The 144,179-nt window shown below is 40.7% G+C and overlaps 1 protein-coding gene across 1 annotated transcript; it reads left to right on the top strand.

The window, feature by feature from the left end:
- The first annotated feature begins 138,334 nt into the window (after window positions 1-138,334).
- Window positions 138,335-140,625, top strand: LOC121516585 (E3 ubiquitin-protein ligase TRIM21-like). Its single transcript, XM_041797940.1, has 2 exons — window positions 138,335-138,406; window positions 138,505-140,625. Exon 2 carries the CDS (start codon window positions 138,507-138,509, stop codon window positions 140,142-140,144), a length of 1,638 nt encoding a protein of 545 aa, XP_041653874.1. The 5' UTR covers window positions 138,335-138,406; window positions 138,505-138,506; the 3' UTR covers window positions 140,145-140,625.
- Window positions 140,626-144,179: the final 3,554 nt, after the last annotated feature.

Here is a 144,179-nt window from a genome sequence, read left to right as displayed (position 1 = left end):
TCGGAAGCTCGAGTCCCGGTCGGAGCATATCTGGACTTTGGCCTGGTAGCTGGAGAGTTGCCAGGTCACTTTTTGAGCCCTGTTGAAGTGCCCTTGAGCAAGGCACTGAACCCCCAACAGCTCACAGCAGCGCTTCAACTAGAGCAGCAAGGCCATCACTCTGTGTATATGTGTGTAGCATGTAAAACCATAGAGTGTAAACTGTGAATTTCCTTTCAGGGATTAATAAAGTACGACTTTACTTTAGCCATCATCCATGCATTTGTCCACACATCCATCCACCCCTGCATCCATCCTTTTATCCATGCATTCATCCATCCATCCATCCCCTTATCCATCAATCTGTGCATTTGTCCATGCATCCACACCCCTTGCATCCATCCATCCATTCATGCATCTATACATCCTTCTTTCTATCCATCCATGCATCAGATCTTCCATTGTAGCGGCTCTTGTTTGAGCGTCAACAGTGATGATGATACCTGGCAGTGGAAGACCACAGGAGAGGTTCTGCTACAGCCTAAGGATAAGTGTTTTTAGAGCTCTGACAGAGTGACAGGATACAGAGCAAAAAGAATACCCCCATATTTCTACAGTTTCATTGCCTGCAGAGGATGCCCATATTTTGCCAACTGGCACCTCTCACTCTCCTGGGATCACATCACAGACTAACAGCTGCAGTTGTTTACCAGTTCTTACTTCTGGAACACTCTGAGTATCAGTGTCATAATAGCACAATTCATAGTGTACATGACAAGAGGTGACCTTTATACAGCTGTCTCTTGAAGACACACAACCTTAGATAACCTTTCTCTCTTCACCATCCATACATCTATCCATCTTACTTGTCCTGTTTAAGGTCTAAATGGGGTACAAGACAATCCAAGCTGTCTTTGGGTGAGAGGCAGAGTTCAGCCTGGACTTGTCACCAATCACAGTGCTCAAACATAGAGATAAATTACCATGCATGCTCAAACCTAACTAATGATTTAGAGCCATCAGTCAACCTAGTGAGCATGACTTTGGGCTGTGGGAGGAAGCTGGAGTACCCAAAGAAAACCCAGGGAAAACATGCAAGATCTACACAGAGAGGCCAACCAGAAACCTTTTTGCTGAGAGTGACAGCATTTTTTCTTCCTTTTTATCCATCACAAGTTTCTTTTTCTGTGGTTTTCTTTGTTATTCTTTAATATAATAACCTAACTTTTATATTTTTCCTTTTTTAGAAGTAAAAACGGGTGTCAATGCCTTTATCTAATACATCCTTCCTTATTCGACTATGTTCTCTTTTATTCCTTCTTCCCTCTGCCTCCTTGCCGTGTCCCCTGTAACGCCACAGACGCTCTTAGTGAAAGATGAGGCAGATCACAGAGGATTTCTATCAGTGTGACCCCGGCGTGCCCTTCATCTTCCTCTCACAGCTTGATCTTTCACACATAACTGCTTTTATTGTTGTTTGGCAGCCAGCTCTTGGCCCTTGGCTCTACTCGTCCCTCCCAGCCTCTCTCATTATAACAGTGAGACTGCTCTGCTGGGAATAAAACCACATATTTGCATCTCCTCTGTACCATGGTTGCTGTCATTGTGCATAAAGCATCAACAAATGTAGAGCAAATAATCTCATGCTGTCATACAGGAGCCTAATGATGCCATTCATGGATTTCCTCCCTCCTGTTTAAAGCTGCTCTATGATTTTGCATTCCTCTTTAACTCTCCTAATTACTCTAATAATCTGTGGGAAAAAATACCAACATTATCTACCAAATTAGAGCTTCTTAGCTGTGTTGAAAGGCTTTTTTATACTTGTGTTCCCCAAAGCCTTAATGACAAGCTTACTAATTAAGATTGCACCCGTACATGGAGTTCATGTAGAAAGATAATAATCAAACTGTGCGGTCGACTAATCAGTTAATCTCTTGGGCTACTTAGCGTTAGCTACAAGTCTGTCTCTTTGAAGTGTCATTTCATATAAACCCAGAGTGCTGCTGGGTATTGTCATGTCACCATGTTTGCATCAACCCGACAGCCACTTTGTTAAACTCCTTTTAACATTCCCCCACTGCAGTGTGTTTCCTCTGCCCTCAGGTCTTTGGGTAATTATGAGGGTTGTTCATTTACTCTGAACTCGCTAATGCAAATGATTAGATGTTAACTCTAATATGCTGGTGTACGGTGGAGTGTTTACAGGGCTATAAGGCTATTAAAAAATCATAATAATGAGTGAGGTGACATGTTGAGGCACTGGTGACCAAATCCTTGTTATAGAATCATCAGGTGTATTTAATTAATATGCAATAGGAAACTTTAAAGACAAATTTTTTGTCTTAAAACTCTAGAAATGTTGGAATATGGTTGAAAACACTGAGATCTACATGTGACTGAATTCTGGATTAAGACCATTAGAAAGTTTTTCACCTCTTTCCTGGCTGGGTTTAATGTGGGCGGGGCAAATGTGTGGGCTGGTGATGTCATGAGCCCACAGTGTGAATGACCCCGCCCCTCTAACACTCCAATCTAAAATCACAGAGCAGTTCATCTCAGTCCAGTCTGTTGTTAGCTGATGTCACTGCCTTTATTGAAAGTTAACAGTCAGTTAAATGCTGTTTTTCTGTTCATTGTGAGGTAAATTTGCCAAATCCATCAGCCGCAGTGGTCTATGGATCATTTAAAGCATCAGAACAGAGATTTGAGCCTCTTCTTCTAAGGTCAACAAAAGGTCAAGAGGCAGGATGATAGAGATAGAGCTTTCCTCAATTTAGACTGTAGCATTTTTTTTTTTATTTTAGAGGATCGTATTTCTCCTGAGTGGGTGTGGCTTTACGGAACTATTATTGTTGCAAAAGTATTTGAATTTGAATTTACTTATTTGATAGGGACGATGCAGTTCGACATAGTTCCATAACAGATTATGAATCTGATGTGCTGAACGGAGAGTTTATAGCAGTTGCTAGTTTCCAACTCTTGTCCCTGGTTGGGCCTTTGAGTAAACAGTTCATGAAATGGTTCATAAATTATTTGCAAATGCGTACAAAGATCTGCGCACAAATCTGCAAATGTGTATAGGTAGATCTGAAAATGCATACACAAATCCACAAATTTGTGGATTTGTCCATGCATTTGTGGATTGTATGCATTAGTAAATGCTTTCAAGGGATACGGAGTAGAAATGGGACTGACCAGGAGATTTGCCTTCCTTGTCTTCCTCTTTGCAGCTGAGTTGTTGTTGTTGTTCCTAAATGCTTCCACTTTCTAATACCACCTACAGTTGACTGTGGAATTTCCTGAATTCAAAAAAAGACATTTTACTGCATAACAGTCGAGACTTTGGGATTGCATCGACATTCTATGGAGGTGCAATCTTGTTGAAATGTACCGTAGGGAAGTTGTCCTAACCATGGCATATTTAATATCTTAAAATATATGACTTCTTTGCAGCATATTAAGCACTCTAGCAGTGTGAATTTATTGTGGCTGTTTGAAACGTTGCAAATTTATAATTCATATATGTTGGGATTAACATGAATCATTACCACATGACTCCAGTTTGCACAGGGCATGTCCTTCAGACCTTCATTTTACCATGTTCTTGTCTCTAATCTCATCTGATCCCTCCATCATGTCCTCTTCTGTTGTCTCTGCCAGTCAGAGCTCCAACGAACCGTCCCATCACAAGATGAAAGGTCGACCATTAAACCAACAACAGGGACCTTGTTTCTTATGACTTTCATGGATCAAGCAGCCAATGTTAGCTACAGACCTCATGACTCTTACTTACCTAGTAAGGCAGACCATCAGTCTGACTGATGGTGATGGACTACAGAGTCAGATGGATGGGCCTGCTCTCTCTGATAGGACGACTGGAGGTTAGAGCCGTGCTGTTTTCATCTTGTAGGATCATCCGTGTTCAGGTCAGGCTGTCGGGTTCCTCCTTCAGCTTTGACGGAGCGTGACATGCCTGTCTGATGATGAACACTTGTGAGTGAGCGTGTGAGCTGCTGTTGTCCTCAGGGATCATAAAGTGCCTCTCTCTGTGTCTGTCCAGCCTCGGCCTGTCAGTGTAGCTACGGGAGAAATGGACAGCACAGGCAGCTGCTTGACAACTTTTAAAACCCATAAAGTTTTTCGGGTTATAAAGAGAACACTGTCCGTTAGATATCCTCTCCCTGCACAGATAAAAAAAAGAATATATGTTGAAATAGCTCAAGGCTGAGCTGTTGTTGGACTGGATGATTGGATTATTTTTAAGTATCCTGGCATCTTTTCTGCAATTTCATAATATGTGGATCACCTGGGCCAAACAGAGATCCATGCATTTTGGTATAACTTGCATGCTGCCATCAAATCTGTGGATAGTGACAGCTTGGAAGTTATGGGGTAGTTCACCTGGCAGTGTAGCCCTTCAATCTGCAGCCTAGGCTGAGATCAACCGCAGACTTGGCATCACTGACATAGCATTGTGCTAGCTGTTCAAGGTGGTGAGCGCTCAGGGTATCTGTGCATGAGTCTCTCGGTCCTCGGTCCTCCTGGTCTTAATCTCCTTGGATGCTGACTGAAGTCCAGAGGATCTAGGTGGACTCCTTTATAATGACAGACAACAGATGATCCCTGTCAGCAGCTTCAGCTTCCTCAGTCACAACATCCCTCATGAGCTGCTACCAGAAAGATTGTCTCGATGAGGAGGCGTGATAAAGGTCTGCTTGCTCACTTTTGCATCTCTCCGGCCTCTTCTGATTGGTCAGCTTCTGTGCTGTGATTGGTTGGATAATCACAGCTAACCTGGATTGAAATAAAATCCTCTGAATGCTTTAGTTTTCTGAAAGACATTCAGACTCCAGGTTAGGAAAAGGCTAACTGTAACACACCTTTACTTCATCTCTCATGTGTCGGCTTAAATCCTCCGTCTCCATGCCATTGTATTTCGCTATATTGTGGCCCCTCGGGCACTCGGCTTCTTCTCAGACAATCTTTCCTTCACTGTGACCCGTTTTGAATTTCTCAGTCTGGCTGTCTACTGAAACCAGAGGGCTTTTCCCCTTTAAATAGCCCTTCTATTCATCTGGTTTCAATAGTGAGTTTAGATAGATATTTTTACTGACAAAAGCAGATCAAAAGTTCATGACTGTAGACTTTAAATAAGGTGGGTCTTTGCTGGCTTCTCTATAAGGCAGTTTCCATCTGTATTATAGGAATGAATGTGATCTCTTTTGATGCATAAAAAGCATTGCACCAAGACTCAGTTTGCCCAATCTTATTGACCAGATAAAAGAATTAACTGCACGTTTGAAAGACCAATGCCAGCCCCTCTATCAGACTCCAGCGGACTCTTTCAGTGATCTGAAGCACTGTAATTTCTTCATTGCTGCCATGTTTGCTTGTTCAGCTGCACTGTGTAACCAGAGGAAGTTATAGTAACTTTTCACAAGGTCTTTCACACAGTTTCAGCATCACTCTGCATGGTTCCCTTCATGTTTGACAGTGAAAGATGGAGAATACTGCAGCTGATTTCACTCCCTGAGGTGTCACACCTTTATCCACTGATAAAAGAGGATTCATATTACTCTCTCCTTTCATGAAGCAATATCACACCAAACATGACGGCCTTTCGTTCAGGATATTCTGACTTTGACTTTGTGAATTCTAAGACTCTAGTGAGTGACTGACATTTAGCATCACATTTAAAGCTTTGAGAATAAGGGCTAACTAAACTCCTAACTAAAGAAGCTGCAAACATGAGGTTGCTTGTTATAAGAAGAGTTTGGGTGACAATTGCCTAGCTGATGGCTGAGAATAACTGGAATTGATTGCAAGAAAAGTGCTCCAAACATGAATGAGATACAGCAACAGAATAGCAGCTTTCATGCATGCATGTAGCAGTCTAAAAAAATGTAGAATTTATCTGCTTTGTAAACTGATGGAAATATTTGAGGAGATTTTAATTAATGTAGACATTTAAGTGGGAAATTTCAACATATTGTACCATCACAAAGTCAGGCAGGTGTGGGAGCTGGTTCTAAACTTCTAAACACTGTGTCAACCTGCAGGCCAAAACAAGACACTAGAGGAGTTTCTCCTCCCAGCCTGACAATATTAAGAGTCACAGAGGGTCAGTAAATGATTCTCAGTGTTAGATCATGCAGGACATGGGAGATCAGCTGTCAGCTGATCCCAATTATCGCCTCCCAGCTCCCACAGCCAATCACAGCTCTTTTTCTCAACACAGCCATGTATTCAAATATGACATACTTCTCACTAATCCCTGCTCTCATTAATGCTAATGCCCTGTGCTGCTGCTGCTGGCAAAGCTGAACTTCCTCCACCCCAGCCTCCTCCTTTAAAGCATAAAGTTTGTTGCATCCTCATATTGAGATTCATGCTGCTATGCATCAATTGCTTTTTAACTAGCCTAACCCTAACCCTATTACTGTTTTCAGTATGCACTTTCATTAATGCATATGCATATAGGCATTTCTAGCTGTGCACTCCCTGGAAAGTCAAAGCATGCTGCTTGACTAACCCAGGGAGCATCTTTAGAGCTGAGCTTTCTCCACAGAGTAAAACTGTAGATCCATTTTGAAAAAAAAAAAAAAAAAAGAAAAGTTAAATGTATGACGAAAGTGTTACTGACAGAAATAGAACTTCCATTTCACAAGCACCTCAGCCAGTGGTGTAGTGGCGATTTCAGAAGTTGGTATACTCATAATTCATATACTCTTTATTGGTTGTAATCTTTATTTAAAAGTGTGTATACTCCTTGTAGAATAGAAGTTATACCCATGTCTGCTCTGCACTAGACCACTGACCTTAGCTCTGTTTAATGCTAAAATATCCTGCACCTGTCTCTTAACTTTACTGTGAATAAAACACACAGTGTGTTAAATTCCACCACTAGGGGGCTCTAAACCAAAACAACAACAATATGGCGACTACAGACCAGAGGCCTGTATGCCGAAGCTGGATTTTCTCTTATCGAGATAACTTCAGGATTAACCCTGGATATGATCCTCTAGACCTTGGTGCACGGATCGTGAGAAGAGCACTTAGGAGGGAAAGAATATTTAGGGAGATGATAGATAAATTCCATCAATTTCATCCATACAACAGAGACACTGTAGAGAAATAAAGCCTTGTATGTTTTTATACATGATCTTCACTTGTTCCCAAGTCCTTTTTGCTCCACTAGGGTTGCATCTGAAATAATGGGGTTAATAATAATGGTCACACATGGCATGACTGCAGAAACATGGATTAATGGAACGCACAACTACTCATGCCGTCACGGAGAGGAATTAATATTACAACACAGAATTGGCTGAGGAAGCTCTGCCCCGAACATCTGTGCTGTAATAAAGTGAAACTGAGTGATCAGAGTGCTGTCCCTTTATATTGTCTGATGAATTAATATTGTATAATCTGACACATTTACGCATTAACAGAGTCAGCAATCTTCTGCAAGCATTCTTTCCTGGCTTTTGCCAAAAAGACCGCACTGAAACATGAGTGACGTTCACCCTCAGGGACATAAATTTGTGTTGTTGCATCTGTTAGTTAAGATCTAGATGTTGTTTTACATCCCAGCCTTTGACCGCCTGTCTCCGTGCTCTGTTGCCGTGCGTAACCTCAAATCAACAGCTTAGTGCTTCTTTGTTTACCCCTCTGAGGACTCCTTCTGAGTGACGAGATTTTCTCTGTTACTCACTCTGAGGGATTATTGTGACTGACAGCAGACTGTGGCATGTTTTCTGACAGCCGTTATTCTTTTGACTTTATCTGGCTGTTTAAAAGTTTGTTTTTGTCCCTTTCAGGCTTTTTCTCTTTTCTCTCTGCCATCAGGGATTTTCTTTGTTTGCTAGAATCCATTCTGTCTACATGACTGACGGTCTGGTGAGCAGGACGGCTGAATGTCATTGAGCGCACCAAGTCAGAATTAAAAACCAGTCCTGAGTGATTGAAAAAACTGAGTGAAAAGTGACTAAAATTGGTACAAAGCAAAAAGAAAGGGGGGAAAAGAAGTGAAAAGTGACTATATTTGGCAAAAAAAGTAGTAAAAAGGTGAGAGGAAATGAGTGAAAAGTAACTAAAATTAGCAAAAAAAGGCAAAAAGGTGGGGAGAAATGAGTGAAAATAATTAAAATTGCCAAAAAGCTGCAAAAAGGTGGGGGAAAACAAGTGAAAAGTAACTAAAATTGCTAAAAGCTGCAAAAATGTTGGAGAAAATTAGTAAAAACTGACTATATTTGGTAAAAAACAAAAACAAAAAACCAAACAAACAAAACAAAACAAAAAAAAAAACAGCAAAAAGGTGGAGGGAAATGAGTGAAAAGTGACTAAAAATTGCTAAAAGCAGTAAAAAAGTGACCCAGATTTAAAAACCAGTCCTGACCTGAGAACGTCTGAACACGTCACGTGGCACAGATTGACTTGATACATCTCTAGATGAATGCTCAGAGGTTGGATCTCTTCTTTTCCCTTTTCTTTTCCCATGAATCATCAGTGTAAGCCTCACCTCCTGCTGTGGTGACTCTCCTGAATATTTCACCTCTGATTACAGAAACACAACAGGAATTCTTTCCAATCACTTCTTCCAGTGGAGGCCTCTCCAGTCAATGCTGGAGTAATTACCAGTGAGCCCATCATAGTTCATTCAATATCTCCTCACACTGAGCGGTGACATCTTTAATAGCTAAAGTAAAACCCTCTTTTATTGCTCTTCTGCAGGATTTGATTAGTATTTGATGTACCATATGCTTAGTTGGCTCCTGAGAGATGAGCTGAAGGAGTTTTTCATTGGCTGTAAATAAATCATCCTCTCTTGTCCGTCATCTTCATGTGAGGAAAATGAAAAGAAAACAGAAGAGAGAGCCCAGCTGGAGGGATGGAGTCAAGTCAAACAGACTAAAGACATATCTGAGAGTCTGTGCTCGTCTCCTGCATGGGTGCTGATTTGTTGCTTCATTACGTCTTGTAGATGGAAGTTTCCGTCTTTATTATCCAGCGTGTTTCTGTCTGCAGGTCTTCAGACTTCAGAGCTTCTTCCTCTGTCCCCCAGCATTCATGCTCCTGAATCAGCCACTGTGCACACAGAGCTCTGAAAATAAGCATTTACTCAAGGTTTAACTGGTCAGATATTTGAAGTACTAAAATGAAATTATCAGGTTCTGCAGCCTGTTTTTCTTCACCAATGACTTGAGTATAAAAAGACTTAAGGACCAATATTAAACCCTACCCTCTATTTGCCCTTCATGATTGAAACAGACATCATTTATCAAGTAATTTCCCAGCTTTCACCTGCATTTTTTTAATTTAGCTCCTTTAAATAAAAAGAGAGCAGTGCTCAGAGGGCTAAACAAGCTGGCCTGGCCTTCAGAGAGATCTCTATTTGATAGAAGTGAAAGTCAGACTAGCAAAGCAAACAGTTGACTTCATTCAGCTGTGCAATTTAAAGAAGGAAGGAAGTGGCTGCAGGGTAGAACATTTTTATAAGCAAACTCAGCTGATGTGATTTCAACTCTAGTGATGATGACCTGCTGTTTATTGAGGTTAAAAGGGGATATGTTTATGCGCCGATGTACACAGAAGAACAACTTCTGCAGATGGAGACTCAAGCTGCCTAGCCTGAGAAATGTGCAACATCTAAATAGAGCAATACAAAACTGGTAATGGAAACACCTGACTTCACAAATATTGCTAAAAGGTTTTTACGCTCTCATGAGGTTCATGCATTTTGATAAAGTGCAATGGAAACACTTTAAACTTAGTAACACTACACAGGACGTAACGTATCGTGTCACATGACCAGTTCACTCCAAGGCAACATGGCGCTATGTGTTGACAGAAGAGGAGAGTCTGACTTATCATCTTTTGCCTTCATCTTTTGTTAGAGGGACCTGGATGAAGCCGAGGACCTCCACTTCATAATGGGAGTCGGACGAGCGCCGCCTTATGTCGTCTTCTAATACTGGAAGTCACTTGAACTGAACGTCCGTTTTATTCCAAAAACGTGCACAGTCCTTGTCTACTGTATTGAACGACGTAGCGACTTGCCTCTGGCAACATGGCGGCGACATCAGCGTCCAGCTAGCCAGCCAATCTCCTGTCTCATATAATGTCTGTGCAAACTGATATGTGGATTTGGATCATAAATCAATCTATTAGAATTAATGGTATATAATCGCTGTGGTAGTCTGAAAATGTATTTTTGTCTACTTGTACTTTCTGATGTGGCGGACTGGTTTCGGCGCCTTCCACGTCCGTGAGATTGAGTGTGTGTGCTTGGCAGGAGCGTCTGGGGGGATTTACGTTATTTTCTGTTACTTTGGGATACCCCTCTCCCTTCACAGCCCCTTTTCACCTCTGGTAAGCCTCAGTTCTGATTGGCCTCCTCATTCCCTCATCCCCTTTTTAATAGCTTTTAGTTATTCTTATTCATTTGATAATATTTTGTAATAAAGATCAATTTTATTAACTAGAACCATGTCTCTCGCCTGTTCAGTAAACGAACTTGTGTCTTTAAGGTGAGCTGGTTAATTCCTTGGGTGAAATTCCCAAGGGGGCGGCACGGCGGCGCAGGGGTTGGCGCTGCTGTCTCACAGCAAGAAGGTCGCTGGTTTGCTTTCTGGTCAGGGCCAGGGCCTTTCTGTGCGGAGTTTGCATGTTCTCCCCATGCACGAGTGGGTTCTCACCGGGTACTCCAGCTTCCTCCCACCACCAAAAACATGCTCATTAGGTTAATTGGTGACTCTAAATTGCCCATAGGTGTGAATGTGAGCGTGCCTGGTTGTCTGTCTCTATATGTCAGCCCTGCGATTGACTGGTGGCCAGTCCAGGGTGTACCCCGCCTCTCGCCCAATGACAGCTGGGATAGGCTCCAGCCTCCCCGCAACCCGGAACGGAATAAGTGGTATAGAAAATGGATGGATGGATGGAAATTACCAAGGTGGCGTTGTCGGTATTTCACATTCATGGTAAATGTTGTGAATCAATTAAGGTATAAAATCTCACCCCTGAGTTGCCACATGCAGGTGAAGGAAGTTTTGCTCTGAGCAAATCTTCCTTTAAAAGTCCATCACTGTGGTTTTCTGCTGCAACCTTCACACCTTAGCAATCAAACGAAACCCCAGAAGGATCTGATGAAATCCCTTTGTGATGATCCCCCATCCACAATCCTGTTTCACTTAGATAGAAGTCAAACTGCAGAGGTTACAGATGCTGAAATGATAAACAGTATGTGTGCAGAAAAATAAGTCAGCAAACAGCAGAGAATCATAGGGTAGAAGGGAAATGTCTAATTTATTTAAATTTGCATGCCTGAACAAATCCTCGACTTGTTGGCCTTAAGCAGCTCCACTGCAGCAGCAGTGATGAAGTTCTTCATTAAGGTCTAATCGATGATATTTAAGAGAGGTGAGAGTCATCGTTCCCCCACAGCCTGAACTAAAGTTGCATTCATTTCTATGCATTGCATTGCTTGTGTGGACGACTGCATTGATGCAGAGACAGAAAATAATTGAGTTTAGCTTTCTGCATGTAGATTTTTTCAGCTACAGATGTCACCTTACATGCATCACACCCAAATTGAATACCTCTATGTAAAGCACTACTCCCAGCCTGCATTAGTGCAAGCATGCAGATATATTCCCGTGAACACATTTCCATTTAAAAACATGATGAATTATGTGACTGTTCCTGTGCAGAAAGAGTCTGCTGTAATTTAAATTGCCTCTTACCTTTTGATTTTGTTAGGTTTCTTCTTACGTTCTTCTCACATGCTTGATTACCTTCCTCTTTCTCTACTCCAGCCTCCATCTATCTTAACCCCCTCTTTACCTCCAGGCTAGCAGTTAGCTATTGAAGCTCACTCATTGTGAACTAAACTCTCCCATGATTCTCTTTCACCGCCAATACACCTCAAAATGGCTCCATTTCCCATCAGCCCCGTCCCCTTGAGGGAGTGTTTAGTGGAGCTAAAGGCCAATCAGGAGAGTCCAGGAGATCAGTAAAGGCTTAATCAGAAATCAGTCCTCAGAGTTCATGACTGTGGGGCACAGGGGGAATCAGGTTCACATCAACACGTTGGTTCTAACCACAGAGAGTCTGCAGAACGAGTAAAGACTTTCAGGGTCAGTTAGAGAAAAAGAGAACAGGACAAAAGAAGAAATCTAAAGGAGAAAGGACAATCTGTCACAAACTTTCTGACTCATTATCAGCAGATCTAAACTTCACCTTGACCTCGTTTTAAAATCTCCTCCTGAATCTGCAGATTAAAGTCCAACTGTGACTGTTCAGCTTCAGAGAGAAGGTGACTCTCTAAAGAGAGGGTTTTTATTTCTCTGGGTCTGTTTATTGTTTCTGACAGATGATGTGAGCAGGATATAAGCATGATGAAATAAAAAGCAAAAATCTAACACATCAAAAACATCAAATACATTCATATAAATCCTTTTAGAGATAGCTGTGATGCTGGAATATCAGAGTTGTTTGCAGGGTTGTGAAGTTTAGTTTCTGTTTGTCGTCTCCACTTTTATTGAACTGTCCATGCTTTGGATGTTATTTCACCTGCTTTGTTCTATTGACACAAAAGATCAATGAATAATTGATCAATCAGCAATAACCTTTGATAAAAGTGCTTTAATTCTGAGTTATGTATGAAAACAGTTCTCTGACCTGGGCTGGAAACTGTGTTTTGGTTGTTCTGGGCAGAGAAATGATTAATTCAACATTTGTTTCAAATGAGTGCTTCAATTATGAAGGCCAAGTTTTTCATGCAAATTTGTGCTTAAAACATCTGTGAAAAACTTTTTTGGTTGAATTTCAAAATATTTTTTGTCTCTTTTCACCATATTCAGTCCATGTTTTCATCAGCATTTCATTAAAGAGCCTGTAAAGTGAAAATAAATCTGTACTTAGGTTTGTTGTATGACAGGTCACTGTGTTATGAACCCCCAGGTCAAATTTCAGTCAAATAAATCTCTAAGGTTATGAAATTAAGCTTCAAAATCACGAAAACTGATGCAGTAAAATATTATTTAGTATTTACAAATACATGCAAAGATCTGTGCACAAATCTGCAAATGTGTGTTCAGATCCACACAAATATTTTCTCACATTTGCAGATATGAACACATATCTGTGGATTTGTGCATGCATTTTCAAATCTACCCACGCATTTGCAGATACTTTTGCAACAATAATTGCTTCATAAAGCCACGCCCACTCAGGACAAAAACAATCCTCTCAAATAAAAAAATGGTACAATCTGACTTAAGGAAAGCACTTGTGCTATCAGCCCCCCTCTTGACCTTTTGTTGAACCTTAGAAGAAGAAAAAGGCAGTAAAATCTGCTCCAGGATGGTGTGGGTATGTCTCTTCAATCAGCTGAAGCCCCGCCCACTCAGGAGAAATGCAATCCTCTTAGATTTAAAACAAAATGCTACAATTTGAATGTTGACCTTATGAACTGCTCTGTGATTTTAGATTGTAGTGTTAGAGGGGCGGGGTCATTCCCCACTGTGGGCTTGTGACATTATGAGCCCACATATTGGCCCCGCCCACATGAAACCCAGCCAGGAAAGAGGTGAAAAACTTTCCACTGGTCTAAATCTAGAATTCTGTCACATGTAGATCTCAGAGTTTTCACATGTTTTGTAGCAACCATATTCCAACATTTCTAGAGTGTTAAGACAAAAATTTTGGGTTTGACTTTACATGGTCTTTAATGTCGGCAGATGTCACACAACACCTGAGTTAACTCTGAAAAATAGAACATTTTGTCCCAGTCAGTTTGGATTAAAATTCACTCTTCTTGCAAAGTAATATTTTCAGAGTTGTTTTTACTCTAAAAAGTGTTTTTATTTCACTCTAAATGATGAGTATGTACTCCATGATGAACAAAATAAAAACAACTTTACAGCATTTTATTGAATCCAGAGTAATACAGAGCAGAGTTTACCTTTTAGTGTTGATTTAAAGTTTTCAGAGCTGTTTTTCACTCTTTATAGAACCATTTCTAATCCAAATAGAAATGGGTGGCTCAGCTGTGTCTTACTCTAAATAGATAATCCTGCTGCCTTTCCACCTGTAAATGGAGGAACATAAACATTTTTGCCTTTAAGTATTAGACCTAATCTAATATTAAAGAAACAGTTGTGATGAACGTATGTGAAGGACCCAGGAGCAGAGCATGAGACGAGGTAGTGAGTTTAAAGGGGTTTATTTCACAACAACAGTACTGCAAACTTTGAGTTTACTGGCTGGTGGTTTGCAGAAGCACCTGCAGAGAGATGGAGACACTCCAAAACAAGAGGACAAAGTAAAGTTAGACATGGGAAAAACTCGCTGAAAAATTACTGCAATGAAGTGTTGATGAGGAGCCGAGTTACCTGACTAGAGGCTGTAAAACACAGGTGTCTGAGAGTTCATCACCAGGTGAGGAGATGTTGATTACCAAGGATTATCTACAGCTGGGGCAGCTAACGAGCTGCAGCAGGATTACCCATGAGCGATGGCAGCTGAATGAAAACTTAAAGTGACGTGGTTAAAAACCCTGTAAAGTCAAATCCAAAATTTTTGTCTTAACACTCTAGAAATGTTGGAATATGGTTGCTGTAAACATGTGAAAACTCTGAGATCTACATGTGACTGAATTCTAGATTTAGACCATTAGAAAGTTTTTCACCTCTTTCCTGGATCGGTTTCATGTGGGCGGGGCAAATATGTGGGTTCATGATGTCATGAGCTTACAGTGGGGAATGACCCCGCCCCTCTAACACTCCAATCTAAAACCACAGAGCAGTTCATCTCAGTACAGATCTGCAAATGTGTGCAAATATTTGTGTGGATCGTTGCACACATTTGCAGATCTGAACACACATTTGTGGATTTGTGCATGCATTTTCAAATCTGCCTATGCATTTGTAGATTTGTGCAAAGATCTTTGTACGCATTTGTAAATACTTTTGCAACAATAATACCTCTATATGGCTTCAGCTCATTCAGCAGACACGCCCACACCCTCCTGGAGCAGATTTTACTGCCTCATTTTTCATGATTTTGAAGCTCAATTTGATAAACTTAGAGATACTTTATTTGACTGAAATTTGACCTGGGGGTTCATAACACAGTGGCCTGTCATACAGGAAATCCTAAATAGAGATTTATTGTCACTTTACAGGGTCTTTAAGAATTTGTGAGAATAAAGGGTTCCACATTCTGTAACTGCACCTGTAAGAGCACCTGAGCTGTTCAGGCTTCGGTGCTTTATTTCAGGTCCTCTTAGTGCTGAGGAAGTGAACTGGCACTTTCTCGGCTATCAGACCTATCTTTAGACTTCAGATGACTAGGATTTGAACCCTCCACTTTCCAATCCAGGCCCTACAGACTGAGCTACTGTCACCCTCTGTCTTCATTGTGCAGTTTGAGGTTTAATGTGGGATAACAGAGCTGAGATCACCGTTGATCATTTAGTGGCATTTATTTGAAGTTATGAGTGTACATGTGGTAGATATTAACGTCATATCTGCACACGTCATTACTGACAAATCTGTAAAATCTGAATAATAATTCCATCTTATTTAACTCAGAGTAGCTCCTCTCTCACAAACACACTCACTACTACATTGTGAGTAGCTCTGAGCTGGCATCAGATTTGTTAAAAGAAGAAAAGAACGTGAAGAGTGGGCCGATCACAGGAACAATAACGGCACCAGTGGGTGAGAAATAGTAGTCAGAGTTTTATATCTAGACTCATTCCAAACTAGGCCAGTTTGTGACCTGTTTTCTGGTCCAATTCAGGATCTTTCTGCCAGCAGCTCAGGAGGCAGGCTGTTGATAAATGTGTGAGAGTCGTCACACTGACTGTAGTGTAGTAAAGCAGTGTTAAAATAATCACGGCTGTGTTTTAATCCTTTGTTCTGCATCATCTCTCCTCTGTGCCACACTCAGCAGGATGTGAAGCAGTTAGCAGGTCTGTGCCGCTTTCCTCAGGAGCATTAGCACAACCGTGACAATTAGTGTGTTAGCATGCATCGCCTTTACAGAGCGGGTCTGAGCAGAGGCTGTGCAGGGATGGACAGAGGATTTTAGAGGGCAGGGGCTGAAATTCATGAAAGGACTTTTTTACAAAATGGTCAGTATGAACTTTCATCCAAATGGGGAGGGCCAACCAAGCCTGGGGGCGGGCTAACTCTCAACATGGCATCATACGGGGAAAATGAGAACAGCTTGTTTCAGCACACATTTTCTGTAAGGGGGGGGGGGGGTCGTGGAAAGGCCAGGGGTATAAATTTTTGTCAGAAAACCTGAAAAGTGGATTCTGGCATAATAGTGGTGAAAAAGGGTAAGAGAGGTGCAAAAATTGGTGATAATTGTTCAAATGGGTTGAGGAGCGGCACAAAGGGACAAAAATTGGCAGGAAAAGTGGTGAAAAGAGGTGAAAACGTGGGAAAAAAAATGGTCCAAGAGGAAAATGGGGTGAAACGGTTTGGAAATCAGTTAAATGTGGCAAAAATAAGTGCAAAAAAGAATGAGAAGGAGTTAAAGAGAGGCAGAAATAGTTGATAAGTGGCAAATATGGGTAAAAGAAAGACACAAAGGGGAGGAAACATGAAGGAAAAGTGGTTTAAATGGATTAAAGAGGCAAAAAGGGGCAAAAAGTATCAGAAATGAGTTAAAGGTGGCAAAAAATATTGCAAAAATAACCTGACAAAGCAGTGAAAAGGGGTTAAAGTGTGGCAAAGTTAGTGAAAAGTGGCAAAAATTGGTTTAAAAGTGGCAAAAAGAAAAAAAAATGGTTTAAGAGTGGCAAAATGTTGCAGAAATGGCCGAATGAAGTAGTGGAAATGGATTAGCAGGCCCGTCTCTGTGTGGCCTGCTGCATTTTAGATAAAATAGGGTGGATCTCACTGGTAAAGCATAAAAACCTTCTGTGATTTGAAAGAAAATACAAATACTAATACAAACATTTGTTAATCTGACCAAAATATTTATTCAACTTTTGTTTATTTGAAAGTCTGGCCCCCAGAGTCTCTGTGAAGACTAAACCTGGCCCTTGTGCAAAGGCACTTGATGACCCCTGCCATACTGCCCCTCGTTGCTGATTGGTCCAGTCACTTTCTAACAGGGCCCAAACAGTTCAGATGGGAGCTTTGCAAGATGGATTTGTCGGTGAAAAACAAGGAAACAGGCGATTCTGTCTGCTTTGCAAGGTTACTAGATATCCTGAAGAACTGCAAAGTCTGACTCATCCTACTCTACCCTGGCTTACCTTAACATTCCCATCAACGATAGAGGCAATAAAACATGCAGAAAACTAATGAAGGATGTGCATTAGAGAGGAGGCTTTCCTCCTCTGTTTGCCTCTGGCACATTAAGAGTGCATGTAAACCAGACCTCATAAAGTGAGTCTCTGTCTGATTGGCTTGTGGTGATTTCCAGGTCTGCCAGTGTGAGCTCATACAGTCAGTGATGTTAAAACACTTAAAGCTGTGAAATGAACTCAGATGAGCAGAATGAGTCTCTGGTGGATGCACGATGCTTTCCTGTTGACTTTACTGCAGGCTTTTTATCTGTGGGGATCTGAATGTGTTTGCTAAGACTTTGGACTTGGCAGAGAACCACAAGCCTGAGGTTTGTGTGTCAGCTGATGTGTGTGTTTGTGGGTCTGTGGGTCTGTGTGTCTTCAGTGTTTCCATGTCTTAATGTGTTCTTTGCTCTGAGGTCATGATTTAGGTTTAATGTTTTGTATCTTTGTGTTTTCAACTTAACTTTCAGGTGAGGGATCGATTCATCAAAGTTTTGAGTGCATTGCAGAAACTAAAAGCTCGATCATGAAAAAAGTTTCAGTCAAGCTGAGAATGCTTTGTAGATTTTTCAGAGGATTTATGCTCACCTTTTTCTCTGCAGCTTCAATGATCTAATCCAGTGATACTCAACCTGTGGCTCTTGAGGAAAGTTTTCTTTTTTGTAATGATATGTGGCTCTTTTCTGATTTAGTTTGAAATATTCCCCTAAAAAACAGTAAAAAAGAGAAACTTAGACCCCTGAAATTAGAATTTAATCAGTTTGTTTCCCACACTGTTACAGTAGGCTTTAGTTGTCAAACTTTATTTTTTGACTGTATATTTCCATTGACTTTATTTGCAACTTTTGCCACTTTCATTCCATTTTTACTGTGACGTCCATTTTTCTACCTCTTTTGCCATTTTTACAGAGTTTTTACAATTTTTTGCCACTTTTTGCAGATTTAGGCTGCCTTTTGAAATTAAATGCCACTTTTTTTCCCATTGCAGCACTCTTAGCTGCTTTTTGCCCATTTCCCTTTTTGCTGATTTATGGCCATTTTAGTCACTTTCACTCATTTTTTGCCTGATTTTTGCTGCTTTTGACAATTTTTGCCACCTGTGTCTCATTTTTTTTATCACTTCTTACCAGTTTTTGCAACTTTCTGCCCTTTCCTGCAACTTTTTCTCCCCATTTTTGCTGCTTTTTTTTCCCAGATTTTGCATTTTTCCTGCCTATTTTGCCGCTTAGATTGTGACTCTTCTATTTTTCAACAGATTGACTCTTTGTCTGAGCAGGGTTGAGTAACACTGATCTAATATTTTGCAACTTTTAAAGGGTAAACAAAAGACAAACTGCTTTTTTTCTTTCATTTTTGAGGAAACAGAGATGTTTAACTTTCACAATGTCCAGATTTAGGATTGCAAGCCTCAGTTTGGGGGCAGAGCTTCTGTCTTTCTTCTGCACATGTGAGGCTCTTTCAGAAGTAGGAGCAGCCACATTGTTAAGCTCTGTCCTGAAAGTGTAGGCTCGAGCTGGGCTCTCACTCAATCTTTGGCATCTTTCTTTGAGATTCGTGGCTAGAATAGTTTTGATGCCAAGAAAGTAAATCAAGAAGTGTGGCTCATTTAATTTCACAGTGAGGCTATGGTTGCTTGCAGTCTATGCTGACCCCAAGGCGTTCGACTCGGCAAAGGATTCTGGAGCTCCACGGGATCCCACACGCATCCATCCAGCTGATGTCTGCCATATCGTTAGCCTCATAGCATATTTTCCAATGAATCAGCAGCTAGGCAGATATCCCAGTTTGGCTAAAACATGACTGTCAGTTATGCTGAGTCTAACAATATATTCTGGTCCAGAGAGTGCTGTGAAGTGTGATGGCTCCACCTCTGACTTCTTCCAAAGTTGATTCTGGGGCGAGGCAGGGGTGCATCTTAGCCCCTACACTCTTCCGTATGGACTGGATAATGGGGCGGGTAACAGGGCTAGCGAGCTGTGGACTATAATTTGGTCCTTTGCCGATGATGCGGCGATCCTTGAGGAGAGCGTAGATGTCCTTGTGGGAGCTCTTAACTTGCTCAGTGAGGAAGCTGAAGTGTTGGGGATGCACGTCTCCTGAGCCAAAACAAAGATCCAGGTATCTGAGAACACCTTGGATACTGTTACTGAAACTGTGAATGGTGAGAGTGTGGAAGTTGTAGAGCAGTTCTCCTACCTTGGCAGCATAATCCATCGATCTGCTGACTTCAGGGTTGAGATCAACCGAACTTCGATTTGTAAACAGGGCAATGGGTTCCCTTTGGCACTCCTGACATACACTATATTGCCAAAAGTATTCGCTCACTTGCCTTGACAGGCAAGGGAATTTAACATCCCATTCTTAATCCACAGGTTTTAATATGATGTTGGTCCACCCTTTGCAGCTATAACAGCTTCAGCTCAACTCTTCTGGGAAGGCTTTCCACAAGGTTTAGGAGTGTGTTTATGGGAATCTTTGACCATTCTTACAGAAGTGCATTTGTGAGGTCACACACTGATGTTGGATGAGAAGGCCTGGCTCTCAGTCTCCACTCTAATTCTTCCCAAAGGTGTTCTATCGGGCTGAGGTCAGGACTCAGTGCAGGCCAGTCAAGTTGATCCACATCAAACTCTCTCATCCATGTCTTTATGGACCTCATGTTGGAACAGGAAGGGGCCATCCCCAAACTGTTCCCACAAAGTTGGGAGCATGGAATTGTCCAAAATTTCTTGGTATGCTGAAGCATTCAGAGTTCCTTTCACTGGAACTAAGGGGCCAAGCCCAGCTCCTGAAAAACAAGCCCACACCATAATCCCCCCTCCACCAAACTTTACACTTGGCACAATGCAGTCAGACAAGTATCGCTCTCCTGGCAACCGCCAAACCCAGACTCGCCCATCAGATTGCTAGATGGAGAAACGCGATTCGTCACTCCAGAGAACGTGTCTCCACTGCTCTAGAGTCCAGTGGTGGCGTGCTTTACACCACTTCATCCGATGCTTTGCATTACACTTGGTGATGTATGGCTTGGATGCAGCTGCTCGGCCATGGAAACCCATTCCATGAAGCTCTCTACCACTGTTCTTGAGCTCATCTGAAGGCCACATGAAGTTTGGAGGTCTGTAGCCATTGACTCTGCAGAAAGTTGGCAACCTCTGCGCACTATGCGGCTCAGCATCCACTGACCCCGCTCCGTCATTTTACGTGGCCTACCTCTTCATGGCTGAGTTGTTGTCATTCTCAATCGCTTCCACTTTGTTATAATACTACTGACAGTTGACTGTGGAATATTTAGGCGCCAGGAAATTTCATGACTGGACTTGTTGCACAGGTGGCATCCTATCACAGTACCACGCTGGAATTCACTGAGCTCCTGAGAGCGACCCATTCTTTCTCTGCATGCCTAGGTGCTTGATTTTACACACCTGTGGCCATGGAAGTGATTGGAACACCTGATTTCAATTATTTGGATGGGTGAGTGAATACTTTGGGCAATGTAGTTTAAGTCAAAGTCTTTCAGTCCTTAATTCTTCGCGTCGTGCTCTTGTTAGGCCTGGATGCTGACTGATGGCCGGAGGCGCCAGCTGAATTTTTGTGACTCCTGCTCTTTGGTACATCTTTGGGTATCCTTGGTAAGATCATGTGTCTGATGCTGACATTCTTAGAAGAGCAGTAATGGGAAGGGTCAACTGCCTTATACAGGAATAGCAGCAGCCCACTGGGTGCCCAAAGCCCAGTGGGATGATCCAGACCTGGGGATGACCTGAGGTTCCTGGAGAGATCGGACAGGAGGCCAGAGCAGTACTAGACCAAGGTTGACGCAGCAAAGTGGAGAACCAGGTTATGCTCCCATACCTGACCTGATGAGTCTGTGATTCTGTCTTTTGTCAGTTTATGACTCCTGAAAAGAAGAAGTCCTTGGCCAGGCTGCATATGTAGATTCATGTGAAGAATTTTTTTTTAACGTAAGGTAAGGATAAGGAAATATTGTTACTCTTTTGCTTGTAAAAATCAGAGTAGAAGGTCTGAATGCAGGGTCAAAGTGTCCTCTCCTCTCTGCCGTGACAGGGCACAGAATTTAAATAAGGGTTGAGATCACAAAGCACTCAAGTAAATAAAGGACAGAGGTTTTGTCAGAACAAGAAGCCAAAAAATCTGACAAGCGTAAAATGTAATTCTGGTTCTGACCTTCAACTCTCCTTTAACCCATCCAAATAAATCTTCTTGTAGCTCCTGAATAATGAGGAGAATTTAAATCTCCCTACAGACCTGATCTGGTTCATGACAGTAGTTTCTAACTCCGTGACGATGTCAGACTTCAACGCCTCAACAGCTGCCATGAGTGACCTGGAGGAGAAACGATGAGCGTGACCAGAGAGACGCCAGAAAACATGCTGCCACGCGGATCGCACTGTGTCACATTAACATGCATTGTGCTGTATTGAATATACTGATGTGGGACTTTCTACCCCACTGCTAATAAAAACCTTCCTGTTATTTATAAATGACTGGTTTCCAGTGAAGGTAAAGCTGCCTACATGTTCAGAGGTGAAGAAACAGCTGCTCTCCAGTGGTTGGCTTGAATTCATAGACTGACTGTGTAGGAGGAAAGATGAGTAACAGTGATTCCTCCCCCTCTCATGCCCTCAGAGTGCCCTTGAGCAAGGCGGGGAGCGATGAGCTTCAGTTGTATCATGTTAGCGGGCAGCTACTGATGTGTCAGTGTTTGTGGATCCTCCACTCCTCTGCATCCACTCCTCCAGGCTCTTATATTGAAGGAAATGCTCTTAGCTCATTTTACTGCTTTAGTTCGTGTTTAAGAATGACTAAAGTGTCCACAGGAAGATGACTGTTGTTGTTTTTGTCCCTTTGAGACTGCTGTGGAGGCGGTTAGACATCATTGTCCTTGAACTAAGTCGAGAGCTCCGGGTGTTTACAGAGTATGGCTGACTGTAAGACATATAAACAGTTAGAATATCAAATGTTCCAGGTTTTTCTTTCAGTTAAAGCTAGCATGCTTTAAGCCGAGCTTTGTCATCATCCCTGTAAGGTCTGCTATTTAGAGTTTGCCTCATAACTGAGCTGAACAGACTTCTGCTAGTGAAGAGAGTGACTCAGAGGAGACTGATTTACCTGGAAACACAAATAAAAGAATAGAAACACAGTAGTGAGGTTATTTGAACAAAAACATAAACCTGGTGGTGTTTCTTTCCTCTCCATGATGCATAAACCGCTCTAACTATAACCAAAAACTCAGTTCTCATGTTTATTAATGGACTGAAATGTGTCTGCTGTTAAAATGTGTTTTATTGTAGTTAATTATTTGGAAATGTTTTGATTTACTTTGTGGTTTATTTTTACAATTTCAGACTAAAAGTGCAGTGAATGCATCACAGCTGAGCTGGCTGTTGATTCAAACTGACAAAGTGTTGAATTACTGCTAATGAGGGCTTTCTGCAGCTTTTCATTAAGCAGGTTTTGTTTGACAGTTTTAATATTGGTTCCCTGGAGAAAATAAACAGCAATCTGAGAGAAAAGTCTCTTGATTTTATGATTTAAATGTCCCTTTTACTAGTTTTAAGTAGAGATGGACCAATTGTATAGATTGGTATCTGGCACTGGCACGTACCTGAAGCTCCACTGTTCTCCATTTCGTCTGGGATTTGCTGCAGGTCTATTTTCAGAGATGGCTGCTGTCAAACTGTTAAATAATGTTCTTTTGTTGGAAGCTCTGAGGAAATACAAGAGAGGGATTGGTCTCAAGTCAACAGCATTTATTGTGGTCACAGGTAAACCATGTGCTCAGCGCTGAGGTCTCAGAAAAGTGAGCCCTGATACACAAAAAAGATGAACACTTATCTTATTGGGCCGCGCCCCGTACAATGGGTTGGTCTTCTAGCAGTCCAGTTCATACTGGTCTAGGGCCCTCTTCTATCATGGGCTGTGCCAACCTTGTCAGCCCACGTATATGCACTCCTTTATGTTTCAAAGTAGTGTGTGTGTGTTGGTTTCAAGACGTGTAGCTAACAAGCCGTGGAGGAGGCACTGACAACTTTCACCAGACGGTACGTGCTAAGCCAAAACGGAACCTATGTAACCTTGCAAAGCTGATGGATACACCTGATGGATACGTGTTTCTCACTGGCCAATCCATCTTGCAAAGATCCCATCTGAACCATTTGGGCCCCGGTTAGAAAGTGACAGGACCAATCAGCGACAAGGGGCAGGACTTTCAGGCACGGCGGAGTAGTGACGCAAGCAAGCAGCGGAACAACAGGCCGGTGCAATTATGGCGGAGAGATTAACATGGATGCTGCTTGAGCGCCAGTTTTATCAGAACTTGACGACATTTCTACGTTTAAAGAAGAACAAAGAACAGCAGTGAGTCGTTTTCAAAATCACAAAAGTCATGTACTGACATGCCTGTAGTCGCCATGGTTCGTGTTATGCAGTTTTCTATGGAGTTTACTCCTCTGTAGCGGCTACGTCACGTGTTTTGTTGCTACCCGTAAAGATGTGACAGACAGAACGTTCATCCAATCACACTCAGTTTTTTCCAAATGCACTACCCTTTTCAAATCGCTTTGAGTGGCGCGCAAGGTTAGAACCTACCGTCATTGCTCTCTAAACTGCCCTATACGGCATTTATTTGTCAGTTTTGTTGTTCTGTTATTTTTGATTGTCGTTTGTGTTTACTCTTTATCATAATGGCATCCAAACATGCAAAAATTATGATTCAGAGACGGGTTAATAGCACCTCTGGACATCATTGCTGTGTGCTGCAATGAACATCTTCATCTAAATTTAACTCCTGCAGAAAGCAGGTCAACCACAACGAATCTGCCGTCATACACCGTTTTCTTCTGCGTTCAATCTCCCGACTGGAAGTTTGGGAGCGGCCTATTGACGAATGCACAACAATAGAGCGTGGAGCAGATTAATCCAAACAGCCGGAAAACTAAAACGCATCAGTCAAATTTAAAATACAAGACAATTCACAGACTCCTGATTGTAAATCATCTCCTTATATCTGCACTACATTTCATCCTGTGGCACAAGAGGGTTACAGAGCTGCAGCAGCACCATTAATGAGGAAACAGTTAACTTTTGAGGTAAAAAGCTGCAGAATTTCACATGACACTGCTCATCCTTTTAGGAAAATCATTAACCTTTTAACTTCCTAATGTCCTCACCCATAGAAGCGAAAAAAATAATGGAATCATGTCAGAATGAATGACAAATGAACCCCAAAAAATGCAAATAACCCACTACTGACGTACTATGTCAATGGCTCCGCAGCGCCATGGTTTGACCCGACCTAAGGCGACCTTTCACACTGGAAGCACACCTGTAGTGCTGCACAACAAAGCACAGCTCTGATCAGCTGGAGACAAGAGGTCTCAGAGTTCTCGCAGGAATAGAGATTCTTGAATCTTGAAGAAGAGGAGATAAATTATTTGAAGGAGGATTAAACATTTAAATGTATACTTATATATACTATATACTTTAATAAAAGGTATCGATGCATGCCCAAAGACGACTTCGGGACTGTTGTCAGCATTTTTTTTCAGACACCCACTGAAAACTGCTCCCCGACCCACTGTTGGGTCCCCATCCACCAGTTGACAACCACTGCTATAAAAGCACCAACACAAACTTAACAATCAATAAAAAATCCTTACAGATCCGTAAATAAATAAACAAGAGCGTTAACACTGAAACATGGGCTTGTTTTCTGTTTCGTCATTATTTGTCAGTGTCATTAAACCTCAGAGAGAGTTGATGTTTAATCTCCTGTATTAAGGGTTTTATATTCAGTCTAATAACATACGGATAGTCTCCACTGTTTAATTCTCCTTTAGGGATTAGTCTCTCTTTCTCCTGGTTGATTTTATTTCCCTTATTTATGGAACTCAGCACATTTTCCATCTGAGTCTGCAGATCCATGCGTGTAATTATCCGAGTCCATAGATGCATGTTGATGATGCTGCCTTCATTAACATGGCTCTCCCGCTCTTATTTACTGCTGTGCCTCTTTTAAAAGTCTCATAAACATCGCTGACAGTGTGAAGACGTGTGGGTTTCTTTGTGGAGCACAATGGATGGAGTCATACATCCTAAATGAAGAGGTTAGTTTGTGAATGATGGCATCGAGAGGAAGGAGAGGAGACGATATGGAGAGGGAGGGGAGTCGCAGAGGACAGCTGTGTCTCCCCACATGGATCATCTGTAAAATCAGCTGCTCCTTCCTCACCTCTACCTCCTCCCTCCTTCCTGATCCTCCCTCCCTTCCTCTCTGTCTCCTCCTCATCACCTAAATGAGCTGGCGTCTTCATTAATGCCTCATTACAGCTGAGTCAGACACTAACGCAGCCACATTACACACTCACTGATCAGCTGAATGTTTTCACAGCTCTGCACAGTCACACTGTAAACCTGATAATCTGTTGAACTACAATGTTGGTACTGTGGATTAACTATGATATAAACATGTTATTTAATGGGCTTGAAAAGACTGCATAACTGAGTAGTTTACATCACTGCCTTTGCAGCAGGACATCGAACGTTTGGAGTCCCAGTCTGGGCACAATCAGTAGCCAGTGTGGACCCTTGGTCATGGCCTTTAATGCCATGAAACACCAGTCTACCACTCAGACCTAAGTCACTTTGGATAAAATCACATGTAAAATCAGTGGTACTCAATGTGTGGCTCTTTTATGTCTTAATCTTAAATATTCTTGATGGCTTCAACAATTAATCTTAAATAATATTCCCCTAGAAAACCTAAAAAAAAGGAAAACTTTTTGCTCTTTTTCAACATTTTTTGCCACTTTTCATCCATTTAGGCTACCTTTTGCCATTAAATACCACTTTTACCTACTTTTTTGCCCCTTTCTTTGCAACTTTTTACTGATTTTTTTGCCACTTTATCCCATTTTTGCCCGTTTTAAACATTTATCTCCTAATTTTCACCAATTTAATCTACCTTTTGACACTATATACCATTGTTTTCCTATTTTTGTACCCATTTTTGTCATTTTTTTTAGCAACATTTAACCCATTTTTTTGCTTCTTTTATATCATATTTGCCCCTTTAAGCTACCTTTTGCCATTAAAGACCACTTTTTCCTCTACTTTTTTGCCCATTTTTGACACTCTTTCAACTTTTTACCCAATTTGTTTTGCCACTTTTGTCCCATTTTTGCCATTTTCACCTATTTAAGCCATATTTTGTCATTAAATCCCACTTTTTTCATAGTTTTTGCACATTTTAGTCAATTCTTTTGCACATTTTATCCCATTTTTTTGCCTATTTTTCACCCATTTAAGCTACCTTTTGTCATTGAACATCACTCGTTTTTTTATCTGTTTTTGCCCATTTTTGCTACTTTTCACCCATTTAAGCATTCTTTTGCCACTAAATACCACTCGTTTCCTATTTTTTGCCCCTTTTTGACACCTTTTTTGGAACTTTTTACCAATTTTTTGCCCCTTTCCCCATTTTTTTAAATGCTTTTTGACCATTTTTGCCATGTTTAACTTATTTTTATTGCTACTTCAAGCTATTTTCGCCCCTTTTCACCATTTAGATTGTGGCTCTTGCAAAGGTATTTTTCAATCATTTTGCTGTCTTAGTAGGGTTGAGTAACACTGTGTTAAATGATCATCATTGTAATGAAGATCTTTTAATGAGACTTTTTTAAATTCACATCATTCAAAAAAGTAGTTCCACCAGTCATTTTTACCATGATACTTAGATGTTTGAAAACAAACCTGAAATAGAGCTGCAACACTGATAAAACTGTGTAGTTACACGTTAATAAGGAGATAAAAATAGATGCTTAACATACAGCCCATCTGTTGTTATTCCAGTATTTTTTTTAACCTCAAAACTGAACTTTTTCCATCTGTTGCATTGTGTCACTTTAGTGACCCTCTTACTGACTGATGACTTCTTGCTCGTGCCACAGGATTGGATGTAATGCTGATATAGTGATGGGATTTACAGGCCATGCATTATTGAACTTTAAAACTGACCAATGCTTGTCTTGTTCTGCCTCCTGTTTAGTTTGATCTGCTCTGTGTGGATTTATGCGTTTTGGTGGCTACTGATACTAAAAGTAATTCTGGTGTGTAACTCAAGCATGCATCAGAGATGAACTGCAGTGTGTGTAGTGGAAATGAAATGATAGACTAGACAAAGAGCTCCAAATCTTACTTTGCATGTGGATTTCTGCACAGAGTATGTGGAAAACAGGGGTAAGAAAAATTATGACCTAAATAAAACCACACATATGACGAAAAGAGGAAACAAAAGGGGCTTTAAAAGCAACTCTGACTAGTTTATTATAACACCAGACCCCCTAAATAGTGCCATGCAATTACAGGGTACAGAGTGGAGAAAGGATGATTGCCTAAAACATGATATCCACACAGGCACACAGGCTGTTATAACAGAGTTACATCCAGGATAAGAGGACATTAAGGACTTTATAATACAGCCCACGCCTCTACTATCCCTCTCTAATCTACCTTCAGAACAGATCTGTTAGATAATCTCATCATAAAACAGTGAGGTACTTCTGTCTGTGCAGATCTCAGTATTCTCCACCTTCATGAACAGAGACACTTTGTCAGACAGACTGAAGTCATTCAGTCTGAAGTACTCCTACATGTTCATTTTCTCCGACTCCTCTCCATCCATCACGGTCTGGGTTTCCCCTGGACCCTGTAAGCAGAGGAGATGTGAGGTCAGTCTGAGCTGACTGCTGAGTGCTCTCTGAGTTATGACTGTGTGTCCACGCTCTCTGTTCTGCTGCACTTAAACAGGAGCTGAAAGGAGGCGTGCTGCGGTAAAGCTGACCTTTACTGAACTCCATCCATAATCCATAGATCCAGTCCACTCTGAGAGACTGAAGCTCATTTTACAGTCTGTTAGCTCTGGACCTCCTCAACCTCCGAGACAGTCTGGACACAACACTCATACATGAGATATGTGAATGAGTTATAAGCTGTTTTTAAATGAAAACATCTGGGGAAATTATGTTTTATTTAGCTGATGATGAGAAGTTTAACATCAGTCTCCAGATGGCCATTGTCCAGGCCTGTGCCCCAGCTCTCCAGGTATCCTCCTAGAGGACCCCTCCACAATGCAAAAAGACAGCAAAACCTAAAAATCGAATGATAAAAGTGACCATTATTAGCACAGGTTTGGATCCTGAATTCAGCAAAACTCATCCCAACTTGAAGTTTTCTGACCATAAAGATGGAAACTCTCATAAATTGATGTATGATGGAAATCTCCAGGGTCAGGATCAGTGAATAAATTGTTTTGTGTTGTTGTTGAGAAAATCAAATGGATGTTTTATAACACCGAGTCACACCCACGTGATGACAGCAGGATACCGAGAAATAGAAAAATATCTTTCCTCCATCTCTCCCATTTCTGTCAGATATGATTACATCCGTCTCTCTCTGTCTCTCTGTGTGACCTTACAGCCCCACCAGCAATAAACACAGACTCTTATTTCTGAGTGTGGAAGGATTTATTCACTCAGACACCTTTGTCTGAGACAGTGGTTCTTGTATCATCACCAATTAAACGACTAACAGCAACCCAAACTTCCATTTTTCAATCATTGTGAATTTCTATAATCAGAATTAAGTCAGTTTAGACTTGAGATGGAAACATATCCTTTAGAATAAAAGCCATCATAGACTTTTTGCAACCAGTGTTTTTCCAGGCACATATCCATGACCCTTTAAAAATGACTTTGCAAACCAGTTTTTGTCATGATCCAGGTTTTGAATTATTATGTTACTGAGTTTTCCTATGGTTATCCTTTGTGCATTCTGTGATTTCTAGTTTGATCTTGTATTAGGTTTGGAGTTTATTAGGAGTTTTCTTTAGCCCTCGTGATTCTTGTGTAGTATTTTCCTGTTTCTAGTATTTAGTTACTACTTGTGTTTTATGTTTTATCTCTCCTTGTATTTCATGTCTAGTTATTCTCTGTGCTTCATGTTTAGGTTTCCCTGTGTTTTATGTTTAGTTACTCCTTGTATTTTATGTCTAGTTATTCCTTGTTTCATGTCTAGTTTTACTCCTCGTGTTTCATGTTTAGTAATTCCCTGTTTCATGTTAGTTTTACATTCCCTGTGTTTCATGTTTGGTTAATTCCTGTGTCTCATGTTTTAGTTTTACTCCCTGTGTTTGAGTTTCACTCCTTGGTTCTTTGTATCCTCCTGTGTTTTCAGTGTTTCTGTAGTTTTGCTTCTTGTGTTCAGTTTTCAGTCCTTGTGTGCTTCTTGTGTTAGGTTCCATGTTTCCTGTTTTATCTTGTAGTTGCCTTCCCTTGTGTGTGATTCCAGTTTTGCTTCCTGCCTGAGTTTCCCTCCACTTTGATTATCCTTCACCAGTTTCACCTGTGTCTGATTGTCCACACCTGTCTGCCATTGTTAATCACTCCCTGTGTATATAAGCTCTGTGTCTCCCTGTGTCTGTGTTGGTTTATTGCAAATGTCTTCCCCGTGCTTGTTACTCCTCGTGCTTCCTCGTGTCAGCTCCTCGTGCTCCTTTGGATTTTGTTTTGTTTCTTTGATTTTGATTCCAGTGTTTTTGTTCAAGTAAGTTCTTTTGTTTGTTTATTAAATCAGTTTTGTACCATCTGCATTTGGGTCCTCCCTTTTGAGTTTTTCCTGAAACCCCGTGACAGAATAAACCAACACAGACACAGGGAGACACAGAGCTTATATACACAGGGAGTGATTAACAATGGCAGACAGGTGTGGACAATCAGACACAGGTGAAACTGGTGAAGGATAATCAAAGTGGAGGGAAACTCAGGCAGGAAGCAAAACTGGAATCACACACAAGGGAAGGCAACTACAAAATAAAACAGGAAACATGGAACCTAACACAAGAAGCACACAAGAAGCAAAACTACAGAAACACTGAAAACACAGGAGGATACAAAGAACCAAGGAGTGAAACTCAAACACAGGGAGTAAAACTAAAACATGAGACACAGGAATTAACCAAACATGAAACACAGGGAATGTAAAACTAACATGAAACAGGGAATTACTAAACATGAAACACGAGGAGTAAAACTAGACATGAAACAAGGAATAACTAGACATAAAATACAAGGAGTAACTAAACATAAAACACAGGGAAACCTAAACATGAAGCACAGAGAATAACTAGACATGAAATACAAGGAGAGATAAAACATAAAACACAAGTAGTAACTAAATACTAGAAACAGGAAAATACTACACAAGAATCACGAGGGCTAAAGAAAACTCCTAATAAACTCCAAACCTAATACAAGATCAAACTAGAAATCACAGAATGCACAAAGGATAACCATAGGAAAACTCAGAAACATAATAATTCAAAACCTGGATCATGACAGTTTTGGGTCCTGACTCACCAGTTGAGAACCAAGGGTCTGAAACACTTGGTGTAAACTTCTATGGACTCTTTTTGCCTGTGCTGCCTCTATCTTGCTCTGTGAGGAGCTTTGAGCTGGATCTTGTGTCATAACTGTTAATTAGATTAATCAAGTGGAGTTTTGGAGGAACGAGACAGAGAATCTCTGCAGAAATCTCTGAGCAAGGGACAAGGTTGAAGGTTAGTATTGGATGCTGGTGATCTCGGGGCCCTAAGAGGCCACTGAATTAAAAAACAGGCATGATTCTGTACCAGAAATCACTGCAAGGGCTCAGGAGCACTTCCAGAAATCACTGTCAGTCAACACAGTTAGCTGTGCCATCCACAAATGCAAGTTTAAGCTAAATCATGTAAAGAAGAAGCCATATGTGAACAGGATCCAGAAACACTGCTGTCTTGTCTGGCTGAAAGCTCATTAAAGAAGCAAAATAGAAAACTGTTCTGTGGTCACATGGAAATTAAATTCTTTGTGGAAACTATTGATGCAGTGTCTTGCAGACCAAAGAGGAGCGGGAACATCCAGCTTGTTCTCCTGGCTCAGATCTAAAGCCTGCATCTCTGATGGTATGGGGTTGCATTAGTGCCTATGGTGTGGGCAGCTCTAACATCTGGAAAGGAACTATCAATGCTGCAAGGTAGAGAGAGGTTTCAGAGCAACATATGCTCCCATCCAGACAACGTCTCTGTCAGGGAAGGCCTTGAATATTTCAGCAAGACGATGCTAAACCACAGACCACATCCATGACAACATCATGGCTTCACAGGAGAAGAGTCCAGGTCCTGAAATGGTCCACCTTGAGTCCAGACCTTTCACCAATAGAAGACCCAGAGCTGTTGAGCAGCTTGAACCCTACATGAGACAAGTATGGCAGGGGTTCTTAACCTTTTTGACCTCGGGGCCCGGGGCCCATTCAAATTTTATCACTGAATTGGAAATCATACTCTTGATGTGAATTGTATTCAGTAACTATATCTAATGTACCTACAGGTGATCGGACGGAGGAGGAAGAGAGACATGAGCGCTGCTATGCTCCTGTAATGTATGAGTATTTAAGACAATAACAGAGAACCGTGTCTGTCTCTACAGCCTTATGCCTCATATCAGTGAATATGTGAATTTATACCTCATTATTGGATTTAACAACAGAGAGATTCTTCTTTGCCACATAAACACACAGTGTCCATGATCCGCTTTTAATAATAACAAGTTTCCACTTTTTTCTCGTCATTTCAACTTTAATCTCAAATTTGTGTTTCAACTTTATTCTTGAAATTTCAACTCTATTCTTGTCATTTTGATTTTAATCTCGACTTGCCCAAAATTATTTTAGCCATCAAAAATGGCCCTAATCCTCTTCCATACTTTCATCATCATTTTTTTCGCAAACTTATTCATGACTTCTGCTCCAGACTTGTGGCTGTCTTCTTCTGGTTATTTGAGCTTGTTAGTCAACTGACTGACGCATTACTGCCAGCAAGTGGCGGGGAGGTGTATTACAGCTGAGTGTCTCAATACTTACTCCTCGCGGCCCTCACGGCCCACAGGTGAGAAAAAAGATTTTTTTTTTTTTTTGGCGGCCCACATGAGATGTGTTGCAGCCATTAAAATTTAAATTAGATGAAATAGTAAATTCTCTCAGTTTCAACATCTGATATGTTGTTTATGTTCTATTGTGAAATATTGGTTCATAAGGTTTGACAGTCTTTGCATTCTTTTTATTTACATTTCCCACAGTGACCCAACTTTTTTGAAAATGGGGTTGTAAGCATGTGTTTAAACAAGGTTAATATGGCTTTCTAAATATCATCTTCCTGTCCATTTTGGCCCTGCTCTTCATTCTGAAGAATGCCAGTCACAGACCTCACCTCCTAATCTAAACTGAGAGAACTGTCGGATTAAATCTGAACCAGTTAGTCCAGTGATTCCCAAACTGGGGTACTCCTACCCCCAGGGGTACACAAAGTGACGTAGGAGGTACTTGAAAAATAAAAATAAAAACGTGATTTAAAAACTTGATTACATTTTGAAACTGGTGTATAAATAGACATAGGCCTACAGTCTGAGGTGCCTGCTCACATTGCCATAAAATCACATATGTAGGCTACCTTCTTGTGTAAGCGAATTGCACTGTCAAAATAAATACTCGTGCTAGACTCTCGCTGATTGATTGACACATGTGGGTGTGTCTGTTTAGAGTTGCTGTCACTCATGCCGGTGGCCCGGCTAACCGCAGAAAATGGATATGTTCTAGAAAAGTAATTTTTTTTTTCAAAAGTGAACTGGTGTTGCTCACTGAAAATGATAAATGAATATATTTTGTGAGAAATAATTCACTTTAAGAGATTTTATGTGTATATTATACATTTGTATATTATGCATGCTAAATGTGGGAGGTGGGGGTGGCGGCAGGCTTACAGACACATTTCTTTTTCTAGCTGGTATAAGTGTGTAAGAGTAGGGGGTACATGGCTGGAGGTCAAATGTCTGAAGGGGTACGGGCTGTGAAAAGTTTAGGAACCACTGAGTTAGTCTAATTATAGAACAGCACAGGGAATATATAATTCCTTTACACTTGTAATGTTTAGATTAAGTAAGCGTCATTGAATGACCATTTCCTGAACTGTAACATCACCGGCAGGCGTTGCTAATAGCAACGTAATATTCAGACTCAGTGCAGACATTTGAACAAGGCTCTTCAAAGCCGGCTAATTAGCCATTATTCACCCTGGATATTCATTCTGATACAGACAAAAAGGGTTGGTTTGACTGTGTAACAATGCTTTCAGCTTCAAACCAAACCACGGTCTGATTTCATGCATCAGAACACCTGTTTTCTTTGTGTCTTTGTTTTCCAGTGCAGCTCATTTATAGACATAAAGTGATTTTCATGATCATATCAGTCAAAGAGCGGGTTTTCCAGCCTTGTTTATATGACTTTCAGTTTTTTGTTTAAAGGCTTCAGAATAAAATGAACATTTAATCTCAATAACCTCAACGTTGAGGTAAAATCAGCTGGAGGGGATTCATTATTAATTATGTTTAAACTCTCACTGGTCACTTTATCAGGTATACCTGTTCAGATAGAAATATCTAACCAGCCAGTGTAATGGCTTGCTGTGGTTGTTGGTCTGTCAGACTTTCTGACCATTTGCATGCTGCAGGGGAAATAGAGACCAGGCTATAGGAGCCGATTCTGTAGGTCCTTTGGGGCCCGAGCACCCAGGGGGAATGCCAAGCACCAATGTGTGCCAATCATGCCAATGTAGGCCTACAAAACCCAACATTTCCATGGATTTTATAGTATGCAGCTAAAACTAGGTATTTTGTACTAACTTTCAGCACCACGGACAGCTCCATTCTTGATGGCTGATTTGTTATAGGCCTATACTGTATTCCTTTTGTCCACCAGGGGGTGTTGCATTGTTGAAACAGCATTGACTAAAAAGTTGTTGGTGTCATGTGTACATGCTGTTTGCTGCTGTAGTGTCTGTGTGCATGTCTGGATGTGCATGTGTACATTTATGCCAGTTGCAGCCCCAGTGACGTGCGTGTCTGTCTGTGTGCTTGCACTGCTAAAGTGCTGAAACACCAATTTTTGCTGCTTTATAAAAGTAGCAGTCATGCAAGTTTTGAGCTCCCACCAACATAAACATAAATCTGTGCCTATGGACCAGGCAAAGTTTCTCCAATCTTCTGTTGTCCAGTTTTTATTAGGGTGCAAGCTGAACCCTCAGTTTCCTGTTTGGAGCTGACAGTAGTGGCACGCACTCCTCCGTAGCCCGTCTGCTTCAAGGTTAGACGTGTTGTGCATACAGAGATGCCCTTCTGCATTCATTGGCTGAAAGCTTATTTGAGTTATTGCTGCCTTTCCATCAGCTCCAGAACCAGTGTGGTCAATCTTGTCTGACCTCTTCCATCAATCAGTCATTTTCAGCCCTGCAGCTCTTTCTGGAATACTTAGACCATCCAGTCTGGCTCCAGTAACCATGACATGTTCAAAGTCACTTAAATCACCTTTCTTTCCCATTCTGATGCTTGGTTTAAACTTCAGCAGATTATCTCGACTATGTCTGCATGCCTATATGCATTAATTGTTGTCATGTGATTGGCTGATTGAAGATTTACCTGAATGAGCAGTTGTACAGGTATACCTAATGAACTGCTACCTAATAACTAAAGTGGAAATAAATCTGTATTTAGGTCAGTAAATTTCAGTCTAATAAGACATCTCCAAGTTTATAAAATTAAGCTTCTAAATCATGAAAAATGAGGCAGTAAAATCTGCTCCAGGATAGTGTGGGCATGTCTGTTGAATGAGCTGAAGCCACGCCCACTCAGGAGAAATACCATCCTCTCAAATAAAAAAAATGTAGTAGCGTCACGTGAGACGGCTTAACTCGCATGCAATTGGTCTGTGCATTTCCTGATCAGCAAAACCAGTACCGTAAATCCTAGAATAGCTGTGCCAGTTAAAATAGAAGCGCCCTCTCTCAGAGTTTTCACATGTTTACACCATGTTTACACCACGCTATGAAATAATCATGGAACATTATGAGACAGAGATGTTTTAAAGGTAAATGCAAAGTTGGAACTACACTCCAGACATGGCTCCTGCACTGTGTCACTCCGCCCAGTAGTTTACTCAAGAAATAGTATTTACTTCATGTGTCGTAATGTTACATAATTATACGTTATTATTTCATAGTGTGGTGAATGTGCAGGTCACAACTTGTTCACAAGTGCATTTTAGAGTTGTTGGATTGTGTATTTGATGAGTTTGATGAGGGAAAGCCGGGATACCATAAGACTCCATGGCGTTGGCAGAGCAGCTCCTAACTCAGCAGCGCCGATCTAAAAATAGCTTGCACTGACAACTAAAGGTAACGAACCCATAGGTAAGACTAAAGGGATTATGGCAATGGGTGAATTTGCCAAAATGTTGAAGTATCCCTTTAAGGCTTTACAGGGTCTTTAAAGAAGAGCCGGGTTACCTGATTAGAAGCTGCGGTGTCTGAAGGTGAAATGTTGATTGCTTAAGATGATCTATTAACAAGCTGCAGCCATGTCTGTCTGTAAGTGATGGCAGCCGAGTTAAAACAGTTCTGGCAGTGGCTGGTGATAAGTACATTCAAAAATTGTCATTTTTACAGTTTTTACGTGAAATATTTCAAACTCTGGCAAAATGACTCCCCAGATTTTCCTGTGTGATAACTATTTAACGTGTCTTTTCATCTGTTTTATGACAAAGTGCGAGAGTCTGTTTACTCACAGCCCTGCAGGACAGCAAGGGCATTTTAGAAATAGACGTTTCCATTTGAAGCAATAAGAGCATAGATTGGCTGGTTTGGCCTCTGATTAGAAGGTGATTGGATAGAGGCCACAAAGCAGCTGCTGATGAGACTAAGGGAGATATATGAGGGAAGTAACTTTTATTCTTTCATACACTCATTTTTCAGAAAAAATTCTTAACCCAGGACACACAACCCACTGAGGTTAAAATCTTATAAGACAGGCAGTTCACTGTTTAGAAATTAAGTGTTGAAACCATGTTTTGTAAGAGTTGGACAGGTGAAATCGATGCAGGATAAATGTGTCTTGCAGAAACCCAAATGGAGAATTCCCCATTGTCAATAGAAATCAGTGGGTTTATACTGATGTAGATTAGGAGGGATGTAGACATGCTGATGTCGAGGGTTTGTCCATGGAGACTTGAGCCTCTCTGCTCATTAGAAAATATTCTCCATATTACCCAGCATGCCTCACAGTGGCAGTCTCTGCCCCCCCGACTTCCACCCATGGCTGACTCTTCTGAGAGGGAACATTTAGTGTGGAAATCAGTTTGAGGATGAAGAAAGGAGAGGAGAGGTGACAAGGCAGAGAGCTGGGAGCTTTTTGTACTTAAATCTATATTTTTAAATTTTATTTCATGTCTCTGATTTCCACACACTGGTCACATTCACCAAGCCCACAGGAAGAATTTTATAGTAAGAATAGAGCAGAGAGAGGATATAGTGTACATTTCAGAGCAGTGGCATGTAAACACACAGAGGACGATGTGGATAAGTTCATGTTTTCACAGTGAGAGAGATCAGAGATAAACATAGAGAGACTGGTGGGTGTGTGGGCGGTCAGAGAACCTGAAGGTGTCTCTGATGTTTCTGTTTCAGGGCACTTTTCATGATCTCTGGGTCTCAGAGGAGTTCCTTCTTTATTTTACACTGAAACCACTCAAACTGTGGGCCATCACACCGTCAGAGATGAAACAGAAAATCATTGCTCTCACACTGAAGCACCATTTTTGTCTAGAGCTGAAAAAGCTGGAGCAGAGAGACGGTGAATAATAACATCACATATCATGTCTATGTGGCTGCTCTCTGCACATGCTCAGGCTCTTATTGGACATAAAGGAACACACTGTAAAACACAGGAGGGCATTTAAAGCTCCATGTAGTAAAGTGGGTTGATTTTTCAGGACATTTATAGCAAACGTTGTAAACATCCTCCGGTAAATGTTAGAAAATATTTGTTATACTGTAAAATTCTCACTTTGACTCACTGAACTATTCTTTTATGAACATGGTGTCTAATACTGTCAGAAATCTGATGCAGCTCGTAGTTACTCACCAATGACCTGAATGCGTCCTTAGTGGATTTGTCTTAGGTAGACCTCTTTCAATGGAAAGTCTGAGTTTCTTCCACGATTTTCAATCTTTGCCTTAGAAGCTAAAAATCTCAAATAAAGTTTGCTTTCAAGAAGAGCATTCAAACCTTGAACAAGATTGAACCAAGACTAGAAAGTCTAGAGAGGCTAGACAAGACCAAAAGTTTGAGGAATTGAAGTGAGTCAGCGCCAATTTTAGGGAAGAGAGGTGGAGTTAAGATAAGAAGCATTCAAAAAAGCTTTGAATGAGACAAAAAGGAGTAATAAAATGCATCCATGTCCCATAATGCATCCATCCATCCATGCATCCATGTATCCATCCATGCATGGATCCAACAATCCAGCCCATACATCCATCCATCAGTCCATCCATGCATCTATCTATCCATGCATCCAAAAATCCATCCATGCGTCTGTCCATGCATCCAACAATCCATCCATCTATGCATCCAACAATCCATCCATCTATGCATCCATGTATCCATCCATGCATGCATCCAACAATCCAGCCCATACATCCATCCATCCATCCATCAGTCCATCCATGCATCTATCTATCCATGCATCCAAAAATCCATCCATGCGTCTGTCCATGCATCCAACAATCCATCCATCTATGCATCCAACAATCCATCCATCCATGCATCCAACAATCCATCCATCTATGCATCCAACAATCCATCCATCCATGAATCCATGCATCCATCCATCCAACAATCCATCCATCTTTTTGTTTTTCTGACCCTATATCGTACTTGAAACTAACTGAAACATTAAGACATCTATCTACCATTAAATTTAAGCACCTTTTCAGGAATCCTGCAGTTTTCCCAGCCCTGTTGAGATATTTAACCTCTCAGGGAGGTCTGGTTCTGCAATGCTGTCTCCTCCAGGTCCTAAGGAAGCATCCTGATTAAATTTAGGGCCACTCAACTGCTGCCATTAAATGCAGCTTCAATCCCTCTCTGAATTAAGCTTATTTTTGTGTCTTGATCTGTGATCTTATCTTTCCATCACAACCCAGAAAAATCCAAATTCATGTTTAAACATCAACAGGATGCAATAAAACTTATAAATATGAGTGATATATTTCCCATGTGGTCTCTGTCTGAGACCGGGACAAGACTGGGTAAAATATTAAGAGAGGCCAAGGCCTTATGAAATGTTTGTGAGAACTGTCTGAAAAACAAAACTCATCTTAAGCTGTAATGCTTTTCTACTAAAATATCAAGATATCTGTCTGTGTATTTTTGCTTTTACTTCTTTTGAAGGTTTTGACTGTCTGACAGTTTGATTGCTGAGCCGGTCCCAAAGACATAAACCCTCAGTCTTTGATTGGATGATGGACTTTGACCAAAACATGGCATTTAGTTTGATATTTATCTTTTTGCGTGCTGAATCTTCTGTCTTTGTTTTAGGCTGAACATCTGCTCAGCTGGAGACAAATCACACAAAAACACTGTTTTGATTTTATCTGAATGAACAAGAAAAACATCAAAACATTGAATCTTCTCCTCCCTGCACATTTGGAGACATTTTTATTTCTGCACTTTAACAGAGAGTTTGTGCTTTGTCTTGTTTTAAATTATCATGTTGGCACATCAGTGAACTTTAATCTTTGAAACTGGATTAAGAAAAACAGTGATAATCTTTATAAAACTAACACTGAACACAAACCCACAGGGTCTACATTTAAGAGAGTCTGCCATGCTCCTAATCAGATTATCTCTGACTCTGAATATAAACTTCATTCACCTAAAATCAACATTTGAACTGTAAACACAGCAGAGCACATAGATTTAACTTCTCTCTGCTTGTTTACACATGTAGATGAATGTTTGCTGGCTGTCTGTTTATCTGTTGGTCTTCATTTTCTCTGCTACAATAATCCTGTCAGAGTAGCGACACAGACGTGTGCAGATGTAGAGGAAACATGGAGGAACTGAGCCCTGAGCAGTCAGAGCATGTCTGTCCAAGGATTCACTGCTGACCTGAGACCAGACAGCTGGAGGCAGCTGAAGCTGGGACGTTACCATGGAGACCGCTTCCATCTGATGTGATGTTTTCCTGGCTATGATGGAGCCGGGTCTAAAGACCAAAATGTAAGAGAGAACAGGACACACTGTCACAAACAGAATACAACTGATTATCAATAATTTCCTCCTGTTGTCAAATGCTGCTCCTAATACAGCAGGTTGTCAGTTTAATAATGAAGATAGAATTTAAAATGTTCTGATAACTGTTCATCCATCCAGGATATCTGCACAGTTCTGCCTACAGTAACTGTCAGTGAAGTGGAAAGGTCATCCCTGCACAGACTAAGGTGTTCCTCCTTTGTATTTGTCCACCACTTAGATGCAGCACAGTCCCAGGGATGAAGTGTCCTTATAGGGGTCTACTGTAATTGCACTGTACTGTCATCATTATTCATGATTTAATCAGGATTTTTAAATCTTGTATGTTTCTCCTGGTTGGACTTTTATCATTGCAATCTACATGGATTTGTAGTGTCTTCCTCTGTGGACCCAGGAAGAGTGGTCACTTCTTAGATAGTAGCTGAAAGGGATCCAAATGAACATAATTTAGCCTGGTATTCAATGCGGTGGTGCTTGGTGACCCAAAACTACCTGTGTTTCATGGATTTTCTAAAGTCACATGTGAATGTGTCATTTATGACATACAGTATCATCACTACCTAACACACGGGTGTAAAACCAGCTCCCAGGTCTGCAGATTTCCTCCAGTATAAAATTATAAAAGCAACCCTGATGACTCAAAATATCCTTGTTAATTCATAAAAGTTTTAAAACAGGGGTGTCAAACTCAATCACAGGAGGGGCCAGATTCTGAATAAAGGTCTGACCTGAAGGAATAACAGGGTCCAAATTTAACTGTCAACCTATATTTTTGCCAGTAATAAATTATGGGGAAAAAGTAAGCAATGATGATAAATGATTTTGAGATTTAAAAAGTCAAAATGACAAGTTAAAAGGCTCAAAATCTGCAGTAAAAGTAAAACTTATTTGTTCAAAAGGTCAAAACACGAAATTAGATGTTAAAATAAAGCTTTTAAAAGGAAAATATGTAAAAAAGAAAGTCACAGTCATGTTTTTAAGGCAAACATATGGCTTAAAATTAAAATTGGTGTGCCTAAAAGGTCAAAATATGATATCAAGGTTGAAATAAAAAATTGAAAAGGTCAAAATAGAAAAAAAGCAAACATAATAAATTGACAGTTTAAATATGATATCAAAAGTCAAAATCATATATTGAAAAGGTCAAAATATGAGAAAAAGTGAATTTAAAAAAATGAAAATGGTCAAAATATGAAATAAAAGTCCAAATAATAGATTGAAGTCAAAATTGTGCAATGAAAAATTGAAAATATAAAATGAAATCACAAATAAATTTATTTTCTTACATTTCTTTTCATCTAGTTATTTTAACTCTTAATTTTTTTCACATTTTTATGACTTCAGGATTTTTGATATCATCAAGGTTAAGTAAACATTTTTATGCTGCAGACCTCATATATTAGGGCCAGTTATAATAAGATCATGAAATGACCTTGTGGGCCGATTGTTGCTGTACCACAGGCCGGATTTGGCCCCCGGGCCTTGAGTTTGACACCCCTGTTTAAAAGTGTGAAGAATAAAAATGATTAGAAAAAGTCAGAAATGTGGCAAATAAAATCTATTTGTGTTTTCATGTCATATTTTCAATTTTGCATCTCAGAATTATGATTTATGCTTACGATTGTGACTTTTAGTTAAATATTTTGACCTTTAAGATTCACAATTTTAAAATGTAGGTCATATTTTGACCTTTTTAAACATATTATTTCAAATTTGATGTCATATTTTGACCTTTTTAAACATATTATTTCAAATTTGATGTCATATTTTGACCTTTTAGACTCATGATGTTGACTAGGATCTCCTTTTTTTAACCTCTAAAACTCATGATTTCAACTTTCTCTCTCATACAGTTGCCTTTTAAAACAGTTTGACTTTTAATTTTGTATTCTGACCTTCTGAACAAATAAGTTTGACGTTTTATCTCAGATTTTGAGCCTTTAAACTTGCCATTTTGACTTCATCTTTTATCTCAAAATCATTTATCATCAGAGTTTTTTCTCCCTCTAATTTATTGCTGGTGAAAATCAGGATGACAGTTTATGGTTAAATGTTGACCTTGTTAGGATCTCAGGTTTGACCTCAATTCAGAATTCAGTCCCTGCTGTGATTGAGTTTGACACCCCTGACCTAACAGAAGTCTGTGGGAAAAGTCTTAAAAGGTTGCAAATGTAAATGAAGTGTTTAGTATATAAGCATTAGCTTTATTGCATATATAATATTTCTAGCATATTAGCATTATTGAAGGCTGCTCTTAGACCAGACACATCCCCTTCAGGGTCCTGTTTTTGCACAAAAAGATGTGTAATCCTTTAATCTGGAGTGTTAAATTAACCAAATCAAACTGAGCTCACATCAGAAGAGGAATTAAAGCCGGTATTAATACTGAACAATGCTGAGGAGATTTTTTTTATGTTGTCAGCTCTGATGAATATTCCCAGTTTCTCTGTTGTTGTCCAGCAGCCGACCAGAGGAGCGTGAAACTCTCACGCTGCTCGTCTCTCTGTGATCAAACCTCAGTCCTGATGTGTGAGACGGTAGAGGAGCTCAAGGTGGGCTGTTTGTTTTTCAGACACAGGACATGAATAATAAAGATGTTTACTAAATTCTTCATAAACCTCAGCTAACCTCATCATTCTTTTCCCAACTTTTTCTTGCTGAAAAACTTTCTACAGTAAGACTCAGTAAATATATCCTGTTATCCTTTGTGAAAGAGTGAACAAACAATAAATTAGTTACTGTAAAGTCATGTTTTTGTTCGCTGCTGCTGCTCCTTCTCTCTCTCTTTCTACCTTGCTTCGTCCAGCTTCCTCACCTTGTTGTTTTAAAGCTGATCCTCACTGAGGAAACCAAGCTGTGTTTCCATCATCACCTGCCTCCTCTCTCTCTGTCACCTGGTTAAAGACACACATCAGGGTCATCAGCAGGAGACAACGAGAGGGACAGATCGACCACAGCAGCTGGTGTGCAACATTGCAATGTCAGACACAGCCAAAGTTGTGCTAAACGGACTTTCTGTATAACTTTCAACATGCTTACACAAATATACATGGTTATTCTTCCACTCTGTTAGCCGGGGGGCACACAGGAAGTACAGGAAGTAAAATGAAACATAAAGGAGAGATCATGCTCAAACGTACCCACAGTCAAAGGTCAGATGTGTTATTTGTCGTGTATTCTCTCAGTATTTCTCTCCTGACTCTTCATTTTGACCCCAGTCTCAGGATGATGACTGACACTGCCCCATAAATCCCATGATGCCTGGCCTGGGACTGCTGGTTGTCATGAGATCATCCACTGCAAATCCACCACACTGTCTCCTCCAAACCTCAGTCAGTTTTAAAGTAGCTAGCTCAGTTTTCAGCCCCCTTTCTCCAGCCTGGAACATGTTTTATTAATCGATGATAGCGTTCATCGTCTGTGACTTATCGCAGACATTTTTCTGCAGATCTCATGTGACATCAAAGAAGAAGGTGTGAGTGTTTTTACCTTAATGTCACCTTTAATAGCTCTGAGTGTCTCTGCCCAGGAGAGCCCAGCTGATCTGCATTCAGGAGAGAAAGAAGCAGAGAGGGGAGGGGGGATTTAAAGAGACTGGTGTGTGTGAGTGCATGCATACATCTGTGATTGTATAATATCCTCTGTGAACACTTAACACAGAGCTGCTGTCTTCAATATGTGGGTCAGTGAGGTGATGGACTCTGTCCTCCTCTCAGCTCCACGATCACTGAATCTTCTTTAACGTGTCTCACCTGATCGCTCCACTTCTCTACATTTATCTCTCGCTCTCTTTTCCTCTGTCGTTTTCTGCATCTCCTCCCACCTCCTGTTTAAGAGGTCAGTTCCTCTTCATGTCCCGATCACCTCTGAGGCTCCCACCTACAAGCTCCAGTCAGAAGGTCTCAGTCAGACTCTCACTGTTACACATGTTCATCCACAGACCCTCACTCATCTGCATACATGCACAGCTGCAAGAAGAGGAGGAGTTTTCCATCAGGATGTCACTTTAAAACCCAGGTTTTGACTGAACTTCCTGACATCTTTGACTAAATAGAATTATCTGAAGATTCATCATTATTTATGATTATCAGTTTAAGCAGAATTAGCAGCAAAGGTTTCACATCTAGTTTAAGAGAACTGGGTAGAGGACTGGAATAAGGACTGAACCCTTTCCTACTCTCTGCTGGCTGTCTGATGTCTCCCAAAGGTGCCATCACCTCTATGACAACATCCAGTCTCTTATAGCCTCCATAAAATGACCCAGCAATTTAAAGCACCATGCAGCACAAATGTATGGTTTCATATTTCCATGCATTCGTCCCTGTAGAGTTCCTGAGCAGGAAAATGTGATATTACAGTCTCTAGTGAGGAGATTTCTCTATAGTGTTAAAACTGAGCTCTGCCTTTAATGCCACTGTTTGTATGGGGCCATAGGGGGTAATAGAACAGACATTATCAGGACTGTAGGAGGACAATATGGCTCTACACTCATTCTGCATTATTGTTTTATCATCATTTATTATCTACATAGAAATTTAACTCCTGGCAATCTTTGTCAGTGCTCCTCCAGAAGTCTTAAAGTGTACAATATAATCCAAAGAAGGCTGTATTTCATAACTTCAGCTCATGTATGAGAAGCGGACCAAACAGCTTAAACCTTAAAGAGAATCCTGTCCACAGTCCAGAATCACTCTCAGGATTACTGAATAGCATCTAAGGAGTGTACAACAAGCATGGCACTGGTGCAAAAACTGAACTACTTTCTTCTTTTAAAGATGTTTTTTGGTGCTTTTCATGCTTTTATTTATGGAGGAGGACCGTGGATAGTCAGAAACAAAGGGCCGCCTGCATACATCCCAGAAAAGGGGATCGAACCTTTGGGGTTGTGGCCCCGACTCTTTGGGTCTCTCTCCCTTTTAGCTTACGCTCTGCTGCTTCAGCTGAGGTTTTTAAAAAGCAGCTGAAAACGCATCGCTTTCAACTGGCTTTTGATTTGTTGTAATTTTGTATACTTGCACTAATGTTGTCTTCTATTCTCGCTCTTAAAATGAATTTTTGCTGTTTTATCATTTTGTTTTGTAAAGCACTGTGTGGCTTGTTCTGTGAAAGGTGCTATATCAAATAAATTTTACTTACTTACTCAGGGTCTGACCGAACCACCAGGCCGTTTGTGTGCCCTGAAACTGGACTATATTCAGTCTTATTAAACAGGTTTTTCTGTCCAAACATGTGTTTATAGCCTTAAGGACCTTGCCCACACTGTATACGCCTTGTGCCCTGACTGGGATTTGAACCCCAAATCTGCTGTGACAAAGTCTGCAACGAAAACTGCTGAGCTATCCAGCCGCACTTCAACTGAGTGTGGCGGCGCTACACATCTGACACCAAGTGTGTTTTTGCACCCAGAGCCCTGAAAACTTTGTTGGTTGTGTTGAAAATGACCGCTACCGGCAACAAAAAGGGGCAGCTTTGGACACAGGCTCTTATGGAGTCAAAGGTCACATTTTAAGCAAAATACACTTTTTCAGGCTTTTCTAACAAAAATATGTGCCCCTGACCTGTCCACAATCCCCCTAAGAATCAGAACCCCCCCCCCACCTTTCTCCACCTTTCAGAAAATGTGCGCTGGAACAAGTCGTTGTCAGATTTCCCCCTCATGATGTCATATGGGGAGTTGGCCCCACCCCCAGGTTTGATTGGCCCTCCCTGCTTGGAAGAAAGTTCCGCCCTCCCCTACTGATCCTCCTCTGGGCTGCCAGTTGAAAGGAGGATCAGGAGAGCCACATCCATTTCCTGAAAAGGGCGGAGTCAAACAGCTCAGTAGGATTTAAAGCCACAGACACAGAAACAGCTCGTTCTGAGCAGGGCTGAAACAGAGGGGTTTTTAGACGTACAAAAAAACAATACTGGAGGGTTTTTTCAGCAACAAACTTCACAGGCATGTTTTGGGGACCTCTGAGATTAATATAAACTTGTCTTAAAGGGGTAAAATATGTCCCCTTTATCATTCTGAAAGCATAACATATTGACTTTATTCAAACTTTTCCTCCAAACCTGCCTTTGTACTCAGAACAGAGCAGAAGTTACCGAGGGAGAGGAGAATGGTTAGAGCGTGGGCAGAAGAAGTCTGAGCATCGACTAAAGATTTAAGAGCAGAGAAAATCTAAGAACAAGGAGGAAGGTCAGAGCACAAAGGGGAAGTTTGGAGCGAAATCTGAGCACAAAATCCACAAGTCAGGCTCTTAGAACGATTAAATGAGCTTTTGAGTTTTGCAACAATAAAGACTCATAGAACCATGTTTAATATGCTCTGATAGGATGTTGAGAAAATAGATAAAACGGTGAAGAAAAATACAGGCACCATGGAATAACACTCCAGCGCAGCACTCAATAGTGGAGCTTTTTCATCTGGATAATCATTATTCTGTTCTTTCTAACACATTTAAAAAAAATAATCAGAGACATCGGGGAAGTTTAGAGGATTTTAAAAACCTGCTGGAAGTTTGAATGCAGGGCTCTCATTAAACTGCACCTTCCTCACCATCATCTGATTTCATCTTTCCATATTTCCTGCCACAGTTCCATCCTTGTTTATCTCATTTTCTTCCCTTTGTGTCTCCGAAGATCTCAGAAGGAGCCAATTTACTCCAGACCTGAAAGAAGATCACTCTTCTGTCTTAGAAAGGAGCTGCTGGTGTTTTCAACAACAGACCAAGAGGAAGTCAGAGCGTCCTTTCAAACGCAGAAGAAGACACTCCTCAGAAACAGTCGTCTTTTAAAGAGAAAAAGGGGGAAAAACAGCTGATTAAGAGCATTTCAGGGCTGGAATCTAACAAAGAGGTTTATTTGAAGAGATGGGAACACTTCTAGAGCTGTCACTGATGTTTTTGACTCTCTGGTGGAGTTTGAGCTGTAATTGAAGCTTTTTTCTGAGGGGTTACAGCAGGATAAAGCTCCACCACAGGGGATAAAACAGGGCGACAGTACCACCTGACACGTGTCTTCTAAGGTGTTATACAGGAGGTGTTTTTGGGGGGGAAACTGAAGAATGAAGTAAATGTGCACAGAAAAGCAAGGCTGAGTGCTGTGAGGGTGAGGAAGATGACGGGAGTCAGAGGTTTAGAAACTTGATTCTGACTCTGTCGGTGTAATATGTTGGACAGTGAACTTATTGGCCTCATTTATGGCAAGGGAGAACAGCTGCTCTTTGGATTCAAACCAATCAAATCACAGGATCATATCAGTACGACTAATGTAGAATAACAGGAGAAATCCCTCAGATCACTGATAACATCATCAGGTTTAGTTGGAGGCTGGAGAGTCTAAATATTTACACTAAACTATCACTGGAGCGGGCACGTGTGACATGTGACGATGCACACTCTCCTGCAATTTCCACATAGGAAGACTGCGCCGTGCACCGAAGCGCCGTGTGTTTGCTCTGACCTAAGGCGAGCAACCTCACCCAATGGAAGCGTGTCTGGATCGCTGCACCACGGCGCACACCTGATCAGAGGGCAGAGATCAGGAGTTTACACAGGAATAGTATGTCAACAGAGGACTATTTAACCTTTTTATCATACAATCCTGCACGAGTCCATATATCATTGCTTCTGTCATTAGGTTAATGTTTGCTTTGTTATGCAAAATTCTTTGGCTAAATCTAATGGTATCGGAGCGGTAAAAACAGCTCTGACTGACCCAGTTTGTCTACAGCAGGGGTGTCAAACTCAATCACAGCAGGGGCTGAAATCTGAATTTAGGTCTAACCTGAGGGAATAACAGGGTCAAGATTTAACTGAAAACTGTCAGCCGTGTTTTCACAGGTAATGAATTATAGGGGAAATTAAACAGTGATGATAAATGATTTTAAGATTTCTAAAAAAAAAAAAGTCAAAATGATTAAATATCACAGCATCAGTGTTACTGTGTCCATGTCAAATAAATGCTTAATAAATAAACAAATGAGTTAAAGGCTCAAATTCTCAGAAAAAAGTCCACTTTATAAGTCCTAAGGGTCAAAATAAAAAATAAAGTTTTAAAAGGCAAATATATGAGATAGAAACGTAAAATCAATCAAGTTCAAAGGTCAAGATATGATATAAAATACAAAATTAAGAGTTTAAAAGGTCAAAATAGAAGAAAAAAATCAAAGTTGTGACTCTTAAGGTTCAAAATATGACATAAAATTCTAGACCAGGAGTTCAAAAAGTGAAAATATTGGATTAAAAGTCAAAGTTCGGAGTTTAACCCTTTACCTACTGAGCTGGTGCCGGCGCTGTGTTTTATATGTCCAGAGTATTATTACCGTAACTCTGTCAAAGTTTGTCCGATTAGAAAAATTCCAGTGGTGTTGGAAAGGTGAGAATTGTGGGCATGCGAACATACATGTTTCATCACAGTACTCACAACCATATGATGTGGGCATTCATGGCAAAACACCAGAAGTATTGTGAGACCGCTACACAGATTCTCAACACTGTAACTCCTCGAAAGTTTGCTCAATCTAAGAAATTCTAACGCTGACAGAGAGCTGAGAATCTGTGCTTTCTGGCCATACATGATGTGTGGTATATATATTACGGTAATGTCGAACAGCACCGCGAAAATGGCAGCTTTGGCAGAAGACGAGTGAGAAAGGAGAGTGAAGGAAGAGAGTAAAAGGAGAGCGAGCGAGAGTGGTGTTTTGTTTTCAAAAAAAAGCGTTAGATAGTGGCATTTGTGCGTGTCTGTCATGTGCAATAAAAATAAGTTATTTCAGAATGTTGAGAATGAATTTTTCCACCTTCATTTGCACTAATTGTCACCTGTGTATATAGTTATCTTTTGCACTGTGTTTTGCACACCCAGAGTCCTAGACTCAAAAAATGACTGGTGATTGTTCTAAACATGTATAGGTTCACATTTCAAATGTCAAATCAAAACTTTATGAGCAATAACAAAATTTCTTCTCATAAAAGCCATGAAAAACAAGTCTTTTTTTGTATTTTTGTTCTTTTAAGTTGCTGACAATTCCATATAATATGCGATAATCATTAACCAGATGTTGAAAAGTCAAGTTCAAGCACTCCTGGGAAAAGGAACTAAAGCTCTCAGACTCAGGGCATTTCCTGACTATTTTACAGCCATAATAACAAAATATGTCCAAATCACCATTTTAGACTCAGTAGATAAAGGGTTAAAAGTCAAAATATGATTTAAAATGAAAAACTGTGAATCTAAAAGGTCATAATATGAGAGAAAAGGTCAACATTATGAATTTATAAGGTCAAATTATGAAATAAAAAGTCAAAATCCTAAGTTTAGGTCATGATCTTGGGATGCAAAATGAAAATATGAAATGAAAACACAAATTAGATACATATCTGATCTTTTGGAAGTTGACTGCAGAGTGGACAGGCAAACAAAAATCAGATCTGAGAAAAGATCAGAATTGAGCGTTAAGGCCTGCAGTGTGAACGTAGCCTTGGACCGTCCTCTTTAGTCGCCTCCTCGTATTTTCTAACACACCTGCAGATACAAACCCATTTCTGTCTGAGCTCCTTTTATTACAGAAGTCCTACATCTGATTCGCTGCTTCAGGGAGAGCCTCTGTGAGTGTCTTTAATGGTCATCACTTCCTCCAGCTCTTCTTTTTTTCAAACTCTTTCTCATCACATCAGACCGTCTGTCTGTAATTACCCTCAAGTCAAAGACCAAAGCCGCCCTTCAGATCCTCCTCTCTACGTGCTCACATTTCTAAAACGTCTCCTGTATGGATTTCATCCTCCTCAAAGACAAACCTTTAGTAACACGCTCACATCTCCAGGATGTCTGAAAATGATTTTAAAGGGAGACGTTTATGAAGCAACCATGTCAGACTGTTACCTCGTTGTTCTTGTATTTTCTCATGTAAAGCTGAATGCTTTAAAGAGCTGCAGCTGACTGCAAAGGGAAGCTCTCACCTTCCTGCTCTCCTTCAGCTGCTGAGTTTGTGAGTTTAATGGTCTGAGTATCTGAGTTGGACATCAGCCATGAGTATGTATACACTCCAGTTTTAATGCCCTCGTGATAGCCAAGGTCAGGGTAGGAAGGCGTTCAGGCCGTGGGCCAGAGCGAGCTGTGACATGAGGAGGACGAAGCCATAAAGCAGCTGTGATGTGTTTTATCATAACTCTGCTCCAGGCTCTCAGCACTAAAGCTGCAACACTGATAAAAAGCTCCTCCAGGACCCATCATTTCACTTTTCATGTCCAACCTTTGAGAACTGAACAAAAAGGGCTTTGTTTTATTTGAGGAGATGATTGATGGAGAGTTATATGATGGAGGCTGCAGATACAGCCATGAGAAAGGGAACTCAGCTGCTCACAGTGAAGGAGTCAGACTTTTCTGATAACTCAGCAAAGCAGCGAAGCAGCAAAAAAACCAGAGCAGAGCAGGCATCAGTGACGTCTGAATGACAATGATTAAGCCAGATGTAGCTGGGGTGGAGGAGGGTTGCAAGAGCAGCTTGCAGAGAGAGCAGCAAACCATAGCCAGGTAAGAGCAGTGTTGCCAACTTAGCGACTTTGTTGCTATATTTAACGATTTTTCAGACCCCTCTAACGACTTTTTTTCAAAAAAAGCGACTAGTGACAAACCTAATGACTTTTTCTGGCGTTACTGGAGACTTTTGGAGACTCTGACATGAAAGCATGTATCGTTGTAGCAGTGAGCAGCGGGTGCTGCCGTGGGCCCCTCCCCATCCCGAAGCACTGACAGGCAGCCCCTCTCAGCTGCGGTCAGAGCAGGAGATGCTCACGCCTCCATGTCCAGACTACAGATTAACCACGCTGTGAGGGCGCCTTGACAGTTTCTTCTATTGTCTCTTTTTAGTCCATTTAGATTGTTAATGAAAACTGTATTCAAAAGAAATAAACTGATTTGTTGTAGGCTCTTAAGTGGACCATAAGGTTTAGAACTAAACCAAATGTAAGAAAACTAAACTTCAAAGAAAAATAGATAAATAAATAAATGGTTAAACAGAAATAAATTTAAAGTTACTCTGCCAGAGTATCTCTGGAGTCATTTTGCCGAGCCCAGATAAAGGAGGGTTGGAATTATGACGTTATGAAAACAAGAATTGACAGAAGCAAGTTCATTTGTAGTTCTACACATAATAAGGGTCTTTTTACTCACTTTTTGTCTCTCTCATGATGTTTTTCATCTCTCCTACAGCATCCTTTACAATTAAATCCATACAGACAATTATGCAAATTAAGTGATGATGTCATTTAGCAACTTGTGCCAACTTTTAGCACAGCTAATAGCTACTTTCCTGACTGAGGAGTTGGCAACACTGGGTAAGAACAGATTAAATAAGGCGGCATGAGAGCGATTAGCCAATAGCATGCTTAGAGCAAATCTGCTGGCCACCAGCCGATCAGGACTTGTGTGAAATCAGCTGATCTCAATTATGGCAGAGCCTGACTCCGCGGCCATCTGTACTAACACTGTAAGCTAGGTTTCTGATTCTGTTCTGTGTGTCATTTATCAGACATCACTTTGCTTTAAATGCAGCTGTAGAAAAGAAAATTATCTCTTCCTCTAAATTTAGCCCACCAACAGACTTTTCTACCCTCTGCTATTAAATATTTATAGAGATTCATTTTATTTTTCACTTTTTCAAAGAAAAATAAGTTTACTTTATGCTCACATTAAATCCACAGTGTCAATCTTTTCATGTATAAAACTCTTGACTAACCTTCAAATTGCACATACTCCACCTGCACAGCAAGTGCACTTACGATTGAATTGTTCCCCTTCTAGAAAATCTTTGCAGTTTCACTGCATGTAATCTGGTCCATCTCCTGCATGAGCCAGAAGCACGACATCGTGCTGCTCCACTGGAGATGTTTATTTTCATCTGAGACCGCTGCTGAAAGGTGTCAATCCTCACGGAGCAGATCAACCCAAAACAGGAAGGAGAACATACAAAGCAACAGGTCAGTTTCAGAATAAACACAATACAAACCGCTGCGCTGTGAAAAGAAGTTTAGTGTTTTAACGATTACACAATAAAGCTGATATATCGCTCTGTCCCGTATCCGAGTGCGGTTCCATTCACATCTCATCCGAACCGTGCCAGAGTCCACTTGAATTGCGCCTGAGACCACCTCCCCAAGCGGGCCCGGGCCTGGTGCCTGGGCGTGGTTTGTTTGCATTCACACTAACCAAAGCGAACTGGACTTTGGGCTCAAGTGTGGGTATGGGGGGGTATGGAAAGAAAAAAAAATCATGTTTTCTACAAAGGATGTGTGGTGAAATGTAAAATTATTTGGTTTTCCACCTCAAATGTTAACTTTCCCCTCCATTCTTCCCTCACTCGTGAACAAGACCCCGAGATACTTGAACTCCTCCATTTGGGGCAGGGTCTCATTCCCAACCTGGAGAGGGCATTCCACCCTCTTGGACTGAGGACCATGGCCTCAGATTTGGAGGTACTGATTCTCATCCTAGCTGCTTCACACTCAAGTTGCAAACCGTTCCAGTGAGAGCTGAAGGCCTGATGAAGCCAACAGAACCACATCATCTGCAAAAAGCAAGGACCCAATCCTGAGACCACCAAACTGGACCCCCTCAACACCTTGGCTACGTCTAGAAATTCTGTCCATAAAAGTTATGAACAGAACCGGTAATAAAGGGCAGCCCTGGCGGAGTCCAACCCTCAGAGGAAATGACTCCGACTGACTTCCGGCAATGCAGACCAAGCTCTGCCACCGGTCATACAGGGACCAAACAGCCCTTATCAGGGGTCCGGTGCCCTGCACAGCACCCTACACAGGATTCCCTGAGGGACACAGTCGAATACCTTGTCAAGGTCCAGGTGGCACAGGCAGGATGTGGATATTGGAGGTAAAGGGGTTTCTGCACAATAACTTTTACCTCTGACCTCCAAAATCTCATCATTTCAACCTTGAAGTACACTTTTTGAGCTTCACTTTGATGATAGTATTTTTTTTCAAGCACGGTGACAGATCTGACGCCACCAAAGTCTGTAAAAGTTAATCTTAATATTTAAAAGCTCACCTGAACCCTTCCTCTCACAGGGCATACATGCATTAAGCTCTTTGCTGCTCCAAACTTCAGTTCAAATGTTTTCTGCTGATTTTGTGGGCTTTAACAGAAGTGAAAGCTAAAGCCCTGATGGTTTCCTGGGTGCAGACTGAATCAGTCACTCATGGTGTCCATGGAGAGTCGGATGTTTGTGAGATGAAATCAGCCAACATTTGTCTTTGTTCAGTCAGTGACGTCCTTCATGCTTCAAACCTTCCAAACAAAACATCACACTCTCTCTGCCCTGAAGGATTTGATGCAAGCAGATTGTTCCATGTCACTTGTTGTCATGAATTTCCCGATGGCATGCTCAAATAAAATCCTTCCTTTACTGTAAGCTTTCATAGAAAAGAATCTTGAAATATTCTAACGCACCCAAATGAACAGTCTTTAAAAATGTAACCAATCTGTGATTTATGTTTTTATCCCAAATCGCCACTGCTGTGTGATCAGACCCTCAGCTTTGTTTCTAGCTGTGTTGGTTTACTTTGGGCTTAAAGGTCAGAGGATAACAGCTTTCTGAACCATCTTGAATCTGTAGAGATTTCTTTTATTGTCAGCCTGCTGCTATCAGAGCAGCCATTCCTCTCCCAGCGCCTCGACAGTCCTCCAGCTCAGGAGGAGGAAGAATGATGAGCTGTTGACCTTTAATCTGGTGGAGCTGACATCCATCATTCAGAACCACGACTCTCCAGCCTCACACGTTCACTCAGGACCGTCTGACAGATGGGTGAAAAGATGGAGGGAGATGCTGCACTGTTTGGATGAGAGCTACATGGGATTTAATTACAGGAGCAAGAGAGTCATGTGTGTATGGGAGCCAGAGTAGGACAAAATAAATTGCTGTATATACATAAGTTTGCATTTTCTACATCAGTTTAGAGCTGCATCAGCCAGAACACACCGCTAACACTGGGAAGGTCAGCACTGATGACCAACACAGACACTGTTAGCCGTATTCTTGTCTTCTTGCCTCTGTGATTATATTCACTTAATGCAGTGATACTCAACCTGTGGCTCTGGAGCCACCCGTGGCTCTTTTATGTCTTAATTTGAAATATTATTCCCCCAAAAAAACCTTAGAAAAGGGAAAACCTTTTGTTGCCCTATCTCACCATTTCTGCCACTTTTCACCCGTTTAAACTACCTTTTGCATTAACTACCTCTTTTTTCCTTTTGCTGCCCATTTTTGCCACTTATTTTTGCTGCTTTTTTCCAATTTTGCCACATTAATCCCATTTTTGCACTTTCTCACCATTTTTTGCCACTTTTCAGCCATTTAAGCTACCTTCTGCCATTAAATACAACTTGTTTCCTATTTTTTTGCATATTTTTGTCACTTTTCACACGTCTTTGCTCATTTTTGCCATTTTTTAACCATTTTTGCCCTTTTCACCACTTTTTGGTAATTTAAGCTACCTTGTGCCATTAAATACCACTTTTCCTATTATTTATTTATTTATTTGCACATTTTTGCATCTTCTTTTTGCCACTTTTTCACCATTTTTTTTTTTTTTGCTTATTTCAGCTACCTTTCCCTTTAAATACCACTTGTTTCCCTTTTTTGCCCTATTTCTGCTGTTTGCAGGACCCCTTCAAGTTTATGAAATCATCACAGTGCAGTCTAATTTCCAAAGAATTTGCACATTCCTCTTTGATTTAAATGTGTTTAATAAGTTGTTTAATTGGTGTTAAGTCTCTCCTGACTGAAATAGTTGTGAGGAAGACTCTGAGTGTCAAGGCATGTCATCTTTTTACCTAATTTCATCTAGCACCTTCTTGCAGTGATTTTAAACCTCCCTGTGTCGATTTCTGATCATCTATTCCTTCCTCAGAAAACCACCAGCCTCTGCAATAATGGCCTCTGCATTATTTAGTATGTTTAGATACGTAGGAGGGAATACATCTACCCCTCTCCAACAGAAATACTGGAGCTGTCAGTCCATTTATTAGCCAGATGACAGACCTGCAAACCTCTGCTGGCAGCCTGTGCACGCTGAGATCTCCCTTTATGAAACACTGAAGCAAAGCAAGAGCAGAACAGACTCAGTAATCAGCCTGAAACTCTGACCTGTGACCCTCTTCTCCTCTGATGAAAGCTTGCAGTCGTTTGTGTTTGGTTAAAGCAGTGCTACCCAGCCCTGCTCAACCAAAGAGACAAACTGTTAAAAAATATCTTTGCAAGAGCCACAGTCTAAGTGGTGGAAAGTGGTGAAAATGGGTTAAAGTGGCAATAAGGTTAGATAAAGTGGTGAAATGGTGAAAAAGCAGCAATGAGTTGGAAAAACCAGGAGAAAAATTGGCAAAGATTGATAAAAATGAGTTACAGGTGGCAAAATGGATGAATTTTAGCTATTGTACTAATTCTGGCATATTGATGTGTGTGGCGAAAATGTTGATTTATGTGTACTGTTCTAATCAAATGAATAAATAAATACATAAATAAAAATATAAAATGGTCAAAACCATTAAAATGTGGCAAAACATGAGTAACTGAAATGGGCAAAAATGGGAAAAAGTGGCATTCAATGGCAAAAGGCAGCTTTAATGTGCAAGAAGGTGCAAAAATTGCAATAAAGGGGGAAAATAGCAAAAAGCAAGATGACAAAAAAAGATAAAAATAAGTTGGCAAAATATCTAAAAATGTGGCAAAAAATGAGTGAAAAGACACTAAAATAGGCAAAAGTGGTACAATGGGCAGAAAGTGGGAAAAAATGGTAAAATGGGTGAAAATTGTCAAAAAATAGGGAGGAAAAGTGGCAAAAAAGATTAAAAATTACCCACCCACTTCTTAAATGGTCAGAAAACTGTAAAAATGTGGCAAAAACTGTGTGAAAGGAGACTGAAATGGACAAAATTGGAGAAATTGTGAAATAGTGGCATTCAATGGCAAAAGGCAGCTTAACTGGGTGAGAAGCAGCAAAACATGGCAAAAAAATGGAAAAGATTGCAAATAGAAAAAGCTGAACAAAAAAGGAAACTGGTGAAAAGGGGCAAAAGAAGTGGCAAACTTGGACTTCAAAAGCTGTAACAATAGATTAAAAGTGGCAAAAAGGGCGGAAAACTGCGAATCAAGGCAATGGAAATATACAAACAAAAAAATAAATGTTCACAATTAAAGCCAACTGTACAAGAGTGGGAAAAAAACTGATAATGGATACTACTGAGATTTAAAATGACCTTTTTAAGGTTTTCTGAGGAAAATATATTTCAAATGAAGACATAAAAGATCCACAAATCATCACAAAAGAGCCAGGTGTTGAGTATCACTGGGTTAAAGAGTGGTCTTTGTTTTTCTGAGCTTGTTTCCAGGTCGTGTTGACTGTAAACACGCCGCCGCCGGTCATTCAAACCAATCAATTAACCAAATGAGTCTAATTGCTCCTCAAGCCTTCAGACAGGAGGAGTAATGAGCTCTGAGTGTCAGACTGAGGATCCAGAGTGATCACTGTAATTAGCGTCTCTCTCCTGGAGTTAGTTCAGAATAAAACCCTCCAGTGACAGGCTCCGCTTCAATACTCACAATACTCACAGGAAGAACTAAAAAGATGGTGAATGTGATGGATATAGGGCAGAGAGTATGGAAGTCTCTTACCTTTCTATCTGTGTACATCATCTTATCTGTGCTTGTTCTCCTGCTAATCTCTGATTATCTGCTCTTTGTCTGAATCTGAGAAGCTGTTGATAGAAATTGGTATTTCACACTTATTAAACGCCGGCTTATTTCAGCTTCCTGCTTTTCTCCTCACATGAATCTTCCTTCTTCAGGAGCAGGCTAAGCAAATCATCTCACATATCCCTCTCCACTGACATTTTCCAGCTACTCCTAGGGGATCCCCAGGTGTTCCCAGACCAGACTGTTGGTACTAGTCTAATCCTGGCTGCCATTGTCACTTGGGGTCAAATCTCTCTGCCCTAATGCTGACGATGACCTGCAGACTCCAGACCCTCATGTCTGCAGAATTGCAAGTCCAACGTGAGAGTAGAATGTTAACTAGGTTACTTTGACTGCTGTTTATTTTTACATCATTCTGTGTTTTTTTTTTTTTTGCTTCTGCCATGGGTGAGTACATCAGGACATCAAAAGGTTTATGTTTTCTTGAAAGAATTTGTGCTGTCATAAAAAAATACTATGGTTTTCTGCCTCCACAGGTAACTTTTCTTTGTCCTTCACAGGAATAGGGGAGTCATTTTTCCTGAGTTATGAAAGATTTTACTCAAAATAGTCAAATCTACTCTTTTGTAAGTGTATTTATAACCACGTACCATCAGAGTTGGAGTAAAAACACAGATGAAATTCTGCTGGAGAAAAACTTTAGCCATTCCCACTTCTTAAGTTTCCTGTCCACATGAAGGTGGGTATTTTCCAGTTTTTAGACCTTCCATGCACACAGAAACTGCGTTTTAGCTGGAATTTTGAAAACTCCTTCCAGGGTGAAGATGTTTTTACTTTTGTTTCCATAGCAACAGTGGATGCAGCCAAAGTTGTGCTAAAAGGACTTACTTCAGAACCTTAGATATGCTTACACAAGCACCTGAATGGACTATAGAGCTCGCTGCTGTTTTATAACCCCCCGCCAATCTCCATATGGATCAGACTCGGTTCAGGCTGATGGGACAACGTGGATGTAGATGTTCCTAAAATGCTGCATGTGCATGGGATTAGTTTTGAATACAGAAGAGGGGAAAATATCCGCCTATGCGTGGGCAAGGCATGGATTCAGCTGCCATCGCTCATGGGTAATCACGGCTGCAGCTCGTTAGCTGTCCCAGCTGCAGATCATCCTTGGCAATCAAGATCTCCTCACCTGGTGATGAACGCTCAGACACCTGTAGACTCCAGCTTCTAGTCAGGTTACCTGGCTCCCCTTCAACCTTTGAATCTAGAGATTTTTCAGTGAGTTTTTGGCCTTGTCTGACTGTTCCTCACTCTGCCAGGACTTCTCCCAACCACCATCGTTTGCACCATTGCTCTTTTGAAATGAACCCCTTTAACCTTATTTCCTCATTTAATGCTCTGCTCCTGGGTCTTTGTCATATGTTCATCACAAGTGTTTCTTTAATTTTGTAACATTAAGTCTAGAAGAAGAATTATCGACTTAGGATAAAATATAGCTCCATATAAAGGGTAACATTACTCTATTTACAGCAAGATGCAGCTCTACATAAAGCGTTACCCATTCCCATATGCAGAAGAAATTGTTCTAAGTAGGAAACATGTCTATGTAAAAACAGTTCTATATGGTATAGAAACAGCCCTAGGAGTAAATCCACACTGTGTTAAAGACCCTGTAAAGTGAAATCCATTACCAGCATTAAGTTCCATCACCTGAACACCAGACCAAGTAATTAATAAAGTCAAGAAACTGAAGGAGCACTGGGACAGTAGGAAGACTCGGGCAAAAATGGAGCTGGATGTTATGATACATGTCGATCATGTCCAGAGCCAGAACCAGAACCAGAACCAGAACCATGTCTGTCTGAAAACAACCTGAGACTGCAAGAGATTGTAATAAAGAGAATAAGTGCATTTCACATAACTCTATGCAGACAGAGTATGTGGGCTTTGAGGGTGAAGATGCTCATTGTCTGGATCCTCTTGTCCACATCGGTCTTGGCTGTAGCATCCAGAGCTACAGTTACATCAGACTGTGCTCAGATGGTCTACCTTGGCTTGGTGCTTTAGTTGCTGTGGAGAGACTCCAGGCCTGGCTTCTCCTCCATCTCACCAGCTGCTGCATCAGAGACTGATGCAGTGTATTCTCCCTCCTCAGACAGCCCATCTCATTCTAGTCATTCTAAAAAAAACAACCCTACAGACTCCAAGACTGAGTTTGTCATTGCATTCACTGCTTGAGTCACAGCCAGTAGACCTGTCCTTTTGGAGTGCAAACGAATGCATGGATTTAAATGTGTTAAAGTTGACTCTAAATGCACATAGATCCAGCTCTTACAGCCGCTTAAACGCTGGACATTTCACTAACAGTCCCTCAGAGCCTGCAGACTTCTTCTCCCCTCACTGTCTTGTTCTTCTGCTTCCTCCTGAGAGTTTAACCCCACTTTAAACTTGTTAATCATTTCTCCTCACTGTCAGGAGCTGAAATATTCAAAAGCTCCGTGAGGCTGAGTGTAAATCGATCAGTGTTCATAGAAGCAGAGGACGGGCTGCAGGGGCCTCTGGGACGTGAAAATATCATTTTGAGCTGTGTGGATTTTAATGCAATCATTGCATCTGCAGCAGGAGATTCATGCTGATCCCTCCTGTCTTCACCCTTCACTCTTTAAGCTGCAGGTACAGCTGACCTGAAATTACCTTGGAGATCTTCTACAGTCAGGACATTGGTATTTTTTTTTACCAGATTGACGCCTTTTATTCAAAACTGTGTTTTTTTTCTGCAAACTGGCCACGTCACAGCCACCAATCTGGTCTTTTTTCAGAACAAAAGCTCACATTTTCTTGCTCTTTGCCTGTCTTCTGGTGATTAGACCAGCTTTGAATGACACATAAAAGCACAAATAAACAGAATTAATTGCGCTGTAATTGCAGAAAAAAGAAATGGAGGACTGAAAAGAGGAGCAGCATTTTAAAAAATATGCTGCATAATTATACAGCAGTGGCAATATTTATCAGACTGAAAGCTTTTTCTCCTGCAGCTGTTCAAAGAGATTCTTGGAGGAGACTTTGTTTATGAAATGACATTAAAAAAAGCATTTTTGTTTGGTGAAATTGCTTTTTCTGGATCATTTTCTTCAAGTTTATATTGACTGTCCCATCTGTTCTCATCACAAAAGCTTAGACTCGTGATTTTACAGAATATGCAGATTAAACTGGAGATAAAGTGTGCTAACGCAGGTGTTAAATAAAAATACTCTGACCATCTTACAGTTGCATTTATGTATTTATACTCAGCTAATGCTTGTGCTGCAGAGCCGTTAGATAACAGCCCCAGTCTTTCTGTCTTCTGGCCATCATCAGTGATCGAACACGGCTGATATTCCTCCAGATCGTCTGTTAATAACGCCGCTGCAGGGCGCCATGTTTGATGAGACCTGAGTCTGCCTCCAAACAAACAGAAGAGCTCAGGGATTGATGAGATAACACCTTGATTCAATATCTGACAGAGTGATAGATCATCATTCATGCAGGCTGGCTGATGGACCCCTCCGTCTGTGTGTGTGTTTATGTGTGGCGATGTTGTGAAGTGTGTTTATTCTCTCCTCCAGCTCAGAATAACAACAGTAGAAATCAATAAATCCTCCTGACATCATCTGATTATTCAGAGGACAAAGACGAGCTTTGATAACAGCAGCTACTCACCATCATCACCTTTATCTGCACGCATGAACACGGCTGTTTACTAAAGATGTTTATAGGAGATCGAAGCTGATTTTCCATGAACTCTTCTTCTTATTTAACCTCGTGCTCTTTAACATTTATACCTCAAATATGATCATTTTCTATCATCATTTTTAATCTGCTCTCCTCTCCCTCCAAGATGATCATCCTGGAGTCATTCCAGCATCAAACTCAGATAGAAGCAGCAGTGACAGCGACACCAACATAAAGATGACAAACTAAAACCAGAGGTCAGACTAGAGCTGAACGTTGAGATGATCTTTACCTTCTTTGTGAAACTTTGCCAGTAAAATGTGTTCATCATCTGTTGAACTTGATGCTTTCAGATTAGATTTAAAGACACAGCGATCCTGCTTCTTTTTGCCCTGAATTGTTCTGTTAGTTCTGCAAGATGGCATCCATCAACCCTCCCTTTTCACTCTCTATTCATCTCCAGCATTGAAGTTCAACCCTCCTACAGGACGCATTTACAGCGCGGACAAGGCCGCTCATAGCGGGGAAAAAGAGGAGAGCTTTCTGGGATCTAGACAAACTTGGGGTCCATGGAGGTTAGAAAAGCATCGGCTCATTGTAAAGTTGAGCTGTGGTAATTGTATTTTATTTTGTTTTTTGTTTTACCTGAATAATTACCAGTCTTAGCAAAGCGTCATTATTTATGCTAAAAAAAACCTTCTGAAATGTTACCCCTTTGCTTAAAACCGAATAAAAACGGGTTAACAAAAGCAAGAGGTGACGAAATAGGATTTTAATAGTGGCAGATATGGGTTCAAAGTGACAAAATTGGTTGAAGAGTGGCAAAAGCTGTCAGAAGAAATGTGAAAGAGGGGTTTTAAGTGGCAACATTGGGTTTAACAAACTATACAGCGTTGTCAGCTTTGAAAAAACATGTACTTACGTGATGAAAAGGGGCTAATCAAGTCAAAAATGAGTCAAGAGAGGCAACAAAGAGTGGAAAGTGGTAAAATAGGTCATAAGGGGCAGAAAATGTGGTGAAATGGGATTTAAAGAAGAGGCTTAAAGTTGGTAAAAATATGTTTAAAGATTATAAATTACATGGCCAAATGTAATTTAAATTAATGAAAAGGGCAGAAAAGAGGGCGAAATGGGAATGTTATAGTAGCAGATATGGGCTAAATTTGACAAAATTGTGTTAAACATGACAAAACATGTTGGAACAAATGGTGAAAAAGGTTTTCAAGTGGTTAAAATGGTCATAAAAACAGTTAAATGCAATTAAAATCAGTAAAAATGTCTTTGTAAATGGTATAACGAGGACATCAGCGGCAAAAATGTGTGAAGAGAGGCAACGATAAATAGAATGTGGAAAACTGGATGAAAGGTGGAAGAAATGGGCTAAGTGGGCTAAAAACAGAAAATGTAAAATTGGAATTTAGACATGATAAGGATGGGTCAAAATTGGCAAAAATATGTTTAAAGTTGCAAAAATGGTTGGCAACGATGATAAACAGTAATACAAATTGGCTAAAAGTTACAAAAATGGGTTAAAAGTGACAAAAATGGGCAGAAAAGGTGGTAAAATGGAAACGAAATAGTATCTGATGTGAGTTAAATGTGTCAAAACAGTCAGAGAAAATGGTGAAAAGGGGTTTTGAGTGGCTAAAATTGGCCGAACAGACAGTGAAATGTGTCAAAATGAGCAAAAATGTGATTCAATAGTAATGAAAAGGGGTAATTGTGGCAAAAATCAGTCGAGGCAACAAGAGGCAGAAATAGGCAAATGGTTCAAAAGTGGCAAATGTGATGAAATGGGATTTAAAAATGAGCAAAAATGGCAGCCAAAAGCAATGAAAAGAGATTTAAATGTTATGGTGGTGTGGTGGACCCAGAGGGCAGACCAGAGTTAGCAAAGGTTTAACAGATTTATTGGTTATGTGCAGTTTAGGAGGGGGGCATGCACAGGTCCTAGGGGGGTCAGGAGATCCACAGGAGGAGTGAGGGTGAGGGTGAGGCTTCTTGTGGCGTGAGGCGAGGAAGGAGGCACTGGAAAAAAGGAAAAACAAGAAATGGTCAAAAATGAGTTCACAAGCACAAGAGAATCTGCAGATAATGCAAAGTGTATCACTGGTAGTAGCAGGTGAGCCGTTGTACCACTGTGCGTGACGAACAATACACTGGCGCTGAGGCATCAGTCTGCTGCAGTGAAGTAGTGAGCTTGATTGTAGATCAGCAGCAGGTGTGGTCACTCAGCCTCAGCGCCAAATGGGAAGGAGAAACCTCAGGAGAAAGCAAAGTTAGCACCAAGCCGCCAACACAGGAAACCAGTCTTCAAAATAAAATAAGTAAAAAGCAAAGTCACCACATTAAATGTGGTAAAAATATTATCTTAAAGTACAAAAACGGGTATGAACAAGGGAAAATATTTTAAAAATTGCAAAAATGGGTGGCAAAAGTGATGAAATGGGAATATATTGGTGGGAGATATGGGTTTAAAGTGACAAAATTGTGTGAAGAGTGGCAAAAATGGATTTAAAGTAGCAAAAACATTGTTAAAGTTGCAAGAATGGGTGGCAAAATGTGGTGAAAAGAGGTTTGATTGAGGCAAAATTGGTTTAAAGTTGCAAAAATAATGAGTAGAACAAGACAAAGGGGCAGATATTGTACAAAACTGACGAAAAGTGGGAGATAGCAGTGGCAAAAAAATGGGCAGAAAAAGGTTAAAAGTGGCATGAATAAATAATTCAGATCCCAGTAATAGTTTTACACTTTTCAGCTCTAAAAGGAGGAAACCGTTATCCAGTATGCTACCAATGCTCTATCACACACATTATTACTGTCATCACTGCTGGGAGGGGGCATTCTCTGGGTTTATTTAGGGGCTCAGACAGATCTGTGGGTGGGCCGGAGATTTTATTCTAACTTTCTCTCACCGGTGCAGACTCTAGCTAACCTGACATACCCAGCATTAAACTCACACAAAACAAAAACGCTCTTATTAACATTTTATAAGTATACCAACTCAAACACGTCCTTACCCAGACATCCTCTTCTGCCATAAACACACACACACATACACACACAGACAGGAAACAGGAAAACAGTCAGTGACAGTGAGTCACAAACAGGTGCTGAACCTGTGAGAAGAGTCTAACTTTTCTTCTCTGCTGCTCTCTTTATCCTGAATAAACAGAAGGCCAGGAGAAACACAAGTTAATTATCTTCCCTGATAGCTGTGACTTCCTCCCACATCTTCGACTCCTTCAGCGGATCATTTAGGTCCCGTTGCCCTCTGACAGCTGTTTCCCCTTCATTATGGAGGCGTCGTCTTCCTCCAGAACTCAGTACTTCTTAACGACAAACCAAATTCATTAAAACTTATATTTTATTCACAATAGAGCAAGAAAACACATCAGAGACAGTTTGAGACAGAACATACATCTTTGAAAGTAAAATGTCCACTGTTTCCCCTCCCTTTTCTTCAGGTCGTTCTTCTTTATGTTTGCTTCTCTATTTACTGTGCTCTCCCTTTTCATATTTTATCTGACATTTTAAAATGTTTTTAACATGCAGGACAGAAAAAGAACCTCTGCATGATTGTCTGAATGGCAGAAAAACGGCAGCAGAGAGGATCCCTCATCTCAGATGAGTCTGCCATTGTGCCTCTTTGTGTGGTGCATTTTTATAACTTGTTTGCATTGATGCAGAAAATCGTTGTGTTGCTTTCAGCAAAGAGGACTGAAGGAGACTGAGGATGTTTTCTCTCTTTCTCCTCTGACTGAATGTCTATTTGTCCACGCCGTTCCCCTCTCACTCTGTTTGTCTCTCATTAAAGGCCGTCCACATCGATGCAACAATCCATACAATCACGTATTTCTATTCATGAGTTTGTCTTTGGATTGCTGTAGTTCTGCACCAACAAATGTCAACACTGAGGCTGTTTCTCATGAGGCCTGAATAAAAGACACGCCCGTATTTATCTGAGCTCCACGCCGCCATCAGACCACACATTTTTACAGCACTCACACTTCTGTCACCTTCAGCTCATTCACCTCTGATGGAAAGCTGCTCATAGTTTCCAGGTTTTTAAATTCAGTTTATTAAGAGGCATATTAACACTCCTTACAGAGAATGCCAGCACAGAGGCTTATGGGAAACTGTGAGTAAATCCTCTTCCTAATGACAGGAACTTATGTTGGATTTAAGAAAGAAAAGACAAAACAAGAGCAAAGCTACCAAGCTTTTCATGAGTGATAAATGATTGGAGTGATGTGCTTTTAAAGGGGACATATTGTGCAGAAAACACTTTATCAGGCTTTTCTAACATTAATATGTGCCCCTAGCCTGTCTACATTCCCCTCAAGTACCAGAAGAAACAGCTTGAACTAGCAATAAAAATAGGTTAAAGGTGGCAAAAATAGTCAAAAAGCAGCAAAAAAAGGGGTGAAAATGTGGAGAAAAGTGGAAAAATGGTAAGAAAGTAGCAAAAATTTGTGAGAAGTGACAAAGACTAAGTGGAAAGTGACTTAAATTTGACAAAAAAGCAGTCAAGAGTGGCAAAAATGGGCAAAAAAAGAGGACACAAGTGGTATGTAATGGCAAAGGGCAGTTTGAATGGGCAAAAAGTGGCAAAAAATTGTGAAAAAAGGGCAAAAAATGGCAAAAAGAAGAGTCAAAAATTTGGAAAAAGGGAAACAAGTGGTATTTAATGCCAAAAAGGTCACTTAAATGGACAAAAAGTGGCAAAAATGAGATAAAAATGGCAAAACTTGGGAAAAATGGCGAAAAGACGTTGCAAAAAAATTGGAATAAAAGGGATATTTAATGGTAAAAGGTGGCTTAAATGGGCAACAACGTTAAAAAGGACAAAAATGGGATAAAAGTGGCAAAAATGGGGGAAAAGAAGCAAAAAGAAGTCGTAAAATGGCCCAAAAAATGTGAAAAGGGGTATTTTGTAATTGCATTATAAATGAATGCAAACTAAAATATCCAAAATATATTAATGTTAAAAATGTTTAAAGATCAGACATAAATGTTTGAAATGTTGTTGTTTTATTTAAAAAAAAAATTGAATCCTTTTTGTGGGTGGAGGTCCACTGAATGGATCAGTTCTTCTTAGGGGAGGCTAACTCTCACACACTTTGAAAACCCCTGCTCTAACGGATTACTTTGTAATGTGTTACCCCCAACACCGGCTCTGAGCCAATCAAAAAAGGAGCTAGGTTCACATTAGGCCACCAGGACCATAGTTTAGACACCTCTGTTCTTCCTGACCGTCTGTTTAGCTCATGGAGGTCCTGTAGAAGCTTCAGGATTTAAAATTCCTCACAGTAGGTTTAAATTCCATCTTCAGTGATGTATTTTTATTTCAGTCTTTGTCTCTGAGGCGAGCTCTTCATGTTTGCATCATTTCACATTGAAAGTCAAAGCAGGCGACTGTCCTCCCTCTAAAAATGGAAAGACAATAAAGACGATGGCAAACTGTGCAGAGTGAGCTCTGTAAATACTGACATGAATGCACAAAGAATTCAACACGCCCTTTGTGTTGCTTCTGTTAGAGTTTGGGGATCTGTAACAAACAGTTTTGTAAATTTTCCATGTAAACAGAGTGTTTGCTCCTGTAAATGGCTCCCACTAGAGTTTGATATGTGACAGGAGCTTATGTATTGGTGCATCTTTGCCCTGTCTCTAACAAAAATGAGTTGCAACAAACAAACCTGTTCTGTGTTGAGCTTTAACACCTTTTGATGAATAAACTCAGCTCTAGTGCTGCACATAAACCTCTGAATGAAACTGAAAACTGAGCATCTGTCACATAATCCAGGGATTATAAAAGTGAAGCCTTGAACCGTGACAGCAAAGCTAGATACGATGCATGCTATTTCTCACTGCTGGAAAAGCATGGTGAATGTTGGGAGAGGACGTCCAGGTGAATATGGAGCTACCCATGAATCTGCAGCAAACATCACAACTACTAAAACAAAGACAAGAAATTAGAGTCATGTTTGGCTTTACTTGTAAAACAGTGGGTGATGAAGAGAAGTAGGAATTTGGTGGGAGCTTCAAAATGTTTGTCACCTGTCAAAGAGAGGGCTGCAGAAAACGTGACAGAGACAATCCTGGCCAATATAAAATGTTTGTTAGGCTCTTTGCCGTTGCTTGATTAGAGAGAGAGAGGAAGTATGAGGAGAAAGAGAGTGGGGGAAGACATGCACCAAACAGCACCAGGATTTGGATTCTAACTTGCAACCAGAGCAGGACTGTAGCCTCTGTGATCCACCAGCTCCCTCCATCAAGCTCTGAAAGCCTCCAGAAGAGCTGCATGTACCGACTCCTCTCTGCAGACCTGCTCCTCCTTCTAAAGCCTTCCTCCATGTACCAAAGTGCTGACTGACTGTTCTGTGACTCTGTCTGTTAACTGATCAGGGAGTTAGAGCTCTCCTGTCTCTGTCTCTGTTAGCAGCAGAAATAAAAAGCCTGACTTGTACCTGGGCTCTGTTGTGTTTCTAACCACAGCTAGTTTCTGACATGTGTGGTTCAGCCTGACTGCCCTCCATCAGAAACACAGGAGAGATCAGCTGTGAGCTTCACTCTCACCAGAGGAAATGTTCCAGCACTCAGAGCTTCCAGAGGGAACGGGAAGAATGAGACAGAGCGGCCTCTTTTTCTGTTGCTCTGTCCCGACTTTCAGCCAGAGAAAGGAATGATCAGCTGCTGTGACCTCTACTTACTTTTCTCCTGTAGGTTTATGTTTAGGTCAAACCTGCAGTTTCTTCCACATGTGTCAGGTTTCGCTGATCATATTGACAGCTGACAGTGCTTTAAAGTGTTTTAGTGTTTTAAATACGGAAAAACACAAAATATGCATTAGAGCTGATGGTGGAGGAAAACTTAGCAATCATAAAATGAATCAGGATTAATTCTCCAGGCAGCAAACAGAATTTATCCTAGAGGAGAGATTTCAATTCAGGCCCTTGAAGTGGATCAGCTGACTGTTAAAGCTTCACTTCAGTTCTGATAAAACTGCTGACAGCACTCTGAATGAATCAAATCTGAAAGAATATTGATTTGTAATGGCTCTGTGCAGCAGCTCAGTTCCTCAAACGGAGGGAATAAAGGTAAAAATCATCTGTCAGGATGTTTATAGTGCAGCTTTATTCTGAGTCCTGATTGTACTGTAATCTGCGAAACCTTCCTGCAGCCTCAGCAACGATATTCAATCCCCATCAACACAGATATTTAACTTCTATGGCTTAGATAGACCAGCTTATTCTGAACATTTTGTGCAGGTGCATCAGCGTAGAGCTTGGGGATGCATGCGTCTGCATGCAGCTTTAATGTTTGGACTGTATGATGTCCTGTAGATGCAGTGATTCCACAGAGGTGCATTAAGACAGCATATAGAAGAGACTTAAATCCTCCCAAACTGGACAGTACTAATGCAATTTTTCTCCAGGTCCATGTCCTCTCATGTTCTGCTTCTTATTTTCTGAGAAAATAAAAACATAAAAATAAGATTCTAGGAGATTGGAACACGTGCTGGAGCCTCAGTATAAGTACATATTTAAAGCCTAATGCACATCTCCTGCACTTTTTACCATACTGTAATACTTGAAGTGCAATTGTTGATGCTAACATTCCTGCAAGCCTTCATTTGTTATGTTTTTTTTTTTAAATATGGTAATAAATACTGTACAGGGTAAATCTAAATTCCTCTGAAATGTCAGTCTGAGCATGTATCTGAGCGTGCACATGTACAGTTTGTGCTTTCATGGAGCAGCGGAGAGCCGTCATATTCTAACCCAGTTGTGTCAGGCTGATTTTGGTGACAGTCCCTGTGAAGATCGGCCCTTTAATGATGTCAGGAGTTCTGAGAGAAGAGGGAAAAAGAAATGTGAGAAGACAAACATTTATGGAGGAGCAGTGAGTGATGTGATTTTAAAAACCTTTTCTTTTACTTTATGATCACCTCCATCTGTCTTTGTATCCTAACGTCTCCGGCTCGAGTCAATTAGAGAAATGAGAGGAAAAGTGAGTGAGGGAAAAGTCGGCCACTAACGTGATCAGACACTGAAACTCTCTCCATCACCCTTTGACTCTCACTCACAACGACAGACTTTGACACAAGCGCATGAAAAAGCTCCGACTTTGAAGACAAAAGCAAAAAAGTCAAATATTTCTTTTTAAACTTCACAGAATAGAACCAAAATAATCCCATACCCCCCAGATTAGAATAAAAGTCTTTGGTTTGTTTAATCTGAACTGCCTCCTCAGATCTCAGGCACTCAAAGATCAGCCTCTAAAAGGTTTGAGTAGAAAATGTTCAGGATGACAGCGACACGTGGTGTAGATGATAACAGAGCAGGGTTGTGATGAAAGAGACATCTATGGAGAGGATTTAGGAGCCTGTAGGACCGATACCATCACTGCTTTATTCAACACAGACAGAGTGGGAGTAATAATGCAGCACTGACCTGCATTATTACTCTCAACACATCCATGGTTGCTTTGTTTTATGAGTAACAGACCACCCAATAAGTGAAAGACCACCCCTAAGTGAAAGGAACTGTTGAAGGGAACTTTAAGGGAAAATAATTAAATAATTGCAGGATCAATCGGAAAAATGAAAAAAAAAAAGGGTTAAAAGTGGCAAAAAATGGCCAGAAGTGGGAAGAGGTGGTTCAAAATGGCAAAATTGGTTGGAAGTGGCAGAAAAAGGGTTACATTAGCAAATCTGGGTTAAGAAAGGAAAAACATGGCAAACTGAGCAGTAAAAATGGTGTTAAAAAGGCAAAAATTGGGTGAAATAGGCATACATGGGTCATAAGTTGCAACAACTTGGAGAAATAAGTGGTGAAAAGTGGTTCAAAAGTGTTAAAATTGGTTAAAAGTGGCATAAAGGGACAAAGCAGCAAACCTGGGTTAAAAAGGGGGAAAAAGTAGCAAATATGGGGTAAAATAGGCCAAAGTTGGTTATAAAAGATAAAAACAGGCCAAATTAAATGTTGAAAAGTGGTTCAGAATTGACAAGAATTTGTTAAAAGAGGCAACCCTGGTTTAAGAAAGGAAAAAAAGTGGCAAAAATGGGTCAAAAAAGTGTGACAAAAGTGGTGAAGGACTTGTAAAAGTTGCAACAATGGCTAGAAGTGGAGAAAGTAGGAGATAAAAAACTGGTGAAAGAGGTCAAAACAAAGCAAATACTGTATAACTTAGAAGTGGCAGAAATTAGTGGAGAAAACTGGTTCAAAAGTGGTAAAATTGGTCAAAAGTGGCAAAAAGGGTAAAAACACCAAACCTGGGTTAAGAAAGGGAAAACTGTGGCAAACATTGGGTTAAAAATGGTGGAAAGCAGCAAAAAAGGGACAACATGGGTTGACAGTGGCTAATGGTGGATATGAGTGATAAAAATGGTGAAAAGTGATTAAAAAAAAGTGGCAAATGTGTTTAAATTGTGAAAAAAATAGGTTTAAAGAAACAGAAAAGTATAAGGCAGCAAATCTGGGTTAAGAAAGGAGAGAAAGTGAGAGGGACCAGGATGCAGCTGAGGACCTCCACTTCATACCGAAGATCGGACGAGTGCCGCCATATCTCATCTTCTAATACCAGAAGTCACTTGAGCTGGCCGTCTTCTTTGTTGTTTTCTTCGTGCATCGCCGCCATATTAATAGAGGCAAGTTTGTTACATAAGAAAATACAAAAGACTTTTCAGACTAACAAGCACAGCGATTCCATGACGTTAATTTTAATAAATTTATGATTTATGAACCAAAATCAAGTATTGCTTTGCAGAGACATAACATTCGACAGGATATTGGCTGGCCGGACGCTAATGGTTTTATTTTAAATCATGGAGTACATCTTTTCATTTAACTGAGAAAATACAAGAAAGCGGATTCTGTTTTCTTGTTTCATTGTCAGTTATTATTTTAAGATGGATCATTTATCTTAAATGATTCATTAAAATCCATGTAATCTCACCGTTTGAGTTTTTTATCCAAAAACGTGCACAATCCTTGTCTACTGTACCCAACGACGTAGCGACTTGCCTCTGGCAACATGGCAGCAATGCCGACGTCTGGCCAGCCAGCCAATCTCCCGTCCTGTATTATGTCTGTGCTCAGTGATACGTGAATTTGGATCATAAATCAATTCATTAAAATTAATGTAACATTATCCCGTACTTACCCAGAAACTCACATATTTTTCGTCTACTTGTATTTCTTTACGTTGTGGACTTGCCTCTGTTAACACTGCAGCGGCACACGGACAAAACAATGAAGACGACGTTCAGTTCAAGTTACTTCCAGTATTAGAAGAGGCGAAATGGCGGCAATTTTCCGGGTGAGAAGTTTCTTTCTTTTCTAAACTTCTGGCGAGAAGTGGAGGTCCTTACTCTTTGGAAAAAGTGATAAAATGCGTGTTAAAAATGCTGAAAGCAGAAAGAAAGTGGTAACACTGGGTTTGATGTGGAAATAAATCTTACAAAAAGTTTGGAACAGTGATGAAAAGAGATTACAAAGTGGCACAAATAAATAATTTGAGCATCAGAACACAATAATAGCTTGACTATTTCCTCTCCACCATTGGCACCAATGCTACGATCCAACACACACTGATATGAATAAATCAGAACAAGGAGGGCCCATTCTCTGGGTTTCAGGGGCCTGGGTACATCTAAGGAGATGACATCCTTAATCCCTCAAGAATCAGTATGCATATTTTTTTTTGTTATTGCATCCTTTGTTGTTTTTACCTCCCTCTCTGTGTTCAACATGAAACATGGTGAATCTTTAATCTTCAGCAGGTTTTTATGAAACACAGAATCATCTCCATGGAAGCTGAGCTGCTGGAGGAACATGCTGTCCTCCTGTTGGTTCTTTTTCTGTTTGAGCCGCTTTAATATTTGCTGCAGACATCCCACAGATTCACGACTGCATGTGGAAAACTTTAATATAACAAACTTTACTAAATGAGTCATCACTTCCATGAACATTTACTCCAAGTTACACAATCATATTCCTATTCTCTTTCCCAGTATTGGAACTTTAAAGTACCATGAAATATTCAGAGTGATCATGTGAAATTAAATCTGAGTAACGGTGGTGCAGAGTACTGAGAAACCCCCCAGAGGCTTCTAGACAAAGATTCATTTCCTTTCCTTTTCTATTTCTGCTGTGAACTCAGTCGGAGAGTCTTTCTGAAATAATGTTCCCATGCAGACAATGAAATACAATCCCTCTGAAAAATGGAGAACGTGTCTTTTATCTCTAAATGAGCTTTTGACTTCAAGAGGACTCTTCTTATCCTTTATTCTTCAATTCAATTCAGACTGACCTCGGTGACGCAGGAAGCAGAACAAAGCAGATTAATTGATTTTTATGTGAAATCTGCTGGTAATTGGTTAAAAACACTTTTTTTTGTACACATCAAGAGGCTTCATCCTACAAGGCTCAGGAATAATACCCAAAGAGGCGAGTGAACAGTTCTACGGCTAAGATGATGTTTGCTGAAGGAATTTAACCAGATCATTTCAAAGCTTATTATGATCCTCGGCTGTACAGTATGTGCTTCTCGCCCAAACGCCTACAGTGGCCTCATCTTCAACCCTTTATCTTCATTTTTCAATGAGGACACAAAAAAGAGTGGGTGGAACCAGCTTCCAACCATTTCTTAAGCAGACTAAAGCTGAATTATTCCAAAGAACTAAGGCTGGAATAAAGAGAACAGGATCATCGTTCATCCAGAAGCACTGGTATGATGAAGCTGTGGATGTGTTCTAAGGGTCACACAGAAAACTCCCCCAGAATTGTTGTCGAGAGACCACCCAAGCTTGGGAACGTGTTTGTATGTGCTGATGGACAACCATGTCCAAGCATCTACTCATGCATCATAACAGATTTTAGTATTAGGGGCGGTCTGTGGCTGAGTGTGAAGCGCTCGGGATGAGGGTCAGGACCTTCAAGTTCGAGGCCATGGTTCTCTACCAGAAAACAGTGAGTTGCTCCTTCCAGGTGGGGAGAGTGTCATTGCCCAAAGTGAAGGAGTTCAAGTACTAAGGGGTCTTTTTCACAAGTGAGGGTAGAAGGGGCCGCAAGATGGACAGGTGGATTGGTTCGGCATCTGCGGTATTGACGTTGTACCACAGCAACATGAAGATGGAGCCGGAAGGCAAAACTCTCAATTTACCGGTCGATCTTCGTCTCGGGCTGCACGGCGGCACAGGGGTTAGCGCTGTTGCCTCACAGCAAGAAGGTCCCTGGTTCACTTGGAAGGAGACCCCAGGATAGACTCAGAACACTCTGGTGGGAATATATATCTCATCTGGCCTCGGAACGCCTCGGAATCCCCCAAGAGGAGCTGGAAAATGTTACAAGGGAAAGAGATGTCTGGGTTGACCTGCTTAGCCTGCTGCCTCTGGTTGCACTTGGTGGCAACTGTGTCTTTCACATCATTGTGGAGGAATTTTGCCCCACCCGTCTTTGCAGAATTGTTTCATTTCAGGCACGTTGTGGGTTTTTCCAGCATGGATGGCTGGTTTAAGGTCACACCACAGCATCTGTAGGGTTCCATGTGTCCCCATGGAGCCAGTTGCCTGGTCTGTTCTGGCGTATTTGCATGTTTTGCCACAGGGTTGCCCCAGGTTTGTGCGAGTTTGCCCTAACCTTTATTCGGAGAGGCAGGAAGCAGCTGAGGACAGTATTGATTAATGTATTAAGTCTTATTTTTCCTTTTTCTAAAGGAGAACCAACAGCTCTGTCCATCTCCCCTCGTATTCCCCCAGGCTGAATTTAACAAGCTTTTACGCACTTGCCTCATACATGCACACACGGATGCCAGCAGAATAAATGCTTCCTCTTGTGCTGGGACTGATAAACCTGCAGACATCATTTAAGATCTGAGATTTCCTTTAAAAGTTGGTTGTTTGTGTGTCTTTGTGCACACTGCAGTCTAAACAGCTACATCATTCATCAAATCCACAGGGTGTGCGCCTAATGTGACATGTTTTTTATAAGAACAAGCTTACGCCTTGCCTCTGTTTAATTTGACAATTTTCTCAGCTGCATATCTGATTCATCAGTGCAGAGGTTCACCGTAGTATTCATAACAGCAAAACATCCTCAACACAAAACCTGAGGGGCCTTTTTCTGTCATAAATGAGATTTCTAAAGATTAGCTCCATTTCCTTTTCTCCTCAGCGGATTCATCTCTCTTTGTGCTGCGAGCTTTTAATATCAGATTACAGGATCTCCTCAAAGGTAATGCTGGCCCTCTACTCTCCCTCTGTGTATCAGGATTCAGTGCCTCTGTTTTCCAGGGGCTCCTTTGTCATAAACAGTTGTGATGCACTTTTTGTCATATAGCTTTGATGGAGCAGATTTAATCTTCAAGTACCACACTGAGTGATTTTACACAATTGAGTTTTTGAGCGCACTTAAAAATGAAACCAGAACTGTACTACAGAGAGGGGCGCAGACTCCAGAACTGTGAGGACAGTATGCTCAGGTTCACAATAAAACAATGGAACTGGACTTTGGGCTCAAGCATACTGGATCCAGGTCCAGCTTCTTCAAAAGTACCCTAAAAACTGTAGACCATCAGACAAAGCATTGGAGAAAGTCATACTCGTAATTTCCCCAACCCTCAAAATGCAGCGGTTTTGCTCCAACCAAAGGCAGATGACCTCGCACACTGGAAAAGTGTGTCAACAGTGAGTTTTTTGGCCTTTTTGGGATTGCTTTGCCATTCATTTTGACATGATTCCATGATTTTATTGTTTGCGGCACAGGTGAGTACACAGACAAAATTATTGGTACCCTTCTAATGAAAAAAGAAAACCCACAATGGTCACTGAAATAACTTGAAACTGCTGAAAGTTATAATAAATACAGATTAACTAAAAAATAACTAATAAAAATCGAACATTACCTTTGACTTTTGATTCAAAAGAACCATTTAGAAAAACAAACGAATGAAACTGGCCTGGACTAAAACGATGGTGCCCCTTAGAAAGTGGAAAATAATGTGACCATAGGGACATGTTAAACTCTGGCGTGTCCTGTAATCAGAATCACAGGTGTCTTTAAACCTGTAGTCAGTCAGTCTGCCTATTTAAAGGGTGAAAAGTCATCGCTGTGCTGTTTGGCATCACGGTAACCTGACACGTCAGCTGGATTTGTTTCACACATCCGTCTGGAAAACCTTCGATACACAGTGTGTGGGAAAGGACAGAGCCTTTGAAAAAAACTCGGAGGGTGATTGGATAAACGTTCTGTCTGTCACATCTTTATGGGCCAATCAGAGCAACAAAACACGTGACATCGTCACCGCTACCGAGGAGTAAACGCCATATAGAACTGCATATCAAAACCATGGCAGCTGAAGACATGTCAATACACGACTTCTGTTGTTTTTGAAAAGAAAACAACTCACTGCTGTTCTTTGTTCTTCTTTTAACCAAGAAATGTCGTCAAGTTCTGATAAAACTGGTGCTTTAGCAGCACCCACGCTAATGTCTTCCACCTTAGCGGCACCGGCCTCTTCTCGCTGCTTGCTTATGTCACGACTCCACCGTGCCAAAAAGTCCTGCCCCTCGTCACTGATTGGTCCTGTCACTTTTCTAACCAAACAGTTCAGATGGGAACTTTGTAAAATGGATTCACCAGTGAGAAACAGAGAAATGGACGTATCCATCTGGTTTGCAAGGTTAGCATCATGGTGTGTACCAAACTGAACATGGAGCTCAGAAAGCTAAGGAGACAGTCGTCCAGGAGATTAGAAAGACAAATAAAGACAAGCATGTTGGAGGTAAAGGCTAAGACCATCTCCAAGCAGCCTGATGTTCCTGTGAGCAAAGTTGCACGTATTATTAAGAAGTTTAAGGTCCAAGGGACTGTAGCCACCCTCTCTGGACAAAGACACGGATAATACAAATGGTAACCAAAGAGCCCAGAGCAACTTCAGAAGAGATTAGAGGTGAACTCCAAGGTCAAGGTACATCAATGTCAGAAGGTACCATCCATTTCTGTTTGAGCCAAAGTGGATATAATGGAAGATAACCAAGGAAGACTCCACTGTTGAAAGCAAACCATAAAAAAGCCAGACTGGAATATGCAAAAATGTATACTGACAAGCACTAAGCTTCAGAGGGAATGTCCTTTGGACCGATGAGACAAAAGTCTCACTTTATGGAGAGTCACATCAGCTCTGTGTTCTCAGATGCTAAAATGAAGCATACAAAGAAAAGAAGGCTGTAGCTACTGTGAAACATGGAGGAGGTTTTCCAGCTCAAGAGAAGGACCTTTCCTCATCAGCGATGCCTTTATAGCTCAGTGACCCACTGACCTTCTGATGACCTTTTGCTTGTGCTGAAGGATAGGAGCGAATGGTATTATGTGATGGTTCTGGATCTGTTTGGATAGATCTGCTGTATGTGGAGTGACCTGGTTTAGCAGCGGTCAGTGCTGTAAATAGACCTGCAGCGTATTTCTGACCAATCAGAGTGGAGTTGCACTTCTGCTACGCGCCAGAGCTGGTGCCCGATACATAGTGGTGCAGCAGTAGTATGTGGAAATTCGAGGTTACAAATGCACACACAACTGAAATTCTCTAAATACAAAAACATCTCAGATTGGAGGCTTGATTGACGCCATGCTATGTGCATACATGTCTGTTCTGCATCGTTTAAGGAAAGGGTGTGGTATGAGGGTCATACATCAACACGTTCTTCCATTATAGCTTGAATGTGGTGACTAATGCAGAGGTCAGACTACATATTATAGTCCCAAACACAAACCCATACAGTAGTGATGGGGTTTTTTTTTTTGGACCTGTCAGCAAACAGATCCTTTTTTTCCACATCTGGGATGCCGTATGACCACCCATTAGAGAGCAGAGTTTCTTGACCCTGCAGCACTTACTGCCTAATAAGTACAGACACTTAAAAAGAGCCTTTATCTGCTCTAATATTGTGGAGCTGACAGCCATCCTGGTTAAATGAGTGTGAGATTAGATCAAATAAAAGAAGGGGGGATAAAAAGAGACTTATGAGCATGTTTAAGAGCTGATGATCAGAGAAGACTAATCCTTCCTGAATCTAACGTCTTGACTTTCACAATAAGAGCCTCCTAAAAAGACAAAGTTTCAAGGTACTCATTAATAAAGCACTAAAAATAGCACTTCCTGTTCATAATAAAGGAAGTTAAAGTATTTTCTAATGAGGTTCAACAAAAACAAAATAATCAGTGTGCAATAACTGTAAAGGTGGTTGCAATATTTCCTAAACCATCTACTCTTCATTCATGATTCTTCATAGCAATGTTCCTTAATGTCTGTGTAAGAGCATGAGTACACCTGTGCTAGTTTAACAAGCCTGGGGGGAGTAAAATGGCCTCATATGGGTAGGACTTCACACATGATAGCTGCATAAATATAAAGATCTGAAGGTCTCCCACCCATGACACCGTGTCTGTTAGGTATTTATCTAGGGAGTTTTGAAGCTGAATCAAAAAAAGCATGCCTACATGATAGAAATCTTTTTGTTTCCTTTACAGAGAAAAGAAAATTGAGAGAATAAGAAAACAGTGATTTGCAGGGTAGTCATACCACAGCAGCTCATTGAGCACAAACTGAGACCATCACATTTAAACCCTGACAGCCGTGATGGATCCAGAGTGAAGTTGATTTTCCTGTCTGCAGCACAGATGGTGCAGCAGTTAGTCTTACTGCAGAAACAGTGATGGGAACAGTCTGAGGCTCACAGAATGATTTGGGAGCTGCTTTCAACAACAGTTTAACACAAGAGTCTTTAAACAGGAGTGATCAGGATGTAAACTAGTGATACTCAGCGTGTGGCTCTTTTATGTCTTAATTTGAAATATTATTCCCCCTGAAAACCTTAAAAAAGGGAAACTTTGACCTCAGAAATTAATCACATTGATCGGTTGTTTCCCAGACTAATATAGAAGGCTTTCGTTGTAAAACTTAATTGTCCCATTTATCCCATTTTACAAACATTAAGTCCATTTTTGCCCATTTTTGCCACTATTGACAGCATTTTAGCCATTTAAGCTACCTTTTACCATTAAATACCACTTATTTCCATTTTTCTGGGCAATTTTTGCAACTTCATTTTGCCACTTTTGTCCAATTTTTGCCCTTTTTACAAGTTTTTGCCTATTTAAGTGACTTTTTGCCATTAAATACCACTTATTTCCAGTTTTTTTTGGTCCATTTTTGCAACTTCTTTTTGCCAGCTTATCCAATTTTTGCCGTTGTTCACTATTTTTGGCCACTTTTGGCCCATTTAAGCTACCTTTTGCCATTAAATGCCACTTGTTTCCTCTTTTTTTGCCCAATTTTGTAATTTCTGTTTGCTTCTTTTTCAACCCTTTTTTCCCATTTAGACTACCTTTTGCCATTAAATACAACTTGTTTGCTATATTCCCATTTTTGCAACTTCTTTTTGCCACCTTATCCCATTTTTGCCCTTTTTGACATTTTTTTTTGCCACTTTTCACCCATTTAAGCTACCTTTTACCGATAAATACCACTTGTTTTCTCTTTTTTTGCCCATTGTTGCTACTTTTGACTACTTTTTGCCCATTTTTTGCCATTCTATCCAATTTTAAGCCATTTAAGCTACTTTAAGCAGTTAAATACCACTTATTTCTAATTTTGTTGCCCATGCTTTGCAACTTATTTTTGTCACTTCCCTTTTTCACAATTTTCTGCCTATTTAAGCTACCCTTTGCTAATAAATACCACGTGTTTCCTTTTTTTTGCCCATTTTTGGCACTCTTTTGGACCATTTTGGTCACTTTTCTCTAATTTTTTTCCATGTTTTTGCCACCTATAACTTTTTCTATTTCTACTTCAAGCTGTTTTTGCATTTTAAAACACTAGATTGTGGCTCTTGCAAAGGTGTATTTCAACAATTTGTGTCTTTGGTTGAGCAGGGTTGAGTAGCACTGATCTAAACAGTCACGCTGTGATCTTCGACCTCTGATACACCATTGACATGGGGAGGTGCTCCTCCTAACGGCAGATCAATGCTCCGGGGTTAAAGTGTGATGAATGTATTGACAGTTTAAAGGGGACAGACCGCAGCAGCTGTTCTGAATGCTGGTTAATGTCATTGATCTTTTTCATAGTTCTGCAGGGATGAACACAACTCTCTTTGATGCTGAGCATGAATATTCATAAAGAATAACGTCTCACTGACAGTCAGCAGAGGAAATGATTCATCCAAGGCTGAGACAACGTTTTACTAGCAATAACGTGGAATATTATACACAGTGCAGGAAAATTATGCATGCTTCTTTAGGTTTGATGGGTGACATCCTGACTCAGATGTTTCTACACATGAAATATAAAAGCCTTTAGCAGATCACAATGTCACTCATCAGATGCACGCTCTCTGTAGAACACAGCAAAGACTTTTAATCTCATGCTTTTCACTAATTAATGAGTTATGAACTGACAGCTTAGAACAATGACAGAAGAAAGATCTGTCATTTTCTGGAAAACATGAAGCAATAGATCGCCATGATTTCCTGCATAATCAAAACTCCTCATAAGTTGCATGTTCCTGATTTGAATGGGGGGTCCACCTCTGGAAATTTTTTAACAGAACAGGTGTTTTTTTTCCCTGCATTTTGATCAGATTTTTGCACACTTTGATCATTTAGATGGCTATAGAATGAGTCATTTGTGTAAATGCTTATTAAGGTTATATACTGAGAGCGTTGCACAGTGTGAAATAATCCCACCTAAACACCTTACTATCTTCTTTACACAGTTAAGAGCTGCTTTGTTGTATTCCAGTCAGGCTTTTGACCACACCACAGCACTGAGACCGCTCTGATCAGAGTTTTTAATGACATCCACTTAAACACAGATGATGGCAGAGCTTCAGTTTTAGTGCTACTGGGCCTCAGTGCTGAAAACAACACAGTCGACCACGATATGTAATATTTGACCAATTTCCATCTGTAGTCCCCAGCAGGTTGATGGTATATACAACAAAGAGTACATTAAAAATCTGCATAAAAATCACACAACACCAAGAGACCAGACAACATACACAGTACAATAAAACACAAAAACCAAAATATAACAATACAGTAGGATGCTGCATGACCTCTGCATAAGACAGACCAGGAATAAAGCGGCCATTGCAGTTAAAGTGCATAAGGCAGATGTTAAAGTGCTGTAGTGCTGAAGTGCAAGTGTGCTGATATATTGCACATGATCATTAGTGTGCTTAAAGAAGAGATTGCACATTGCCGTTGGCCTGGTTACTTAAAGTGCTAATATTATTACACATAGTCTTATTGCACATATGCATTAACAGAAGTGTTTATGCATGTATTATTGCACCGGAAAAGCATTCATAAAAGTATCTATGTATGTCATATTGCACAATCAGACAGGTACTGCTGCAGCCTGGAGACCTCTTGTGTCATACCTTCTACTTTGTTACCCTTTGATGCATTGCATTAACCCTAGCCTAACCCTAACCTACCCTAACAGAGTATTTTTTTTTATCAAAACTAAATGTAATTAGGAAAACAACAAAGTTTCAGCCCATTACTGCCACCAACTGTTGTGTGAAGGTGCATGTTTCCTGAGGGCCCTGCCAATGGAGGTCTGCAGCTAGTAATACACCCTACTTGAGGCCTTATTGCTTAATTTTGCAGTTTTCAAGCATGCAGAGAGGCAGCTTTTTTTTGCATAAGCTGTGATTCTTCCCTTCTAAACTACTGTGAGGGTTTTTGGTACTTTTGCAGAGAGTAGATTGCCTTCATGTTTGCAGCTGTCCCTGAGGCAAAGAAGAAAACTTCTCACCAGAGAAGCAACACCCTCCATGGAACATAACGGATTAGAAATCTGAGTGGCATGTGAGATAAAGAACATAATGTTTGAAATGTTTCCCCAGCACCAGTTGAATTACAGAACAGCTGCATGCAGAGCTCAGCTTTACATCTTTAGTGTGTGGGGTTGCTATTATTTGCTTTAAAACAATGAGGATGCAAATAATCCATAAGAATAGTTATCTATACAACTGCAAATCTGCCAGATCTGTTTCATGGTAATATTAACAGTGGGGCATAGAGACATACAGACGAATGGCATTAAAAGTTATGAGTTTGTTTGTTCTGGGTTTGAGGATGCTTTAACAGTAGAGAATTTTGTACTTATACCAACTTTATACTGCAGATTTCCAGGTTGACCTATACACAGCTCTATAGGAGGAAAAACATCTTTGATGGACAGAAAGCTCTGACAACAGAAAAAGAGGCCGCTCTGTCTTGTTCTTCCCGTTCCCTCTGGAAGCTCTGAATGCTGGAACATTTCCTCTGGTGAGAGTGAAGCTCACAGCTGATCTCTCCTGTGTTTCTGATGGAGGGCAGTCAGGCTGAACCACACATGTCAGAAACTAGCTGTGGTTAGAAACACAACAGAGCCCAGGTACAAGTCAGGCTTTTTATTTCTGCTGCTAACAGAGACAGAGACAGGAGAGCTCCAACTCCCTGATCAGTTAACAGACAGAGTCACAGAACAGTCAGTCAGCACTTTGGTACATGGAGGAAGGCTTTAGAAGGAGGAGCAGGTCTGCAGAGAGGAGTCAGTACATGCAGCTCCTCTGGAGGCTTTCAGAGCTTGATGGAGGGAGCTGGTGGATCACAGAGGCTACAGTCCCGCACTGGTTGCAGGTTAGAATCCCAATCCTGGTGCTGTTTGGTGCATGTCTTCCCCCACTCTCTCTCTCCACATATTTCCTGTTCTGCAGCCCCCGCTTTGGCAGACATCAGCATAAAGAATTTGAGATAAACCTGATTCTCTTTGTAAAGAAGACTTTCACAGCTGAAGCCAAATATAACTCTTATTGCCTTTTCTTTGTTTTAGTAGTTTTGCATGCATCGTATCTAGCTTTGCTGTCACAGTCCAGGGCTTAACTTTTATAATCCCTGGATTATGTGATGTAGATGCACAGTTTTCAGTTTCATTCAGAGGTTTATGTGCAGCACGTCTGCTGAGTTTATGCATCATAAGGAGCAAACCAGTGGTAAAATTTGCAGACTGTTTGTTATAGATCCTCAAACTGTAACGGTAGCTACACAAAGGGCATGTTGAATTCTTTGTGCATTCATGTCAGTATTTACAGAGCTCACTCTGCAGAGTTTGCCATCATCTTTATTGTCTTTCCATTTCTAGAGGGAGGACAGTCGCCTGCTTTGAGACTTCCACTGTGAAATGATGCAAACATGAAGAGCTCGCCTCAAAGACAGTGAAATAAAAATTCATCACTGAAGATGAAATTTAAACATGTTTGTAATCCTGAAGCTTCTACAGGACCTCCATGAGCTAAAGAGACCGTCTGCAAGAACAGAGGTGTCCAAACTATGGTCCAGGTAGCCTAATGTGAACCTAGCTCCTTTTTTGATTGGCTCAGAGAATATTCTAAAAGTAAAATAAAACACCGGTCTCAAAGTTTGTGTTTGACTGTACGTCTTAGTTTCAGCACTAGGAGGGGCTATAGTGATAATTCTGTAAACAAACATTTTGACAACACTGTAAATGTAAACATGCTGGCAACAAACATAATAAAAGTTTCAAGATTTATTTCCTCTGATGGATTAAGCCTGCAAAGCAGTACTAGTGGCATCCCTTTGCTCCATCTGCTCCGCCCCGAGGTCTGATTTATAAACTAATTCTCACTAATCATCTTTCAGAACCAACACTTCTACAAAGTTGGTCAGTTTCATCCTGATCAGGGTTGGAGCCGGAGGTAGCTGGGGCCAACCAGGACCCCCTGAAGTCAGATTTTCATCCAACCATGTAAGCCATTAAGTAGCTACTTCAGCATACCTTATCACTAATCATATCCTGACTTTAATACCATCAAGCAGAGGTACATGAAAGTTGCCCAACTGTCCTTATCTATTCCTGTCTGTGGCCACAAAGTGAATTCCTGCCATTTGGATGAAGATTTTGCCCATTTTCTCACAGTCTCCTATAGTCATCTGTGCTGTCATTTGTCTGTAATGAGTACTGGCATGCCTTTTGATAAACTGTAGTTAAAAAAACATGGAAAATATGAGCAGCTTTATATCAAAGTGAATGAGCTAAAGGTGACAGAAGTGTGACTGCCATAAAAATGTGTGGTCTGATGGCGGCGTGGAGCTCAGATAAAGCAGAGTCTGGTAAATATGGACGTGTCTTTTATTCAGGCCTCATGAGAAACGGCCTCAGTGTTGACATTTGTTGGTGCAGAACTACAGCAATCCAAAGACAAACTCATGAATAGAAATACGTGTTTGTATGGATTGTTGCATCGATGTGGACGGCCTTTAATGAGAGACAAACAGAGTGAGAGGGGAGCGGTGTGGACAAATAGACATTCAGTCAGAGGAGAAAAAGAGAAAACATCCTCAGTCTCCTTCAGTCCTCTTTGTTGAAAGCAACACAACAATTTTCTGCATCAATGCAAACAAGTTTATAAAAATGCACCACACAAAGAGGCACAATGGCAGACTCATCTGAGATGAGGGATCCTCTCTGCTGCTGTTTTTCTGCCATTCAGACAATCATGCAGAGGTTCTTTTTCTGTCCTGCATGTTAAAGACATTTTAAAATGTCAGATACAATAGGAGATGGAGCACACAGTGTATAGAGGAGCAGAATAAAATGTCTGTAGAGTCTTTAGACAGGGCTGGGAACCACTCAAGGTAGACTCACCATGAGCATCTGAAGTATAATGATGACAGCGTAATCCGTTGATCCACTGAGATCAGTCACAGACTTGGCCTCCTGCATGGGTGCAGGGCAAGAAGCTCACAGTACCTCAGTCCTCCTGGTCTTACTATACTCATGTGAGGCCTGGATGTTGACTGATGGCTGGAGTTGCAGACTTTAGTCCTTTGTGACGACTTCTCTTCAGCGTATTTTGAGTATCATCTGCAAGACCGTGTGTCTAATTCTGACATGCTTAGGAGAGCTGGGACAGGTCAGCTGCTGGATATGCGCACCTGGTGTGCTTCCCCAGTCTGATTCAACTTACTGCATACCAGGTGTCCAGGACCTGGTGTCCAGGACCAGGTCTTGGGGGTGGCTGTGTGCGTTGATGACAGGTCAGCTGTGATGATACCTGGAGAGATGAGGCGTGGGCCTGAGGCAGGCCTGGAGGATGGCCATCAGGAGGCCGGAGCAGTGCAGGACCAAGGTGGGGTGCTGAACCGGCACATGCTCCCGTACCTGACTTATTGACCTGGTTTAAGAAAAGCAGGGCTTATTCAGTCAACAGCATTACATTACCTACAATGCAAGATTCATAGCAGCATATCTAATTGGTGGACCTGCAAATTTTGTCTCTCAGCTGCTATGAATGGCTTTAACAGTTGGGGAAAGTGGACAGTAAATGTTGAGCTCTGTGGCTCAGGTGGCGCCAGATCAGCTTGTGGAAAATATGTCAGTTTGGCACTTTGTTGCGTCAGCCTTGGTCCTGTCCTGCTCTGGCTTCCTGACGGCAATCCTCCAGGCCTGCATGAGACCCATGCCCCGTCTCTCCCAATATGCTCCCAGCTGCCCCCCAGCATCTTGACCAGCCCACTAGATCAGACCCATGGGAGCACGCTAGGCCTGTAAAAGTGCAGCTTCTGCTCCCCTATCAGACAACCGACCTTTCACATCCTTGCTCTCCTGAGCACATCTGCATTTATGTTTGTGTTTGTGTGCAGGTGTGTGGGTTAGAGCATCTTTATGTTTTTGCATTTCTCTGTGGGTATTTGAGCTTTTAAGGTGTTGTGTATAGAGCACTGACCTGTGATGAAACTGCAGCCTGCAGAGCATCATGGGAATCACTGTGGCGTGGCGGGGTCGATTGCTTTAACTGTAAGCTAAATCCTGAAGGAAGGAGCTCTACTCTCTGGAGGTATGGCATGCTATAAATTATTAACTGAGTGCATGCTTGTGTTGTCAAGATAGAGGCCTGAACCTGCAGAGCCTCAGGTGATGTCCTGTTTTTCTGCTGCTGTTTTAGTGCCACAGTCTTTTTCACATTTGGACAAATATATAAATGAAGGCTGTGGAGGATTTTGAGCAGAGCAAATATATGAAATATAGATGAAAAAAGTTTGTTATGATATAATAATGCCCATTTGAAATAAACTGGTCTGGCTTTCATGTGGTAAACTTGATCGATGGAGCAAAGATCAACATGTGAATGAGAGAAATCAAAGATCTTTTATTCTCTCTCACTCAGTCTGCTAACATCAGAAACTAAAGCTTTTTGTTTCATTCATGTCATATCACCTCTAACTTCAGTGGGTTCTTTTGTTAACATGGTTTTTAATGGTGTAGCAAAACAGTTGTTCATCACTGTTATCCCCCACTGAGGGAAATTATCATGATTAGACCCTTTTTTGTTTTACACCACTGAAATAAAACTGTTTCTTTTGTCAGCTTCTGTGTTTTGACTCATCTGCAGACAGCCAGTTGCTGTGAAAAAAGCTGTGAAGCTGCTAACAATATTATTATTATGTTTTCATTCTAACTCTGTGAAAAGGTGAATTTAAAATGATGTGATAGAGCAGCTGAAATACTGTTAAATAAAAGTGCAACCCCTGGCTTAAAGGTACAGTCAGACTTTTTACAGACTTTTTGTCTGCATAAAAAATGTCTTCTTCAATGTTTTAGGTAGTAAATATGTATTCAGTTCAGTATGAACAGTAGTCATTGGTGCCCCCCTAACTCATATTTAACCTCCTGAGACCTGAGGTGTTTTTGGAATACTTACTACAGTTTCTCCAACTGTTTGGAACTAGTAGGACCTGGTAAGTTTAAAAGCCAAACCTTGTCCTCGAACAGGAATAATTTTGATCAAATATGAAGTCTAACATCAACACAAATTCCCTAAGATTTCATAGAAACTACCTAAAATTTATCTGAAAAATTCTTAAACACTTTATTCAAGTTTCCCACAAAAAGTAACCCAGACTGCCTTTGAAATTTTCAATGAAACTTTATCAACTTTACCTTGAATTTCAAATTTTTTTTCTTTTTTTTTTTTTTTGAGAAACCCCCTAAAATCCTATTTTAATTCCTGGAAATTTTTAAAGACAAAAATGACTTAAAATACAAAAAAAAAAAAAAAAAAAAGGTTTGTTTGTTTCTGAAAAAAAAAAAACACTCCAGTATTAGATTTATGCATGTCTAAAAATCTCTTCTGTTTCAGCCCTGCTCAGAACGAGACGTTTCTGTGTCTGTGGCTTTAAATCTTTCAGAGCTGTTTGACTCCGCCCCTCACAGGAAACGGGTGTGGCTCTACTGATCCTCCTCTCAGCTGTCAGCTGAGAATAGGATCAGGAGAGGAAGGAAGAACTTTCTTGCAAGAGGGGAGGGCCAACCAAACCTGGGGGCGGGGCTGACTCCCCATTTGACATCATGAGGGAAAAGTTTGAGAACAGCTTGTTTCAGCACACATTTTCTGAAAGGTGGAGAAAGGGGGGGGGGGGGGTTCTCTGGTACTTGAGGGGATTGTGGACAGACCAGGGGCACATATTTTTGATAGAAAAGCCTGAAAAAGTGATTTTTGCATAATATGACCCCTTTAAATGTCAGAATTCAAGACTTTTTAAACTTGTTTTTAAAATGTTGACTTTTCCAAAAAAAAAAAAAAAAAACTGGTCCTCTTTATTTTTATTTTCTAAGAGCCCTTCAACTTCATCATATGTTATGTTTTTATATCATGATTAACAAAAAAGATAACAAAAGATAGATATAATAAATATGCAGTAAGGCATTAAATGGGGAGTACACCTGCCTGAGGTTACCACGGAGATGGAAGGATTGACACGACCCAGGTTATGCTCTGGATGTCCTGTATGTGGCCTGCGGGGTGGATGTGATGAGCAAGCATGGCCTTGGGCAGGGCTTCCCATACGTTTCAACCCATGACCCTCAGAATAAAGGTGCTAGAGACCAAGGACCCCCTCTGTACCTGAATAAGTTAAAAAAAAAAAAAAAAAACACTTCAACCACGCTCTTGTTTGATCTGTTATTAGAGGAAAGCGCCAGGTTTGATGCTGTTTTAATGTTTGTGCAGCTTTCTTTAGAGCTCCTTTCTAACTTTTATGTTGGGTTGACTCCAGATCACATCCTGGAGCATCCGGGGAGAAAGATGATGAGATGAAAATACTTCAAATGAAAAAAATGATCATATTTAAGGAATAAGTGTTAAAGAGCAGGAGGTTAAATAAGAATAAATCAATGAGCTTCAATCTCCTATAAATATCTTTAGTAAACAGCCGTCTTCATGCGTGCAGATAAAGGTGATGATGGTGAGTAGCTGCTGTTATCAAAGCTCATCTTTGTCCTCTGAATAATCAGATGATGTCAGGAGGATTTATTGATTTCTACTGTTGTTATTCTGAGCTGGAGGAGAGAATAAACACACTACACAACATCGCCACACATAAACACACATAAACACACACAGATGGAGGGGTCCATCAGCCAGCCTGCATGAATGATGATCTATCACTCTGTCAGATATTGAATCAAGGTGTTATCTCATCAATCCCTGAGCTCTTCTGTTTGTTTGGAGGCAGACTCAGGTCTCATCAAACATGGCGCCCTGCAGCGGCGTTATTAACAGACGATCTGGAGGAATATCAGCCCGGGTTCAATCACTGATGATGGCCAGAAGACAGAAAGACTGGGGCTGTCATCTAACGGCTGCTCAGCTAATGCAGCTCAGAAATACATGAATTTAACTCTTAGAATGTGTTCACCAAAAAACTTTATCTCCTTTCTCTCTGCATCTTTAAAATCATAAGTTTGAGTTTCTAGGACAAAGAACAGATGGGGCAGTCAATATAAATGAAGAAAATGATCCAGAAAAAGCAATTTCACCAAACAAAACTTTTCCATTTCACATTATTTCATAAACAAAATCTCCTCCAAGAATCTCTCTGAACAGCTGCAGGAGAAAAAGCTTTCAATCTGAGAAATCTCTCAGCTAATAGTGCTGCACTTTTGCAAAACTAAAACCCTGCTCTTTCAGTCCTCTGCTACTTTTTCTCAATTAATTTTGTGCATTCATGCTTTTATTTGTTATTCAAACATTCTCTGAAATATGTGTGAATTGGACTATCAAATTAAAGTTTGTCCAGTCACTAGAAAACAGGCAAAGAGCAGGAAAAAGTGTTTTTTGGTTGCAAATTTGACAAAAAATGAGTGCAGAAGTTTTAACATAGATGATTTGCAAAAATCAGTGATTTGAATAAAAAGTTCAGCTCCAGCTCTGCAGGTCGAGTGCAATTTTTTCTAATAAAGTGTACCTGCAGCTTAAAGAGTGAAGGGTGAGGACAGGAGGGATCAGCATGAATCTCCTGCTGCAGATGCAATGATTGCATTAAAATCCACACAGCTCAGGAAGATATGTTCACGTCCCAGAAGCCCCTGCAGCCTGTCCTCAGCTTCTATGAACACTGATTGATTTACACTCTGCCTCACAGAGCTTATAAATATTTCAGATTAAAGTACAACATCAGACAGTGAAGAGTAATGATTAACAAGTTTAAAGTGGGGTTGAACGCTGAGGAGGGAGCAGAAGAACAGGGGAGAAGTCTGCAGGCTCTGAGGGACTGTCAGTGAAAAGTCAAATCTGGATTTACAAACACTTAGAATCAACTTTAACACATTTATAAGTAACTTTAAACATTTTAAAATCTATCCTAGTCCTTCCTCATGTTTATGGTCTTGTGTTTCCTGTTTGAGTCTATGTTCTTACCTTGTCTCTCTTGTCTCTTCTCCTTCCTTTCCATCCCTGCCTGCTCACCTGTGATTACCTCGTGTGTTTCACTTGTGTCTCATCTTCCCCTGAGTGTTTAGTCTCCCGTTCTTTTCCTCCTCTGCAACTCTGTCTTGTCCTTTGCGTCAGCATCATAATAATCCCCTTTGTGTTTCCAGGTAAACCGGGTCTACACACAGCAATTTCCAGCAGATTCAGACACAAATTTTCCCAGGACTCACCTGGAAGTCAGCTTTCAGTGTGATCGTGCATCATTTGTCGTACAGTGTTCAGAGAGATATCTGGGTTTAAGATCTTGGTCTTTAAAGGAACCCTGCATGATCAGACAAGTTCATCTTGTTGGATAGACATTTGCATCTGTCATATACATATTGAACTAAATAACTCACTAGATATCCGCATTTTGAGTCATTTGAGTTTATAAATTCACTAGGAGACCGCCATGTTTTGGTCCGCGCTGGCGCCGTGACGTCACAGCTCCGCGGTGATCCTCACCGTTTCTATGCAGTGACCTTTTTCAGACTGGCAGCCAGGGTTAGGGCTGATCTTAGAAACACAGCAAGTCTCACCACGGAGGATTCTAAAATTTGAGGTCTCTTCTATTTTATATTTGCACCATGAGCAGTTATCTGTCCATCTAGACAAGAAAATGATGAATACAGAGCCATATTTACCTTGTTGTAGCAAATATGTACGTCCACATGGGTAGAAAATGTTTGAAATCAGTTTCTGTATGAACCAGATGAAGGCCACGAGCTAAAATGCGTGTGTTTAATAAAGTTGTTTCCCAAACTTCTCTTCTTTATGAGGCTTTCTGTTTCCACACGGTTCAGAAAAAGATAAACACAGAACGAAAGGACTTCCGGTTGGCGCCTTTCAAAGTAAAAACCCACTGTAACATTTCTTTGGAGGAACTCTGTTCGTATGTACATAATACTTTTATTTTGAAAAGCTCCAAGCACACTTCCACTATACACTGAATCCAGTCACTTGAAGGAGGTTTACTGAGGTAAAATGTAGGAGGAATGACAGAGCTTTGACAGCAGGGAGACAAAACCAACACGCAGCAAACTCATGTCAGCAACAGCTGCAGGCAAAAATACGTCTGAAGAACTGGTTACTGCTTAGCAACAGAACCGTGACGTCATACTATCAGTGCGGATCAAAACATGGCGGTCTCCTGCTGAGTTTATGAGCTGAAATGTACTCAAAATGATGATATGTTGGATATTTTGTGAGTTTATTAGCTTAATATACATTTGAGACATACAAATATCTATCCAACAACATGAAATTGTCTGATCATGCAGGGTTCCTTTTAAGACGGCAACCATGTGCAATTGAGAGCAGAACCACGAGAGGAATCTCAACTTGGGGGCATTTTTTATTTGTAAACTGTGGGATGTCACCTTAAAGCAACACGAAAAAGCAGGATTATGTTTTCTTCTTCATGATGAGGGAATAAACAAACAGGAAATAGGTTTACCTGGAGCTCTTGGATGGTTTTGTTTCTGTTTGTAGACAACATATCTGACTTCAACTTCCAGGTAAGAGGTAAGTCCTCTGACATTTGTAGGGCTGTCCCAGCTTCACCAGTATAGTTTGAGGTACTCAGGTCCTGCACAACTGTCAAATTGTACCGTGTGAGCACATAAATTGTGCACTGTGGTTGTGTGTTGCTCCCCCATCTCCCATCCCAGTTTTTTTGGAAATCTGACTTCAATGTCACAATCCACACCCAAGCCTGATCACTGCCAGACCTGCTGAATTCAGAATTCCTTAACTAGAACCTGTCAGCCAAAGTGAAGTAGGCTACAACATCTCAGCACATCATGGAGCCATCTAAAGAAATTCAAGAACAGAGGTCAGTGACATCTATCTGGAAAGGGTTACAAAGACATTTCTAAGGCTGGTTGACTCCAGCCAACCACACTGAGAGCCATTATCCACAAATGGAGAAACCTTGGAAAAGTGGTGAACCTTCCCAGGAGTGCATGGACGACTCATCCAGGAGGTCCCAAAAGAACCCAGAACATCTAAAGACCTGCAGGCCTCACTGACCCAGTTAAGGTCAGAGTTCATGACTCAAGAAGAGACTGGGCAAAATGGCATCATGGGAGAGTTCTAAGGCCCAGTCACTGCTGACCAAAAAGAACACAAAGGCTCATCTCACATTTAACTAAAAACATCCTGACGATCCTCAAGGCTTCTGGAGAAATATTTTGTGACCTGACCAGACAGAAGTTCTGGGAGGTGTGCGTCCCTTTCCATCTGGAGTAAAACTAACACAGCATTTCATCACAAGAACTTCATGCCAACAGTCAAACATGGTGGTGGTAGTGTGATGATGCTTCAGGACCTGGACCACTTGCTGTAACTGATGGAACCATGAATTCTGCTCTCTAGCAGGACATCCTGAAGGAGGATGTCAGGCCATCAGTTCATGACCTGGAGCTCAAGCGCTCTTGGGTTATTGAGCAGGACAGTGATCCCAAACACACCAGCAAGTTCACCTCTGAAGGGGTGAAAACATGTTAACAGTTAATTCTGTGATTGAAAATCAGATTTGATTTTGTAAAGAGGACAGGGATGATAGCTGAGATGTTTCATCGACTGAATGAGAATCAGGACAGGTGAAATATCTGCCTCCATCCACGTCTGTATCGTCCCAGTATCCTCCAGGTAGAATTCATTTTCTTCTCTCTGCGTGCTCTGGTGAATACACTGATGTACACTAAATTAAGCCTGTCAGCTGAGGTTTTTACTCCAGGAGAGAGACACTAATTACAGCGATCGCTCTGGATCCTCAGCCTGACACTCAAAGCTCATTACTCCTCCTGTTTGAAGGCTTCAAGAGCAATCAGACCTGTCTGGTTGACTGAGCAGTGGCTGGCTGTTTACAGTCAAACACACCCTGGGAACAAGCTCAGAGAAAAGTTGGCCAGATTTCACCAAAACAGAAAAGTGCAAGCTCTCATCACAGAAACTGGACTGCAGAGAACAGAAACAGATCAGAGTTTTAGCTTGATTTTTGAGTCTGTTTTTCCTGATAAAGGCTCTCACTATGGTTCAATATTTCAGAGAGATCTCGATGTGCAGAGGCTGCTAGCAGAGGCCACATTCTACAGTCTTTCTGTAGGGAGGAGGTAGATGAATGCACACCTATATACACATACTAAATAATGCACAGGCTGCTGTTTCAGTGAAGAGGGACTAAATGACTGAATGAGGTTTAAAGCAGCGCTGCAGGAGAAGCTGCTGGAAGGACTTAAAATAAGAAAGAAGACAGTGTCCTGTGATGTGAGCCCTCCTTGCATTTTCCTCAAGGCTGAAGGATTTTAAATGTTAGAAAATGTATTTATGAGACTCTGCAGAAGTGACTAAATAAACTAGGGGATATACTGTAGATGTCTATTTTTGTCTGTACATTTCCATTGCCCTTATTTGAAAATTTTCCCTACTTTTATTCCATTTTTACTGCTTTAAGCCCATTCTACCCACTTGTTTTGGCCACTTTTTCCCCCTATTGACGCTGTTATCCTGCTTTTTGCAATTAGACACCATGTTTTGCCCATTTTTCCCACCCTTTTGCTGATTTTTGCCCATTTTAGTCACTTTTCACTGTTTTTTGCCATGCTTTTGCCACTTTTGGACCATTTTTGTCACCTTTAATTCATGTTTTGGTCACCAATTTTTGCCACTTTTAGCCCTTCTGTGCCACCTTTTCTCCCCATTTTTGCTACTTTGTCCAAGTGTTTGCTGCTTTTTGACCATTTTTGCCACTTCATTTTGTCACTTTCACCAATTTTTGACACTTTAATCCTGTTTTTTGAAATTCTTGCCTCTTTTTTGTCTATTTTTGCCCAATCTCTCCCATTTAAGCTGCCTTTTGCAATTTAATGCCACTTTTTGCCCATTTTTTTCCTACCTCTTTGCTGGTTTTTGCCCATTTTAGTCACTATTCTCTCATTTATTGCCACTTTCTGCCCTTTTGTGTCACTTTTTCTTCCCAATTTTGCGACTTTTCTCCCAGTTTTAGCCACTTTAAGCCCATTTTTGCCACTTTTCACTCATTTTTGACACTTTTATCCTGCTTTTTGCTATTTTTTTTACTCTTTTTGCCATTTTTGCCCATTTAAGCAGCCCTTTTGCCCATTTTAATCACGTTTCACTCATTTTAGCCACATTTTTGCCACTTTTTGACCATTTTGCCATTTTAACTCCTGTTTTTGTCACTTTCCACCCATTTTTGCAATTTTCTGCCCTTTAAAACATCCTTTCTTACCCATTTTAGTCACTTGTCACTCATTGCTGCCATGATTTTGTCACTTTTGGACCATTTTTGCCACCTTTAACTCCTGCTTTGGTCACTTCTCATCTATTTTTGCTCTTTTCTCCCCATTTTTGCCACTTTTTCTCCCCATTTTTTGACCATTTTCTTCCAGTGTTTGCCACTTTTTGACCATTTTTGCCACCGTTAATTGATTTTAATTGACACTTTTTACCACTTACATTTTGGCTCTTTTAAATGTATTTTTCAACTATTTGGCTCTTTGGTTGAGTGGGGGTGAGTATCACTGCTGTAGATAATACTATGTTTCTACTACAGGCATCCAAAATGGAAACATGTTCAGAGTGGCAGAGTTTGGTTGAAGTTAAAATCAGCAGAAAGATCTGACCTCATGTTCACTCTGAGCTGCTGAAATCTGCAGATCTGTGATCTAAATCACACGACTTCCCATCATTTATCCCCTAAATCATGAAATAGATTTCAGTGTATTTTTCAGCCAGTCAAGGTTGGACATGAAAAGTGAAATGATGGGTCCTGGAGGAGCTTTCTATCAGTGTTGCAGAGCCTGGAGCAGAGTTATGATAAAACACATCAGAGCTGCTTTATGGCTTCGTCCTCCTCATGTCACAGCTCGCTCTGGCACACGGCCTGATCGCCTTCCTACCCTGACCTTGGCTATCATGAAGGCATTAAAACTGGAGTGTATACATACTCATGGCTGCTGTCCAACTCAGATACTCAGACCATTAAACTCACAAACTCAGCAGCTGAAGGAGAGCAGGAAGGTGAGAGCTTCCCTTTGCAGTCAGCTGCAGCTCTTTAAAGCATTCAGCTTTACATGAGAAAATACAAGAACAACGAGGTAACAGTCTGACATGGTTGCTTCATAAAAGTCTCCCTTTAAAATCATTTTCAGACATCCTGGAGATGTGAGCGTGTTACTAAAGGTTTGTCTTTGAAAGGAGGATGAAATCCATACAGGAGACGTTTTAGAAGTGTGAGCACGTAGAGAGGAGGATCTGAAGGGCGGCTTTGGTCTTTGACTTGAGGGTAATTACAGACAGACGGTCTGATGTGATGAGAAAGAGTTTGAAAAAAAGAAGAGCCGAAGGAAGTGATGACCATTAAAGACACTCACAGAGGCTCTCCCTGAAGCAGCGAATCAGATGTAGGACTGTAATAAAAGGAGCTCAGACAGAAATGGGTTTGTATCTGCAGGTGTGCTGAGAGCTGCTTCACCCTAACAATGACCGAGACTACTGTTGGTATGCTGGACCAGGCCTGAGTGTGGACCCGTCAGTTCCTTTCCAGGTGTGTGTGGCTGATTGGCTCTGATTGATACCAGGTGTGGTAAACGTTTATCTGCTCTGCTTGTCTGCTCAAGCCTAAGTTTTTCTGTAATCCACAGATTTTCTATTTGCTCGTAGGTGGACGTTTGTTGGTGCTGATTCTGTCTCCTTTGTTTGTCCTTCCCATCATTCTGGTGGCCTTCGTGTTCAGTACTCTCTGACCTCGCAGACATTTGTTTCACCATCACGTCTCGTCTGGACTTTTGTTTTAAAGAGTTTATCAAACATCAACCCTGTGGCGCACAGTCAAGCTCTAAACATCCTTTTCTTCAGGACAACCTGGGCTTTAAGAATTTGTTTACTGCAGTAATGTAACTGGAATATAAGACAAAAGAAAAAACTAAACATGAATGACTAAGTTTTTTTGTTGCACAAACTTGTTCTCCCATGTCTTTGGGCTTAAAGCACTAAAAAAAGAATAATTCTGTAACAAGAAATCTTCAACACATTGACATTTTTTACTACAACAGGTCTTGCACTTTTGTGAATCTGAGTCATTATTTAAGGTGCAGTGACTCTGAGGGACACGTCACAGCCTCTCTGTGTCTTCTTCTCTCCATTATGAGTCATTCAGGTCAAGGTTGTTATAGTAACATTAACTAAACAACTAAAACTAAAATTCTAAAATCAATTTAATCAACTGAAGCTAAATAAAAACTAAACTTTACCAAAAAAATGAAAACTTTATTTTTTATTTTATTTAACCTTTATTTAACCAGGAGAACAAAACTCATTGAGATTAAAAATCTCTTTTTCAAGAGTGTCCTGGCCAAGATAGCAGCAGAACACAAAAACTAACTAAAACTTTATAGTGCATTTATGAAACTAAAGTAAAATAAAAATGGAGACCAAATATCCGTAGTTTTAGTCTTTGACACAACCATACTGACTGGCACCGACACCCAAGTCTGGGAGTGTAGAATTGCCTGATCTGATTGGTTAAGACTTCACACAGTAGTAGTTTTATGTCTGGAGTTGTATTCAAACATCATCATTAAGTAAATAAAAGGATAAGTGAAGAGTGGCTTCTTTTAGTATGTTTTTAAAAATGTATGATGTTCACTCAACCCTGGCCTGTAGCCAAAAATGACTAAAACTAATAAAAACTAAACTAAAACGAAGCATTTTTGCAAAATAAAAACTAAAGTAACAACCCAGCAGTCACTAATAAAAACTAAACTAAAACGAAGCATTTTTGCAAAATAAAAACTAAAGTAACAACCCAGCAGTCACTAATAAAAACTAAACTAAAACGAAGCATTTTTGCAAAATAAAAACTAAAGTAACAACCCAGCAGTCACTAATAAAAACTAAACTGAAGTCGAACACAGAAAGTAAAAACGAAATGAAAATAAAAACTAATGAAAAGTCCAAAACTATTATAACCTTTATTCAGGCTTTCTTCTGCAGTTTCTAAGTCTGTGCACATGCACTTTTCAGCAAAGCATGACGTGGTGATGGAACAGCCTCCCACTGGGTGTCACAGCCCGGTTGCATTCTGGGATACAAACAGAAAATATGGCAGAAGGCTAAGCCTGCTAGCTGCAGGAGTAATCGAAAAATGGATTATAAATGGACATAAAAAAAAAGTTCAATATTGGAGTCACTGGTGTGGATTTAACCTTTAAAGAACGTGGAAAGTCAGCCAGGTTGCAGACTTGTTAGAAAACGTTCTGGAAAAGTTATTTAACTTAGAATAACACGTGTCTCTTCCTATCGTATACACCAACACCGGTCTCAGAATTAAACTAGAAAAGCACTCGGAGAGCGCAGACCTCCGCCATTAGCCCTATCTGCCAATAGTAAAGAATCCTTCAACAAATTCCTGGATCCGTCCCCATGTGCCCCCCACCATGGCGGGGGGGGTGGGGTGGAAACATGATGAAATGAAACCTTACTTTGACTCAACAACAAAAAAGAAGACAAAAAATGTATTTTGTAAAGCCTGAAGATGTGACCTATAAACACACACACACAGACAGGATGTCCATATAAGGACTTGTGCTTTTAAATTCCCTTGGCAAATTCCAAATGTTGTCCCTGCAGGTTAACGGAGTGACATCTCTGTCTCCACTTAGCAAAGTGGTTCATTCAAATGTCGTCATCAGTCTGAACGAACTGGGAAAGTCTGTTTTCCCCTGGTGTCTGGTAAAAAAAAAAAAAAAAAAAAAAAAACACTATTGGTACTTCAGAACATCAGGGAACAGGGGATCGCTCCCTCCTGTAAGGAGTGAGTCTATGCCCCAAGTGAAGGACTTCAAGTATCTTGGAGTCTTCTTCACGGAGACTGGTGCAGATTGGTGCAGCATCAGCAGCTTTGCAGACGCTGTACTGGACTGTTGTGGTGAAGAGAAGACTGATCTTCGTTCCAACCCTCACCTATGGTCATGAGCTTTGGGTAATGACTGAAAGAATGAGATCACAGGTTGAATCAGATTTCTCTGGAAGGTCCGGGCTCATCCTTAGAGGCAGGGTGAGGAGTTCAGACTTTCAGGAAGATCTCGAAGTCTGCATTAAAAGAAGCCAGTTGAGGTGGTTCGGGCATCTGATCATGTCTCCTGAGGTCTTCCGGGCATGTCCAGCTGGGTGGAGACCCTCTCTGGAGGGATTGTATCTCTTATCTGGCCTGGGAACGCCTGGAATCCCTCCCTGGAGGAAGTGGAAAATGTCACAAGGTAGAGGGACATCTGGGCTGACTTCCTGCGCCTGCTGCCACTCGACCTGAATAAGCAGAAGATGGATGGAGGACACAAAACTCCCATCGTCTTTCTCACTCTCTAACAGCACACTCAGTGGAAATAAAGACTGTTACTGCAGCTTTTCTGAGCACATTTACTCCATTTTCCAGTTTCTCTCTTTGAAAGCACACATTACAAACAACAGCTAAAAAGACATGCCAGGTTATATTGTGGCCTCTGTTATGTCCCCCTGTGGTGGAGCTTTATCCTGCTGTGACCCCTCAGAAAAACCTTCAATTACTCCACCAGAGAGCCAAAAACATCAGTGACAGCTCTGAGAGTGTTCCCTTCTCTTCAAATAAACCTCTTTGTTAAATTCCAGCCCTGAAATGCTCTTATTCAGACGCCGTTTCCCCTTTTCTCTTTGAGAGACGACTGCTGCTAAGGAATGTCTTCTATGGGTTTGAAAGGACAGTCTGACATCCTCTTGGTCTGTTGTTGAAAACACTAGCAGCTCCTTTCAAAGAGAGAGAGAAAGTGATTTTCTTTCATTTCTGGAGTAAATTGGCTTCTTCTGAGATCTAACTTTTCAGCCCACTCTTGTCTGTGGGTCTTCTTACCTTAGAGGAGACACAAAGGAAAGGGAACGAGCAGCAGGAGACAAACAAGGATGAAACAGAGGCAGAAAAACACTGAGATGCATTTAGATCAGTGTTGCTCAATAAAAGAGCCAAACTGCTGTGAAATACATTTAGAAGAGCCACAATCTAAGTGGTGAAAAGTGGCAAACATGGGTAGAAGTAGCAAAAAAATAAATAAATAAATAAATAAATAAAAGTTTAAGGTGGCAAAATTGGGTGAAAATGGGATAAATGGGGATTAAAAAGGTGGAAAAGGGTCAGAAAGTAGCAAAAATAGGTGAGAGGTGAAAAAAAATGAGTTGCAGGTGGCAACAAATTGTCAAAGTGGCAAAACTGGGCAAAAAAAATATGAAACAAGTGGTAATTAATGGTTAAAGGTTGCTTAAATGGGTGAAAAGTGACAAAGAATATTGGAAAAGGGCAAAAGAGGGATCAAAGTGGCAGAAATGGAGGAAAAATGGAGGAAAAGTGTTTTAAAAAAGTGGCAAAAATGAGCAAAGATTTTAGAAAACTAGTGGTATTTAATGTTAGAAGGTAGCTTAAATGGTCCAAAAATGGGCAAAAAAAAAGTTAAAGTGACTAAAAAGGGCAAAAAGCAGTCAAGAGTGGCAAAATAGGGCAAAAGAATATGAAATAAGTGGTTTTAGATGGCAAATGGTAGCTAAAATGGGTGAAAATGGCAAAAAATATGAAAATGGGTTTAAAAAAACTGGATAAAGTAGCAAAAAAAGGGCAAAAAAAATTAAAAAGTGGTATTTAATGGTACAAGGTGGCTTAAATGGAAAGCAATTGTGAGAAAAGGGGAAAAAATGGAAAAGAAATGGAGGGAAAAGTGGAAAAAATGGGCAAAAAGATCAGAAAACTAGTGGTATTTAATGGTTAAATTTTGCTTACATGGGCAAAAAGTGGCCAAAAAAAAAGTGAAAAAGGGCAAAAATGAGATAAAAGTGGCAAAAATTGATTCAAAGTGGCAAAAGAAAAAAGAAAAAAAAAAACAGCAAAAATTGCAAATAAGTGCAATGGAAATATACAGACAACAAATAAGGGCTGACAGTGAAAGCCTTCTGTGGGAAACCAAACTGATTATTGTTACTTGCAATGGATCATTTCTGAGGTCAAATTTTCCTTTTAAAGGTTTTCTGGGGGGGAAAAAAATTCAAATTAAGACACAAAAGAGCCACAAATCATCATAAAAGAGCCACACTGCTTCAGATGGTGAGAAAGGTTTGAAGAGGCAGTCTAATGTGAGCCCTTCATTTTATCTAACTGCACGTTTGGATGGATGATTTTATCTTAAAGCTTTTTAAAGATGCATGAGTGCCTAAAGCTTGTGCTGCAGTAGAACAAGTCCTGACCTTAGCCATGCATGTTTCCATTAAATCCTCATATTTTACTTTTTGGACTTCTCTGCAGCTTTTCTTGCATCTTTTATCAAACATCATAAAGGTCAAAGTGAAGACTTAGGATCAGGTTAAGCACAGAGAACCCTCTTGTCTGTAATTTGCTCTCTGAAGGAAAAAAAAAACTAAAAATACGAGAACCCCTTGCTGGGACGGGCCCTAACCATGAGTGGTACATTGAGAGTTCCTGACAGCTCCCTGTGCTGTAACACTGAGCTGATAACAGTCTGACTCCTCATACAGCCTCAGGATCAGAATGAACTCTGCATGAGCTGCTCTGATTCTCCTCCACGTGTGCTCACAGCACCAGCAGCTCGTGTTTAGGTCTCAAGGTGCAGAGGGAAGTGTGTTTTCATTAATTCATAAAATGTGAAACAGTTTTCTGTGTATTAAATCTCTGCAGAGACGCCTTACACTGAAGTCAAACTGACTTGGTATCAAAGACAGGCTGTAGGGAGGAGATCTCTGAGAATCTGACGCCTTCTCTGTCAGAGGACGGGAAACCAGAAGAGGGAAGGTTTCTCCCAGAAGATGTGAACACCAGGATCATTTTTAACTATTTATAAAGAGGCAGAAGAGAGAGAAGGTAGACCATGCTCTCTAAGAAATGTCTTTTTTTAAGGTTAATTTATATCCGTGGTTCTCAACTGGTCAGGCATCGTGACCCATCACCTCCTCCTTAAGAGAAATCACGACCCAAATTTAAAAAAAAAAACAAAAAACAACTCATTCTGTGTCCCATTATCAACTTTGTCCCTGAGCTAGATGAGGCTTTGTGGTTTGGTCCAGATGAGTTTTAGCCAACATGTCTCAGCTGCAGCCATTTAGAGACCTCTATTTCACAATGACAAACAATTCAGACTGGTATTATGTACTCTAGTCCACCAAAGACTTCGATTCAGGTTCTCATACATGAGCTGAAGTTATGAAATACAGCCTTCTTTGGATTATATTGTACACTTTAAGACTTCTGGAGGAGCACTGACAGAGATTGTCAGGAGTTAAATTTCTATGTAGATAATAAATGATGATAAAACAATAATGCAGAATGAGTGTAGAGCCATATTGTCCTCCTACAGTCCTGATAATGTCTGTTCTATTACCCCCTATGGCCCCATACAAACAGTGGCATTAAAGGCAGAGCTCAGTTTTAACACTATAGAGAAATCTCCTCACTAGAGACTGTAATATCACATTTTCCTGCTCAGGAACTCTACAGGGACGAATGCATGGAAATATGAAACCATACATTTGTGCTGCATGGTGCTTTAAATTGCTGAGTCATTTTATGGAGGCTATAAGAGACTGGATGTTGTCATAGAGGTGATGGCACCTTTGGGAGACATCAGACAGCCAGCAGAGAGTAGGAAAGGGTTCAGTCCTTATTCCAGTCCTCTACCCAGTTCTCTCAAACTAGATGTGAAACCTTTGCTGCTAATTCTGCTTAAACTGATAATTATAAATAATGATGAATCTTCAGATAATTCTATTTAGTCAAAGATGTCAGGAAGTTCAGTCAAAACCTGAGATTTAATCTGAGGGTCTGTGGATGAACATGTGTAACAGTGAGAGTCTGACTGAGACCTTCTGACTGGAGCTTGTAGGTGGGAGCCTCAGAGGTGATCGGGACATGAAGAGGAACTGACCTCTTAAACAGGAGGTGGGAGGAGATGCAGAAAACGACAGAGGTAAAGAGAGCGAGAGATAAATGTAGAGAAGTGGAGCGATCAGGTGAGACATGTTAAAGAAGATTCAGTGATCGTGGAGCTGAGAGGAGGACAGAGTCCATCACCTCACTGACCCACATATTGAAGACAGCAGCTCTGTGTTAAGTGTTCACAGAGGATATTATACAATCACAGATGAATGCATGCACTCACACACACCAGTCTCTTTAAATCCCCCCTCCCCTCTCTGCTTCTTTCTCTCCTGAATGCAGATCAGCTGGGCTCTCCTGGGCAGAGACACTCAGAGCTATTAAAGGTGACATTAAGGTAAAAACACTCACACTTTCTTCTTTGATGTCACATGAGATCTGCAGAAAAACGTCTGCGATAAGTCACAGACGATGAACGCTACTGCATCGATTAATAAAACATGCTCCAGGCTGCATTAAAGGGATACTGCAGTATTTTTGAAGTTGGGCCATATGAGGTACCTAGCAGTAGTGGTAGCATTAGCCTCGAGTGATTTTAGTGTGCATTGCTCCTTTAAGAAAGACTCACTGGTTGTACCAGCCGGAAGCTATACAGTGTAACCGATGGGTACAGGTTCTAAGGTAACAAAAAACAATGTTGGCTCAAACGTACGCACTGTTGAAAACTTTTGAAGCATCTACTTCAAAAGTTTTCTCTGTGTTTCACAGCAATGCATACCTTGGTTACCGGTTACGTGCTCTTACATCTTTTACCTACTTTAGGAGCCTTTTGTCATTTTTTCCCCATCTTGCATCATGTTTTGGAACTTTTTCCAGTTTCATCCAATTTTTTTACCCATTTTTTATTTTTTTAACAACTATTTTAAAGTTTTTGCCCAGATTTGCAATTTTGTGGCCTTTTTTGCGATTTTCTTTCATTTTCTTCCATTTATTGACCATGTTGCCACTTCTCTTTGCAGCCGTACCACATTTTTACCACTTTACCACTCCTTGGCCATTTCTGCAATTTCTTTTAAAACTTTTGCCCATATTTTCAACTTTTTGTAGATTAATGCCACTATTTGCAGCTTTTTAACTAATTTTGCCCATTTTGCACCATGTTTTTTGAAACTTTGTTGCCATTTTATCCCATTTGTGCCCCTTTTTTACTCATTTATTCCACTTCTGTTTTTTTTAACTGCCTTGTACCTAAATATGTTTTTGTTTTTTCTACCCGTTTTTGTTTTTGTTTTTTTTGGCCATTTTCTTTCACGTTTTGCTAATTTCAGCAACATTTTTACATCTTTTGCCAGCATAAGCTGTCTTTTTGCTCAGTTTTGTGCCGCTTGCACTCACCCATTCTTGCACTTTTTTAAATTTATTGACCATTTTGCCACTTCTCTTTGCATCCTTATCACATTTTTGCCACTTTGTTGCCCTTTCTTGCCCATTTCTGCAACTGCTCTTCAAAAACTTTTTTGCCCATTTTTGCCACTTTAAACCCATTTATGACATTTTTTTCTATCTTAATCCATTCTCACTTTTCATTCATTTTTTTCTCTTTTCACAATTATTCTATTCCTTTCAAAAAAAAAAAAAGGCGGTGTTAGTTTCTTCTACTTTAATTTCTGGCATCCTGACATCTGTGCACATTACTGCCTCATTATGAAGTCTAAACTAAATGAAGAAAGTAAAGTCAGTGTGCCCATCCACATTGTTAACATCATGATAAAAACATGATGAGTTTCATCAAACTGCTCCATACAAAATCAACCAGGCTAAATACAACGCGGCCTCCTAATCAGTAGGTCTACAAAGAATGTGACAAAACTGAGCACAGAGTAATTTGAGCACAGAAAGTTTAGAAAATCATTGAGTTTAAGTTATAAGTTATAGTTTTTCTACTTTAAAACTGACTTTGAACCTTAAGAAAACAGAATCTCTCTCAGGAGTAGTTTTTTCACTTCAATCACCTGATTTTTCGCGAGGTTGGCTGAGGTTCTTCAAGAATTTAGTAAACATCTTTATTATTCATGTCCTGTGTCGAACCACCACAGTCCACAGCAGTTGAAACACAAACAGCCCACCTTAAGCTCCTCTAACGTCTCACACATCAGGGCTGAGGTTTGATCACAGAGAGGCAAACAGCCTGAAAGTTTTATGCTCCTCTGGTCAGAGGAGAAGAACAGAGAACAGAGAAAGTGAAAGTTTTTATCAGATAGAGCTGACAAGAGGTGGAGTAAGGTCATTTATTCAAGGATTCTACCTTCAGCGATGCTCTGTGTTATAAAACCTTCAATTTCTCCTCAGCAAAATGAAATGTGGTCATCATAAAACCACGTTTAAGCATGCATAGTCTCTGCAGCCCTACATGGGAACAGCTGCATAATGGAATTTAGCAAGTTTGGGGTCAAAAATGGGCACAAAAACAATGTTGACTCAGTTGTACACTAAATATCAAAAATAAGTATTTTGTTTTTCATGCAAAAAGCCTCTGTGTTTGGAATTATTTTGCAAGGCAATCTTCAGCTACGTGCTCCTCTGCCTTAGCGTTGTCCTCTCCTCATCAGCTGTTTGAGGGTGTGTTCACACCAGAGCTGTTTGGTCCGCTTTAACTGAACTCTGGTCTGTTTTCCCGGATGGTCCGGTTCGTTTCGAGTGGTGTGAACGCTCACACGAACTGAACTTGCGGACCAAACAAGCGGACTCTGGACCGCTTGAAACAGGGGTCTCGGTCCACTCCCTAACGAACCCTGGTGCGGTTCGTCGGAGGTTTGAACGCAAAGCAGACCAACTTGTGAACCAAAGGCAGGATGAGGCATAAACCGTAATGATATACGGATTTGTATGTGATTTAATACGCTCAAATACATGTCGGTACCTCCCTTGGTGTCTAGGTATCCATGGCAATGCGTTGTAGTCCATGCTGATTTATTCGTCTCGTGTAAAGGACGACATGCTGGACAGCTCACCACCTTGCCGGCTGCTCATAATGCCGAAATGCAAGAGCAGAAACCACAAAAAAGCGTAAATTCTGTGTTTTTCATTGTTTATGTGGAATAAAAGACCAGCGGAAGGAGTTTCATCTTCTTCTATGCCTTCTTTTCTTCTTTGTCGCCGTTTGTTTGTGGCGACAGCGCCCCTAGCGGGCAGAGGTTGTTGGTGTTCAGACGGTTTGGTCCGCTTGACCAAAAAGAGCAGTGTGAATGCAAACCAAACCAAAGGAAAGTACAACAATGTTGCCATTTCTGTTCCAAAACGGGCCGAGTCCCCGGACTATCAGGTGTGAACACGACCTAAGTCTGTGGGCTTTTCGGGTGACTGTAAACGATACTTTTTGTAAAAGGGTCCCAGCGTGCATGAATCTGTAAACGACTACTGTTTCGTCTTTGTGTGGATGGCTATCTGCATCATTCTTGAAACGATTACATCACACATAGCATATCTCCCTTAAGGCGCCTGCGTGCATCCGACCAAAACATAAATGGCGGACTACGGGGTTGTGTTCGTGCTGCAGAAGCTACTGAGCTTGTTATGGCTTTTACAGCTAAATCTGATGCTCCTTTACCACCACTGCAAAACGCATACACCATATGTTCTTAAATCCAATGCGGAGAACAAACTGAAGGACAACTAGAAGAAAGTTTGTGTCAGTTTTCTGTGATCTTCTTCTTCTTCTCCTTTGGTACATTTCTGTGGCATCGTTACAGCGCCACGTACAGGCGTGGCATATGCACCACAGCGTTTTCAGTCGTTTAAGTGGTTCCTAAAATGACTATGTCTTTATGGAAAACTTTTTCAAAACAAAACGGCAATATATCATTTTAGTCTCCGTGTGGACGGAGCCTTAGACTAGAGTGGCCCTTTACTGTGGAAACAAAGGGATACTAGAAAGGATCACCTTCTACAGATGGAGATTCAGCACGGCAAAAGAGAGAGAGAAAGTTTAATGGAGACCTGGTGGGATCCCAGATAACATGATGGTTCAGTTTGGAAACTGTGAGCCCAGAAACATGGAGAGCGTGGAACTTCATAGTGCTTCGTCAGGACATTTTTAATCCAGGATAGCAGCTCACAGGTGCTGCAGCCTGCATCACACCCCATCCGGAGTTCCCATGTTTTACTGATCTGCTTCAACTTCCTGAAGATGAATGGAAATTTAACATCTTCTGATGGCTGATAATCAGAAAAGCTAGAGTTGATATGATATGTTTACTTTATAAAAACAACATGTCAGCTGTCGAAGAGGACGACTGAGGAGAAATAACTAGATTTTGTTTGTTGACGTTCCTCCAAACACAGAGGCTTCCTATCTGAAAAATGAAACACAGTTGAGCCAGCATAGATTTTTGGCCTTCACTGACAGTCAAAACTATGGGGATTGTGCTGATATTCTGAATGGAGGAACAGTTATCAGAACATTTTAAATTCTATCTTTATTATCAAACTGACAACCTGCTATGTTAGAACACAACTGACCATCAGTAATTCCCCCCGTTGTCAAATGCTGCTCCTGTTTGTGTCAGTGTGTCCTGTTCTCTCTTACTTTTGGTCTTTAAACCCGGCTCCATCAGAGCCAGCAAAACATCACATCAGATGGAAGCGGTCTCCATGGTAACGTCCCAGCTTCAGCTGCCTCCAGCTGCCTGATCTCAGGTCAGCAGTGAATCCTTGGACAGACATGCTCTGACTGCTCAGGGCTCAGTTCCTCCATGTTTCCTCTACATCTGCACACGTCTGTGTCGCTACTCTGACAGGATTATTGTAGCAGAGAAAATGAAGACCAACAGATAAACAGACAGCCAGCAAACATTCATCTACATGTGTAAACAAGCAGAGAGAAGTTAAATCTATGTGCTCTGCTGTGTTTACAGTTCAAATGTTGATTTTAGGTGAGTGGAGTTTATATTCAGAGTCAGAGATAATCTGATTAGGAGCATGGCAGACTCTCTTAAATGAAGACCCTGTGGGTTTGTGTAAAGATTATCTCTGTTTTTCTTAATCCAGTTTCAAAGATTAAAGTTCACTGATGTGCCAACATGATAATTTAAAACAAGACAAAGCACAAACTCTCTGTTAAAGTGCAGAAATAAAAATGTCTCTAAATGTGCAGGGAGGAGCAGATTCAGTGTTTTGATGTTTTTCTTGTTGATTCAGATAAAATCAAAACAGTGTTTTGTGATTTGTCTCTAGTTGAGCAGATATTCAGCCTAAAACAAAGACAGAAGATTTAGCAAGTAAATGAAATTAAAATGTCAACCTAAATGTCGTGTTTTGGTCAAAGTCCATCATCAAATCAAAGACTGAGGGTTTTGGGACTGACTCAGCAATCAAACAGCCTGACAATCAAACAGAGAGAGCCAGATCTCTGGAGGATATTTTTACTGCAACAGTGTTAAAGCTTCAGATGAGTCAGACAATTCTCACAAACATTTCATAAGGTCTTAGACTTGTCCCGGTCTCAGACAGAGAGGACTGTATTAGAACAACAGCCAAGACCACATGGGAAATATATCACTTACTATTTATGAGGAGCAGGTTTAGATGTTTTTATTAGAATTTAGTGATGCTTGGGCTTGGATTAGAGGGGGAATGCAGTACCACAGTTGGTCCTTTCAATTTAAAGGAGGAAGCAGAGGTGGTCTATGAGTCTAATCAGGATGCCTCATCCTTAGGACCTGGAGGAGACAGCACTGTGGACCCGGAGATCACTGTTGAGGTTTGATATCTCATAAAGGCTGGGAAAATCTCAGGAATCCACCTGGAGGAGCTGAGAATGTAGACCCAGACGTATGTTGTGACTTAATGGTTTAGTTTGCTACAAATGCAACCTGAACTCAAGCTGAGCCATGTATGTATATATGAATGTTCGGATGGATGAATGAATGGATGAATGGATGGACGATTGGTTGGTAACATGGATGGATGGATGGATGGATGGATGGATGGATGGACAAATGGTTGGTAACACGGATGGATGAATGGATGGATGGACAGATGGATGAATGGATGAGTGGTTGGTAACATGGATGGATGGATGGATGGATGGATGATGGATGGATGGATGATGGATGAACGATTGGTTGGTAACATGGATGGATGGATGGATAGCTGCTAGATTGGTTGGCTACATGGCTGGATGGATGCTTGATTCGTTAGTTACATAGATTTATGGATGATTGGATGGAAGGTTGCTAGGATCGATGGATGGTTACATGGATAGATGGATGGATGGATGGATAGATGGATGGACGATTGGTTGGTAACATGGATGGATGGATGGGTGGATGGATGGTTACATGGATAGATGGGTGGTTACATGGATGGATGGATACTTGGTTGGTTGGTTGAATGGATGGATTGATAACTGATTGCTATAAATGTCCAGAAAAATCAAACTATTTTACTACATGGAGCTTTAAATGCCCTCCTGTGTTTTACAGTGTGTTCTTTTATGTCCAATAAGAGCCTGAGCATGTGCAGAGAGCAGCCACATAGACATGATATGTGATGTTATTATTCCCCGTCTCTCTGCTCCAGCTTTTTCAGCTCTAGACAACAATGGTGCTTCAGTGTGAGAGCCATGTTTTTCTGTTTCAACTCTAACGGTGTGATGGCCCACAGTTTGAGTGGTTTCAGTGTAAAATAAAGAAGGAACTCCTCTGAGACCCAGAGATCATGAAAAGTGCCCTGAAACAGAAACATCAGAGACACCTTCAGGTTCTCTGACCGCCCACACACCGACCAGTCTCTCTGTGTTTATCTCTGATCTCTCTCACTGTGAAAACATGAACTTATACATGTCGTCCTCTGCGAGTTTACATGCCACTGCTCTGAAATGTACACTATATCCTCTCTCTGCTCTATTCTGACTATTAAATCCTTCCTGTAGGTCAGTGGAACAGAGACTGCCACTGTGAGGCATGCTGGGTAATATGGAGAATATTTTCTGATGAGCAAAAACCTCCACATCTGCATGTTTACATCCCTCCTAATCTCCAGCAGATATCAGTATGAAACCTAAGTGTATGAAAGAGGAAAAGTTACTTCCTGATATATCTCCCTTAGTCGCATCAGCAGCTGCGCTATCCCTCTATCCAATCACCTTTCTAATCAGAGTCCAAGCCAGCCTATCAGTGCTCTTATTGCTTCAAATGGAAACGTCTATTTCTAAGATGCCCCTGCTGTGCTGCATTGCTGCGAGTTAACAGAATCTCTTTTTGTACCATAAATATAGATTAAAAGTCATTAATTAGATATACTACTTGGTACTCCTTGGTCCTGAATGGTTTACTGTTCTTGGTTTGAAATCTGGTGATAACCATATCAAGAAGGATGGAGCTGAAAAATTTAAACAGCTTTTATTAGGCTACTCCTTCTAGGAAATCATCCACATGCCTTGAGGCGTAACAAAAGCACCCAGTACTTTTCAAGGATTGAAGGGAAAATACGTGGGCGATATGAAGAAGTTCTTGTCTTTATCAACTATTTATCAAGGCAGCAAACCATGGAAGATCGCTAGAATGAGGTACAGGAGAAGCAGAACAACTGGCAACATAAGTCAGTGGGGTTAACTACACAGACAGTCAGGGCCCAATGAGACACAGGTGTGGATAATCAGGGGGGGAATGAGGAGCAGGACCTGCAAGACAGAAGCTGCAGCCAAATTCTCTTAAGTTGCATTCATTCCTCTCTCGCTTCAGTCTTGAGTCCCAAAGATAAGAACCTGTTTATTTATTTCCATCTTTGTGTCTAAGGAGCTTTTGTTGTGATTCAGTGTACTGCCAAAGTGATCGATCATTTGCATCAATTAGTCCGAACATGTGACAGGCCTGAGCCTAAAACAGAAATTATTAACCTTTGGATCCTACTATGCCAATATTGAGTACATTCATAATTTTTATCATCATTATTTTGAGTTGATAGTCACATTTTTATAGATTGAGGCATCATATTTGTCCAAAATTATTATTTTTCTTCCATTAAAAAAAAAAAAAGTGCTGCCCATAGAACTCTATTGATGCCAAATAGCTCCATACATCCTTGTTCATCCAAATCTGGACAATAGACTTCCATTAAAAACACATTTTTTGACTGTGTGTCTATGGCACCAAAACAACATACAGCAACCTTTTCTATGCAGTCACTCGATCACCAGGGCTCTAAATTTCACCATTCCACAGTGATCCAGCAGACAGTGCCAGCGCACCATTTTAACCCCTTCAGCAATGTGCATGCAGGACTCCTTCCATGGACTCAGAGTGATTGAAGAGCTATTTCATCCTCTAAACATCATCAGAATTAAATGAAATGATTCGTGCCACTAGATATGGATGTTTGAGAGTAGGCTACATGTGTAAGGAAAAGTTTGTGTGCTCGGGTGCGAATCTGCGCCTATGTTTACAACCGGACATGCCGTAAGTGGAGTGTTTACAGTCGAAAATGCTACTTTCGGGTTCTGCAGTCTGGGACTAAGAAAGGGGGACATTTGGACAGTTTCAACTTTGCCCTCATTTCATAGCAAGTGGATGGACATGCATGAGGATGCACAGGTCCTGTCAACCAATAGGTAAGAATATATGATATCTCTAATATGCAGTAAGTTTATATATGCGCGTAATGAGCGTAATCATGGTCACATTTTGGTTAGAGCTGGAAATGCGTTCGTGATTCATATCCTACATATTTCCTCTGATTTTTTTATGCCTGTACATAAAATAAACCTAACATGAACAAATGCATTCACTCGCATATGATTTGGTAGAGGAGGAGGCTCGAGAAAAGGATGGTAAAACTGGCGTGTTTTACGCACTGATAGACTCATCTGTTTATCATGGACGCTATCTCACTGAATCCATGTCATAGGCATAGTGTACAATAACTGGCATAGAAAGGGTGTAACATTGATTTTCTTTTTTTTTTTTTTAGTGGTCAGGGTTGAAGTTGTTGAAAAGATTTGAGTGAGTGAAAGTTTAAAAAAAATGAAAAAAGAGTGTTTTATTATAAGTTTTCTGTGTGTCAAGAATATGGACAAACAAGGACAGATGGAGCTAAAATATGGCATTTGGCACTACAAAAAAAATTCAATGCATCATAATAAATTTTACTACTCATCATTGACATGGCCCAGACTGTATTTATTTTTAAAAAGTTTTTTTATCTAGATCATTTTGTAAGGGAAATATGGTGTTTTTGTGTTTTTTACCATAAAAATTTACAGTGACATGGTGTACAATAACTGGCATAAAAAGGGTGTAACATTTTTTTTTCTTCTAGTGGTCAGGGTTGAAGTTGTTGAAGAGATATGAAGCAGTGAAGTGAAAAAAAAAAAGTTGAAAAATGATTATTTCATTAACACTTATCTGCATGTCTGATTTCTGGACATACTGGCCTCAACCAAGCTTAAAATTACAAGGAAGCGAGGGTTAAACCAGTCCTTTCTTCACCAATAAGCCATGGATATTCTTTAACTTTTCTTTGTCATTCTCCTCTCACATTAATAAGGAAATCTGCTGTTCTCTTATTCTGATGACTGATGTGATTGGCAGAATATCACAAAAATACTGCTACAGTCTGTCCCATGTCTCTCTGCCTCCTGCAGGTGCATTAAAAATAAAAAACACCCTAGAAATAAGAAAACTCTCTTACAGAATGACTAATGACTTGTCAGAAATATGGAAATAAATCAAATTAAGGAATTATTCTTGCTCTGATAATGAAATGATTTTCCTGCTGAAGGAGCTCTTAATCAGCGTGCCTCATATTATTTCTGCTATATCAGTAGACACCAGTAATGTTTATTATTGAAAAATCTGTATTTATGCAGCACTTATCATCCAAAAGCAGAACTGACAAAGTGCTTTACCATCTGTTGGTGCTGCTGCATTAACTGACAGTTAGAGGGAAGTGTGAGATGTCAGGAACAACTTGTTTTTCTAACAGCAGTTATGCAGAAAATCAATATGAATTTGTCTTTTTTTTGTTGAAAGGCCTGCCAGACATTTTGCTTGTCAGAAAACTAATGCCTGTAACGGTTCAAACTTGTATTATAGCAGCAGAAAATACTGTAGTTTGTGGCTGGCATCCAGCTCTGCTTCCCTGAAGATTGACCTCCCTGACACCCAAAAGTGACCAGCCTTATCATTATAGCAAAGAAATGCCCATGAATGAGACTGATATTAAACTTCTCATCATCATCTAAAGAAAACATCATTTTTCCAACAGTTTTCATTCAAACACAGCGTATAACTTATTCACACATCTCAGATATGTGTCCAGACTGTCTCAGAGGTTGAGGAGGTCCAGAGCTAACAGACAGTAAAAATGAGCTTCAGTCTCTCAGAGTGGACTGGATCTTTGGATTATGGATGGAGTTCAGTAAAGGTCAGCTTTACCGCAGCACGCCTCCTTTCAGCTCCTGTTTAAGTGCAGCAGAACAGAGAGCGTGGACACACAGTCATAACTCAGAGAGCACTCAGCAGTCAGCTCAGACTGACCTCACATCTCCTCTGCTTACAGGGTCCAGGGGAAACCCAGACCGTGATGGATGGAGAGGAGTCGGAGAAAATGAACATGTAGGAGTACTTCAGACTGAATGACTTCAGTCTGTCTGACAAAGTGTCTCTGTTCATGAAGGTGGAGAATACTGAGATCTGCACAGACAGAAGTACCTCACTGTTTTATGATGAGATTATCTAACAGATCTGTTCTGAAGGTAGATTAGAGAGGGATAGTAGAGGTGTGGGTTGTATTATAAAGTTCTCACTGTCCTCTTATTGTTGATGTAACTGTTATAACAGCTGATAGTGGTGTGGATGTTTTCCTGTAGGTTCTCAGTGGTGTTTGTTATCAGGGCTTCAGCTGGGATTTTTACTAATGGTGCATCTCTAATAACAAGACTAGGTAAAAACCTAGTATATGGCTGACTGCAACTATCTGGGATGCCTGTGGAAACGCCTGACTGAAATGTGTGTTCTGGCAGAGTGATGCTGTCATGATTGTTAGTAGTTTATTATTTTTGTAACATGTAACTTGGCCTGTTGAGATGTTTTTGATTGAAATAGCTTTTGATTTCAGTAGATTTGACCTCCTAATGCTGCAAATTCAACAAATAACCATTTTCAGTTTTTTACAACCTATAAAATCTTTTAAAACTATGTTTTGCGTAATTATGTGGAACAGCGAATTTTGAGGTTTTTATTTTTAAGAAAATAACGGTTTTCATTATGAAGTTTGTTTAAAAAAAACGTGAATTATGCTCTAATGGCTGATGACTTGAAAAATATTCTGACTTTCATCTGGATTTATATTTAGGAACATAAGAGAAAAATGTCATTTGCTTAATAATGTGGAAAGCGGTGTATGTATGAGCCACACATACATGATGTTATGATGATGATGATCCTAGTTAACACAGTGGAGGCAGCCATTAGTGGCAGCATTCAGTCCAAGCAAACGCGACTCTGTATTACGAACAGACATACTCAGGCACAGACATTGCCATGTGTAGGGCTGACCAGAAACCCCTCATTAGCAGTAATTCAACACTTTGTTAGAGTGCATCAACAGCCAGCTCAGCTGTGATGCATTCACTGCACTTTTAAGTCTGAAACTGTAAAATAAACCACAAAGTAAATCAAAACATTTCCAATTCATTAACTACAATAAAACACATTTTAACAGCAGACACATTTCAGTCCATTAATAAACATGAGAACCTTGCTTTTGGTTAGAATTAGAGCTGTTTATGCGTCATGGAGAGGAGAGAAACACCACCAGGTTTATGTTTTTGTTCAAATAACTCATCCATTGTGTTTCTATTCTTTTATTTGAGTTTCCAGGGTAAATTAGCCTCCTCTGAGTCACTCTGTTCAGCAGCAGAAGTCTGTTCAGCTCAGTTATGAGGCAAACTCTAAAATAGTAGACCTTACAGGGATGAGGACAAAGCTTGACTTAAAGCATGCTTATATACGTGTACATATGTCTTACAGTCAGCCATACTCTGTAAACACCCTGAGCTCTAGACTTAGTTCAAGGACAATGATGTCTAACCACCTCTACAGGAGTCCCAAAGGGACAAAAACAACCACAGTCATCATCCTGTGGACACTTTAGTCATTCTTAAACATGAACTAGAGCAGTAAAATGATCTAAGAGTAATTTCTTCATGATAAGAGCCTGGAGGAGTGGATGCAGAGGAGTGGAGGATCCACAAACACTGACACATCAGGAGCTGCCTGCTAACATGATACAACTGACGCTCATCGCTCCCCGCCTTGCTCAAGGGCACTCTGAGGGCATGAGAGGAGGAGGAATCATTGTTACTCATCTTTCCTCCTACACAGTCTATGAATTCAAGCCAACCACTGGAGAGCAGCTGTTTCTTCACCTCTGAACATGTAGGCAGCTTTACCTCTACTGGAATCATGTCAGCTATTATTAACAGAGGAAGGATTTCATGAGCAGTGGGGTAGAAAGTCCCCCATCAGAATATTTACTACAGCACAAGAAACGTTAAATTGACAGTGTGATCTGTGTGGCAGCATGTTTTTTGGCGTCTCTCTACGTCAAGCTTATCGTCTGTCCTCTTGCTGATAAACCCAGAGAATGGACCCTGACAAACCCAGAGAATGGACCCTGATAAACCAGAAAATGGACCCCAATAAACCAGAGAAAAGGCCCCTGATAAACCCAGAGAATGGACTCTGATAAACCCAGAGAATGGACCCTGATGAACCAGAGAATGGACCCTGATGAACCAGAGAATGGACCCTGATGAACCAGAGAATGGACCCTGTTAAACCAGAGAATGGACCCTGATAAACCCAGAGAATGGACCCTGATAAACCAGAGAATGGACCCTGATAAACCCAGAGAATGGACCCTGATAAACCCAGAGAATGGACCCTGATAAATCCAGAGAATGGATCCTGATAAACCAGAGAATGGACCCTGATAAACCAGAGAATGGACCCTGATAAACCCAGAGAATGGACCCTGATAAACCCAGAGAAAGGACCCTGATAAACCCAGAGAATGGACCCTGATAAACCAGAGAATGGACCCTGATAAATCCAGAGAATGGACCCTGATAAACCAGAGAAAAGGCCCCTGATAAACCAGAGAATGGACCCTGATAAACCAGAGAAAAGGCCCCTGATAAACCCAGAGAATGGACCCTGATAAACCCAGAGAATGGCCCCTGATAAACCCAGAGAATGGACCCTGATAAATCCAGAGAATGGACCCTGATAAATCCAGAGAATGGACCCTGATAAATCCAGAGAATGGACCCTGATAAACCAGAGAATGGACCCTGATGAACCAGAGAATGGACCCTGATAAACCAGAGAAAAGGCCCCTGATAAACCCAGAGAATGGACCCTGATAAACCAGAGAATGGACCCTGATAAACCAGAGAAAAGGCCCCTGATAAACCCAGAGAATGGACCCTGATAAACCCAGAGAATGGAGCCTGATGAACCAGAGAATGGATCCTGATAAACCAGAGAAAAGGCCCCTGATAAACCCAGAGAATGGACCCTGATAAACCAGAGAATGGACCCTGATAAACCAGAGAAAAGGCCCCTGATAAACCCAGAGAATGGACCCTGATAAACCCAGAGAATGGAGCCTGATGAACCAGAGAATGGATCCTGATAAACCAGAGAAAAGGCCCCTGATAAACCCAGAGAATGGGCCCTGATAAACCAGAGAAAAGGCCCCTGATAAACCCAGAGAATGGCCCCTGATAAACCCAGAGAATGGAGCCTGATGAACCAGAGAATGGATCCTGATAAACCAGAGAAAAGGCCCCTGATAAACCCAGAGAATGGCCCCTGATAAACCCAGAGAATGGAGCCTGATGAACCAGAGAATGGGCCCTGATAAACCAGAGAATGGACCCTGATAATCCCAGAGAATGGACCCTGATAAATCCAGAGAATGGACCCTGATAAATCCAGAGAATGGACCCTGATAAACCAGAGAATGGACCCTGATAAACCAGAGAATGGACCCTGATAAACCAGAGAAAAGGCCCCTGATAAACCCAGAGAATGGACCCTGATAAACCAGAGAATGGACCCTGATAAACCAGAGATTGGACCCTGATAAACCAGAGAATGGACCCTGATAAACCCAGAGAATGGACCCTGATAAACCCAAGAATGGACCCTGATAAACCCAGAGAATGGACCCTGATAAACCAGAGAATGGACCCTGATAAACCCAGAGAATGGACCCTGATAAACCAGAGAATGGACCCTGATAAACCAGAGAAAAGGCCCCTGATAAACCAGAGAAAAGGCCCCTGATAACCCAGAGAATGGCCCCTGATAAACCCAGAGAATGGACCCTGATAAACCCAGAGAATGGGCCCCTTATATACTGTGTCACCCTATGGGTTCTAATGTTGAAACTATTTATTTGTGCAACTTTTTAACTGCTTTTCCAACCCAATTTTGCCCCGGTTTTTTGACTTTTAATCACTGTTGCAACAAATCGCACCAATGTTTGCTTCTTTTTACTATTTTTTGCCACTTTTCACCACTTTTGCCACTTATAATCCTGTTTTCACTACTTTTCACATCAATTTTTAAAACATTTAAGACATTTCTGCCACATTTTCTTGTTTTGTCACTTTTAAAGCCTCCCCACCTCTGTCCTGTTGCCTCTGTTGATCCATTATTGCCACTTTTTACACTGATATTTGCCAATTTTAACCACAGTGGCGAGCTCAGACACCAAATGAAGCTACGCAAACTGAAGGGTGGTCGGGCTTCTTGAAGAGCTGGGCTGATTGTTGTTGTCCTCTAATTGGCTGATTGGCTGCAGCTGCACACTGATCAGCACCACCTTGCAGCAGCAGCACAGGTGGAAGGAATCAACCTAAGGGGGCCACAATCAGCAACACCCAAACACATACTCCAAAAGAAAAGTCAGTAACACAATGAGAGGGGATATGGCTGTGGCCGTAACACCCCTCCCCTTAAAACACAAACCCACAGGTTTGTTACAATTTCTAATGTAAGCACAGACTAACTAAATAACATGAAACACTGAATTTCAGAACTGGGGGTGGGGGGGGTGGCGATACAAAACTACACATAAGTAGTTCACACAAAACTAAACAGTCTACATTTTTCACCCAATGTTTTGGCAAAAATCCAAAAGGTATGGCGAATATTGAAGGAATCCTTGATGAGTTGGTGGGATTGGAGTCCTGCAATTGCAGTCCTACGATGCTGTGGTGGATTCATCCCATGGCATGTTGTATGCTGGCACACAGATGTCGGTCTCTCCTTGAGCAGTAGTGGTAACTGCAGGTTGATCACTTTCAGGCTTTAAGCTGCCTGTTTTGGCAGACACTAGCTCAGATAGGAGGACCTTCAGGGCACACTTGCCCATGCTTGAGATGCCGTCTATGATTGGTTCAAACGGCACTCGCCGTCTTCCACAAGCACTTCCTGCTGCAGGTCGGCTATCTCGGCCATTTCTGCTCCAATGTAAAATTCACGGTAAAGCCCAAGAAGCTGTTGCTGCTCTTCCTCTAGAGGAGAGCCTAATGTAACATCGTAACATAACCCATTACTGCTACTTGTGAAGTTCCCTGTTTCATATATTCTGCCAATTTGTGCCATTTTTAACCCATTTTTATTCTGTTTGAAGGAAAAGAGATTTTACATTTGTAATATGGCTATATTCTACGGCACAAACAAATTAAAAAAAGACATTATTTACTTTGATGAGAGTCTCAGACACCTTTATTTTTATGTCTCTAGCTGGGTTTCCATTACAGTTTTTCACAAAATAAAAGTGATATTTCTTAAATTTCAATTAAGTACAATCGCATTTTGAATATGTTTCCACTGAAGGGAGTTTTGGGCACAGGCCTTGCAATTCTCGTAAAACCTCATCTCGTGTGAATCCGCTGCAGGGAAGCTTGACACTCAAAATCTGTTGCGTGTTGGTACGGTTTTGGTTACGTCTACGGTGGCTGCCTTGGTAATTTTGGACAAAAGACGAAGGCAACGGATGATAGTTCAGAGGTAAAGACCGTATGCATGGCAAAAGCCACGTATAAGGGTAGAAGTATGATGTTAAGAAAAGTCTTGCCTCGTCTTCTGCCCTACATATTGCCCCATGTTGTCTCAGAGTGACTGGTCATGTGACGCATTATGTCACGTCCCGTGACTTACAAATATGGAAAAAGTGTTTCCATTACACTTTTGCGATATATTTCTATATCGAAACACCTGAAAAACCTCCTCATGAAAGCGTTAAAAACTTTTCAGCTGTATTTTAGGGTTTTTTCAAAATTCCATTACCAGTTTTTTATTGCGCTATTTAGATTTTGTGCATTTCCAAGTGTAATGGAAACCCAGCAAGAGGCATGCTTCATGAAGAGATCTGAACTTCCACTGGCATTAATACTGAGCTGCAGTTTTAGAGGAAGAAGAGGAGATGTCTGTAAATTATTCAGCTGTCATTAAATTCCCTTAAAACTTTACTTATCTTTACTTGGAAAATAGAAAATAAGACCTGAAGACATTTTTCATTCCATGACTTAGAAATTAAATGAGTGTTATTGTGATGACATTTCAGCCTCAAACACTTCACACTGCCTGCCCACAGCCAATTAAAATGATTATTTCTGAGCCAGTTTTACATCTTGTAGAAAGATTTTTCCTTCAGCTTGCTCATTGATATTCTTTTTTAAAATGGTACAACAGCCTGTGCTCAGACCCGCTCTTTACTAGGCGATGTCTGATAACACATTAATCGTCACAGTTGTGCTAATGCTCCTGAGGAAAACTGCACAGACCTGCTAACTGCTTCACATCCTGCTGAGTGTGGCACAGAGGAGAGATGATGCAGAACAAAGGATTAAAACACAGCCGTGATTATTTTAACACTGCTTTACTACACTACAGTCAGTGTGACGACTCTCACACATATATCAACAGCCTGCCTCCTGAGCTGCTGGCAGAAAGATCCTGAATTGGACCAGAAAACAGGTCACAAACTGGCCTACTTTGGAATGAGTCTACAAATAAAACTCTGACTACTATTTCTCACCCACTGGTGCCGTTATTGTTCCTGTGATCGGCCCACTCTTCACGTTCTTTTCTTCTTTTAACAAATCTGACGCCAGCTCAGAGCTACTCACAGAGCAGTAGTGAGTGTGTTTGTGAGAGAGGAGCTACTCTGAGCTACAGAGAAGAGGAAATGCATCAGTTTAATCAGATGGAATTAATGATTCAGATTTTAAAGGTGTGGTGCTGTTTGTCAGCAATGATGTGCACAGAAATGACGATAATATTTACCGCATGTACACTCAAACATCAACGGCTGGTGCAACCGGGGTGGGACATTGGCACCATCACCAGCCAAATGGGGGTATTTAAATATGAGTTTTTCTGCTGACTCCTTCTGACTTTATGAGTCAGTAGGAGCAGAAACTAAAACTGGAAACAAAAACTCAAAGTGGAAAAACCAGGAAACTAAATCTTGCAGGAAAATCACTAGGAGCAACACTGGGAAAGACACGGGACAATCTGACACCTTTCATTCGACTCGTCGGATGGTTGGTTGCTATGCTCTCATCCGACCAAGATTCCCGTCCGTCAGTTGGTCACGTGTATGCGTGGGAGAACGACTAACCGTAGATCTGACAAAGGACAGGGAGAAAACACAGAACCTAAACACCCAAGGGGTGATTACAGACAGAGAGACAGGTGTGGCTAATGAGACACAGGTTAAACTGGTGAGGACAAGCAAAGTGGAGGGAAACTCAGGCAGGAGGAAAACTGGAATCACACTTACAAGGGAAGGACAGGAGAAAGTGAAACAGGAAACTCAACAAGAAACATCAAGGAACACGTGCAAACATAGAGGGGAGAAAACTAACACAAGAATCCAACTAGGAAATACTAAGCAAACAGAAGCGTTTAGAGACCCTGTACAGTGAAATAATTTTGTATTTAGGTTTGTTGTATGAAAGGTCACTGTGTTACGAGCCACCAGGTCAAATTTGAGTCGAATAAAACATCTCTTATAAAATTAAGCTTCAAAATCATGAAAATGAGGCAGTAAAACACACACTCAGGAGAAATACGATCCTCCCAGATTTAAAAAATGTTGCAATCTGAATGGAGGAAAGCACTCCCCTTCACCTTGCGCTGACCTTATGATCAGGGTTGCCAGGTCTGTGTGACAAAACCAGCCCCATGGCTGATAAAAAACCAACACTGAAATTCATAATAAGACAGTAAAACCTCTGCCACACCACATATACTGCTTGTGTGCCGGCAGTGTGCTGCTCGTGGCGTGTATACTTGTGTGCCATGTTCCATGTTTTCCACCTCTTCTGCTGGTCGTTTTAGACGTAGTTGAGTGTAAATAGAGTAGTTTGTTTGGCTACAGATATTCAATACTTACACACAAGACATAAAAAATTGGTCCGCTCAGCCCAATTTGGTGGGAAAACCACAGACCTGGCAACCCTGCTTATGATCGCAGCTGCCTGGCTCTGTCCCAGAGAAGAGGCAGCTCAAATCTCTGTTATGATGCCTTAAATGTTATTTATTTTATTTTATTTATTTGTCTGTTTGTAAAGTACTTTGTGCTTTGTGTCTGCCATTGTATGAAAGTGCTATTAAAATAAAGTTTGATTGATTGATTCATTGATTTAAATGATCCATAGAGCACTGTGGCTGATGTTTGGCAAATTTACTTCACAATGAACAGAAAAACAGCATTTAACCGTTAACTTTCAATAGAGGCAGTGACATCAGCTAACAACAGACTGGACTGAGATAAACTGCTCTGGGATTTTAGATTGTAGCGTTGGAGGGGCGGGGTCATTCCCCACTTTGGGCTGGTGACATCATGAGCCCACATATTGGCCCCGCCCACATTGCACCCAGCCAGGAAAGAGGTGAGAAGCTTTCTAACGGTCTAAATCCAAACTCCAGCCACATGTAGATGTCAGAGTTTTCACACGTTTACAGCGACCAGATTCCAACATATCTAAAGTGTTAAGACAAATTCTGGATTTCACTTTACAGGGTCTTTAAAATCAGAAATCACTAAAACTAAGGGGGACAAAGTGACACAAAAACCTGACCCTTAATACAAAATGAAACTGGAAACATGAAAAAGAAAGTCAGAAAAATAAGAAATCAAAATCTGGATCATGACAAGTAACGTGTCAGAGAGTAGAAACCACATCTGAGACGGTGGCTGTTAGACATGTGACCCCTTTATTACAGCCTGCTTGTCTCATGACTCCGCCTTTAAAACATCTAAGAAAAGTTATTATTTTATTTATCTGTATGTAAGCTGTTTGAGCATGAAAACATCATGCTGTCTCAGATAAAGATGCTAAATCGATCTGCTGAAGAAAACCATGAAACTTTTTTGGATCATCATAAAACGTCAAAGTAAACGTACGCAGCGCTCACACCGCGGAGGGACTCATTTAAAACAAGTGTACGATCAATCATTTCCCTGCCCAGACCTCCAAACATTAAAATAAATATCTTCAAGCATGAATCTCAAATGTGTTTTTGTACACATCTCATATTATATTTATGCTTTTTAGGATCAGCAGAACAAACCAAACTTCACAACTCTGCAAACAACTCTGATATTCCAGCATCACAGCTTTCTCTAAAAGGATTTATATGAATCTATTTGATGTTTTTGATGTGTTAGATTTTTGCTTTTTATTTCATCATGCTTATATCCTGCTCACATCATCTGTCAGAAACAATAAACAGACCCAGAGAAATAAAAACCCTCTCTTTAGAGAGTCACCTTCTCTCTGAAGCTGAACAGTCACAGTCTGACTTTAATCTGCAGATTCAGGAGGAGATTTTAAGATCAAGGTGAAGTTTAGATCTGCTGATAATGAGTCAGAAAGTTTGTGACGGATTGTCCTTTCTCCTTTAGATTTCTTCTTTTGTCCTGTTCTCTTTTTCTCTAACTGACCCTGAAAGTCTTTACTCGTTCTGCAGACTCTCTGTGGTTAGAACCAACGTGTTGATGTGAACCTGATTCCCCCTGTGCCCCACAGTCATGAACTCTGAGGACTGATTTCTGATTAAGCCTTTACTGATCTCCTGGACTCTCCTGATTGGCCTTTAGCTCCACTAAACACTCCCTCAAGGGGACGGGGCTGATGGGAAATGGAGCCATTTTGAGGTGTATCGGTGGTGAACCTTCCAGCTGAGAGAGAATCACGGGAGAGTTTAGTTCACAATGAGTGAGCTTCAATAGCTAACTGCTAGCCTGGAGGTACAGAGGGGGTTAAGATAGACGGAGGCTGGAGGAGAGAAAGAGGAAGGCAATCAAGCATGTGAGAAGAATGTTAGAAGAACGTAACACAATCAAAAGGTAAGAGGCAATTTAAATTACAGCAGACTCTTTCTGCAGTCACATAATTCATCATTTTTAAATGGAAATGTGTTCACAGGAATATATCTGCATGCTTGCACTAATGCAGGCTGGGAGTAGTGCTTCATACAGAGGTATTTAATTCAGGTGTGATGTATGTAAGGTGGCACAAGAAAAAGCATGGACTGCAGAACTGCCTCTTAGAGTCAGTGGCATGCTCGACCTCCCAGTGTAATCTGTGTTTGTGAGATGGGGTGGGGTGGGGTGGGGTGGAGGGGTTCATTATAAATCCTCTACACCTAGGAAACATCAGCACAGCCAGCCAAGAGAAACTACATCAGCATAAAATCTGGATGATCTCAACACGGAGCATCAATCAATAACTGAACAGGAAGCAGAGAGGAGTGGGAAACTCATGTAAAGAGAGAGTTACACATACACTCTCAAACCCCGTCTCATGAGTCCCCCCTGTATTTAAGCTGCAACAACACAGCAAACAAAGAAGTTAGACGCAGACGCACTAAGGCTGTTTTCCTAGGACTATATCACACTCCTTCTACACCGTTGAACACAACCAGGGCTTGACGTTAACTTTTTTGCTCACTGGCCACTGTGGCTACTTGTTTATGAAAAGTTACTTGCCACCGAGCATTTCCACTGGCCACAATTGTGTTGATTGGAATTATTTTCATTATTTTGGCTTTCCATCTCATAATTATGACTATTTGTACAGTGACTTTTTATTGCATAATTATGACCTTTTATCTCATAATTATAACTTATTACCTCATAATTATGACTTTTCACATCATTTTGGCTTTCTATCTCATAATTATTACTTTTTATCTCATAACTATGATGTTTTTTTCACATTTTTTTGCCCTTTTCATTTCATAGTTATGACTTTTTATATCAAAATTATGACTTTTTATCTCCTAATAAGGACTTTTTCCACACTATTTTGGATTTTTTTTAACATCATTTTTACATTTGATCTCATAATTATGATGTTTTCCATGTAATGTTGACTTTTAATCTCATAATTCTGATCTTTTTGACAAAATTTTTGACTTTTTTCTCATTATTGTGATTTTTCATCTCATCATTTTGACTTTTTTTCTAAATATTGTGATTTTTTTTCTCATAATTATTACGTTTTTCTGATAATTGTGATTTTTTTCTGATTATTTTGATTTTTTTCTGATTATTTTGACTTTTTATCTCATAATTATGACTTTTTTCTGATTATTCGGAATATTTTTCTCATAATTATGACTTTTTTCTGATTATTGTGATTTTTTTCTCATAATTATCCATTTTTATCTTATAATTAGCATGGTTTTTCTCATAATGTGACTTTTTCCTCATTATTGTGACTTTCTATCCCTAATTATGACTCTTTACCTCATAATTATGACTTTTCTCATAAATATGGCACCTTTCTTTTTAGAACTATCACATTTTCTTTTTTAAGGGCCAGATATGAGATTCATACCTTTCATATTTACTGAAAGAAATATGGGGTCTGTACAGGCCAAGCATGTTTTAAAAAAAAGTCTAGAGTGTGTAAAAGTTTAACCAGACTGTAAAGAAAGTCTTTTGTTATAGAAACATGAATATTTCTGAGTAATAAAGCTGAGAGTGTTCAGAGAGATGCTGTGACAAAAACAAGCCTCAGAGCGCTGCAGAGGTTCAGAGTCAGGGTTTCTGAGGATAAAATATCTGAAAGCCGTGCTGATTATTTTACATTAAAACGCTGTTAGACCGGTAAAACCTTGAAACTCTCATTACCAGCGCTGAGTGTGGGAGGAGCAGTCCAGTAGATGTGTTTACACAGCGGCCTATTCAGCGGCGTGATTCCTGGGTCACAGAGGTGTTTGGTGATGAAGTGGAGGAGCTCTGAGCTCTGAGGAGCTGCTGACAGAAACACAGAGAACAGGCTGGAGAAGGAAGACAGAAGCTTCAGTCTATGGTGCATTAAGATGTAATGAAGCAACAAATCAGCATCCATGCAGGAGACTCTCAGATATGTCTTTAGTCTGTTTGACTTGACTCCATCCCTCCAGCTGGGCTCTCTCTTCTGTTTTCTTTTCATTTTCCTCACATGAAGATGACGGACAAGAGAGGATGATTTATTTACAGCCAATGAAAAACTCCTTCAGCTCATCTCTCAGGAGCCAACTAAGCATATGGTACATCAAATACTAATCAAATCCTGCAGAAGAGCAATAAAAGAGGGTTTTACTTTAGCTATTAAAGATGTCACCGCTCAGTGTGAGGAGGTATTGAATGAACTATGATGGGCTCACTGGTAATTACTCCAGCATTGACTGGAGAGGCCTCCACTGGAAGAAGTGATTGGAAAGAATTCCTGTTGTGTTTCTGTAATCAGAGGTGAAATATTCAGGAGAGTCACCACAGCAGGAGGTGAGGCTTACACTGGTGATTCATGGGAAAAAAGAGCTATAACGTCTGAGCATTCATCTAGAGATGTATGAAGTCAATCTGTGCCATGTGACGTGTTCAGACGTTCTCAGGTCAGGACTGGTTTTTATTTCTGTCACCTTTTTGCTGCTTTTTACCTATTTTAGTCGCTTTTCACCCTTTCCCCCCCCCAAAATTTTTGCTCCTTTTTGCCTAATGTAGTTACTTTTCACTCATTTTCCCTACCTTTTTGGTACCTTTTGGCAATTGTAGTTAATTTTTCATTCATTTTACCCCACATTTTTGCTCCTTTTTGCCTATTTCAGTCACTTTAACTCATTTCCCATGCCTTTTTGCCACCTTTTGGACATTGTAGTTACTTTCCACTCATTTTCCCCTACCTTTTTGCTACCTTTTGGCAATTGCAGTTACTTTCTGCTCATTTTCCCCCACATTTTTGCTGCTTTTTGCCTATTTTAGTTACTTTCCACTTATTTTCCCCTGCCTTTTTGCTGCTTTTTGCCATTTTAGTCACTTTTAACTCATTTCCCATGCCTTTTTGCTACCTTTTGGCAATTTTAGTTACTCTTCACTCATTTTCCCCCACATTTTTGCTGCTTTTTGCCTATTTTAGTTACTTTTCACTTATTTTCCCCCACATTTTTGCTCCTTTTTGCCTATTTTAGTTACGTTCCACTCATTTTCCCCTGCCTTTTTGCTGCTTTTTGCCATTTTAGTCACTTTTAACTCATTTCCCATGCCTTTTTGCTACCTTTTGTACATTGTAGTTATTTTTCATTCATTTTCCCCCACAATGTTGCTCCTTTTTGCCTAATGTAGTTACTTTTCACTCATTTCCCCTGCCTTTTTGCTACCTTTTGGCAATTTTAGTTACTCTTCACTCATTTTCCCCCACATTTTTGATGCCTTTTGCCTATTTTAGTCTCTGTTAAGCCGCCCCCCTTTTGTTTTGTACCAATTTTAATCACTTTTCACTCATTTTTTTTTTCATTCATTCAGGACTGTTTTTTAAATTCTGACTCTTGACTCTGTTCATTCAATGACATTCAGCCGTCCTGCTCACCAGACCGTCAGTCATGTAGACAGAATGGATTCTAGCAAACAAAGAAAATCCCTGATGGCAGAGAGAAAAGAGAAAAAGCCTGAAAGGGACAAAAACAAACTTTTAAACAGCCAGATAAAGTCAAAAGAATAACGGCTGTCAGAAAATGTGCCACAGTCTGCTGTCAGTCACAATAATCCCTCAGAGTGAGTAACAGAGAAAAATCTGCTCGAGTCTCGTCACGCAGACACGATGGAGTCCTCGGAGGGGTAAACAAAGAAGCACTAAGCTGTTGATTCGGCGTCATGTGGGACACAAAGAAACACAGCAGAGCAGGGAGACAGACGGTCAAAGGCTGTTGTAAAACAACTCCAAGATCTTGCAATAAGAAGATGTTACAGCATCTCGTGTTGTTTCTCTAAAGCTGAGTGTCACTTGAGTTTTAGTGCTGTCAGTCTGAAAGTCTTCAAATCATACTTTAAAAAGTAAAGAGGAAGTTGTTTCTGATCTTTTCAAGGCAACAGGGCTGCATTTTTGAACTCTTCAATGCAAAAACATTTACTTGATGTGTAAAATCCTGCAAATCTGAGGTATGAGCAATGAAACATCTGTTGTTCATTTTATGGAAAATACACATTATGGATTTTTTATGGCACCAGTTTCTGACCAGTAAACCCAGGAACTCTTCTGAGAGGAATCAAGGACAACTGGAGTAAGAATGTGGCACGCAAATCCAGACAGACAGACGGATTAGTAGTTAGATGTTTTTTACTTTGAACCCCGTATAAACACACTGATAAAAACCTTGTTTTCCCTAATAGAAGACAAACTTAAAGACACTGTAAAGCGCTAAAAAAACTTCAACAAATCATGGTGCTATTGAAAGAAATGCAAGAACAACTAAGGAACAAAGTCACTGACACGTATCAGTCTGGAAAGACATTTCTAAGGCTTTGGGACTCCAGCGAAGCAGTGAGAGTCATTACCCACAAATGGGGAAAACTTGTAACAGTAGTGAACCTTCTCAGGAGTGGCCGGCCGACCAATATGACATCTAGAGCACATCGACAACTCGTCCAGGAGGTCCCAAAAGAACCCAGAACATCTAAAGACCTTCAGGCCTCACTGACTCAGTAAAAGATCCTGTAGAATGAAAATAAATCTGTGCTTAGGTTTGTTGTATGACAGGCCACTGTGTCATGAACCTCTCACTCAAATTTCAGTCAAATAAAACATCTCTAAGTTTATGAAATTAAACTTCTAAGTCATGAAAAATGAGGCAGTAAAATCTGCTCCAGGATGGTGTGGGCGTGTCTTTGAATGAGCTGAAGCCACGCCCACTCAGGAGAAATACAATCCTCTAAATAAAAAACTGTTACAATGTAAACTGAGGAAAGCACTCACACTATTAGCCTGCCTCTTGACCTTTTGTTGACCTTTGAAGAAGTAACAAAGTCTCTTTTCTGGCTCAAATCTCTGTTCTGATGCTTTAAATCAGGGGTCATCAAGAACATTCACACAGATTTAGTCCCGACTAAAACCATTAAACCATTTTTAAAACCATTTTTGCCACTTTTAACACATTTTTGCTGCTTTTGCCTCTATAATACATTTTTTGCCATTCTTTAACCCATTTAAACCACTTCTTCTGCATGTTTATCCCACTTGTGCCTCTCTTTTATCCATTTTGCCACTTTTCTGACACTTTTTAACCCCTTTTCATTACTTTTTTTGCACTATTTTTTCATTTGTAACCAATTTTTGATACCCTTTGTCCCTTTTTCTCTTTTACCAATTTTTGCCACATTTTAACCTCTTTTCACCACTTTTTCTGCCAATTTTTGTCACTTTTTGCCACTCCAAAACCCATTTCACCACTTATCACCTATTTTGCTACTCTCTAACACCTTTTCACTACTTTAACATCATTTTTGCAACACTTCAGCCAAACTTAACCCTTCTTTAAAATATCTATTTATTATGACAGTAAATTTCAGCAAAAACAGATGAAATGTTAAGTCATTCTAAAGTTATTTCAATATTAGTTGTTTGTGGGATTGATTTAACAGCTGCAGGCATTTAAAGCCAGGGGACACTTTTAAAACCACAACATCTTTTTCCTCTTTTTCTGAATCTAATGATCTTCTGGGGGCCGGACAGGAAGCTTTGGGGGGCCTGATATGGCCCCCGGGCCGCCAGTTGAGTGTCACTGCTTTAAATGATCCATAGACCACTGTGGCTGATAGATCCGGCAAAAAATGAACAGAAAAACAGGATTTAACTGACTGTTAACTTTCAATAAAGGCAGTGACATCAGCTAACAACAGACAGAGATGAACTGCTCTGTGATTTTAGATTGTACTGTTAGAGGGGCGGGGTCATTCCCCACTGTTGGCTGGTGAGATCATGAGCCCACGTATTTGCCCCGCCCACATGAAACCCAGCCAGGAAAGAGGTGAAACACTTTTTTTTTAAAGCACTTAAATCCAACACAATGAGACAACAAAATAAAATCCATCTGATAAAAATTTATAGGCAGCTCATAAAATGTCTTCACGAGCTCATGTCTTCTCATTTCTCATTATTTAGTGCAGCAATCAATCACCACTCCCGTTGCACACATGCTTTCCATAAAACATCTCTGCAGTGCTAGATGAGAGATATGGCAGTAAACTATGAGAATAAAAATCAACGTAAATGAAAACACAGGGCTTCAATCAGCATAGGAGAAAAATATCCACATATATCGCTGCTTCAGAGATCAGGTCCTTCAGTGCAAGAAGGTCAGAAATGGCTCAAAGATGAGAAAGCTGTTCTGAGAGACTCCTGGACTCCCTCAGCTGCAGATCAGCAGCTGCTGAAGCGTGACTGTGGATGCTCTGTGTGCCTCTTAGATCTGCTAACACTCTCAAAAACACTCTGAGTTGACAGGTTGCTGTGTCCTACACTAGGAAGGAAAACAACAGATCATACGATGTTCAATTAATGTCCATGGAACCATTCTTTTCTGTTTTTGTGCAGCTATTCAGGCGTGTGTCTCACAAGTGTAACCCTTAGTCAGCGCAGCGACTCTGTGAGAAGAAACTGTTCTACAGATAGAAAAGTGCACACAGGGTCAGCAGACAAACTCTGCTGCAGTGCACATCAGAACGATTGTAAATCTTCTATACCTGCAGAGATAGAAGGAGGGATGGAGTTTAGGATGCCGAACACGATCAGCATTTTATTTCTAGCCATGGGGAGGATGGAGACTTGTTACTGATTGGTCAAAACATTTAGGGGGATTTCAATCAGGACAGGAAATGGGAAGTGAGTTAATTTAACCGTGGAGAGACAGCTAATGAAAAACATGTCCACAGCAAGATAGAGACGATTTCACTGAGCAGCACTTCACCTGATGTTGTATTGATCGGGGATTTGCAGAGTTGTTGCAAACAGAATCAGAGCAGATGTTAGGGAGCAGGCATGGGTTTTTTATTCCACATGAAGGTAAAAACTACAGTGCTTCAAACTAAAAGATCTGTTCAGATTAGTCAGAGCAACCATAAAGTGATAGAAGTTTGTGTTTTAATCTCTAGTAATTCCTCTCATAGTAGCTCATACAGTAAGGCCGGGGTCCTCAACTACATTTGCACAGGGGCCGCCTTTTTTTTTTTTTTTTTTTTTTTTGGAAGACACCAAAAGTGCCAGACATCACCAAAACTTGAATTGAATAAATATTTTAAACTATTTTTTTTTCCTCTTTCAAAAATGTATATAACTTTCTTTGCTGTTGGCAGTGAGGTCAGACCAAATCCTCTAAATTGCAACTGCCACTAGGGGGCGATTGAGACATTTTGGCTACATATTCCTGGGGCTAGCATGTTGTCCATCATGCTAAATCAGTGCCTTTATTGAAAGTGAACAGTCAGTTAAATCCTGTTTTTTGTTCATTGTGAGGTAAATTTGCCAAATCTATCAGCCGCAGAGGTCTATGGATCATTTAAAGCATCAGAACAGAGATTTGAGACAGAATTCAAGTTTAGTTCTTATCTTGCAAAAATGCTTTGTTTGAGTTGATTTTTTTAAAAACATATTCAAACAGGCTTGTCTTCATTTATCCGTTTTATTTATAAACCAGCTTCTAGGTGAGTCACAACTGAACCTGTCAGATATTTATTTATCACAGTTGCAGCATAAAGCCAGCTCTGTCCTCCATGACTGTTATCATTCTTTAGATTTGAGTGTTTTTGCTCTGGCTTTTGGTTTGAAATTAAAACATTTTCCATGGGATTTCATCATGTCATGATTTGAAACGGAATCACACATTCTTGAGCGAATATAGGTTAACAAAACCAAAATCTTCAGCCATGAATCACACCTGAACACACACACCTCCAAAAGTGTTATCCTCAGTCACAGCATCCAGAATTCTCTGCTTTGTGAGAGTCAGAACATGGTGTATGAAAAGCAGCTATTGTTGGTGTGACATTGCTTCATCAAAGGAGAGAGTAATATGAATCATCTTTTATCAGTGGATAAAGGTGTGACTCCTCAGGGAGTGAAATCAGCTGCAGGATTCTCCGTCTTTCACTGTCAGACATGAAGGGGACGATGCAGAGTGATGCTGAAACTGTGTGAAAGACCTTGTAAAAAGTTACTATAACTTTGGTGTTCCTCATGTTACACAGTGCAGCTGAACAAGGAAACATGGCAGCGGTACAGACTGAATGTCTATCTGACGCCGTCAATCTGAGGGTTTTTCCAGCTCCCAGGAGTTTGTGGGGAAAGACAAAAACAGACAGAAATGAGATCAGATATTGATTGTCTAAAAGAGTCCGCTGGAGCCTGATAGAGAGGCTGGCACAGAAGGAGGTCTGACATAATGTCTGTGTTAGTACACCATACATGGGGTCAAAGAAGAGCCATTAAACAGCAGCTATTATCTGTTAAGGAGCATAATAATCCTAGATTTACACATTTAAACTGCAGAGGACTGTGCACATCTGTTCTGTGATCTGTTTACCAATAAAAGAAACTTCAGGTCTATTCCCGGTACTTTCCTGTCATCCTCCAAATGGATCACATGACAGCTGATAATGATAATTCCATCTTCTCTACACAGTGGATGTGTGCTTGCCTTGCAGGGCAAAAGAAAAAATTAAATGGAGAGCTTAAAGAAGCATCAAGGACTAGAGAGTGACTCTTTAAATTCAAGCTACCAGACTTTTGAAACGTCCACAGTGGAAAAGTTGAGGATAAATATCACAGGAGTGTTAAAAAGAGGATGTAGACTTGTAAATAACATGTTTAATAGGAATAAAACCAACATGAATAACTTTTAACAGATCAGTAGTCTCCTGTCAGGGGTGTAGCTTTTAAGGAAGGAGCAGGGCCCCCCTAGTATTCATTTGACTCTATTTGATACAAATTTCAGTCAGCTGACTGATTAGTATAGTCACTTTTGATTCAATAATGACACTAATTACTAAGAAAAAGCTACTAAGGGTGCACTCACACTAGGTCAACCGTACCGTGCCGTATTCTAACTGTGCTGAAGCCCATTTCACCCCCTCCCCTGTCCCCCGCACTCACACTGCTCAACGCATCCAGGCCTGGGCACAGATACGTCACGCGCCGACGTCATCACATGAAGCATCCACCGTTGATGACTCAGTATACATAAGTGTTGTCTTTAGGCTGTAAAATAGCAACGGATTTATGTGACATCTGATCTGACACCGGAGTTATTTCAGCTGACCTGGGATCAGTAGCTATGTTAACAATACAGATCCTGTTAGCTGCTGTTTATGGCTCAATCAAGGGAAGAAGCTTTATTTTACACACCAAAAAACTTCTCACAGTCATCGAAGCCTGACTTTGCTAGAACTGGTCAAAAATGTGGACTGGACTGGGATCCAATGGGACGAGGTTGTAGTGGAGCTGTGCAAAGTTAAACTCTTCAGCTCTTATAAAATCTTTGTAACTTGTTGAAATACAATGAGACAAAATATATTTCTCTCTCTCTCTTGAAAAATCCTGCTGTCTCTTGTGTGCAGCTGCTACCTCTGCTCTGAGGCGTGTCCTATTGTTGTTACTTCACGCTACATCACATTCCCGCGCTTGTGCTCCTTCATTTGCATCCGTGCTGTGCCTAGGCCCACCTCGTCCTTCCGTGCCGGGGCCGTGAAGAGTTTGTCTCACTGTTATAATGAGAGAGGCTGGGAGGGACGAGTAGAGCCAAGGGCCAAGAGCTGGCTGCCAAACAACAATAACAGCAGCTATGTTTGAAAGATCAAGCTGTGAGAGGAAGATGAAGGGCACGCCGGGGTCAGACAGATAGAAATCCTCTGTGATCTGCCTCATCTTTCACGAAGAAAGTCTGTGGTGTTACAGGGGACACGGAGAGGAGAAGGAATAAAACGGGAAACAAAGAAAATACCACAGAAAGAACAGAACGAACCAACCAGACATGGATGTACGATGAAATGTTGGGACCTGGGGGAAAAGGCAGATTCCTTGCTGTTATAGTTTGATGATGTGCCGTTGATCGTGGATACGAGAGGATGCTTTTATGAGTACAAAGAGGAACAACTGGAGAGCAAGTTACCTGGTGGTGTAGGTGTGTCAACTATGAGCCTGCTAATGTGGAGAGCCACTGTTGATAAGTGGGACTTCACAGCACTTCTTCAGGACGTTTCTGATCAAAGATAGTGGCTCACTGATGCCTGCAGCCTGCATCACTCCCAGTCAGAGTTCCCCGTCTTACTGAACGCCCGTGTTCTACCGACCTTCAACTTTCTGAGGATAAAGTGGAAAAACTAACCCCAATTAGGGGAGCAGAATAACCCAATAATAGACCCAGACAGCTGATCAGATACGCTGAGGTGGAAGAGCACGTAGCTGGTAGCCGAAGCTCGAATTGTAAGATAGTGCTAAACACAGAAGCTTTCTCGGTGCAAAAGAAAACACTTAAAAAAATGTTTAATATAGCATACAACTGAGCCAACATTGTTTTTAGCGCATTTTTTCCTAAACTGTAAATTACACAGAGCAGCTAAACCCATCTGTAGCGCTGTATAGCCTAGCGTCTCTAAGTTGAACAGGCAAAGCTCACTAAAATCTCTGGCAGCTAATGCCACGATTTCCAAGTACCTTAAAAGGGACATGTTATGCAAAAATCACTTTTTCTGGCTTTTCTAACACAAATATGTGCCCCTGGCCTGTCCACAATCCCCTCAAGTACCATAAAAATCCATTCCCTCTCCCCCTCTCTTTCTCCACCTTTCAGAAAATGTGTGCTGACACAAGCCGTTCTCAGATTTTACATCGAGTGACCTCACCAGGGGCCTAAGCACCCGCCCCCAGGTTTGGTTGGCCCTCCCCCACTTGGAGGAAAGTTCCACCCTCCTCTACTGATCCTCTCAGCTACTAGCTGAAATGCTGGATAGCGCAGTGGGTTACCCTGCTGACTACGGTCTGGGAGATTGATGGTTTGAATCCCAGTGAGGGCGTAGTCAGACAGCTCAGTGACATTTAAAGCCACAGACACAGAAACAGCTCGTTCTGAGTAGGGCTGAAACAGAGGGGTTTTGAGACAGGCAAAAATCCTATACTAGTGTGTTTTTCAACCTCACAGGAACATTTTGGGGACCTCTGAGACCAATATAAACTTGTCTTAAAAGGGTAAAATATGTCTCCTTTAACACTAGAACTGCCAATGGGTAAAATATACCCATCGCTGTTATTTAAATGTATCTTACTTGATGTCCATACAGTTTTAAAGACTGTCAGTCTTTGACTTTTCCTAAAAGTTAGCTTTATTGCAACTGGTGTCTTAAAAGAAAATCTTTGCCTAAACAAAAATTTGGTTAATGGACATTTATATCTAGAACCGCCATGAAGGTCAAATTTACCCCATAAAAAAGCCTTGATTTTCCCACTGTATTATTTCACGCCAGCAATAAATAGTTGGTGCAATGGAAATAGCTTCTCTCTATTGCAGCAATGCCTAACCAGAAGAATCTCAGTGCTTTGAATAAGAAGAATCCAGTGATGAGGACTAGCAATCAGTCCAAAGACGATTTTCTACGTGACGGATCATCTTCCAACATGATCTAGTTCTCTTTCTGTGGTTAATAAGCTGTTCAATGTCAGCGGTTAACTAACAGCCCTCGATCAGTGCTATTTATGAAAATAAAGGCACTTTAACGACAGGTAAATTTGGCTGTTTTAGGTGTATTGAGATCCATGGCGGTCGTAGTGTTAAATTCCCTTATTCAGATTCATGCTACTATGGATTAATTACCTCTGAAACAATTTCATTGTTTTCCATACACATGGTCTTATTTATGGGATTATTTATTGCTTGAATTTGTCAAAAAAAATACACAAGATTAACCCAAGAAAAATTCCATTTTAAATCACATTTGCAATATTCGGGGAAAAAAAAATCGCAATTAGAATATTTTTCTCAGCCCTAAAACTATCATTATCTTGATCACAATTGCAGTTTTTCACGTCAATTTTCTACTTGAGGCTTTTTTGAAAGTCCGTATTCCCCCTCTAAGAATCTTCACAGAAAATGTGTTTCCTGCTGGAGTTTTTGGCCAGTATTAGCAACTGAACTCAGTGATAGACACCAGGAGAGCTCCAGAAATACAGAGCTAAAATATCTCAGTCGCCCCCTTGTGGACAGCTGCAGTATAGGGACTGATCTTACTGTAAAAGGCTTAAAGTTCCATTGATTTTGGAAGGAAATATTTTTACAATAATGTTTTAACCAGAAGACGTCAGTTTATTTCAGTGCCCAGCCCCCACAGCTGGCCCTTGTGGAAATGGAGTTTCAGCTTCTGTTGAACAGAGCCCTCAAGTCATAATGAAAGTAAGCTGCAGAGCTCATCTTGTAAGAGCTCCTGGTGATGAAATGTGCTTACTGTGAGTTTAAGGAGAGATTCAATGAAGATTAACCATGACAGAAAAAAAATTAGGTAGCAGCGATTTTACTGCAGATGGATGGATGTTGTGGATGTAACTGAGGTATATCTCAGGGATGTGTTTATGTGTTTCAGATGAATGGAGGTCTGATGTCCTTGGGCTTAAATTGATATTCATAACCAACAAGGAAATTAAAGCTGACTAAATCAGCTCAGCCCCCTGCTTTTCAATTATACACGGTATAAAGGAGTTATTGATCCATAGCAGAGGAGACACAGAGAGATTTTTAAACACTCATCAGTCCTCACCCTCCTACAAGGTTTGCTAAATCTGTTCTTTAATTGATTGAACCCCATTTCCTGGGGCCATCTGTGTGGTGGGTCTTGATCCACTGACTCCAGTCCAGTCCAGTCCTTGTGAAGCTCCCATACATTCTTGAGCCTGCTTTGTTTGACAGTCCTCTGAAGGCTGAGCTCATCCTTGTTGGTTGTGCTCTCTTCTTACCATACTTTCCCTTTCAGTCAACTTTCCATGAATATGTTTAGATACTGAGAACAACCTGACCTCTCAGCAGTGACCTTTTGTGGCTTACCCTCCTTGAATATACTTTGAAACAGCACTCAGAGGGAAGCATGCCCTCTAGCAGTGACCATCTGTGGCTTACCTTCCTTTAAAATGCTTTATACAGCACTTAAAGGGAATCCTGCCAATTCAGCAATGACTTACTGTGGCTTGCCTCCCTTGAAAATGCTTTGATGCAGTCTTAAGGTCGGCCTGCCCTCTAGAAGAGACCTTCAGTGGCTTACCCTCCTTGGTGAGGGTGTCAGTGATTGTCTTCTATACAATAGTCTTGTCAGCAGTCTTTCCCATGATTGCAGTTGTGTGTATTGATCCAGAGTGAAAGAATGAAGGCTCAGGTGCCTTTTGCAGGTGTTTTTAGTTAATTTGCTGATTAGAGCTCTTAACAGGACTGAAATAACCAACTAGAAAATGGAATATTTCCCTATATTTTAATATATATTGAGGCACCGCTGTTTAATATTAAAATGTATTTGATGATTTGACAAATTTTCATTGTGTCAAATGTATAAAATAGAAAAAAGTAAGGGGAATACTAATGTTATTTAGAGTAATATTACTAAATTTGAGAAAGCCAGTAATACCTCAGTTTCTCAGACTGATTTTTTTTTTTCTTTTGGCTTTGTCTTTGCTCAAACGTGTTTCCATCGTTAACTTTTCTCTCTTTTCCAAACCAGTTCTCTTTCCATTTCCACTTCTGAAAACCTTTTCTTTTTGATTCCAGCCTTTTGTCGCTCTTTCTCTGCAGAATCAGCCACGTTTAATGACTGGGAGCTGCAGCCTTTCCTTGGCTGTCACAGGGGGGCTTTTAACAAGGTCCTACACTCCCTCTGCACCTTCATCCTCATTTTCACCACTCTTTCCCCTGGTTTCCTTCCTTACCTTGGTAATTTCACCTTCTGATGCCTGGTTAAAGTAGAGAGGAAGTCTAAAGTGGTTTTTCCTTTACTCAAATGGGACCCTGCACACCACACAAAAAAAATATCTGCAACCATTTCAGCCAGAGGAGAAAACCTAGCTGCAAAAACGGAGTACTTTATGTTTGTAAATCCTTCTCAGAAATGTTTAGAGCTCCTTAAATACATTTATTTCATAATAAAGTTCTTGTTATTGTTGTGAATGATGGTGCAATTTCATAAGACAGCTTATCCTTTAAACCATTTTAATACAGCACAGCGTTCACTGTTGGGCTTTAGGGGAGGCCGGGCTTAACTTCAGATTTGTCCTCTTTAAAACTGAGCAGACACCTCACAGGAGGCGTTCAGTCCTAATAGAGGGAGGTCTGCGTCCTCTAACACTTTGAGCTGCTCTAATCTCTTATTCATGTATTCAAGGAGAGAGAAGCAGAAACAAGTGAGAGATCAGCGGGTCAGAGAACAGGCAGGAAGGAGGCTGGGATCTCTGAGTGAAAGACGGAAGGAGAGAAAGGCCTCCCTCCCTGTGATCTCTGGGTGAACCTGTCAGTGGATCCTGAGGAGGAGAAGAAAGGCTCAGGTCCTCCAGCTCCACACGGACCAGCATCAAAGGGAACCCCCATCAGATCCCAACGTCGTCTGAACGTTTGATGGAGGACGACACGTCCAGGCGAGGCTGAGAAAGACGTGACTCGAGAAAACTCTGATCATTTTCAGATGTCAACAGGAGCTTTTTATCTGATCACATTAACTCTACAGAACATTTATAATTCAAAACACTGAAGCAGCTTTTATCAGAGTGCATGATGGGATTTTTAAAGGCCATTCCCTTTACATTATCTCTGAATACATTAAACAGCGTCTGAGGCTGTGAAAGCTTTTACATTTACAGTAAAGACTTCAAATACTGATGAAGAACAGAAGCTGAAATACTGAGATATGACACCAAACACCCACACACACATCATGCTAAAACACACATATATCAGCTTTAACTGACACGTTCAACTGCATGGAAGCTAATTAATCTGAGCCTCTGGGAGGTTAAGTACAATGTGTCACCTTTTAATTCAGTTTGTCATCCAGCAGCAGAATTTAATCTGCTTCCACACCTACAGTCCTGATAGAAAAACCATTAGTCATATATGCAGAGGGCTGATGCTGATTCACAGACCTTTAGGAGTCGTGATTGGGCCAGTTAAGGGTCATTATAAAGCAACCAACCAATAGGCTGCTGCCCCTGCTCTACTGGGCTGGTGCTCAGCAAAGAAAGACCAACTATAAGTCCGGTATGCCAGACTGCCAGTCCAGCACTGGGATGAGAGTATTTACAGTTTATTATTCAGACTCCATCTCTGAGATCTACCTCACTCTTTTACAGTTTAACATGTCCCACTGCTTTCATTTCATCTGTGCATAATTCTGAGCATGAAAGGGATTTCTACGGCACTAATGTAGGAGATAAAACGAGCCAGAAAGTGAGAGCAGATAATCAGAGGAATAATGAACACCTGGAGGAATCACTGCTCATGTGTGTGTAAGACTTTAAAGAGAAAATGTGGAGACTGGAGATGATAGAGGAGAAGCACTGATGGATGTAGAGTCACATGGAGGAGCTCCGTGGAAACTTTGGGTTTGCTGCTGTCTTCGTCTGGTGCAGTGATACTCAACGTGTGGCTCTTTCATGTCTAAATTTAAAATATTATTACCTAGAAAACCTTCATAAAGGGAAACTATGACCTCAGAAATTATCCATTGCAAGTCACATTCATCAGTTTGAGTCCTTATTTATAATTTTTTACCAATTTATGTCTTTATTTTTTGCCACTTTTTCAGCTCTAAACCCACTTTTGTCATTTCTTTTTTGCCACTTTTTGCTCATTTTTACAACTTCTATCCCATGTTTGCCTTTTTTTTATCCTGCTTTTCCATTTAGAGTTTTTTCCCCTTTATTGACACTTTTTGCCCATTTAAGCCGTGTTTTGCCATTAGATGCCATTGTTTTCAGCATTCTTGCCCATTTAAGTCACTTTTACACTCAATTTTTGTTTGGTTTTCACTGTTTTTAGGCATTTTTTGCCACTTGTACCTCATTTGGGGGTAAATTCTTACCAATTTTTGCCACTTTCTGCCCTATTTTGCCACTTTTTCTCCCTTTTTTTCCACTTCTCACCCACTTTTTGCCATTTATTGCCCACTTTGTCCCTTTTTGCCACTTCTTTGCAGCAGTTTGACCATTATTTGCCACATTTAACTTATGTTTATTGCCACTTTAACTAATTTTTGCCACTTTTCACCAGTTACATTGTGTCACGTCTCCTGGATAGTTAGTTAACTTACTTTTTTCCCTCGTGTTTCTAGTTTGTCATTTCCTGTTTTACCTTGATTACTTACCTTGTCTCTCTTTTCCAGATCACTCCTTCCTGCCCATCCCTACCTGTTTCCAGGCGTCCTGATCATCCTCATGTGTCTCACCTGTGTTGATTGTCTGAGTGGCTGCACCTGGTGATCCCCGGCTGAGTGCTCCCCTCCTTGTGTATTTAGTTCAGTCATTCCCTGTCTGCTGTGCGAGATCGTCTTATTTGTACAATTCTTTCAAGCCTTTTTCCTGTTAGACCTTCGTGATTATTTTTGACCAGTTTCCGTCTTAGTGTCCGTATTAGCCTGCTGATTTTGTACCTTTGCCTGATTGATTGACCTCCTGTGTAATGAACCTTGTCTCTGATTAAACGGACTAAGATTTCTGGTATCCTGTGTCTGCTTTTGGGTCCTTTGACCTGGCATTTCGTTATACATTGTGGATCTTGCAAAGGCACTTTTCAACAGTTTGGCTCTTTGTTTGAGTAACGCTGATCTGGTGAAAGGGTGACTGCATGAGTGAAAAGAGGGTGAACTCTTTGTAAATGATGTAAATGATTTAAAACATCAGTCATAAGAGATATTAACTCATATACTCCTTGTTTGCCGTCCTCACTTCCATTTCTTTTCATGCTACGGAGGTTTTGCTCCATTATATATCAGGAAAGCACCAGTTTTAGATAGAATTATAAAGGCTGAGGCCAAAAGCTGCTTTTGTTTCTGCTCCATGGCTCTGTTCCCCTAATTCTCAAAGGAATCTATTCTAGTCCTGTAGTTAGTGACCCCAGTCTTCATCAGGCCCTGAGGAAGGCCTGAAAACGCTGCACCATGTCGGCTAACTCTTAAGTGTATTTCTCCATGTAAAATAAAAGCAGCTCAACCTACAGTGTGGTTTAAATTTTAATATTAAACCCTTTTTTTCACTCATGCAGCCATGCCTTCACAAGATAAACTCAGAAAATGAAGGGTTTTTAAATCTCTGAACCACAGGTGTCAAACTTAAGGCCCGGGGGCCAAAGCTGGCTCGCGGTTCAGTTTTACCCGGCTCACAGGATCACATTAGAACTGGCCCGCAAGTCTGAGGCCTGCAGTATTGAGATGTAAAATTACCCTTGAAGATTTAAAATACCCTTGTTAAGTCGTAAAAACTTGAAAAAATAAAGAGTAAAAATAATGAGATAGAAAGTAAGGAATGAAATTATTTTTTTTCATTTAATATTTTCAATTTGCATCTCAAAATTCTGACTTAAACTTGGCATTTTGACTTTTTATCTCATATTGTGCACTTTTAGATTCAGACTTTAAATTTCAAGTTGTATTTTGAAATTTCAAGATCATGATTTTAAATTCAGCCCTGTTTAACTCCTATCTTTGAGTTTTAATCCCATATTTAGACTTTTTAAACTCAGTTTAAAATTTCATGGCATATTTTGACCTTTTAGATTCACAGTCTTGAATATTAAGTCATATCTTGACCTTTTAAACTCAACATCTTGATTTTTTATCTCATTTTGATGATTGATTTGTAATCCCATTTCTTGACCTTTAAACCCATGGTTTTAACTTTCTATCTCATAAATTTTTCCTTTAAAAACATTGTTTTACCTTTTTAACTAATATTTTGGCTTTTTATCTCAGATATCATTTTGATTTTTTTAAATCTCAGAATCATTTATCATCAGTTTTTCTCCCCTTAAATGTATTAGCTGTGAAAATGAGGTTGACAGTTTGTGGTTAAATGTTGACCCTGTTGAACCCTCAGGTTAGACTTAAATTCAGATTTCGGCCCCTGCTTGGTTGAGTTTGGCTCCTCTGATCTAAACATAAGGTGGTGTGAGCTCTGCAGGGAGAGTGTATAGGGTTAACTTGTGTGAGCTGGATGAGGAAATAGGAGGAGACTCGGCGTCAGCGCTGAAAGAGAAACTAAAAGAAAGTGAAACTAAAGGAGAAACAGCCGTGTGCTTCAGCTGCTCTTCACAGACCTCAGGGATTCAAATAAAACTCCTAGCAGGTAAAGTTGATGTTTCTGATGTTTAACTCTGTTTCTAAGGCCACTCCTACTCTTGCTGCCTCTCTGACATCTGTGATCGTTTCATTCTCTGTGTTTAGACATGGCCTGTCACAGAAGTCTGATGGTGGAGGACAACTTTCAGTGCTCCATCTGTCTGGATGTCTTCACTGAACCTGTAACCATTCCCTGTGGTCACACCTTCTGTCGTGTGTGTATCACAGACCACTGGGACACTAACAAACCTTTATTCCACTGCCCACTGTGTAAAAAGGAGTACTTAAAGATGCCGGATCTCTGTGTCAGCACTGTCCTTGCTGGTATGGCCGAGAAGGTGAAGAGGGATGCTGAAGAGAGACGTGACATCCCTGAGCAAACAGGAAGTGGACACATGCTCTGTGGTATGTGCACAGAGAAGAAGAAAAAGGCCACCAAGTCCTGCTTAACATGCTTCATGTCTTTTTGTGATGCTCATCTGGAGCCTCATCGCAGAGTTTCATCCTTAAAGAAACACAAGCTGATCAGCCCGGTGGAAGACCTCGGGACCAGGCTCTGCAGGCAGCATGATGAGCCTTTGGAGCTGTTCTGCAAAGTGGATTTGATGTTTGTGTGCAGCGACTGCATCAAGAGTGACCATAAAAGCCATAAAACAGTGAGCGTGGAGGAGGAAGCGGACATGAGGAAGGCCCAGCTGGGAGTAGAAAAGAAAGGCATGGATCAGCTGATCCAGACTCGTCAGCAGAAACTCCTAGAGGTCCAAGACTCAGTGAAGGTGAGTGGAAATAATGCAGCCAAGGCGCTGGCATACAGCAATCATGTGATGGCTGCTCTGGTGGACTACATCAGGAGGAGCCAGATGGAGCTGGGTGAGGTGATTCAGACCAAGAAGACGAAGATTGAAGAAGAGGGGAAAGGCTTCGTTAAAGAGCTGGAGGGAGAGATGATCCAAATCCAGCAGAAAAAGTCAGACCTGGATCAGGTCTGCGGCATCAGTGACCCCTTTGAATTCCTGGAGCGTTTCCTGTCTCTCACCATCACTCCTCCACAGGTGAAGGACTGGTCTGAGGTGAGCATAGACAGCAACCAGTTCGCCGTGCAGGGAACGCTGATCCATCTGGAGACCACAGTAGCCAGAGAGATCCGGCTGCTCTGCGACCCCGACTTGAAGAAAATGCAGCGACACGCCGTGGATCTGACTCTGGATCCCGACACGGCGAACCCTTTACTCGTCGTTTCTGAGGACGGGAAGGAAGTCAAGACCGGAGACCGGAAGAGAAACATCCCAGACAAGCCAGAGAGGTTCGATCACGTCCTCAACGTCCTCGTCAAGGAGGGCTTCAGCGCAGGAAAGTTCTACTATGAGGTCCAGGTCCAGGGGAAAACCCAGTGGGATCTAGGAGTGGCTAACCAGTCCATCAACAGGAAGGGCGACATTCGACTGAGCCCGAAGAGCGGATACTGGACCATCTGGCTGAGAAAAGGGAACGAGTTCACGGCCAACGCCGGCCCTGCCACCAACCTCACCGTGAGAGAGATTCCTCAAAAGGTCGGGGTGTTCGTCGACTACGAGGACGGTCAAGTTTCCTTCTACGACGTCCACGCCAGGGCGCAAATCTTCTCCTTCACTGGATGTATCTTCACCGAGAGACTCTTTCCGTACTTCGGCCCCGGTGGGATCGACGGTGGCAAAAACTCAGCCCCCTTGATCATCACTCCTGTCTGCTGCAACAGTGGAGATTAGGTTAGAGGATACAGGGAGGGGAGACTGGAGGAGGGGTCAAACTCCAGGGTGTCATCTAGTTTCTATCATCTATCAGGGTCAGCGCTGAGTCAGACTGTAGACCTCACACAAACAAGCAGACACACATAAAAGCTGACTATGCATTTTAAAACCTCAGACCGTTTCTATCTGTAAACAAAGCAATAACAAAAACAGGTCTGATCTATCAATGTGTGATGCTTGCAGTGTATTAATATGGGAATAATCTAGGGACAACCTGCACTTTAAAGAATAAACACTGTTTTAGGAGCTGATTTCATAGAAATGTATTTTTACTGACTGGAATGACTGTTAGTATTCAGTTCTTTCCCTGTGGCTCTCTATAGTTTCTCCAGAAATCTATTCTGAGTTAAAGGGTTGTTATTGGATGAATCAGTCAGACCTACATGATGTAGGAGTTTAGAAATATAAATGCAGTGAAAGTGTTCAACCAGGGGAGAAATGCGTGACCTGTGAAAGTCTGGGCTAGTCTTCAGAGAGTGAACAGTTCTGAGAAATGTCAGTATCTGTGCTGTAGGAGTGTTGGTTCAGTTTGAGGTCAATGAAGTCTGGTTGTCTGAAATGTGAACAAGCATAAATAAAAATGTGGTTTGAATCATTGCAAACAGTGAAGTCCTTTTTTAACAACAATAAGAAAAAAAACAGACGAGAGATAAAAACACTAAAAATCATGTTAGAAAGATTAAATTGTTCACATTTAGCGCTATAGCCATGAGCCTTTTAGTCCAGAGTAGTGCAGCACAATGACTGCTGTAAGCCAGTGGTTCTAGTGTGCCTTAAGGCAAGTCTAGGTGTGCCGTGGGAATTGTACCATACGTTATTACTACAGCTTCATGGCGAGTACTGTAACCAGGCCTGCCCACAGATCTGGCTGGACCCCTGAAAAACCCCAGAGAATGGGACCTCCTCAGTTAGGATTTATTGACGTGTGTGTGTGGGTGTGTGTGGGTGGGGGGGTGTGGGGGGGTGTGTGTGTGTGTGTGTGTTGGATTAGTAGCATTGGTGCTAGCGTCCTGGGTAACAGTTACCTCATTAAGAGCTAAAAAGCATGGCAAGCTATTATTGGGTTAAAATTGGTGTTGACATTATCAGTTCAATTTTTTACCAAGTTTACCAATTTTCTACCCATTTTTGCCACTTCTTTTGACAACTTAAACCATTTTGTCCCATTGTTTTTTATTTTTTGGCATTTTTGCCACTTCTTATTACTATTTTTGACCCATTTTGCCCGTTTTTTTTTACTTTTTGCTACATTTAACCCATTTTTTGCTACCTTTTTGCCAATTATTGCCCAATTTTGCTATTGTTTGGCCATTTTTTGCAATTTTTTGCCATCACTTTCAATCCATTTATACCACCTTTTGGCAAATTAAACCCTTTTTTGCCACTTTTCTGCCACTTGTGGTCTATTTCGCCATCTTTTTGACACTTCTACTCGTTTATGCAACCCTTTTGCCAATTTTTGCCCAATTTTGCCCTTTATTTAAAATCAATTTTAACCCTTTTTAACCACTTTTTTAAAGCCTTTAAACTGATCTTTTTGACTTTTTAAATGGTAAAATTGTTTATCATCAGTGCTAAGGTTTTTTTTTTTGTTTGTTTGTTTTTTTCATATTTTATGAAAAAACAACGTGAAACAACGTTGCTAGTTTATGGTTGAAAGTTGACCCTGTTAGGTTTTCAGGTTAGTCCTGAATCCAGAATGCGGTTGCTGTGATTGAGTTTCACCCCTGCTCTAAAATGCTCTAAAAACAAAATAAGGCTCGAACAGAAAGAGAGCAGTGACAAATAAAAACGGACACAGACAACCAATGAAAGTTACAAAAGAAAATCCAAGCTTTGTTTAAAAAAAATCAATAAATGCAATCAGTTTAAATAAAATTAATGAAACAAGGGGGCTGTAGGCGCCGGCAAAGACAACAACAGACAGGTGGGGGATGTGGCTAACCCGCTATGGGCCATTGGACCAGCCTCCACCCCAACTACAACCACCTACCAAAAATAAACTATTCAGTATTAAAGGAAAACAACGAGAAATCAGGACTATCAGAGAAGTACAGCCCAAACCAAAACAACAAAACCATCGATCCAAACATGAGAGGGGGGTGACCGGCTGAGGGAAAGGAAAAACGATTGGAAATAATAATGTAAGCTTCATAGAAACTAAATTAGAAGGTACAGCAACAAAAAGAAAAAACCTCCTTAAAGACCCTGTAAAGTGACAATAAATCTGTGTTTAGGTTTGCTGTATGACAGGTCACTGTGTTAGGAGCCTCTAGGTCAAATTACAGTCAAATAAAACTCTAAGTTTATGAAATTAAGCTTCAAAATCATGAAAAATGAGGCAGTAAAATCTGCTCCAGGATGGTGTGGGCGTGTCTATTGAATGAGCTGAAGCCATATGGAGCTATTATTGTTGCAAAAGTATTTACAAATGTGTACAAAGATCTGTGCACAAATCTGCAAATGTGTGTTCAGATCTGCAAATGTGCACACAATTGCAGATCTGTACTGTTTACAGCAGCCATATTACAACATATCTACAGTGTTACGACACAAATTTTGGATTTTACTTTACAGGGTTTTTAAGCGTGGTCTGGTTTTGATTAGTCTGAGGGAACAATGCTCTGCAGACTGCTGCTGTTACTGGGAGATATTAGCTTTAAACTACTGCTGTGTTAAACATGGACTCTCTGCTACATGTAGCTAAAGGAAGAGCAAACAGACTGAAACAATCACTGGAGGAACTGGAGTCATTCAAATAGAGAAAACCCTCAGCTCAGATTCTTTTCTTTAAAGCTTCATTTCATCTGTGGAAGTTTTCTACAGCCAACACCTTCACAGACATTTATCACTGTCAGAGCAGGAGCTGATGCGCTTTACTGACCTCTCAGACTGAAGATGGAGGAGAGAGACAAGAGGAGACGAGCAGAACCTTCAGGAAGTAGGCAGAGCCTTTCAGAATAAAAGCTGCTGTTTAACAGCAATGATAGCCTAATGTCTGCTTCATGAAGACGAGGCCTGCTAGCTTTCCTGCAAGACAGATCTTCAGTTTTAGAGACACTTGGATGTGTTAAGTTTAGCCTTAAAGCTCGAGTCAGGAGTTTTTATCCTGTTACAGATCAGAACAGAAAGAATGCTGGAGTCTCTTTAAATGATAAGAGAGCAAACAGGACCGTCAGGAAGAAGATTTAAAATTTGTAAAAGGTTATTTTAGTGTAAATGTTCCTGACAGGGTGTTAAAAAGCAGACCTTGTTGATAGTTTCAACAGCAAAGATTCACAGAGAGAGAATAGTTCACTGTTGAAATAAAGCAGAATGAGAACAAAACTCAGCCATGAAAACTGTGGTGTTCTAACAGTGAGCTGTCAAGGTGTGAATTAGCTCTACCTGCAAATTACACATACTCCATGTCTGCAGCGGTGCTGGGGTTAGCACCAAACGGCAGCACACGTCCTCGCCCGCCGGATGTTTCTGGAGCAATGAGCAATCTGGAGACAAGAGAACGATGAGTTTACACAGGATTTGGTAAATCAACCTTTCTAAGGTGGATTTCTTCATCGACTTTTTCCTCCACCATGGTGGAGTACTCTAGGAGGAGAAAAGGTTTATGTTTTCTAGAAAGAATGTGGTTTCAGATCAAATTCTGTGGTTTTCCACCTCAATATTTAAGTCTTCCTCATCATGGAGCTACACAACCTCTATGACCTTCTAACTCAGGGGTGTCAGACTCAATCACAGCAGGGGCCGGATTCTGGATTTAAGTCTAACCTGAGAGTCTAACAGGGTCCACATTTAACCACAATCTATCAACCTCATTTTCACCCAGTAATAAAATAAGAAAAAGAGAACTGATGATAAATCATTTGGAAATACAAAAAGTAAAAATGAGAAGTCTAATCAAATCTGAGATAAAAATTCCAACTTATTAGTTAAAAGATCACAACACAATATTAAGAATAGAAAAATAGTGTTTTTAAAGAACAAAAATATGAG

This window comes from Cheilinus undulatus, linkage group 10 (genome assembly GCF_018320785.1).
Source record: "Cheilinus undulatus linkage group 10, ASM1832078v1, whole genome shotgun sequence".
Classification (NCBI taxonomy): Eukaryota; Metazoa; Chordata; class Actinopteri; order Labriformes; family Labridae; genus Cheilinus; species Cheilinus undulatus.
Note: the sequence above shows the minus strand (reverse complement) of the source record. Positions and strands in the feature narration are given on the sequence as shown.

Excerpts from the sequence above, each read along its gene's own strand:
- LOC121516585 (XM_041797940.1), top strand. The coding sequence starts at position 138,507 with ATGGCCTGTCACAGAAGTCTGATGGTGGAGGACAACTTTCAGTGCTCC.